This window comes from Poromitra crassiceps, assembly GCF_964638095.1.
Source record: "Poromitra crassiceps genome assembly, chromosome: 4".
In the NCBI taxonomy this organism is placed as follows: domain Eukaryota; kingdom Metazoa; phylum Chordata; class Actinopteri; order Beryciformes; family Melamphaidae; genus Poromitra; species Poromitra crassiceps.
The window spans coordinates 35520088-35625269 of NC_139626.1; the positions used below are offsets into that span (position 1 = coordinate 35520088).

At 43.3% G+C, this 105182-nt stretch overlaps 7 protein-coding genes across 12 annotated transcripts in view; 4 read left to right on the forward strand and 3 right to left on the reverse strand.

Moving 5' to 3' along the window:
- The window catches only part of coro2aa (coronin 2Aa), a 50033-nt gene extending 34684 nt beyond the window's left edge, over positions 1 to 15349 (forward strand). For both annotated transcript variants that reach the window (XM_083634812.1, XM_083634813.1), the window contains exons 3-12: positions 3755 to 3871; positions 4259 to 4408; positions 5140 to 5319; positions 7158 to 7274; positions 9581 to 9685; positions 9799 to 9901; positions 11945 to 12057; positions 12183 to 12273; positions 12991 to 13265; positions 13399 to 15349. In XM_083634812.1, coding sequence (XP_083490938.1) covers positions 3755 to 3871; positions 4259 to 4408; positions 5140 to 5319; positions 7158 to 7274; positions 9581 to 9685; positions 9799 to 9901; positions 11945 to 12057; positions 12183 to 12273; positions 12991 to 13265; positions 13399 to 13536 — 1389 coding nt within the window. In that variant the 3' untranslated portion in view covers positions 13537 to 15349. The remainder of the gene's footprint in view (positions 1 to 3754; positions 3872 to 4258; positions 4409 to 5139; positions 5320 to 7157; positions 7275 to 9580; positions 9686 to 9798; positions 9902 to 11944; positions 12058 to 12182; positions 12274 to 12990; positions 13266 to 13398) is intronic.
- Positions 15350 to 18273: 2924 nt separating this feature from the next.
- Positions 18274 to 29206, reverse strand: anp32b (acidic (leucine-rich) nuclear phosphoprotein 32 family, member B). 2 transcript variants are annotated; one of them, XM_083634820.1, is made up of 7 exons: positions 28489 to 29206; positions 25961 to 26110; positions 25744 to 25866; positions 23930 to 24122; positions 23519 to 23643; positions 23335 to 23413; positions 18274 to 18578 (listed from the first exon to the last, which is right to left on the reverse strand). In XM_083634820.1, exons 1-7 carry the CDS (start codon positions 28540 to 28542, stop codon positions 18490 to 18492), a joined length of 813 nt encoding a protein of 270 aa, XP_083490946.1. In that variant the 5' UTR covers positions 28543 to 29206; the 3' UTR covers positions 18274 to 18489. The 2 variants fall into 2 exon arrangements, with proteins under 2 accessions (XP_083490946.1, XP_083490945.1); XM_083634819.1 differs by having other exon boundaries at positions 18274 to 18581; positions 23344 to 23413; positions 28489 to 28710.
- An 850-nt stretch (positions 29207 to 30056) lies between these two features.
- hemgn (hemogen) lies at positions 30057 to 34622 on the forward strand. Of its 2 annotated transcripts, none has more exons than XM_083634552.1 (5): positions 30057 to 30194; positions 31660 to 31731; positions 32537 to 32627; positions 33333 to 34000; positions 34144 to 34622. In XM_083634552.1, exons 2-5 carry the CDS (start codon positions 31668 to 31670, stop codon positions 34254 to 34256), a joined length of 936 nt encoding a protein of 311 aa, XP_083490678.1. In that variant the 5' UTR covers positions 30057 to 30194; positions 31660 to 31667; the 3' UTR covers positions 34257 to 34622. The 2 variants fall into 2 exon arrangements, with proteins under 2 accessions (XP_083490678.1, XP_083490679.1); XM_083634553.1 differs by having other exon boundaries at positions 32537 to 32615.
- A 383-nt stretch (positions 34623 to 35005) lies between these two features.
- On the forward strand, positions 35006 to 39451 carry trmo (tRNA methyltransferase O). 3 transcript variants are annotated; one of them, XM_083634967.1, is made up of 6 exons: positions 35006 to 35128; positions 35215 to 35357; positions 36284 to 36458; positions 37056 to 37213; positions 37571 to 38197; positions 39032 to 39451. In XM_083634967.1, exons 1-6 carry the CDS (start codon positions 35040 to 35042, stop codon positions 39265 to 39267), a joined length of 1428 nt encoding a protein of 475 aa, XP_083491093.1. In that variant the 5' UTR covers positions 35006 to 35039; the 3' UTR covers positions 39268 to 39451. The 3 variants fall into 3 exon arrangements, with proteins under 3 accessions (XP_083491093.1, XP_083491095.1, XP_083491094.1); XM_083634969.1 differs by lacking the exon at positions 35215 to 35357 and adding an exon at positions 36569 to 36677 and having other exon boundaries at positions 35065 to 35128; XM_083634968.1 differs by lacking the exon at positions 35006 to 35128 and adding an exon at positions 36569 to 36677 and having other exon boundaries at positions 35234 to 35357.
- A 5716-nt stretch (positions 39452 to 45167) lies between these two features.
- Positions 45168 to 57938, forward strand: spag5 (sperm associated antigen 5; the record flags this gene model as incomplete). Its single annotated transcript, XM_083635895.1, has 22 exons — positions 45168 to 46177; positions 46824 to 47016; positions 47214 to 47330; positions 47633 to 47725; positions 48166 to 48300; positions 48649 to 48768; positions 49296 to 49388; positions 49705 to 49839; positions 50067 to 50160; positions 50905 to 51052; positions 51225 to 51275; positions 52044 to 52125; positions 53031 to 53164; positions 53465 to 53633; positions 53803 to 53932; positions 55551 to 55791; positions 56129 to 56261; positions 56399 to 56479; positions 56600 to 56755; positions 57248 to 57322; positions 57576 to 57656; positions 57811 to 57938. The coding sequence occupies 22 exons, from the start codon at positions 45168 to 45170 to the stop codon at positions 57880 to 57882; spliced, it is 3543 nt and encodes a 1180-aa protein (XP_083492021.1). The 3' UTR covers positions 57883 to 57938.
- Positions 57939 to 64082: 6144 nt separating this feature from the next.
- Positions 64083 to 66206, reverse strand: foxe1 (forkhead box E1). The gene is made up of 2 exons (XM_083634923.1): positions 66038 to 66206; positions 64083 to 65855 (listed from the first exon to the last, which is right to left on the reverse strand). Coding segments are annotated over exons 1-2 (1110 nt in total). The 5' UTR covers positions 66039 to 66206; the 3' UTR covers positions 64083 to 64746.
- A 26640-nt stretch (positions 66207 to 92846) lies between these two features.
- Positions 92847 to 103390, reverse strand: sh3gl2a (SH3 domain containing GRB2 like 2a, endophilin A1). The gene is made up of 7 exons (XM_083634950.1): positions 103322 to 103390; positions 102893 to 103036; positions 101792 to 101925; positions 101044 to 101205; positions 100240 to 100346; positions 99055 to 99182; positions 92847 to 95103 (listed from the first exon to the last, which is right to left on the reverse strand). Exons 1-7 carry the CDS (start codon positions 103365 to 103367, stop codon positions 94907 to 94909), a joined length of 918 nt encoding a protein of 305 aa, XP_083491076.1. The 5' UTR covers positions 103368 to 103390; the 3' UTR covers positions 92847 to 94906.
- Between the last annotated feature and the right edge of the window lie 1792 nt (positions 103391 to 105182).

Below are 105182 nucleotides of genomic sequence, written 5' to 3' on the forward strand. Positions count from 1 at the left end.
AATAAATCCACTGAGGTCAAAGTATAATTTAAAACGTAGACTAGCACATGCTTCTGATACATGTGTGCAGTCACCAGCCGCATCTTTTCGCCTCACAGCGAGGAGTTCCACCGGCAGGACGTAGCGTGTGGGAGAGGATCACGCTATTCCCCCCAGTTCCCCTCCCCTTCCGAACAGGTGCCCCAACCGACCAGAGAAGGCACAAGTACAGCGACCGGGACACATACCCTTAATCCGGCTTCCCACTCGTAGACACGGCCAATTGTGCCTGTATGGACGCCCGACCAAGCCAGAGGTAACACAGGGGCTCGAACCTGCGACCCTCATGTTGGTAGTCAGGGTACCTACCGCTGCAATTGATTAAGGGTTGATGGGTTTTTACATCCTTCTGTTAATCTGGCTATCTCTGGCTACGAGGGGAGAGAAGCACTGCTAATTGTTCATCTGTCAAACGCTGCACAAATAAGCTCATCTCACATCTCTTCTATCATACTGAACAATACCTCGGTCTGACAAGAAAACAGAAGTCTCTGGTCCATCATGGTGTCAGTTCAGATCTGCAAAGTGTTCCTCTTTTATGAAACTGTGTTGTGTTTTGCTTCCTGTTTTTGGTCTACACTGCATTTTTCCCCTTTCCCTGTTGGCAGTTTTTTTTACGCTCCTGCACAAACACAAACAGCACACCTGGAAATGACAGGTCTGCTCTCGGAGTATAAATAGCACAGGAGGTGGCGAGAGCCAAGAGAGACTCTCTAAAATGCCAGGAAACGCCTGGCAGCTAACGCCGTACTACTCACATGTGCTCTTTTTTCCCCGCTTCCATTATTCTGTCTTATCTCCCTAACCTGCTCGGGTTTAAGTGTGATAAATCAAACATTATTCCAAACATTATTCACGCTTACTATCACATTGGCTGGTGTTATCAATAGCTACAGTAATCTCTCAAATAAACTCCGCCGGGCCCTCCTCACCTGAATCTACAGTGTTGTTGTATATCTCCAGGCCACGGGCCATTCATCTAACGGAACACCTCTCTCCCTCGGTCTCCCTTTTTAAAAGGAGCCGGAGAATTTATCACCCGCCTCCTGGCATGGGCAGCAGTTACACATGAGCTTAGGAATGACATAACTCATTTTGGTACCCTCCCCTCCTCCCCTTTTCCCTGTCTCAGGGAGGTGAAACTCAAACCCCCCCCCCGCACCCCCGCCCCCCTTCATATCCCACCTATGTGCATGTGTGCGCTGACACACTCACAGATAAGCTATTGTTCTGCCGAGCAAGTGCGTTGAACACACACAGACGTTTTGTGTTCTGCTTGTGTGTATTTGGGAGGCGCTTTGGCAGCACAACAGCACTTGGATAATGGTTACATCATTCCTTTATGCCAAACACACCTTTCCGACGACGCACTAATCAGGCCGCAGGTGTGTTTCTGTGTGTGCGTGCGCGTGTTACACACACACACAGAGAGAGAGAGAGATGTTTCTGTATAAACACCTGAAAGAAGCTTCTGTTCATACAGTAGCATAATTAGCAATATACCTGGGGCAGAAAAGCTCCATTGAGACTGTTCACTTGTAAGTTAGTTGTAACAGGATCATCAGATACCATGATGTCCCCTTGGGCCCCCGGTTGTTGCTCCACCCCCTCTGCCGATCTGGGGAGAGTTGTAGACTAGCACATGCTTCCTCCGACACATGTGCAGTCGCCAGCCTGCTTCTTTTCACCTGACAGTGAGGAGTTTCACTTGCGGGACGTAGCGCGTGGGAGGACACGCCATTCGGCCCAGTTCCCCCCTCCCCAAACAGGTGCCCCCGACCGGCCAGAAGAGGCACTAGTGCGGCGACCAGAACACATACCCAACCGTCTTCCGACCCGCAGACACGGCCAATTGTGTCTGTAATTGAACCCGGTAGCAGGCGCGTGCTGTTACCTCTACACTAGGGCATTCACGACTACTGAATTTTAGTAGTCATCGACTAGTCAATTAATCGCAGGAGATATATCTTCACCCTATAAAAATGATAAATTCTCGTCAAAAAGGTCATCAAAAAGACGCCCAGTAAAGGGTTAACTAATGTAGGCGGGACCAACCTGGGGGTATGTGAAATAGCAGAGACCTGATTGGCTCTGAGAGGCTCTTCACAAATGAGTCGCTAAACCCCAGCAGGAGTCTTTCGGTCTCTAAATACCTTCAATTCCGTTTACTTAATGTGGCATAATGTAGAAAATGATTGTTCAAACAAATCTATGTTCAAATTATTTATTTTTTCCATAAATGAACGACTAGTTGGCTCTGATGCTCAGTGTCGACTAATAGTTTTGATAGTCGACTAATTGACTAGTGGACTAGTCTGTAGCCGCTTTCACAAAGCCGGCAGCCTCGCCACAGAAATTGCTTTCACACACAGCCAAGCAGCATCGCCACATTCCTGTCTTGGGGTGTGCTTTCAAGTGACATCCACCCCTCCCGGATTGAAAGGCGAGCGGAGGCATTTCCACCCAGCTCCTCTTAGCCCAAATTAATATTTTCATAGGTTAGTGTAGCCTAGGCTACTGTATGATGAACAAATTCATTCAACAACCAAACATCGCCGATGTACACCAGCCAACGTGCTGCGGTCGTTAAGAATCAAAGTGATAAAACACGAAAGTGTTGTCCACATGCAGCATGGTAACAAGGCTTTCAATATTCATCTGATCGACTTTATGGATCACAGAGGCACCATCATGTAGCCTAGGTACAAGGCTAATTCTTATCTTTTGGTTCCAGTTTTTGTAAAGCAAATTATTCCCATGAAGTAGCCTAATTAGCATCCGTTCTGAAAGACGACGCCCACATATCAAATAGCTGCAGTCTGCATAACGTTCATCGGGGGAATAGGCTATAAATGCACATGACTACTATAACGTTAGTCGTTTTTGTAAGGGAACGCACAACTGGCTAGCTAGACAGATTGCAGTTCTGGAGCTGGTTTCCAGAGGGAATATCCTCAGACCAACTCGCCACAGACAGCTATACGTCCTCTGAAGCTTATTATTATATCTGTTAATTTTACCTACTAATGTCAACATCGTTTGAGCATAAAGCCTAACCTACTTACTAGGCACGGAGCATTCCTCCTGGCGCCCCTGCAGTCATGATTGTATAGGGTACTTTTTTTTACTTTCACTTATTTTTCTTGCTGCATGAGGTGGTTTCCCCTGTATTTTTTGTTATGAATGAGCTGACCATTCGCACCGTTCCGTGTTGCCGCTCCTACGCTTTCAGGTGGAGGCGGGTTGGAAGGTAATCCGGCGCTGTGACTAGGTCCACTGGCGGAACGAAAGGCGTAACACAATTACCCACCAACCCGCTTTCACAACTTTCACATCGGAGGCACGGATCCCATTTTCCATGCATTTTCCGGCTTTCAAGGCCGGTGTGAAAGCGGCTAGAGATACCCCTACTCCGCACTACCCTAGATGCCCCATGGACGTTCTGCTCCTGTGTTACATGTAGCTGGAAAGCGTTGGGTTACCTGTCCTAACCTGCACAGGTGAGGCTCTCCCATTCAGATTCTTGAGAGCTAGGGTCACACTTGCTCTCTGCGTCACATCACATCAGGAGCTGTGCACCTGTGTTTCAATCTGTCGGTAGGGAATGAAACCCTCGCAGCAAATCGCCGTCTGGGCAGAAACACCTGCACGTAGATTTGTACCGGAACATCTCATCTAGCGTGTGCTGTGCTTTCATTACATTTTTGTCTGTCAGACAGGGAAAGTGGACCCTCACCACCCCAGAATATCAGGCCACAGAGGCAACGTGTTGGACATCAAGTGGAACCCCTTTAACGACTATTGCATAGCCTCCTGCTCAGAGGACAGCACGGTAAGTACACGCGCGCACGCACACACACACACACACACACACACACACACACACATATTTTCAAAGTGGTTCACTAAGGTGTTCTGATTCCCCTGGAATATGAGCATGTAGGAGCAAGGTGATCGTTTTATTGCTTCTCCAAGTCATTCCACACATTCCACAGCTCTGACTGAGCTCAATACTCAAATCCCTTTGAGACAGAAAGAGAAAGGAAGAGTCAACAGCTTTTGTCTGCTCCTAATATTATTACTTTTACAAAGTGTGATATCATGGGACTGACATTTATTTTCCGCGCTCAGTAGACCGCGCATGCTACGTTGTGTTCTGTATAGTACATTTTGCATAGATGTCGAAGCGTTAAGTGTAGCTGGTTGATTTGTGTAACAGGTGAAGGTGTGGGAGATCCCTCCTCATGGCGTGTTGAAGAACCTTACAGTCCCATGGAAGGAGCTGCAGGGTCACAGCCGCAGAGTGGGCCTCATCGAGTGGCACCCCACTGCTAACAACGTGCTCTTCAGCACCGCCTATGACTACCAGGTAATGCACACGCGCGCACACACGCGCGCGCGCGCGCACACACACACACACACGCATACATGCACACGCATACACGCACACACACGCTCACACACACACACACACACATGCACGCACGCGCGCGCAAGGATGAAAGCTAACAAGAAATGAACTTACATAGTAACATATCAGCAATTAAAGGGCCAGCAGCTTTGTGTCATTACAAAATCAGTAGTATATGCAAATGAAGAATGTTTAACTTCTCAACATCTTTGCTGGACCAAGTTCTGGACCAGGTTCAGTCACAGAACTTCCTGGTCCAAATGATGTCATAATGATGTCATTTGGTCCAAGAAGTTCTGCGAATAAAGGTAGAGAGAGTAATAATGATAATGATAGTGACAGTATATATGTGACACCATGGCAAAACTGCTCCAAATGCAATGACAGATAACAATAAGGATCATGGTGCCTGCTGCTACACTGCAATACACTGAACCTGGCTGCATTGGTCTGGCAAAGTGTGTGTGAAAAGATGTCCAGATTGACCTTTTTTCTGTACAATAGCTACGAAGGCAACTGGGCTTTGATTTGGAAGCACAGCATCACAAGCACTTAATAAATTACCTCATGGTTTCAGATCATTTTCACTCTTAAAATGCAAATTGCCACTTGTGCTGTCAGTAGCTGAATTTCTGTGTGTGTGTGTGTGTGCGTGTGCGTGTGCGTGTGCGTGCCCGTGTCCCCCTCAGATAATGATCTGGAATCTAGATTGTCCAGAGCAGGTGATAAAGAACCCTGTGCGGACCATCAGCCACCACACAGACGTGGTCCTGTCCATGTCCTTCAACACAGACGGCAGCCTGCTGGCCACCACCTGCAAGGACAGGAAGATCCGACTCATCGAGCCGCGCACAGGAAACCTACTGCGGGTACTGCTGTGTGTGTGCGTGCGTGCTTGCATACTGCGGGTACTGCTGTGTGTGTGCATGCGTGCGTGCGTACTGCTGTGTGTGTGCATGCGTGCGTACGTACTGCGGGTACTGCTGTGTGTGTGCATGTGTGCATGCGTACTGCTGTGTGTGTGCATGCGTGCGTACGTACTGTGGGTACTGCTGTGTGTGTGCATGTGTGCGTGCGTACTGCTGTGTGTGTGCATGCGTGCGTACGTACTGTGGGTACTGCTGTGTGTGTGCATGCGTGCGTGTGTACTGCTGTGTGTGTGCATGTGTGCGTGCGTACTGCTGTGTGTGTGCGTGCGTACTGCTGTGTGTGTGTGCATGTGTGCGTGCGTACTGCTGTGTGTGTGCATGCGTGCGTGCGTACTGCTGTGTGTGTGCATGCGTGCGTGCATACTGCTGTGTGTGTGTGTGCGTGCGTACTGCTGTGTGTGTGCATGTGTGCGTGCGTACTGCTGTGTGTGTGTGTGCGTGCGTACTGCTGTGTGTGTGCATGTGTGCGTGCATACTGCTGTGTGTGTGCATGCGTGCGTGCGTACCAGGGCTGCAACTAACAATCATTTTCATTATCGATTCATCTGTTGACTATTTTCTCGACTAATCGATTAGTCGTTTGGTCTATAAAATGTCACAAAATGGTGAAAAATGTCGATCGCTATTTCCCCAAAGCCCAAGATGACCTCCTCAAATGTCTTCTTCTGTCCTGACCCACAACCCAAAGAGAATCAGTTTACTGTCGTCGAAGACTAAAGAAACCAGAGAATATTCACATTTAAGAAGCTGGAACAAGAGGATTTTTGCATTTCTTTCATAAAAATGTGTCTAAACGATGAATCGATTCATTGCAGCTCTGATTCTTACAGCAACAATTCCGCTGTTAGTTTTGGGCTCCGATTTTGAGGAGGGAAAGTGCAACTGCTTAGGAGTAGCAGCCAGTGTAATGAAGGACATGTGACGTAGAGGAGCCAGTGTAATGAAGGACATGTGACATAGAGGAGCCAGTGTAATGAAGGACATGTGACATAGAGGAGCCAGTGTAATGAAGGACATGTGACATAGAGGAGCCAGTGTAATGAAGGACATGTGACATAGAGGAGCCAGTGTAATGAAGGACATGTGACATAGAGGAGCCAGTGTAATGAAGGACATGTGACATAGAGGAGCCAGTGTAATGAAGGACATGTGACGTAGAGGAGCCAGTGTAATGAAGGACATGTGACGTAGAGGGCGCCATAGCGTGACATCCCACATTGCGTGGATGGGAGTTCCCTGCTCCTTTTCCCCTGCACTCCTCCAGCACCACACAGCCAAAACTGACACCTCTGGCCCACAGCATAGCTGCCCAGACCCCGGGTCAGCGGCCCATGACTCACATCATTTACGTCGGCCGCTTTGGCCGCCAAACCAGCTGGTGTGGCCATACAGGGCCTCATGAGCTGGCCCTACACAACACACTGCTGTAGTGTTCATTGTGTGTTGGAAGCATGTTATTGTCAGCTTTTTTCGGTTTGATTATAACAACATGATTATAAATGTGATCATATAATCATAATCACATAATCATACTGTTATATAAATGCTTGGGATGCTTTTTTCCTGCCTTTCTTTTGCATCAAACTGTTTTTTGTTAATGCATTAACAAAAACGGTTTGTAATCAATTTGTATTCTGAAAATTTATCAATTCACAGATTAGTCAATACCTTTTATGTTACATAATACATACCAAATCTTACATACAGTATTTTACTGTACATAGTAAATGTTGAGTATGCCTGATGTTGACTTTGACGTGTTTTGCTGTTCGTTGCAGGACGCCAACTGCAAGACGCACAAAGCCAGCAAGGTGCTAATCCTTGGTAACTTGAAGATGCTCCTCACAACGGGCAACTCACGCTGGAACGTTCGACAGATGGCTCTGTGGGATCAGGTGAGAACCACGGCACAACAACAGACAACACTACAATATACTGTAATAATAACTTTATACAGCAGAACAACAGAAAACACTACAATATAATAATAACTTTATACGGCACAACAACAGAAATATATATATATAATAATAACTTAATTTTTATAGTGCTTTTCTTTCTTCTTTTTTTATTTTTATTATTATTGTTATTTTTTTTGACCCCCTTCCCCCCCCCAGTTTCTCCCCAATTGTACTTGGCCAATTTCCCCCTGCTGCCCCAGTCGCTGTAGACTGGTAAACCAGACGGGCACATGCACTCACATTTCATTTGGTTCTGCGGGACCATCTGGCCTCAACAGGGCTTTCTGCAGAAACTGCAAAGCGGACGAGCCAGTCAGCGACGCGCCTCATAGTTGACACATCGTAGCCGACCAATCAGGAACGTCACTAGCAAAACAGTGATGGCCGCCTCCTTGCCTGTCCGCCACGAGGAGTAATGTCAGCGTTTGTCTAGTTTAAACAGCCATAAAGTGCAATTATTGCAGAAATAGACTCAATAACAACAATTTCACAAGTACAGGTGTATGCAACAGCTGAGTTTCTTGGCGGAAAATATGTTTTTGCCGTTCTCCCAAGTGGATTTGGGTTTGACTGTATCCATCGCTGATTGGCTGAAGGAGTTGTCTGTCAAGGCAAGTACACCCACCCAACTTCCGCCCACTGCAAAGACTGAGTGAAGGCTTCAGGCCAAATGGGAATAAAGAACGAAATGAAATGTGAGTTCACGTGACCGGCTGGTTTACCAGGCTACGGTCACCTCCACCCTCTGGCGATCTGGGGAGAGCCGTAGACTAGCACCATGCTACCTCTGACACATGCGCATTTGCCAGCTGCTTCTTTTCACCTGACGGCGGGGAGCTTCACCGGCAGGACGTAGCACGTGGGAGGATCACGCTATTCCCACCAGTTCCCTTCCGCCCCGAACAGGCGCCCCGACCGACCATAGGAGGCGCAAATAACAGGACACATACCCGTAATCCGGCTTCCCACCCGCAGACACAGCCAATCGTGCCTGTATGGACGCCCGACCAAGCCGGAGGTAACAAGGGGGTGCGAACCTGCGACCCTCATGTTGTTAGGCAGGGAATCTACCGCTACGCTGCCCAGATGCCCTATAGTGCTTTTCTAAATATAAGCCTACACATTGCCCCATAATAAAGACAAAAAGACACAAATGCAAGTTTACACGAATGGTTAAGGAAAGAAAGGGGCAGTGGCAAAGACAAAGAAATGATTGTGGAAAGAAAAAATCATTACAATAAGCACACAAATATTAAGATTGTTTGAGAGAGAGAAAAATAGTAGACACAAGCTCTTCCCATCCAGATGCATCCAGAGATGCTGTAAAACAACTCAGTCTCTCATAATATGCAGCGGTGCCTCTCTCATGCAACTCCGCCATCTAGTGGACACATTGGTGGACTAGCTAAATCACCTAGTCTAAATCATCTAGTGGACACATTGGTGGACTAGCTAAATCACCTAGTCTAAATCATCTAGTGGACACATTGGTGGACTAGCTAAATCACCTAGTCTAAATCATCTAGTGGACACATTGGTGGACTAGCTAAATCACCTAGTCTAAATCATCTAGTGGACACATTGGTGGACTAGCTAAATCACCTAGTCTAAATCATCTAGTGGACACATTGGTGGACTAGCTAAATCACCTAGTCTAAATCATCTAGTGGACACATTGGTGGACTAGCTAAATCACCTAGTCTAAATCATCTAGTGGACACATTGGTGGACTAGCTAAATCACCTAGTCTAAATCATCTAGTGGACACATTGGTGGACTAGCTAAATCACCTAGCAGTACACCAGAAGAATCAGCCAACTGGAGCCAATGGTATTCTCTACTTGATTATGTAATATTCAAGTGTTCTGATCACACCGGGTTGCCTGTAATTTGTACCACCCTAAAGACTTTGCTAATAGCTAGCAGTGTGTTGATGTGTGGCTGGTGTGTTTTGATGTGTGACAATGTATCGTGTGAGTGGAGGATTATGGCATGAAGCACGGATTAAGGATTGAGCACTCAATGTTTTTAATTCTCCACTGGAGAATTGGAATCGGAATGGAAAACAGACTTTTACGATCAGGAATTCTGATACCAGGACAGGAGACATTATCTGTGCCCTACATGCAATTGGTGTTTGGGTGTTGCCTTTCGTTTGATGATCAAACATTTGCGTGTGTGTGTGTGTGTGTGTGTGTGTGTGTGTGTGTGTGTGTGTGTGTGTGCGTGCGTGTTTGTAGGAGGACTTGTCTGTGCCTTTGTTACAAGAGGACCTGGATGGTTCATCGGGGGTCCTCTTCCCTTTCTATGACCCTGACACACACATGCTCTACATAGCCGGGAAGGTGGGTCTCTCACTTGTTCATCAAATAAAACACAGCCCTATTACGACACTTCCTTCATATAGAAAATGCGTCCAAGGTTATTCTGGGTTCATAGGTGTCTTTGTCTCCTTCAGGGCGAGGGGACTATCAGGTACTATGAGATCGGTAAAGAGGGGTCTAAGCCCTACATGCACTTCCTTACAGAGTACCGCTCACTCCTACCACAAAAAGGAATGGGTAAGGAGCACACACACACACACACACACACACACACACACACACACACACACACACACACACACACACACACACACACACCTATGCAATCATGACAATGACATGCAAGGAAATAAAGTACTTTGCCCATTTTTTTCCACTGATGATTTGATGACGGAGATATTTACCGACAGTGTTGTAAAATATATGCTCAGGCCAATATGTTGCTTTGCAAGTTTAGTATGTGTTCTGTCAATGTGTTCATTATTCAGCGCTTTCTGCACCCCTCTGTATACAGCTGATCTTTGGTGTTGGAAAAGTAGTATGCGGAGGATCATAGTGGCTTAGAATGATGCTATGAGGTTGCTGCTTCAGGTCCACAGATGGCAATTGTTTGTGTTCTTCATGTGAGGCACGTTCAAGACATCTGATGTACAATTTTATACATCACTTGGATGAGTCAGAGAACAGCATCATAGAGGCTTTAACCAGCCCTAGGAAGAGCTGCTCTTGGTACACATCCAGGCTCAGAAAACACTGGCAAGATAGCCTATGAAGTTCATAGTATGAACTGATTAGCCAGGGAGGAATTATGGATTCGGGTTGTCCGTCCATCCGTCTGTCCGATGTTCGTTAACGCGATATCTGAGGAATGCATTGACGGAATTTCATCAATTTGCTTCAAACGTCGACTTGGACTCAAGGATGAACTAATTAGATTTTGGTGCTCAAAGGTCAAGGTCACTGTGACCTTTCGAACGCCATTTTCAAGCTCATTAACGCAATATCTCAGGAATGCCTTGATGAAATTTCTTCGAATTTGCCTCAAACGTCCACTTGGACTCAAGGATGAACTGATTACATTTTGGTGGTCAAAGGTCAAGGTCACTGTGACCTCACGAACACCATTTTCAAGCTCTGTAACACCATATCTCAGTAACATCTTGATGACATTTCTTCACATTTGGCTCAAACGTCAAAGTCTGGACAGACATGCATGTCGACTGCTCACTTGTTGGTGGAGGCATATATCCGCCGTGCGGTCATTCTAGTTTTTATGTTGAATTGTGGTTTTATGTTGTATGTCTTGTTCTGTCTTTATATGCTATGGACCCTCGTGTGAGTCTGAAATTAAGTTTGAATTTAATGACAGCCACTGTATGCTATTGATCTGAAAGATCCAAGATACTCTTTTGCCCTCATTGTGTACATTTAATTAAAGGAACACTCCGCCGATTTTCAAGCTGCTTTGTATCATTACAAAATCAGTAGTATATCAGAAAACTGTAAACAGTTCATTTAGTTTGACAGTTATTGAGAGTTGATTTGAGTTGTGGACCAGTGATGTCATTTGTGAATGAATGATATCACTGGTCCACAACTTCACTCAAATCAACTCTCAATAACTGTCAAACTAAATGAATGCATGCAAAACGGTTTACAGTTTTCAGATATGTGTGAGATTATGTGCAAAATAAATCAGGATTTAAAATCGGCGGAGTGTCCCTTTTTAAATATCATTCAATTAGTTTAATTTGTTGGATGTTGCACAGCAGCTGTTGCTGGCTGTGCTAACTCTTTAGCAGCTGTTGCTGGCTGTTTGGACCTGTCTACTGGCTGTGCTAACTCTTTTGCACGTGTAAGCAAACCTGCTGTGCAAATAGGCCTGCAATATTTGAATAGTCAAACCAGTTGATCATGTGATGTGACACCAACCAAGTAGACATATGTTTCAGACTTTAAACTCACAGATTGGCTAGTAGCTATAGTGAAAGAGGGAGTAATATAGAAATGGGGCATTACAGGCAGGGAAAATTTTTAATAAATATCACTACTGGGGAAACGGTTTTGGCACAAGATCGTTGTCCTTTGGTTTTCCATTGCAATTTTGAATATATGGGGGGACATTTTAAACTTTTCAATGCACTTTTTTCCTTTGCATATTGTTAAAGTAACATCCTTGTTCACTTTCTCATCAGCCAGTAATGTGATTAACAGTGTTTGCAGTATTGCTTGCCATTGTTTGTTTATGTTTCGGTCTCTTTCTACTTTGTCGCCCTCTAGCTGTGATGCCAAAGAGAGGCCTGGACGTGAGCTCCTGCGAGGTGTTCAGGTTCTACAAGCTGGTGACAATCAAGAGTCTCATCGAGCCTCTGTCCATGATCGTACCCCGCAGGGTGAGAGTGGCAGTGCACCCACTCACACAAACCAAGCAGCCCCTCAGCATAACACATGTTAATATGTCTGTCTGTCTGTCTGTCTGTCTGTCTGTCTGTCTGTCTGAACATGTGTGTGTTTCCAGTCGGAGTCATACCAAGAAGACATTTATCCAATGACAGCTGGGAACAAGCCTGCCATGACTGCAGAGGAGTGGCTCAGTGGCATCAACAAAGGTCAAGAGTGCTGTGTGTGTGTGTGTGTGTGTGTGTGTGTGTGTGTGTGTGTGTGTGTGTGTGTGTGTGTGTGTGTGTGTGTGTGTGTGTGTGTGTGTGTGCGCGCGCGCGCCCGTGCATGTGTGCGCGCGCATGTGTGTGTATTGGGGCAGAAGCTGCTGTACATGGGTCTTCTCCTGCTGCTCAGTATGGGAGGTTCACATGCAGGTTTCAAATGAACCTGCAAAAAAAGATTCCAAGTGTAATCATCTTCTATTTATGATTCTGATTTGCATGGCATTCTCTATTCTGATCCTTTAACATTCATTTTATTGGTAATTGAAGTCCTAGTATGAGAAGTATGAAGTCCTAGTACACATGTCAAATACACTATCATTCTTGAGCGCAGTTTATAGTACAGCGATTTATGATGGTCGCCACCAACCATGATCATACATTATTCTATCATCAATGTCCATTGGTCCATTGGACATCGATGATAGAATACGATGATGGTCGGTGGCGACCGTCATATATCGCTGTACTAAAAACTGCTCTTTACTCCTTTTTCTTTGTCCAGTGTCGAAACTGATTGTTTTGAGTGTCACTTTTGCAAGCAGTCTGTCCCTCTATCAGTCTGTCCCTCTATCTGAATAAAGTCAACAGAATTCTGCATTAGAATGTTGTAACTCATGTTGTAACTCATCTGGCTCCTGTTGGCTCTCTTGTGACTTGCAGACCCGGTGCTGATGTCCCTGAAGCCTGGAAGTCGGGTGGCGGAGTCGTTTGGCGAGCTGAGCATGAGCAAGGGGCTGGGCAGCTCGCTGGACACCCGCAGGTCCCAGAGCAGACCGGGCCTGCTGCAGCTGGCCTACATTCAGGAGCAGCTCGGCACCAAAGACAGCAAGGAGGACGGCAGTCATATTATAGAGGGCAACGACGAGACGAGCTGGATGTCTGTCAGCAATGGACAAGACCTCACTCTTTGCTCTCCACCTCGCACAGAGAATGAGGTACTGCATGGGTTTGGGATCATCAGCCTACACATTCATTCATTCGTTCATTCATTTTGTTTGTTTGTTTTTCGTTATTCTTCCCACACCTCACCATATGGATTCTGTGTGTGTGTTTGTGTCTACTCTACAGTTGCGCCTTAAGTTCCACAAGCAGCAGGAGGAAATTCGGCGGCTCAGGGAGCTTCTCAACCAGAGGGACGTGCATATCACACAGCTGGAGCTGGAGATTAAGAACATCAGAAACTCCCAGTCTGCCAGCACGCTTTGAGACCACCACCATGCCCAGCCCCCTCACGCCCCCCGCCTGCCCAGCGTACGGAGTCACCTTCACCTGCCCCCTCGGGACCCATTACTACATAAACTTACGACACAAAATTTTTTTCTACCCACCACCGCACTACCGTCCTGACTCACCACGCTCCTCCTCCCCCCGTCAACAGGAGTTCCTTCCTGTTGATAGCCCTCTCCCCCAGCCCCGTAATACTCAACAGCACATAAGGGTGTTTCAAAGCCAATATCACCTCAACTTTGCATTTGTGTTTCCAAACGTCTGTTATGTCAGTTGCACACAGGTTGCACATATTCCTTGTTCATGTACATACACTCAAACACTGATGTAACATATTTTAAATCTTAGCGCACCTGTTTACCTACCCCCTCCTTTCTTTTGTATGCTTCACTGCTATGCAAGTTTGTTGTCATTTTTATTATCGTTTTTTTTATTATGCTCTTTGTACTTGTAGTTGAGGAGGGGGAAAAAAGGATGTTTGTGCCTGTCTTAAATGAATGATGTGGTCGTCTGAACGTTATATGAAAGTTGTGTCAGCGTGGGAGCAGACATCCTGCATGATTGTAAGATAACACTGAATTTGTTTTCTACGCTTTGTGATTTTTTTGGTTTTTGTTTTGCATATTTAAACTACTGTATGTGGAGATGGCTGTGGTGTAAAGTCTTAGAGGGACAGATGAGCGTGTGCTTGAGTGAGAGTGAGCCGGCGTAAAGGAATGACAAACCCATATTCCCAAGCTTTCTTAGCGTTGCATTAAACTGCATTTGTATTTGGACGAGTGTAAAAACTGGGGAAAGATGTTTCGCAGCAGCTGTCTTGTAAGCCATCAGTGTACCTGATGCCATGCAGGCAGTTTGGATCTTTTTAATTGTTTTATATTTATTGTTTTAAAAGAAAAAACAGGCAGCCACTCAAATGAACAATTTGAAATCCAAATCTGAGGCTAAAAGGGATTATATATACATATATAAACAGCATGTAACCTGTAAGAAACCAGTATGTTTGTTTTTTCCTGATGCTGTAAGCCACTGTGAAGAAACAAGTTAAAGCCATTGTGTGTATGACTTACAGGGAACTCAATAAATGTTTGTCGGTTTGTAAATGCGTACCTTAAAGCAAACGAAAAGATTTAAACGGCTGCAAAATGTATAACTCTTAGCACGTTAGGGCATCATTTTAGACTGTATAAAAAAGGTGTTTTCCCTCAGGAAAATTCTGGGTGCTCTTCATATTTTCTGCCTTGGTCTAATTTGATCAGTTTCTTGCATTTGTTGCTTTGAAAATTGAGGTACCGGTAATTGATTTTTGACCTGTGTGTGTGTGTGTGTGTGTGTGTGTGTGTGTGTGTGTGTGTGTGTGTGTGTGTGTGTGTGTGTGTGTTTTTACAACAAAAATAACAAGAACAATTGAAAGCATCCCTGTCTCTCAGTGCTCAGAAACACAGGAGCACTGGCAAATATCAAGCAATAGCATACATTACATTATCGCTGCCATGCTATTTAGACTTAAGCAGTGAAACGCTGTATGAATGACCATGTATGCCTGCATTTATGTAGCCATAGACACAAGCATAATGATATTTTAGATTTGGCACATATTACCACACTACCTTGTCAAAAAGGTGTCAAGTGGATACTGCCACACAAACACAGAGGGGCCTCAGTAGGACTGCGGTCTCTGACCCCCGTGACCTCGGATGGCAGCAGCATCGTTGACTTTGATCCGAGAGCAGCGATGCCAGAGTAAACGATTGCCATTGGTTGACAAGTCTCAACACATTCCCTTCATGTACTGCTGTTGTTACTGAGCCAGCCAGTGGACTCTGTTAACGGCTGTTTATTCATGTTATAAATGTAAATATATAAATGTTATATGGGTTTTATTTACATGTTGCTTCTTTCCCATCACAGAACCAAACCAACCAGTTTAGACATATTAGCTAAATAACAATACCAGACATTTTCCAGCCATATTTAATAGCCAATGGCCTGTCCACGCCAGACTGACCTCATGCAATTACAGGCCGCTCCACTGGTAGCCCTTAGGTCCTAAGGCTTAGGAGTTGGTACATTGTGGAATATTCAGTGAGAAATTGATGGAGCAAAAATGATTGTATCTGTAGGCTGTGGGAATTTACATCAGTGGTGTTTTTGGGTAACAAGGGGTCATTATTTTTATTTTTTTGTACAGATTATGAAAGTGCTGATTGTAAGCTTGCAAGCGGTGTGTCACATTGAAATCTGAAAATAGTTGAAGATGTGCTTATTTGGATGTTTGCACTCCTAAAAGCGACAGAAAATTGCCCAGAAAGTTGGTGAGCAAGCTTGGTTTGCCCTGAGCAAGCTTAGTTTGCAAACAAATTATAAGTATATTTAGTGATGCTGAAACTGTTGTTTGTTATATCGAGTGCATTATTCAACATCTAAACTTGCACAATATGGGGGGCGTGGATTTTTTTCTTTCTTTCCAAAAACAAACGTTTATCTTGATTTGTGCGATTTCACGGTTGCCTGTCCTTGTTACCACATGCACCAGACTGTGTAACTTATGTTCTACCTGTAACACAGTTGCTTTGAATATGTGACAGTCAAACCCCAGTCTAAAATGTAAGGTGTTTTTGTTCCTTTCTTTTTTAATCTTCTGAGACTAACTGCTATTCCTGCTAAATGAGTATGTACCATTCATTCATACTGTAGAAGAACACAAGCCATTCAATCTTGTTCAAACGATTGTTGAAATTGATCTCACATTTGCAGCTATTTTTGCATTTACAGCTGATGTATGACACTGGTACAACAAAAATAATGAACTCACTGCCAACCAGATCAACAATTGCACACTTGTATCCTTTGACTTTGTGGTGCACAACTCCGTATGCATAATAGACTTATATTACTTGTGCATCTATGATGGTGTAATTATGCCTACAATCATGTCATTCATTCATCTTTCTCTTAATGCAGCAACCAAATTATCACCATGCTACAACAGTGATTACTGCATTACTGTACAGGAAATTGCTTATTTAATGTGTAGTACCACTCTGCATATGATTATATTTCTTTATGTAGCGCTCTATTACGACTAATGTGGCCAATGCCAACCCCTTAGAAAACATCAACAAGCCATATGTATATGGGGGAAAACAATACCCAATCCATTCCAGAAACCTGTTGGTATTAAATGGCAGTCTGACAGTCTCTTGACGTTATACTGGAGCAATAATGTAGCTGCAGTCAACCATAGCTCTCACAGCGGCAAACATGTCTGAATAAATAAACCATTTTTCATTTAAGGATTGCTGCTGTCTGAGTAATATCATGAGCCTCACTGTGCCTGACTTAGCTGCAATTTTTTTTATGCAATTGTGATGACGTTAAAATATATCAATGTATACAGTACAGTTAAAATTGAACGAGATGTTATCCTGTTCCTTTTAATATTGTTTCTAAAACATGTAAGAAAAGAAAAAAGTAATATTAAACACATTAAAAAAAACACAAATTAAAAGTTTTGTGGAAAACTCATTCGTCTCAGTTTGTAGAACTTCTCCTCTGGGAAACATGATTGTCCACGCCAGCCAAATAAGCAGAGATAGAAAAACATAATACCACTCAATTGCACAAAATCACACATTACTGATATTAAAACTAACCATTTTTCTATGTCCTCAGTTGTTCCCAAAACGGCAGTGTTCTGACTTCTAGCCCTGTAGCTTGCACATGCTCAGTTTCAACTGTTGACTGACTAGTCAAGCTCCCCCTCCCCCCACCAACCACTCAGGCTGCAACATGTGGAAGGCCAACCTTTTCCATTTGTGTTCAAGGTAAGCTGCCTGGCCTGTTTTCTTCACAATTCAAAAATGCATCCGAAAAGATGTAGCAGCCTGGAGAACATCAGCAGCCGTTATTCCTTATTGCTCCTCCAAAACACACCAATGCAATTATGTGTCACTGCTGGGCTTGTTCACTGCAAAATAGGCATTTCAGAGCAGCACTTTCCAGCTTGGGGTTACATCACTCTATTGTACAGTAAAATGAAGGATTACTGCACTTACATTCACTTAAAAAAAAATTATAAGGATGTTAACTAGACTCAATCTACAGCCTACACACCACTACCATATTAATCTTAAACTGGGGAACTAAATGAAATCCCTTGTGAACTGTTGTCTAGTCACCATTCATGGCGAGAGCATTTTGTGGGCGAGTAATTTGGCCAATATGGCCACCACTTCAATCCTTTCTATTGATACTACTGGGACACCAGAAAAGCACAGCAGGAAGAGAGAAAAGCACAAAATGTTAACATTTTATTTACAAAGTTTTTTTTTTGTCATACAGAAAGTAAAAATGTAGCTACAACCTTGATTTGTGCAACAGGCGGCCACACTAAAAATCATGGCTCACTGGTTGCACAGTTGCTATAGCAATAATTTTATTGGGGGGGGGGGGGGGGATAAGGAACAGAAAAAAATAATAAACAAAGACAAAAAAATAAGAGAAATAATAAACCCAACAACAACAAAATAAATTCATCCAACAAAATATTAAAAGCACAGACCCAAAACTAGATACCAGTCCCAAAGTCCTCACGCGGGGAATACATAAAGAGGGATCGACAGTGAAATTGTGGAATGCTGAGTGGTGGGCTGCCTGAGAACCTTGGGGCGCTGGGCTGGGTGAGGTTCGGGAGGTGTGTGTGTGGGGGGGGCTCTCGGTTCCATGGGAGAAGGGGGGCAGCTCCACTCGGCCCACCCGTCCGGTACAGTCTTGCCCATAAAAGAGCTCAGAGTGGGGGGGAAGGGGGGAGACATGGAGTAGAAAGGGCGGTGTGAGTTGAAGGAGGGTGGATGTTCAGGTTTTTGTGGGGTTGGTAGGAGGGAGGGAAGGGGTTGGTAACTCGGTAGGCTCTCATTTTCCGTTTTGCGCTTAATCGTCATCTTCGTCGTCCTCGTCGTCCTCGTCTTCATCCTCTGGATCTCGCTTTCTCTTCTCGCCTTTGCCGGCAGCTTCTGCTGCTCCTGGAGGGGGGGGGGGGGGGGGGGAGGAGAGGCATGTCATGTCTGTGTGAGGGGGAGGAGCTTGGAAAAGACCTCAAGACTTCTGACTTTTAACTCATCCAAACATAAGAGTGAAAATCTAAGGAAATTAAAAGGGGTCATTTCACACTTTTCAAAATGTCTTGTGGCACTGATTGGTACATTCACCAAGGACCCCTAAAAAAGAAGGATAAGACATCACTCGTTCAAATGTTGCATTGGGGCCAGTTCTATTGAAGTGAATGGGGCAGGCATGGTACGTCCCACTATAAATGTGTCGTTTAATCTTGGATTGAAAAATGCTTCCACCAGATTAATGAAAAGACATTATGTTATGTTGACTGATGTTTTTTTTATGTAAATGTGCATGTTTGTTTTCCTTATTATTGGTCTGCAAAAGGATCATGGCTCTGTCCAGCAGCTACATACAGCTCAACTCAAGCCCCTGTTTGGTCCAAAATAGAGCTGGATTAGCTAACAATTTTTCATCATGATACATGACCGAACGGGGGATCGCATCAGTCAACCTCACGTAATGTGTTTTCTTTAATCTGGTTGAAGGATTTTTCAAATCCAAGATGAAACGACACAGATATGACGCTTTATAGTCGGACTTACCCTACCCACCCCATTCACATCAATATAACTGGGCCCAATGCAAAATTTGAACGAGTGATGTCTTATCCTTCTTTTTTAGGATCCTTGACATTCACTAGGCCAGTGGTTTTCAAACTTTTTCTCTCAAGTACACTCTAGTACCTCCACCGACCCATAGATAGTGGTACGCATAACCCCGTTTGGGAACACTGCACTAGGACATGAAGCAGTATGGGGGATTACACACTAAACCAGTAGGTCACAATTAGGTTCCAGGGACACCCGGAGGTCATGTAGTGGGGTCTCAGGGTGGGATGTGGGGATGCTTAAAAATGCCTACTTATTCATTTCAGATCCCTATTAATCACTGCCTCAGCAGCAACTATTCTCCCTGGGGTCTAACAGCAATTACAATATAAAAGTCAACAAGCAAAGCAAAGCAAAAAAAAAACATATAATATGTGACCACTAAGGGGAGCCACTAACTTGACATGAGCCCTGTTGGACTTTTTGGGCTTTCCTGCATACAGTACACTCCAAATTATGTAGTGTGATTTATTTTAATTATATGTTATGTGCAAATAAATTACAATAAAAAAAGACTACTCTCTCTACTAAGCCATCCTGCCACCCCATTACTACCAACACAACCTTTCATAACATGTATTGTTTGTAATTATATACTGTATGGATCTCCATGTATATAAATCTACAGAGATAAAAACACAATGGCTGTTGGAGATAATATGAATGCCACAGTATTGTGTGTTATTCATGGAATTGCCATACATGGTTTCTTTGAGTCTCAGGCCAAGGTAATAGAGTACCGCAGGATTATGAGTCGGGAAGACCCGGAAGCTAGCACCTCTGGTTCCCTCGTCCAAAAGTCAATGGGATTTTTGTATAGGGATTTTGCTTAAACTACGGTAGGCATCTCGCGCGCGTCGATTCCTAGGCTCGCCCACTGTATGGGTTCGCTATCACCCACCCCGCAGCTCGCTGAGCTGGCCCTGCAGCTCGCATACATACGCTCGCCCGCCCTGCACCTCGCCTGCTGTGCGGACTCACTTGCTCTTATGACATCACTGATGATGTCACAATGCCTATGACATCATCACTTCCGTGACAAAAATGAAACAGAGACCGTTGCCCACTTGCTCCCTTTTATAACATAGAAAATAATGTCTGTGTGTATCTAATGCTCTCTCTCGTCCCCAGTGTCTCTGCCCTCCGCGCTACGTTCTACAGCCTTTGTGAGGTGGTTTAGGTGTGTGTGCGCCGAGCCTAGGAATCAAGCGCGTGTGTGAGAAAGATCAAGTGGTGTGTGAGCCCTTAAGTTTACATCGTGCCTATGACATCATCAGTGATGTCATATGATTTGCTCTTATGACATCACTGATGTCAAGCCTGGCTCCAGACCTTCGAAGCCACGCCCACTTCACAGTTGTGGATTTGTCTGTTCTTGGCCTGGCATCGCCATGTGCAAAAGCTTTTTCTCCAGTTGAAAATCCAATCACGGTCGCTGATTGGCTAATGCTGTTGTCAGTGAGTCAGTCTTGCCTGCGAGAGATCGCTGCCTGCTGGAGCTTTATCGGTCTGGGTGGGGAGTAACGTTACGGCGGCCGCGGTAAGTGAAGCCCTGTTCGGCCAGCCGCCCAAGGAAATGTCCCAGCGCAGCCTGGCCTAGCGGAGCTGTCGATAGCTAGAGGGATGTTAATAGATCGATTCATAGCTTGCTTGTTATGTCCAAGTCACGTTTTTCATCAATGGTAAAATTTGTTTTGACAATATGTGGCTTGTTGATATAATTGTTTTACAACTGCCAAATTTACTAGCCAAAGAAGAGATAGCCTGCTGTGTCTGTTTCTGTTATCCATGACTACTTCTAGTGCAGTGCCATCGCCGGTTGCTGTGGACACCTTGGTCTCTAGTGATTGGTTAGGGAAGACCGAAGACCGCCCCTCATAGAAATGCTCTGAAGTGACTTCAGACTAGAAGAGGAAATGAGTTTACGATTTGACGATGCAGTCTGAATATCAGGCTAGCGGTACTCTATACTAGATCCAGGGTTCCTACACATTTTGACCAATGGATTTTCATGACTTCAAAACAAATTTCCATGACCAAACATTTTGTGAAGTCTCGGTGCATACATGAAAACGTGAGTGAGTTATGACATTCTACTTTAAAATGTCACTAGCCTACACTTCACTTACTGTAATGCAGCCTTTAAAACCAGGAAAATACAACATTTATGCCATATCACCATATCCAACATCTAAGACAATATCTAGTCTCATAGCAAAATATTGATATAAAATCGATATATTGCCCACCTCTAATATTGAGTGCCAGAATCAACCTCCGAATGATGCAATTTGAAGAAAAACTACATTATTACGGTAGATTTAATCGATTATCAATCACTGCTTTTAGTTTCAACTTATTTCTGATGTAAATGTGTCTTGTCAAGTTAAATGACCCTGAGGTCAGTTGTTTATTAATTTTAATCACTCACTTTCACTCTTTTGCAGGAATTCAGGTCGCTTAAAATGCTTTGTGGTTGACTAAATCCAGGGATCCACTTTCACTTGACTAACCTGTTCCTGCCTGCTTTTGAGCACTGACCAACTGTAGCCTATTATAACAATGAATACTTGCTATGCTAATATCGCTCATTGATGATGCACAGCCATCGTGTCATTTTACTACAATAATCAGTTTTATCAAAGCTTATATACCATGATCTGATGTCCCCTATACTTAAGTTTATGTGATTTCTTTGATATTTTTGCAACCAGATCACTTATTAAACGCCGTCATGAATAACGTTACTCGGCAGAGGGTCTGCGCTTGTACTGAGCGCATTTCCTTGTCAAACGGGTGAAAAACGTTTGCTTGGCACAAAATAACACTCGTTTGACGACTTATTTGAGGGAATGTAATTATGTCAGTGACGTAACGTAAGCAAAATTAATTCCACATTTCGATCTCTGTGCATGTACAGTCCAAGACAAGACCACGTGTGGTCAGCCTCAGAGCAGCCATGTTTGTTGTGCTGAGCTAGCTACAGCACTGAGTGAGAGAGGAGGGGGGATCGCCCACGGCTGGGAGTCAGAGCACTCGGCACTGCCAGCCAATATCATCGCCAGCCGCCAACTGTCACATACATGTAATGTTACTTTTTTTTAAAGCACGCAAATTATTTTAAACTCAGCGTAAATGAACGTCATGAAAATATTGATTAAACAAATGTCCATGACTTTTCCAAAACCTTGTCGGATTTTATTTTTTTCCAAAACTTTTCCATGACCTGGAAATGGTATTTTAAATTCCATGATTTTCCAGGTTTTTCCATGACCGTACGAACCCTGTATGCAATATATCTATTCTGTTTGTTTTTAATGATTGTTTGTACTTTTAACCGTGTCCTTTAAAACTGCCCCATGTGAGATAAATAAGGTAGAATTGAAGGTGTTGCTTCCTATCTGACTATTTTACATTATGGGAGGCAGCCCATCCAGATGTGTCAAGACTTATGCCATTAAACACACACACCAACACCACAAACAACAACGTAACAACACAATGCAATTGATAGGGCCAAACTGGACCAGCACTTTGTTCATCCTGGCTAAATTCACACAATTGTTTTTGTAATTCTTTAAGGCCTACACATACTCTAAACTCTAAACATACTGTACTTCTGGGTCAAAGCCCTCGCCGAACGCACCGAGGGGTGCGCCGCAGTTGGCGCGAGTATAAAATAATGTAGATGGGGAGCGAGTGAAAGCTATTACCAAGTCTATGCACTACATTCTCTCCTTGGGCTAACTTCTAGTCATTGAAATCCTAGTGAAATCACACAATTTACTAATTTTGCTGGGGATTCCCCTGCGACCCCTCGTCAAGCTGACGTTCGAGTATATAGGACCAGCTGCCGCCGGCAAGGCTCCAAGTTGAGGCTATCGCACAAGTATGTTTTCCTCTTCAGGAGAGACAAACAATGAGTCCTCAGCAGTAAAAGATCGAGCATGGGTCGAACACAGGACATTGCGGGTGCATGGTGTGCACCTAAACCATCATCCACCAGGACACCTCAGCAAGAAAAGATGTTTGAATGAAATCGGAAAGAGACGGTACTCACCATCTTCCTCTTCATCCTCATCGTCATCGTCATCATCATCAACTCCACCATCCTCACCAACGTCTTCCTCCTTGGTGAACAAAATGAGACCAGTTAAAATCACCGGAAACTATCCTTCTGAACTCCGAACCTGGTAGAAACCATTTTGAACTAAACAATCCAAACAAGCTTTTACCTCATCTTCTCCGCTGACCTCCTCGTCATCCTCTTCTCCTTCTACCCCCTCTTCATCTTCATCCTCGTCCTCTTCCTCGTCAAAGTCCTCCTCCTCTCCGTCCTCATCCTCCTCCTCCTCACCTTCTGCAATACAAAGTCAAAACCAGGCTGTCAGCAATAATGTGGCTCAAGTTCCACGGGTGTCCCTTTTTCAAATAGAGCGATGGAATAAATGAAGCCATTTTCACAAGGAAATTAAGTCCAAGTACCGTAAATGTAAAGCCTGTGGCCATGCTGAGGTCAAACTGTAGTCCCATGTTGTTTAAGCAGCCTAGTATTCTCACACTCTACAGGACCAATTGGCTCACTGCATCCACAAGTAAAGAATTCCAGATATCTTGAACCCAAAGAAAAAAGAAGGGTGTCTTACCTTCATCGTCTTCGTCATCGACACCATCTCCGTCCACCTCTCCATCAGAGTCGGAGGCTTCTCTGTCCTCCATGTCATAACCGTCCAGGTAGGTGAGTTGGGGCAGCAGCTTGAAGACGCTCTCCCTGTAGTCATTCAGGTTTGTCACTTCACAGTTGAACAGGTCCAAACTCTTCAAGTTGTCCAGCTTTTTCTGTTGAGCAGAATGCAGAGGTGCACTGTGATGAGAAACTTGAGCAGAATGCAGAGGTGCACTGTGATGACAAACGGGCCTCTGCATCTTGCAGCCATCTCAGAAGCTCTTCCTGTAGATTTTTTCTTTCTTTCTTTCTTTTTTCTAGCTGTATGGGCTTTTGATTCAGTGGGACTCCCCTGGGCTCTTTACAGCAGTGGATCTCAAAGTGGGTTCCTTGAGGTGGTTCCCAGCAAAAAAGGGGATCATTTATTTTCACTATAATTCCATCCGTAAGTAACACAATAACAGAATGTGACTACAGTGGAATCCGCTTATAGTGATCACGGTTATAGTGATCAACCGCTAATATTGATCAAAAAGCTTGGTCCTGAATCATTCCTATACACATGCCGTTTAAATAATTTGCTTATAGTGATCAACACTGCGCTTACAGTGATCATTTTTTGATTTTGAGCCTTGTCCCACCTGAGAACAATGGGATTTTTATTTTTAACTACAGCAATTTTATTATTTTTTACTTACAACCTGCCAAAAATGAGCCAACTACATACAGCAGCGATACTATGTGCATGTCTGTCTGTATATGGAGAGATCGTGGCATGTCTGTCTGTGGAGAGATGGCGGCGTCTCTGTCTACGCGAGGCTGCTGTGTTTGAAACAGCTGGAGGCCTACTGTAACACTGTATGGATTTTTAAATTCAATAACATTCCTTTACATGTACAATGCAATCTTATCAGATGGGGGGGACCCTGGGACAAAGACTTATCAAATGGGGGTCTGTGGTCAAATTTGTGTCAGTTTAGGGGTGCTTGAAAGGAAAAGGTTTGAGAACCATTGCTTATGAGATTGGTTCCAGTGTGTGTTGTTGCAGTTTTATATCGAAACAAGCTCTTCTTAAACTGTTTAAGAATAGCTTGTTACGATATTTAAAACACAACACATGAACAACTGCGCTGCAATTGCAAATAGTTGTTAGTTTTTTGGGGTGGGATGAGCAAAGTGCATTTACACTACTAGGTTGATTCCTAGGCTCGCCTGACCTGCAGCTCGCCGAGCTGGCCCTGCAGCTCACATACGCAGCTCAGCCGCTGTGCGGCCTCGCTCGCAGCTTGGCTGCTGCATGGCCTCGCCTGCTCTATTGGCATGCGCAGCGCACAATTGCACAACTTTGCTTCACTGATGACATCACTCACTGACATCACAATGTCACAATATCTATGACAATCAGTGATGTCACAATTGCTCGAGTGACATCACTGATGATGTCACAATGCTTATGACATCATCAGTGCCTATGACATCATCAGTGATGTCACAAATGCCTATGACATAGTCAGTGCAACAAAAATTGAAACAGAACACAGAACAGACAGAGATTGCCCACTTGCCCCTTTTATAGATCTAATAATAATAGATTCTAGCTGTGGGTGGATTTTCCAGCTGTGTGGGCCACAAAGCTTTAGCCAAGTATTCTAAACTGTTATGATTGTAATAATACCCATTGGGTTGAAAGAGACAGGTTCTGCACCAAGTAAGAGTCAGTGTGAACATTGTGTAGACATGCAGTGTGGCAAGTGTTGATTTCAAATGGCTTGTGACAAATTTGGGAACACATACCAATGGTTCCAACGTACTGATGTCTTTCAATTTGTTGCCACTCAGGTTTAGATGTGTGAGGTTGGGTAGTTTCTCTGCTAAAACATCAAGGCCGCCACTGATTCTGTTGTCGCTCAGCTCCAGCTGAAACCAAGTAGGAGGAAATATTACACTTCCAGTTGGCATTGATCGCAATTCAACCAGCCCACGGAGGCATGACAGTGAAAAGGCATTTTACCTTTTTAAGTTTTCCTAATTTAGGCAGGTTGGAGACTGAGATTAAGCCGACATTGATCAAACTGAGGAACTCCAGGTTGACAAACTCAGCTGTGAGGCCTTCGATTTTTCCTTCATTTGACCGGCAATTGTCAAGGACAAGTTCTCGTACCTGAAGAAAAGAAAAGCAACATCAGAGATTAATTTCACCACTGTTTTATGCTTTCTTTGAGATTATGCTTCAACTCAAAATGTAACGCTACTCTAAAATAAACCAACCCCTTCGTTTTACTATTAACATTTTGCAAACTTCCTTCTTTAAGCCATCACACACTTATCTATTAACATAAACTGCAAGCTTAATGTGACAAGCTGGCTAACAACACAGGGCATTTGATGGGGGTGGTTACTCTCAACAGAATGATCCCTTGACTGTCTGTAAAATCACTAAAGCCACTTTTCAGATGCTACAAAAACATTAGAACAACACGTTTGAAGGCGGAGTTACATTCAGTCAAACAACCCGTCATTTAACACTGGTTGCGCAATTCAGTGTTCGACAAAACGTTGCAAAAAGTTACTGTCAAGCGTAAAAGATCACTATTTCTCCAGTAAAACCTCGAAAAGGCTATAGTGTTTCCATCTGAGTTCGTGTCGTAGTGTGTGTCATTTGTCCGGACACGACATTATTATGCTTATTTGAAACGATCAGAACACGCTGTAGCTTCCTATGGCCTGCTGATGCAGTCACTAATGACAAATGCAATGATTTTTGTTAGCTAGCTCGCTACAAGCTAGCCATTGCCCCTTTTAAACGCTGCCGTGCAGTAGAGGAGCAGCAAGAGAGCTCTGTCTGCCCGCCATTAGCCAACCCAACAGCAACGGAAAGGATTGCGAATATAGCCTTAGTAAAGATTTTTTTCATGTTTTGGTAAAATCAACTTTCATGGGGGAAGTGGAATATACCTTGTCGTCGAGCGAACGACCGATATTGACAGTTTGTTACATGGTACAACATCGTTTTGAGGTCGAAGTGGCGAAGGAAATATTGAGAAGGGAAATTGAGTAAAAACAAAGATGGAGACAGTTCCTTCCTCCCAGAGCTTCAAAGACGACAGAATGACAACATGGCGATTCCTCAGATACAGTATGCAGCTCTCTGAACACTTCGATTGGAAAATGCTATTTGCAGATAGTAATGTCGTAATATAGACATCACTTTAAAATGATCTTCAAATATAACATTTTGTATTATTCCCTGCATGAGTGAAGAAACGCCGACCGTCGAGTTTTTTTGGGCTGCCCACGCATGGAGCGCTGCTGGCTCTGCGTGTCATTCAAGCAGGCTGGCTTATTATTCCTTCCTATATCCAAGCCTTTGGCCTACAAGTTGATACGTCTTAAATGACAAACAATGTTAAGTTTAGCTTTTGACGACGTGTAGCGAGAGGGGAAATGTGATATTTGTATTTTAAGTTTACTACGCGATGTATTTTGATTTCGTTGACCATTGTAGCGAAGGGGGTAATATGGCGGGAACAAAAACACTGGCAGACTGCTGTCTGAATGATTTGTACTCAAAACAATCACTTGGTTATTAGACTCGGAAAATAAGTGTGCTATATTGTACACGATTATAGATGCCAGAATATGAAAGGCTAACGTTACTGTGCAGTGGTGTAGGCTAACGTTATATTTCACGGAATCAGTCTACTGCACACTCCCTCTTTATAACTTGTGTTGATTGAAGCAGGCTAAACATATAAACAATCGCCACATTGCTGGATGATGAAGCATTGCCTTTTGTATGCGTGGAAATACCACCCTGCCAAGAGTTAACAGTGTAACGTTACTAATCGGCGAAGATGTGGATGGCTTGAACCAAGTGACTATTTTTTGTTGGCGTAGCTGAATCAAGGTAACGCTATAGGGTTATTTGAAATGACTAAAGACATTTCGACCGATCACTTATGACTGAGAATGAGCAGTTTAACGTTACATGTCATCAAATCGTAATTTTAGCGTGACCGCTGAAGAGTTTTTTAAAGTGCATTTGTAATAAAGGCGCCCCATTTTAGCAGTTATGCTAGCCCCAAACATGGCTTCCAAGGTCTATATAAAATAAAGCACTCGGCGAATGCCAACCGCGCCGTGGAAAGCAATCATCAATGTAAAGAGAAGTTTACAAATTGTGCCCACAACGTTGGAGTCGAGCTGGATCGTGTGTGCACAATCGACCAAGGAGGCTGCGAAACGGTTAAAACACTGCAATAATGCCAGCAAGCTGAAGAAGAATCGCCTTTTCAAAGTAGCGATTATGTTCGCTTTTCTCGGCTTGTTGCCCCTTCACGCCCAACCCAGAACAGTATAAAGGAATACGCTTGTTATGCTAGTATTTTCCGCCCTAATAATAAATGAGAAACATAACCTAAAGCCCATGTGGTCACCATTGCGTTAGCCACACAGGTCACTCAGAAAGCAAAAAAGTAGCAAGCTAGCTAGCAAGGCTAGCCAGAAAACTAAGGGTTGGTTTTAAAAAGCACGACTCACATCAGACGGTGTCCTGTTTCTTAGCTCCAAGTGGATCCTCTTCTTCATGTCCATCTCGCCCTGTGAAAGTTTAACTTTTCTCTCTTGGGTTTTGGTGGAATATTCAGTCCAAAGGCAGAGAGATGCCCTAATGGAGGGAGAATATGGGACTGTATAATGAACTGAGCCAAACGCTAAGTTAGTCGGGGAGAGGAGAAACCATGGAGGGAAACGGGACTGAAACAAAATATATACTCAATAGCGCCATCTCTGTTCAGAAACGCCCATCGCCTAAAAAAAGGCAATGCAGTCACAAAACATGACGCTGCCCCGAAACAGTGCTATGGTGCAATTTATTTCTGCAAGGAAAGTGATACATTATGTTGAATGGAAATGTTAGACTTATGTCCGTCTAGTCAGGTTGATTATATTGACGAGTGCAATTTATGCATTTTTACACCATATTCAAATTGTACAAAATAGCATTATGCCAATTATAATTTGATAAAGTAGGTCATTATAGTTAAGTTTTGACATGTGTCTAAATAAAGTTCAGGATGGCTCCATAGAAGCATGGCCATATCTGATATATTTAATTTTTTATTTATTCATAGTCTAGGCATAATTAACAGACATCAAACATCACCAAACCCTATTTTGAATATGACTAACACTACCTGTTGCCTTTGAAGGCAAGATAATCTTATCCCATCTTATTTTTCTAATGCACAATTTTTATTGTACTGTAACCCATTGAACAGTGAATTTATAATCCTTGTGTGTGAAATGTGATCAATAAACCCTCCATAATAGATCATTTGTTTTGTATTCTCTTTATTAGTTCATAAACATCAGTCTTGCCCCCTCCCCCTTAGACAGATCGTTAGAGCAGGGGGGTGTATTTGGTTTGCCGTGAAGAGAGCATTGTATATGCACATGGTGGGTACCCCCCTCCCGCCCCTCCATTACTTCCTGCTTAGACCCAAGCTCCCTCAAGCAGAAGTCGCCCTCTGTGCCTCCCTCCTGCACTACCATATACCCTACCACAGAAATATGTATGAATTTATAAAAGAATTGCAACCATGAATCGGCAATATATCAAAGTAATAATGAAATGCTGGTCTAATTTGTGATAGGTGTTACCTTAATGATGCCTAGAGATACCTTGCACTGATATTTGATTCAGTGTTAAATGTACTGAGCACGGGGTCCTGTGCTGTGCAAGGCAAAACAAATGAGGAAATGTGGATCCAATATATGCTTAGATATCTTCTTACTATTCAACACAGACTATTTCAAACAGTCTGTCTTACACATACTATTTCAAACGGTCTGTATTTGACCTTGTATGTGTTAATAAATGTGTAGCCTATTGTACATTAAACTGTTTTGAGATCAGTCTTTGGTAGTTGAGAGAATGTACCAGAAGAGGGCACTGTAAATCTACGTTGACATCCTTCAAACTCTGGGGGTTTTACTGTGCAACAGCAGGGGTGTGTTTTTGGGTGACACTTGACAACTTATTCACATTTGGCTGTAACCGTTCATGCTGATTCTGATCATTGCCTTAGATTAGAAAGATGAGCCTAATTTGGAGGGGGCACATTCTTGTGTTCGTTAGTATTATCAGCTGAGGAGGTCACTGTGTTCAGTCTGTTCAGCCCTTTGACCAGTCGGATCTCAACACTGATACTGCACATACTGGTGATCATCTTAACTTTTTCAAGGTAAGTTGAGTTTGTGTCTGTGTGTATGTCTGAGTTTCCTCTCTTTAAATGCTACAAGTATTTTTTTTATATATAAATGGAATTCATGTAGCATGGTACTGCAAGTTCGACACAAGTGTCTCTCCCTTCTGCAATAGAGTTCATCCCAGTGAGTCCCTCACAGGGAGGATGATATACTGTACTTGCCCTTGCAAGATCGGGTGGAAGTGATATTTTGCCCAGAACGAAATTTGAGATCCTCCTAGGGTTAGGTTTGTGGACTTCAGAATGTGCTTGATAAAATGCATACTACAGCTGACACATAATGAAATAGTTTAGAATAAGCTCGTTATATTCATATCATTTAGAATGTGTGTGTGTGTGTGTGTTCAATATGAGTATAGAAAACTGAACTGCAAGAAGCTCCAACAATACAGAAGTGAATGAATTTAGCCACAGGCCGTCCACATTTCCCCAGCAGTATGGGAGGCAGTCGGCGGTTGAGTGTTATTTACTGTTAGGCAGCTGCTCTGTGAGTGGCTACAACAGACATCAGGCCTCAATGTGCTGTGGGAAGATAGATTGAGAACACGCCCCAAATTGAGCAGCTCCACATCTACAAGATAAGATGTGTATGCCCCTACTCTGCTACTGAAGACACCATTTCATGCTTATTTTCATGGCATCTAATAATGGTTTTGCTGCGTAGTCATCTTCCTGGCCCGCCATACAAAGAGAAAAAGAACACATTTTACAGGATAAATCAAAGCACTTGAGATTTAGTTTGTTTACTGTATGCAGATGTGATTATTATCATCATCATTATTATTGTGTGGAGGAAGGAACAGTTACATATTCAAAATGTCGCTGTTTCTATTCACTTATACCATATAATATGAACCCTCCCACAATAGACAATGTGGACACTAAATAATTGCCCAAAATGAAGTCAAAGCCAATCATTCCCATTGGTAAGCACCAGCTGCAGCACACACACATTTTATTTTTTACTATCAGCTGCTTGCTTTTCTGCGGCTCACATGAGTACAGCAAACTCAGATTGACCCTGCACACACACACAACACAAAAAAAGTTATTTCTCAGTTTGTTAGGTAAATTAGGACAGCAGTTCATATACATGACTTCTGCTTTACTTCCTGGTGATAATCTAGAAAGCAAGTCTATATAGATAGGCTATGTATCCACCCCCCCTCCATTACCACAAACATGCACATTTTATGGCCTAACACACAACACACACAAGTCAATGCACCCTAATGCAGGAAAATGTCAGTCTGTCAGTACTGTGCCAACTGCTCCGCCTTGACAAATATGATAAGAGCAAAGCTGAAAGAACTCTCCCAGTACTATGGTAATGGTTAACCAGATCATTCTTTTAGGGGTGGGAATTGAAATCAGTCAGAACTTATTCCATCTGCATTTCTCCTCTTTCCCGCTCACAATGACTTGAATTCATTCATACCAGGACTCAGAATGGAGGAGACGTTGCAAACAGAGAAACCAGAGTTGGAATACAAAAACCAAGATGACAACCAAGGTAACGTTGGACTTTTCTTTGCTCTATTTTAAAATCGGTTTAATATATGCCAATAAAAAGTACATTAAGAGTCTATAGTTGTGCATTTGCAGGCTGTTTGCTATCTATTGTAAGCTAAGATCTATACAGATATTTTATGCTTACTCTTCTATCTTTTAACTAAGCTGATACATGGGAATCCTTTAATCCAGTGGTTCTCAAAAAAAGTGGGGTCCAGGGACCCCCAGGGGTCCCCAGCAAAAAGGGGAATCATTTCTGTGTACTATAATTCCATCTATAAGTAACAGAATGACAATGTATGGCAGCTTTTGTCATGGTTTCATGTACTTTTCTGTAATAAAACATCTAAAAGCAAAAATCTGATCAGATGGGGACCCTGGGACAAAATCTTATGAATGGGGGGTCCATGGTCTAATTTGTGTCAATTTAGGGGTCCTTGATGTGAAAAAGTTTGAGAACAAGTGCCTTAATCAACTTCTAAACTGAATTTCTAATGAGAAAGAAGTGAAGCATTTAGCCTGTCTACAGTAATGTATTGTAAATCCTAGTGTGAGCTACACATCTAATCGATCATCCTACTCCAGTGTTTTGTTGGCAGACACTGCTTCTATAAAACCAGTCTATATGCCATCAATCACTCACAGTATCCAGGCGTGTGTAAATGCAAAGCTTGTGAAATCATCATGCCATGACATTAAATGCTTTCCTGAACCAGTGGTTGTTAATGATGACACATTTCACAGAATGATACGTGTCTTTGCCTCTGTGGTTATTGGTCTGGTTTCTCTGGATTGCTGTTTTATAGGTGGGATCCGTCGCCGGCTACGGGACAGGGATCTCCTCAGGAAGAGAAAGGCCGAAGCAGAGGAGAAGGAAACTGACCAGTGGGTTTATGGGTAAATTTATAGAAGAGTACAAAAGAGAGTAGAGCGCGCACATCCAGTCAAAATTGCAGGTGCAGGACAAGGGGTCAGTCTGCACACTGCTGAACAAGATGTCTCCCAGACGGATAGATTTCTCTCTTTCTGAAGAAGGTCGTGTGAGACCGAAACGTCAAGAAATAAATCTATCCGTCTGGGAGACATCTTGTTCAGCAGTGTGCGGACTCCACTCTTTTTCTAAATGTATAGAAGAGGCCAGCAAATGTTAGGACGGTGAACTGCACTTCGTTTGGGATAACCGTTGTTGGTTCAAGATTCAAGATTCAATATTTTTATTGTCACTCCGTAGTACAAGTATCACGTGTGAAATTCTTGTGCTGTGTACACTATATAACAGTGTAAATGTAATGATAAATTATGGTTCTGATGCAATAGAGTAAAACATTTGTCATTTTAGTGACACAGTTTGCATTATGGCACACTCCTACTTTACAGTGAGTGGTGAAAACGTTCATTATCAGCAGTCTGGCTCCTTATCACTCGCCTGGTTTATGTTGAATATGGAGCAAGAGGAAACCAAAGGTCTAACTATTGACTCCCTGATTCAGGTCAAGGACTTTGCACTATTAGCTTTGGGAAAAAAAGAACAAAATACATAACACAAAGAGCACTATCGGTGTCCACTGTTGAGGTTGATTACATTTCATTGTACTCTGTTAGGGAGGAGAGCAGGAGGAAAAGGCCGAGAGGCGAGGAGAAGAGCAGCACGGGGAAGAGAGGCAGACCAAGGAAGGCTGATCCCAGGCCCGAGGTTCCTGTTGCTCAAGAGGAGCCGGCGCTGCTTCTGGAAGCTCCAGCGGTAGCGGTGGTGCCCGAACCTGCGGACGTCATCCCGGCTCAAACGATATCCACTCTGATCCCCTTACTCGCTGAGGGCCGCGACCCTTTGGAAGCACAGCCGGCATATATCCCCTCTGGCCCTGCTCCTCTGCCTGTCCTCACCCCGACTATAACACCTTCCCCCGGTCCTGCTCCCGCTCCAGCTACCCTGGACCCTGCCCTTGTTTCAGTCTCAGTTCCTGTTCAAACTCCTGACCAGGCTGCAGCCCCCACCCCATGTGCTGATCCATCCCCAGGCCTAGATGTTGCTCCAGCGCTGGTCCCAGATGTTGCTCCAGCCCCGGTCCCAGATGTTGCTCCAGCCCCGGCCCTGTCTCAAGCCCCTGTTCCAGCACTGGCTCCTGCCCTTTCTTCAGCTACTTTGCAGGTAGAGAGCCTATACACAGAGCCACAGGGAAGGGAGGCCTTTGACCAGGTCCTGATTGAAGACTTGGGCCCTGATGAGGAGGAAGACATCTCTGCATCTCAAGACAAAAGAGCTGATCAAGGTATTAGGGGATAGACTGCCATTGTGTGGAAATAGAAAAGAAAGATCTGAGACATTGCTTGGTTGAAGAGTTCATTTATGAGGTGTTTTACATGGATGTGCATTTGTCTGACTTCTTAACTGTGTCTTATCTGTCTTTTGTAGATTTGACTGAGGAGCCAGCTCTCAACATGCCTCAACAAAATAAAGTATTCTCAATTCCAACCTTTGACCGTCCGCCTCCTCCACAAGAATATCTCCCAGGAAATAGATTCTAACATACACTTTTCAGATGCTGTTCAGAAAGTGATGCAAGCCAAACTTCATCCCCATTGGTTAGATTTTTAGTTATTTTGGTGAGCAGTAAGTTTAGTATGCAGCCTGTTAGTTGATGAGAGCAAACATGTGGAGCATGCATTGCTTCTTTGGTAAATGTGTGAATTCAAACCAAAGCTGTATACTTATTTATTAGAAGTTGTTGCTTTATTAAAGCACATGAATTCTATTTTGTTCCATGTATTTTTGCATTAAGTATACAGCAGTTTGTTGTGCCTGCTTCTATTTAAAAGTAAATTGTAAAACAATCACTGGTAACTATGTATTTGTAATTGAGGATTTATTTTGTCGATTTTTATAAATTTATTTTCCATCTAATAAAAAGCTGCTTTTTGCATCTTTAATTGCATGTCGTCGGTATTCTTACCACCACCACCATCATCAGCAACACATCTAAGCTCATGGCTACCCTCTGCTGTCTGCACGGTGCAACTTCATCGGTGACATACAACATGCATGCGCATAATAGCTGATATTAGTGCTTTTCCAAATACATTTACATTCCAATATACAATAAAATAAAACATATGATATGACAAATGTGATAAATAGCTGCATTGCTCAGCTGAGCATTCGGTAGTCACGTGCAACATCGCTGGTTGGCCAACAAGAAATGACGTGTGCTTCCGCATTGAGATAACCGAGATAACCACACGTGTTGTTTCTGTTTTAGCAGCTAAACGCAGATTGCCGTTAGGTTTTTGGAGCTATTTACCTGTAGTAAGATGTGTCCCCTGTGTGGCAGCTGTAGTGAGCACGTCAGTAAACTAAACCAGCAAGTTTCTGTGATGCGGAAAGAAATCAAGAACCTCAGGTATGTTTGCAACATGTCATGTAGCATAATAGTCATCTGACCGAGAGAATGACACAACTTCATAGCGGTGCTTTTCTATGCTGCAGGCAGATGTTGGACAGTGCAGTTAGATCTCATCGCAAGCACATGACATCGCTCCAGTCCGCTGTGACACATATCGGACACTGTGGACCTGATAAAGGACGAGAGCCACTGCCACCTCTATCGGCACAGGATGCATTAGAACAAGGTGAGAGTCTGAGACCTATTATTTATGCCTATGGGCGAGACCAAGACATTAGTAGCAGTGTGGAGCAAGCCATAACAACAGCAACAATAACAACAAAAGTAAAAAGACATGCGTTTATTCCCGTCAAAACCCTAAGGATTTTAAGGAAAACCCTTAAGGATGATGAACATACTCTGATTGTAGTCTGGGCACCTTCCACCCCGCTTTTTGTCATGGGGGCGTAAACCCCGGACCCAGAATTGACACCGGATGGCAATGCGCCTAACAACGTCTTTGTTGCCGTTAGCTTGACGCGGTGATGTTACCTAAACTAGAGTCTGATCAAAACAAAGCTAGCGTTACATAAAACAAAACGTTCATGCAATATGGCATCTCCGCCACCACCGCCTGACACACCGGTCAAAACGGTGAAAGAGGATTCTGATACTTGGGTCAAATTGTCAAGTTAACGTGAAAGTTGACGAGCTAGAAACGCTGCCATCCGGTCTAGGGCGGGCTCTAGGCCGGACCCAGTAGGGTGACAAAATCAATTGTGGGCGGGAGCCAGGCTCTTTCTCGCCGAGAAGAGCCTGGTGACGCGAGGTTACTCTGATTGCATACGCACACATTACACACACACCTACTTCTAGTGCAGTGGTTCTCAAAGTAGAGTCCGGGGTCCTTGAGTCCTCTTGTTAGGGGCCCCACCCCAGCAAAAAGGGGAATCATTTATTTTCACTATAATTCCATCCATAATGTGTATGTGATGCTGATGACCCTCCCACTCTGTAGTTTCTATTTTCTTTGTTATGGAAATTCGACTTTTATTATATTTAAAACATGCTAAATTTGTAAAATACTGGGTGTTAGATTATTCCCTCTTTGATCAACACGTATCACTTACCAATTCCTCTTCAAATAATCTTGATAATTGTGTGACATTACAGGAAACATCCAGACAGTCCCGATTGGCTACATTAGTTCCTGTTTCTCGGTGAAGAATGGGACGCCCAGACAGCCCACCATTTGTGGCCCCTCCAGGGCAACACTGCGCATCCAACAGAGTGTCTTCAACAACCCGGAGCACGCTCTGGTGGGCCTTGAACACTACTCCCACGTCTGGTAGGTCACGCGCATTGACTGTCACGGGTCACCAAAAAATGGTTCCTTGTGGCAATTTTACTGAAAGGTTGGCAGGCATTCTTCTTAAGTTTGCCATCTTTATTTTAAAGGACTCACAAAGGACAATATTGGGATGATCAGCCTATTGAAGTGCTGCGATCAGATTCTGGGTTTTGGGAGGTTTCGTGTTAAATTTCAGACAGTCGTCAAAATTGCCAGGTAATACAACATTTGAAGTGAAATGTCATTTCAACTTTAAGGAGCAAAAAAATACAGTACAGTGGTTATGTAAAGTGCACACAATATCCTTTATAATGTTCTAGTTTATTGGCTATGGGCCTAAAATGAAACATGTTATATCAGACTTTCACTAATCACTAAAAATGGCAAACTTAAGACCATAGTTGATAAGTCCCTACCAATTTAGCACATCTCTGGATTGAAGACTTTTCTCCACTTCTCCTTTGCAGAAGTGTTCAAGCTCATTCAAATTTCAAGGGACTTGTATATGCATGCAGTATGCACAGTCCCATTGTTTGGACATCCACGATATATTGTATGTCATCAATGTTTCTTTTCTCCATTTTCTACCTACAGGATCGTCTTCCTCTTTCACAAAAACGGGCACCTGAGTTACAAAGCCAAAGTGAAGCCTCCTAGACTGAATGGTCAGAGGGTTGGAGTGTACTCCACACGCAGTCCGCACCGACCCAATGCCTTGGGCCTTACTCTGGCCAAGCTGGATAGAATTTTAGGTAAGAATCATCTGCAGAACATGGCTTTAGCGTGAAATGAAAACGAATGCTAACTGTGTGTGCATGCGTGTGAGTGTGTGGGTTCATGGCATGCTTGTAACAGCTTTGACAGAATGTAGAAATCACATCTTTCCACTAAAATCTCAATGCTACACTAAATGGATGTTCAGACGAAACACACTGGTCTTTCTGCTTGCAATTACATTTGATATAGTGCCCCTCTAATTGGTTCTGTTGTCACATTTAACCTAAAAAATGGCAACAGAACAATTGACTCTGCTGGAAAGTGCCTTGTGAGTCGTGGGACTGGATGCTAATCTACATTGAACCTACAACATCACATTCTTAACTTTCCAGGTGATACAGTCCATCTGTCAGACATTGACATGATCACTGGCACCCCAGTCCTGGACATCAAGCCCTACATCCCTGAGTACGACTCCCCCCACACTAGGGTGGACATGGACCTAGAGCCTCATGAATCGGACGCAGACCCACCCAATGTAGCCGCAGTGTCATTGAACCAGGTGACAAATACCTTAAACCTTGATAAAGACTCCGGACCAGATGCTCAGTTGAACTTAAAGCATGGAAGCAATGACAGCTATTTCAACAATGACCTTCTCTCCAGAGACAAATCCCAAGCTGATATTCCAGACACAGACGATGCCTTATGCCCCAGTTCTCCCAATGTCAATACTCATCCTTCCCTGCCCAAAGATGTCCGTGCTGTGCTGGAGGAGGTCGAGGCTTTCGTGACACAAGGGGAACGTTCCCAGCTGAGCTCTGAGGGAGAGTGCCACGTTTCTGACTCGCCTAGAACCAAGCTACCAGAGTCGGCGGTGGACCACCCTTGTTATGGGGAGGAGGCCTACAGTACCATTGCTGGCTGGATCAGGGAACCCCCTGTTGGCAGTCTGGAGGTTCGCTTCACCCCCCATGCTGAGAGGGAATTGGCGGCGTTCCTGCCCCCACACGTTCCAGGTAAGCAGCGTTCCTGCCCCCACACGTTCCAGGTAAGCCAGTTCAGTGGCTCTTCAAAAGTATTAGGAGGAGAGCCCTACTGTCCATTACAGCAGTGATTCTCAACTGTTTTCACATCTACTCCCATTTGATAACATTTTGTCTTTCGGACCCAAATAATATTTTTATTGTTTGATATGATTTTGTGCAGAATTCTTTGACTAGGTAGAGAGATGACAGTGGAACTCTGATCAAAACAGTCATTCTACATTATCTAATTGTGTTAACTACTTGTAAACACATTAGTGATGAAGTTTAACAATTCATTAAATTGCTGTGGGCCCTGGCAGTCCATTGAGAACCACTGACCTAGACTAGAGGAAAGGGAGATGTGTTTTTCTGCACAAGAGGGCGCTATATGAGGGATCAGCCGAGCAGTATTTTGGTAAACAAACCACGTCACTGGGTGGCAACGGCAATGGAATCCTATGGAGCCTGAGTGGCGCGAGGCTTGAGTGTCTGACGCTAGCCGGATAACTCTATTTACATTTTAAAAACTGCGACAGTTCACACAACTTTAACACGACATGTATATATTATGCATCAAACTCTTGAGCTACTTCTGCTCTCACTCAGAATGTCAAAATATAAGCGATGTGATGTGTAGTTTTTGAGATATTAACGTTTGTTTGGCACAACTCATACTATTAACTGCCGCGGGGTTCCGCATTTCTGGGTGGCAAGTGACGTCACGTTGATTCGTCCTATATTGTGACAGAGATGCTAACCTAAAACAAATCATTCATAGCAGAGCAGAGTGCTGCCACTGTCTGAACATACTCTGCTGCCACACAGGACCTGCTGGAAGTGAGAGACCCAGGTTCAGGTTTCTGCGCGGTGCAGAGGAGGCTGCGGCCGCCGTCAGAGGGGTGCTGTCAGCTGACCCGCGCTCAGTGTACAGGAGGACGCGCTGTGCAGACAAACTCTTCTTCTTCACCCTGGACACGGCTGACATCACCTGCTGGTTCGGACAGGGCTTTGCTGAGGTGCTGCGGGTACGTCCTGTGATGCACCGCTCGGCCTCGCTTTGAGAAACCCCTGGCCTCCACTAAAAGCTCTGGAGCTGAAGAGTCTCACTTTCAGAGAAACAAAACGGAGCCCATCACATGCTCCTGACCTGGATTATATTTCCCTATAATTTCTCTACTTATACATGTGTATTAGACTGATGATTGATCATTTTAACTCCCTAAAAATCAGACAGCTGCTACGCAATAGATAAATTAAACTGTATGACAAGCAGGCAAATAAAATATATTTTGGGGAAATTAGTTGGTTTTCTGTTTGCCTTCATTTTATGTACATTTTTCCTGAGATAATGCTTTAATAGTACAGAAATCTAGATTATGATAGTTTTGTTTGCGTCTATCTTTTGATCCAGTGCACACAAATCTGTGAATATAACTACTTTTTAGAGTGACCTGTCATGTCATGGGCTATCGGAGTATGAGTAAAGTTTCATCTTACTTCAAATACTGTAACTTTCCTAGTTACCCCAGGCATCTGTATGATGGTGGAAATTATGTTTGCACACTTTACTGTATGTGAGATGTATTAGTTAAATGAAGAGTTCTGCTTGGTAAAGGCATGTTGTCTACCATTTGTATCCAGGGAGCTGGCTGGGTGTCTACAACATTTTCTCACAAATTATGTTTTAAAAGTTGTTTTTAATCCATCACAATTCTCTGTGCTTTGTCTTAATTTGCAGTGAGTGAAGTTCCCTCTATCCAGAGTGAAAATAAGCTGAATGATCAACTTCTATCTATGATATGGTCCTCCAAATTGTGAAGAAATACCATTTGAAAATGCCTTTATTTCAAGCCACAGCTGTTAACTGTTTTTGTAGTCATGATGAACAAGGTCATGATTGACATCAAGGGCAGTCAAGAAAAACATCAGATTGTTTCTGTAACAAGAAGGTCAAAGAGCATCCTTGTGCACAGCCAAAGAACAGTTTATCTCCATTGTTTAGGAGGAATTTGCCTACCAGCCTCTGCCTACAAATTGATGGGCAAAGAGGAGGAACTTGTACAACAGACTCAGGCCACTTGAATAGAGATCTAAGAAGGGCAATTTGGGAGAAGAGCCAATGAGGTGCTGGTGCAATTCCTTCCCTTCCAGAAGACTGGAAACGACATGAGCCAGATGGAGGCCTTGCAGGGGAATTCAAGTCAATAATAGACAGGGTACAGGCAAAGGCCATGAGGAGCTGCATGTGCTTCTTTGATCCCAGCTTTGCCTATGAAAATGATGGAAATCCCTTTGAGAATGAGGGGAGCATGGGCTTGAAGGTTATTGGTTCAAAATACGTAATTTTTTGTTTATGAGCATTCTGCAAAGAGTTTGACGATTGATTGGAATACATTGTGTGTGTGTGTGTGTGTGTGTGTAAGAAATGGGAAGAGTGCTTTTATAAGTTGAATTGAAGGAAAAGTAGAATTTGTTGTAGCTAATGTGAATGTGGGAAGAGAAGAGTAGTGGCGTTAGCTTCCTGTGGAGGGCAGCAACATGCTCAAGTGTCTAGTCTGCTGCAAAGTAGAAGAAAATCTGCATGGATAAGAAGCGATTCCTGGCCTTTATTGCTATGGTTTTGAACTGTGCTGCTAGTATAACTGGGAAGACTGAGAGGACTGAAAGGTGGTGGATGTGGTGGACGTATCGATAAAATACTGAGGGACGCATTTGCGCAAACTCAGACAACTGCGTCTGAGTGTTAGTATGGACTAATAGGTCCATGGTATGGACAATATTTATGAATGGGAGCATTTCGGGGTGAAACTGTTATTTTTTGTTCACTGTAAATAAATGAATAAATAAATAATAATAAAAATAAACTACTAGAATTCTAGATATAGCTCAATGTGCAGTGACGTAGTTTAATAGTGTGAGGCAGCAATGCACCAACCCGTGCCTAGTCTGCCGGAAATGTAAAGAAGAAGAAGAAGAAGAAGAAGAAAAAGAGGAGGAAGAAGAACGGACCAATAGCAGAGCTGACATTTGTGTTTGAATGAATCGCGGCTAAAGCTAGCTAACAGAGCTTAGCACCAGCTTTATTTACTTCATTCTTGTCGCTTACAATATCGGCAAACGTTGGTTAACGACTTTATGGTAAGTGTCAGTCTGATATTATTTTACATGTTCTCCAGTGTGATTTATTGTTAGGTTAGTGGGATAACGTAAAGTACCCTCGAGGCGTGTGTTTGTACCATGGATGTATTAAAAGAAACCAAGTTTGGTATGCTAGGTAGCTAACTAGCTAATGCTAGCTAGTAACGTTAACGTTACGCTAATGTTACTTAACCCGCTGCCTTCTTAGCTTAACGTCATTTTGTTTACAAATACGGCGTAACGTTAGTTTCAGTCACCACCAATCCAGTTATAAGGCAACCAAGGTTTTTTGACCGAATTGTGTTTGGACCACGCAAAGCAACTGTTTTGTTTTCTTTGCAGTTGTACAGCTAACGTGTCGTTAGTCTGCCTAGCAGCCAAGAGTGATGTCTTCCATGAAGTCGAGTTCAAATGGGGAAGGCTTGGTAAGAATATTACTGTACTTGCTGCCTTGTACATGATACACAGCGTTAAATTACAACGGAGAAAACAACTACCGATAATAATACGTGTTGTTCTTATTAGCCTTCCACCAGAAGTGGAGAGCGCACACCTTTGAGAAATCTGCAGAATGACATCCTGCATCTCTCATCTCCATCCTCCACGCTCAAATCAAAATCGCTGCGCAATGCTGATGGTGTGAAACTGACAAAGGTAAGTTTAGCAAGGTTCAGAAGACTCGCGACACTGTTGGTAGCTCCCAGTATTTTTGGTTTTGTTTTACATTAAAATGTTGGTTTCGAGCAGTCAGGAGCTCTTCGTCAGGTTTGCAATGATCAAACGGGTTCAGCTGTTACTCAAATGAATCTAGGTCCCATCCGTGGGTGTCATACATAGTAGACATTGTAGGCAATGTCATATCTAAAACACCAAGTATCAAAAAACAATGACAAGAAGCAGGAAATAACTCAGAAATTACATTCTGACATTGCTAAATATAGGCTAGTTGTTAATAGCATGAGAGGTAGCATTACAGTAAGCATACATCCAAAAATACACAGTAAAATGCCAATTTAATTGTATATTAATGTGGCCTGTTTATACATTCTGAAATTATTAGGGGTAGGCTACTACAATCTCATGGTGTGATAGTCAAAGTCTATGTATTTACCCCCCCCCCCCCCCCCCCCCCCCATAAGAAAGGGAAGCAACACAACAAGAACAACAAACACAATCATATTGGAAAAGATATGATCTCATAGATTTATCAAAAATATTAACAAAAGGGAAGAGAAGTGTAAAAAAACCATAACTTTCTCAGTTGCAAAAATATAGTTTTCTAAACCCATGCTTAATCCACCTGTAATTTATAGAAAGGGTTTGATGGAGAAATCTTCATTAAGACCACGGGGTAGATAGTATATCCAGTAGGGCTGCAGCTAACGATTATTTTAGTAATAGAGTATTCTACCGATTATTCCAACGATGAATCGAGTAATCGGATAAGATACAGTTCAGGCTGAAAACACAGCATAAGGTAAAGAGTAAAACATTGAATAAAACTGAACAACAAATAACGACATAGCAGCCAGAGTCACTGTGCTGGGATCTGGTAGCTACCCCAAAGCCCAATATGACATAATCAAATGTCTTCTTTAGTCCTGACTAACAGTCCACAACCCAAAGATAATCACTTTACTGTCATAGAAGACTAAAGAAGCCAGGAAATATTCACATTTACATTTGTATTTTCCTGTTTTTTCTTAAGAATTAGTCTTAAACTATTATCAATTATAAAAAATAGTTGGCGATTAATTTTCTGTCGATCGAATAATCAATTAATTGATTAATCGTTGCAGCTCTAATACCCAGTAAAGTTCTCATTGGAGAAGACATAGTTCTGTGTCTCCTTTTCTTCTTTGTGGGAGAGTTTGTTCAATACCTATGTGGTGGAGAGAAGCCACAGGATGGTTTAGTTCATTGAAGTGTCTCGCAACAGTTCTCTTTATATCACTTGTGTGTATGGCACTATGGTGGTCTGCTATGCGGGTCTTCAATACTCTTGTTAGTCTTACCCACATAACCTAGTACACAGGAGCATGTAGCTCACATTGGTGCTAGAACATGTGATTTTGCCTTTGATTTAAATTTTTAATGGCTTTGCCGTTCTGTGGATGCTTGAGACCCGACGAAGAGCACCGTGAGGGCATGTCATTTTAATGTAAAATAAAACAAAAAAATATTGGGAGCTACCACCAGAGTTTTCCTGAATCTCATAAAGTAGCTATTTTGACTCACCACCTGGAAAAGAGATGTGCATGTGTGTATACTTTGATTAAGTTTAGCAGGGTTCTCATGGTCAAGGAAAACTCATGGAATTTAAAAACCTCATTTTCCAGGCCTGGAAAAGTCATGGAATTTATCAAATCCTTGAAAGTCATTTGAAAAAGTTGTGGAATTTAGTGCTTTTTCTATTTTTTCAAAACATTTTTATGGGATTTTTTCTTCAATAGCTTCCATGTAATGTGACGCAGTGACTCCAAATCCATACTATAAATTATTACTACACTGGACAAATAGGACACACCTCTTCATATTGGACGTGCTTCTTGTATTTTATATTAATATTTTTATGAAAAAGTTTTATTTCAATAATTCTAAAGCGCTAAAATTCAAGTTTTGAAATTTTATCCATGAAAAAGTGTGGCAACCCTGGTTTAGATTTGCGGCTCGGAAAGCTATGTCTCTCAGCTGTTTTCTATGTCTCTTTGAATGCACTTTCTAACCCTCCACTCATTCTAATCAACAGAGAGATGTTCCTCTGTTGGAGCCAAACCAAAACTCTCACTCTACTCCATCAGCCAAAGTGATGGATGCCAATTCTGCAAACTTTACTGGGAAAGTTCCCACCATTGATATGACTACTACTGAGCCAGCTTGTGGACTTGGAGATGTAACAATTAAATCCTTCATCTGCGCTGGTGGTGAGATTGAGATTTCAGGCCCTTCGATGTTGTCAGAAGGTAGTATTGTTTTGCCAAAGGATCAGGCTACGAAGACCACCGGTGAAACGGATGAGACAATCATCTCAGAGAGCATGATAGTCCAGTCATGCAGTGACCACAGAGAGCATCCCTACTATAATCCTGAAGGAGATGCTTCTTCAGTTAACATCGATACAGCTTGTCTCAGTGAAAGTTCAAACATGAGACCAGCCTCTTGGAACCTAGATGATTCACATGCCATGCAAAGGTCCTTGATCTGTGATGGAGGTGAGGTGGAAGTTTCAGATATCCACAGACTACTCACTTTCTCCGAGACCCCAAATGGTGTCAAAAAACCTGCTGATGGACTGAGTGACATAACATTCAAATCATTTACCTGTAATGGGGGAGAGATTGAAGTTTCAGATGGCACTAAACCTGCAGATGAGTCTATTCCTCTAGCGACCGGCCAACTTGCGAGCAGCAGTGTGTCATACAATGACAGCATACAGCCAAGCATTTCAGCTGCCGATGATAACCTGCAATGCAGTAATGACCATTTAGATCACCCATACTGTGATATTGAAAACAATTTATCATCTCCAAGTGGCAAACTCCCCATTGTCCACGAATCATTACCTTGCAGCCTTGATGCTCTAAGTGAGGTAGAACAAACTAGTCTGGTGGTTGCTGGTGGCCAGAGTGGCAGAAATAGATCGTTCTCACCTTTCACCACCTGTGCAGGAAGTGAGGTTGAGCATTCAGATGGCACCAAACTGTCAGAGGAGCCTTTGCCTAAGGACCATGCTGCACGCCAAATCCTGTGCAACCACAGTGTACCCACTAACGTCATACAGAGCCACATCCAAGAAGATCATTGTGTACAGCCTACCTGCCACATGGAAAGTGAAGAAGCTGTGTTGGACATGGACCCAACCGGCACCGGTGCACCTACACTCCCCAATACAGCTATAAAGGCAGCCAATGATGTAGATGTGAACTGTTGTGCTGGAGATAGGCCATCACCTTCCATGCTTCAGGGAATTGAGTCTTCTGACTGCAGCCAGCTCCAAGCTCTAGCAAAGACTGCCACACCTGTAGAAGTGCAAGAAGATCCCAAATGTGACGCTAATGTGCCCTCCAGAAGTGGAGCCATGGAGTCCAGTGGGGCAAAAGACAGTGCCCTAGGGTCATCAGGAAATGTTGTTTCAGACTCTGAAGAAAAGCTGCATGCAGAGAACTTCTCAGATGTTCTGACAGAGCTGCCAGAATTTCCCTCGGTAGCAATGGCTTTGCGGTTTGAAATGCTCAGCCCAGTTGTTAGGAGAGCCTCTCTAGCCAGAGTACATGCTATCATGGATTCTGCTTTGGACCACATTTTTGCTGAAGATTTTGCTCTGGACGGTGAAAAGAGCTTTGTGGCCCACAGTCTCCCAGTCTCTCCTGGGATGTCGACAGGGCCCTTCAAGAGCCCCATGCCTCGTCCACTGTTGAACTCTACAGCACTAGGGGCTAGATACAGTCATAAACCCCAGCCAGTCCCAGTCACAGAGAAGGTTGAGGATATGGGTGTGAAGCCCTGTGCGGTGCCTGAAGCGGAGAAGGCCGTTTTGGATTTCCCCTTGATTGCTGATGGTCCCCTGCAGCACCAGCTCCGGCAGATGGCAGAGTTCCTCATGTTGGCGTCAGGGAGGATGGGCACTGCTGCTGGTGTCTCTGCTCCTGTCCCACTTCCTGCTGCCTGCCCGGTCAGATCAGAGGGGACTACTGCAAAATCCCACAGTGTTTGTGTGGGCACCTCTCCTGTGAAGCTGGCAGACCACAGCTTAAATACATCTGGACAGTTTGAGAGGAAGAGGGAGTTCTCTGTCATTGACACCTGCACTATTACCGACCCTCTCCTATGGAAGTGAGTGTTAGCCCTGAATTTGCTATTTAATCAAATGTGTAATTGTGTATATATTGTAGGGATGGGCATTTCTAGCAAAAACACTATTCGAAATTCGCTGGCCAAATTCGAATTTAATTCGAATTTCGAAAATAAATAAATAAATGTAAAAAAAAAAAAAAAAAATTACATTTTTAATTTTTTTTACATTGACATTTTCGAAAATAAAAAACAGTTTTGACAATCATGAGTGGTTGTGGTTCATTAAATATTTAGTAGGCTCAGGTCTGAGTGCCAAAGGGGTGCCAAAGTCACCCCCTCTCCCTCTTCATGGGATTTCATCCGCCATTCATTTTTCCATAAACCTTGCTTAAAATGCTTATAGCGATTTGACTATACCGGTACTTAGAATCAGGGGAGACAATGCAACATTTCACTCAAAAAAAAAAAAAAAAATTTTTTTTTTTTTTTTTTTTTTTTTCGAATTTCGAATTTCAATAATAAAAGTCGACCTTGATAATAACAACGATTATTCGAAAATTCGAAATTCGATGCCCATCCCTAATATATTGCCAGTGATAATTTGTGATTGAATACATGTGTGAGACTGCTTTCCCTGATTTTTTTTTTGCCCTGCCTCTCTTGCCTTCTGTTGATGTGGTCTCAGCATACCCCCAGGTAGCCTGGAGAGTCTCCCCAGACAGGAGCTGGAGCAGAGGCTGATGTCCAGCATGATCACGGTGGAGGCCCTGGTGCAGCAGCTGACTACAGCCAGGGTGCTTGGATGTCTTGCTGTGGGTCCTGCACCCTCAGACCTCAGGAACAAGCTAGTGCAAACAGACCACACCGAACTTCATCAGGTGAGGGGACATTTTGACATCGGTGGTTTATCAATGTTGAGACCCAAGTTTGAGTATTACTTTTTTCTAAATGGAATTCTTTCACTCTCATCCCCCAGTTTCACAGTTGAGTGTTGTCTTTGTATTGATTCCTCACAGAAGTCGTAATATTTGTTTTAAGGGACTACACCTTGTTTTTTCTCTCTCTCTCTCAATAGACCACAACATACAGAGACCTGTATATGACAGCTTTGGGCAGGATTCGTGAGTTGGAGATAGATGAATGTTCTCTGCAGAACCTCATCCAATGTATGCAAGACACGAGAAACACCATGGTGAGACACAATGAACGATAATGTAATCCATGTGACGGTTTCAACTTCATAAGTAGAATCCTCTGGTGTGTCATTTTCTTAAAGGACCAGAAATGTATGTAGTTGGAAATTGTTCAATCATCTCACTGCTATAAGGCTCCGCGTGGTCCGGGGCCACTAGAAATCAGCACACTGTATTTCTAGTTGTAATTCAAAAATCACACCCAGGTGTTGAAGTAAGTTTATTAAGTAAGTTCATTTAAGGATTATTGTAAAAATGGTATTGAGGCAGTTGTGGCTTTGTGTGTGTTTTGTCCCAATAGACGTCTTTGAGTGGTGACACAGATGCAGCTTTGTCTAACATGAAGCAGATAGGAGACATTGTCAAAGAGGACCACCAGAGCCTTGTTAAACAGGTAAACCCATTTGATTTCTTGAAAAGTGCTATATAAGTTCAATTCATTATTATGATTGCCCATGTGTAAGTATAATAAATATATATATATATATATATATATATATATATATATATATATATATATATATATATATATATATATATATATATATATATAAATAAAATTCATTATTATGACATCTACTGCATGCTTCTCCTATTTGTGTGTAAGTATAATAAAAATATATATATATATATATATATATATATATATATATATATAAAAATAAAATTCATTATTATGACATCTACTGCATGCTTCTCCTATTTGTCTAATTGGCCATTAGGCAGCTGTATAATGTGTATGTGTTACTTGTATGTTGCAGCCATCGTGCATGTTCACGTGCTGAACGTAAGTATAAATGACTTGACCGTGTGTTTTCCGCCTTTGCTGTTTAGTATGGTCACATGAAGTCCCTGTATGAGAGGTCAAAGGAAATGCAAAGTAGGATGATGCAAAAGGTCAAAGACACTCTTCAGCACAGAGAGGACATGAGGCAACAAATGCAAGAGGCCTTCACAGCCAAGGAGGCAGTAAGCACAGTGTTTCATCTCTAATTGTCTGTGGTCTTGGAGCTGGCGGCTGTTTTTGGTTATTCCCATCGTTGTCCCGATTGTTCTGCTGCAGGTTGCAATGCTAAAACGATTCTTTGTTGGCTTTTTTTTTTTTGTTATGAGAAACTATTTCTAAATACCGCGCCTATACCTCTTTGTGCTTTCTGCGGGAATGATAACGTAAAATGAAACTTTATGATCACCATGGGGAAAACATAATCAAAGCAGTTACATTACATTGTTCCACACTGAGTTATTGACGAGAAAACCTACTACACTTGAGGAACATTAGTCTGTGTCTAAAGTACTGTACGTGTCTGTTTCCAGGCCTTCAGTGTGCTTGAGCAGCTGAGGACACATTGTGCCGTGCAAATCTCAGGGCTGGAGGAGAGTGTGGGGTCTCACCAAGAACTCCTGGCTGCCCTAACCAAGACCTACCCAGAACAGGTGCAGTGAACACACACACACACACTAGAGCTGCCGAAAATAATCGATTCAGAGATGCATCGCGATGCTTAATAGGACGATTCTGAATCGATTAACAAATATCAAAAATCGATTATTTAAAAAAAAAAAAAAAAAAATTCATAATCAAATAAAATAGAATGTAAGTACATGCAGTTGTTTATTTTAATTATGGATCATAATACAATGCAATTCCAAATGCACTTTTATTTTAAAAGTAGCCACACAGTGAGGAAAAAAAAGTGAGAAAAAATAAATCATGTATTGCGGAAAAAGTGATGCATCGATTTAAGATGCATCGTGATGCATCGAGATGCATCGTATAATCGAATCGAATCGAAACGTAGACTTGTATAATCGAATCGTATCGAATCGTGAGATCAGTGAAGATGCACAGCTCTAACACACACACACACACACACACACACACACACACACAAACAGCATTGTAGTTCTTGTCAGCATAACCTCCATTTAGTCAGTCGATTTCATATTTGTTTCTGTTGCAGGTTGCATTAAACGAGGCCTACGTGGAAACGCTCAACTCGGCTTCTGATGTTTTGAGCAAAACCACAAGTGATCAAGCCAGTTTGGCAGAAGAGGTACAGTCAATTTGCTATTTTTCCTTTTTATAAAAAGAGATTCAAGTGCGTGCTGGAGACATGTAACCGTGTATGAAATATAATACGAAAAAAAATCCACAATCTGCAGTATGGAGTTGAAAGATATCAGTAATGGCCAACAAAATTAACAAAATGTTTTGTCATAGAACATTTAGTTTAAATTGTGTCTTCATCTGTCATATGACAATTGCTCAACATTGAATCGTATCATATGACATAGTAGTGACAGCAATTACAACTTTGTTTTAAATGAAGTGAGTGATGCTCAGCCTGTCACATGGTAATTTGTTCACAGCTCCACACAGTCTGGCGTCTTCTCGAGAAGACTTCTCCCATGCTTTTCAAGCTGAATGAGAAGGCAGCTGCTGCTCTGAGAGAGAGGGACCACCATCTCTCTGCAAGGCACCAAGCTGTAGAGGAGAGAGAGCAGGTCAGGCCTCTGTCATTTTGGATACATATTGCCGTGTGCATGTCTTGTAAGAATAAAAAGCCTTGGGTTGGCATGGCATGTTGAAGATGATTATTTAATCAGGGATGTAAACTACGGTAGTCACATTTAGGTGACAGTCACCTTTCTGATCTTTGTCCTGGTATCTGTCACCTTTTTCACTCTCCATAAGTTTGCATCCCTGAATATAATAAACTTGTACACAACAGATCCAAGACGAGTTGAACCGAGCTATTTTGAATCTTCAAGATGGCAGAAAACAGATTGGTGACTTGAATCTCCAGGTGACCATCATGACCTCAGGTAAAACTGAAATAATCTCCAGGTGTGACCATCAAACTGAAATAATCATGCTCAGCTCTACTTGCTTTAGCTATTTATTTCACCCTGTTGTGTACACTATCAAATTGCTTTCTTGTATTTTATTTATTTATTTATTTAATCTTTTTATTGGTTTTGCATATTAGGAACACATACAAAACAACAACAACAAAAGCATTTGAGGTCCATAGATCCAGTATTGCTAGTCAGTTCTGTAAACATACAAGCATACCGAGGAAACAAATTAAATATTAGATAAGATACATGACAAGTATTGGAGACACCCACCCACTCACACACACACACTCATACATCCACATGCAGGGGGTGCAGTAAGACAGTACATGACTAGCCAGATTACAGATTAATAAAACAATACGTTAAGAATAGTGACATTTCTCAACATGGCAACAGTCGATGGAGAGGAAGGAGAGAAAGAAGAGAAGAAGAAAAGGGAGGGGGCGGCTTTATTTAGAAATCAATCGTTGCTAAATAAGCTTTGTAGGGGTCCCAAATCTCAGAAAAGGTGTTGGCTTTGCCCTTAAGTGAGTATCTGATCTTTTCCAAACCCAGAGACATCAGCAGGTCTCTAACCCAGTGTCTGAACGGTGGAGTGTCAGATGATTTCCAATGTAAAATTATTACCCTTCTTATTACTTTCTTGTATTAACCTAAATTAGATGTACGGTAATACCTTTTCTGACTTTTCATTATGCTCTACTTCAGAGATGGGTGTGCTGCGTCAGAAGCTCAGTGAGGGAGAGGAGGAGCGGGCTCAGCTGGAGAGGAAGGTGACCGAGCTGTCTGCCACAATTTCTTCCACTCTGGCCTCCTACACCTACCTGGAGCAGGCCCTCGGTGCCGAGACGACCAAGTATGATCACCACAACAGCCCTGGCTGCTGATGGCAAAAATCAATTAAAAATACTCATAGTGAAAGATTTGTACCAAGAGGAAGCTTGAAGAAAAAACTAAAAAAACACTCATTCTCATATACTGAAACAGAGCATTGTAAAAATGTAAATTATAATGTGTTATTGTTTTAGATTGCAGCAGTCATGGAAAGATATCCAGCAAACCAGTGACAGGGCAAACGAGTAAGTGATGATGGTGATTTATTCTAATTAATAGGGACATAAAGGTACATTCAGAAAACGTTCAGTTCGATACACAATACTGAGTTCACAGATTGATATTGTCACACTATTTTGAGCAAAACCTAGATTAGATGAAGACATGACTGAAAAAAAAGGAAACTAAATAAAGGAGCAAAGCGTAAACAGGGTGACTACATACAGGTTTCTGTAAGTTAAATTGAAAACTTTTTAAGACACTTTTAGTTCCAGTTCAAATATTTCAGACCACAAATTGACAATTCTTTTGTGGTGGGAAATGTCATCATTACCTTTGACAAACTTTACACATCCCTTATCCCTACAACTTACTCTACACTATTCTTCTAAATATGTTACTAGCCAGAACAGTAACAAAATGATCTATTTGTGTGGCCACAGTATCCATGGTTATATACACCGTATTTGTTTGATTAGTACTTGTGGAGTTTAATTTAACCTCGATTCCACAGCTGTGCAGGGGTGCCGCAGTTAAGTACATGTAAAGGAAACTCTGTAATGATGAAAAATGCCAAAACAAATAAGATGTCTAACAAAGCTGAGCTTGCTTATAAGAAAAGCTACAATATTAAATGCAGCACAATTGACCATTATGAGCAACTAAGCATCCAAATGAGAGCAATTCTTAAAATACAGCGCATACAATGGGCCAAGGAATGAACACTCTGCCACCCCCCATATCTACAAAAAAAGTTTTTAACCTAACCGCTATCTGTTGTTGTCCATGTCCAGGCTGGAGGTGTCACTGGGCCGGTCGCAGCAGCGCGTGCGTGAGTTGAACACACAGCTCAGCACTGTGACGGAAATGAACGAGGTTAGCTTGTGTTGTGGGTTTGGTTTTGCATGTTGCGGGCAGGGCTGTACTCGAATATTCGGGCATTCGAATATTCGTTCATAATGCTGACATGCTGAGATTAATATTCAAAAGATATAGATATATATATATATATTTTTTTATGCTAGAATGACCCTAACTCCAACCAATCATCACTCCTCATGTCCCTGAATCCATTATGACTATGTAGCTTTAACAATCCAGTAGGTGGCAGTAATGCAACACTTAAATCAGTGCAATTACACAATTAGTGCAAGGTTTGTACTGTACTGTACTGTATTGTCTGCCATTTAAGAAAGTTGATTTAACAAAGGCTGAATCACAGGTTTTTTTTAAGTCATGATGTCATGGCAGACATTCAAATATTCGTGGAAAACCTCATTAGAATATTTAAATTTGAAAAAAAGATATTAGGTACACCCCTTGTTGCAGGATGCTCCTTAGTTGCTCCATGTGTGCATCTCTTTTTTGACTTGGGATATTTCTGGGCCCAATTTGCAACTGTTTCACTAAGTGGTAAAAACGAGATAAGCATTGGCTGAGGAGATGCATCCAGCCATTGCCTATAGCCTGAGAAGATTGATTGAACTGATGGGCTTGGGTCTCACTACATTCATTACAGACCTAGCTTCTTTTTTCAGAATGTAATTGTAACAATTGTATTTCCCCAACCTGTCTTTATACGTGGAGCAGCAGAGCTCGACAACATGTTACCTCTTAACAGGATGTTAGTCTTTGTCTGTGTTTGGGAGAGACTTGGTGTCATGCACGCAGCATGCTCAGTTAATGCACTTCATACTGTCATGTGTCGTCATAGGAATAGCATGTGAATTTTCTTTTAGGGTGGAATGATTTCTGGTTTAATTTCCTGGTGTCGGTGGCAGTTCTTGCAGATGGAGAATGATTTTGCGAGGGAGCAGATTGCTGAAAGTGAGTGTACACTCAGTGCCAACCTGCAAGTGCTGAGGGAGAGGAACATCCAGTTTGAGGACCTAAAAGGAGCCCTCAGTCAACTTCAGTAAGCCTCAATGCACAACACCCATTTTATTTTATTTATTAAGTACCAATAATTGAATGTGGAATATGACCTTAGCTTTGCTTTTAGCTTTTCAAAAAAAGCAAACATACAGAGAGATTAGCACCATTAAGGGTCACATTCAATTTCATGCCATTGCATTACATTTTCAATTGTGCCTACAAATTCAATGTTTTAATGTTTGTATTCAACAAATTCATTAAAAAAAAAAAAAAATCCTAACAATCCGTGTGTAATGGTGTGCGCTCAGTGAGAAATGCTTCTGTGTATGTGTGTGCGCAGGCTTGAGAACATGGCACTGCAGGAGGAGCTGGAAACCACACGGTCCACAGCCAGTGCCACCCAGCTGGAGCTTGGAGAGAAGCTGGCTCAGGCGGTCACTGATGTTGCCTTGTTGCACCACACACTGCGAGGACTAACCGATGAGCTGCATGCAACTCTCAATGACACGGTAACATACAGAAACTGCTCAACACAACCCTGGCCTGTATGGAACTGACCCAGCTTTGACCACAATTTCATGCACACCCGGGGAGAGACACTTCAATCATCTACCTATGTGGACTGTGGAGAATATATATTTCAATTCCATGCAGGCTTATGTATTACTTACTTTTCAGAAACCAGAAACACCTAAGCATCAAGAGTTGCAGCCAATCCCCAACTTCGAGCGTCGTTACACTTCCAGCTCCTTTGTAGACAGCATTATGGTTGCCTTAACTTCTGAGAATGGGGAAGACATGAAAACAGGTACTGTACTACACCCCAAACATCTCTGAGGTTCACAAAAAGCATTGATGGCTTGCTCTGTGGATGTGACACACTCGCTCCTCGACAAATGAATGTGCGCACATTTTATAATAGTAATAATAACCATTATTTATGGATAACTTTTCAGATCAGTATAACGAAGTGCATTAATCAAAGCAACAACAAAAAAAACAAATTAGAAAAATAACGTAGTGAATGAGGTAGGGATATTTGGATGTAGATTAGGGTACAGGGAGGGTTACGACGGTTTGGAACGACAGGGCAGAGGGCTCAAATTTGAAATAGAGGTCAAGTGTGTGTTGTGTTCATGTCAATTGGCTAAAAGGGGGCGGGGGATTTAGAAATGGAGGGTGAAATTATGTGAAATTCACATATTACCTGAAGCCCTCTTCAAGTGCCTTAGACCTGTGCTAAGGCAGTGGTTCTCAAATGGGGGTCCGGGATCCATGGCACTTTGCGAAAAGTTTTCAGGAAAATAAAAATAAAAACTTTTCTTTTTTGCAAAAGCTTCATAGTTCAATGAAAATATTGTATGCTTTAAATCTGAAATTGTTCAGGGATTACATTCTAATCTAACAAACCTATCAATTTAAAAGTCAAGCACGTTACCGTGGAAACAATTAAGCTTAGCCCAAAATTACAAATCAGAATGAGGGGGTCCCCGGTAGGTATATTTTCTATCTTGTAAGGGGGTCCTTGGCTGAAAAACATTTGAGAACCTCTGTGCTATCTAATGGCCAGCAGGGGGCCACTCCACTGGCTGCAAAAAGAAGTCTGATTGTATGAAAGTGACCCTATATCTCACTCGGTTTATGACCTCAATAAACACTTTTCTAATGAGTTTATGGTCTCAATAGCTAGTAAATTAAAGTTTTCTTCATATTAGCATGATGTTCAAATTTGTAAATTACCATCCCATTTAATAATTGATTGGATTTATATAGTGCCTTTCTAGATACTCACAGCGCTTCACATATTAACGGAGGGAGGGGAGGGAACTCAACTCATCCACCACCGATGTGTAGCACCCACCTGGGTGATGCACGGCAGCCAGTTTGCGCCAGAACGCTCACTACACATCAGCTATCACGGTGGAGATTTGAGGACTGAATGGGCCAATTTAGAGTAAAATAGACGATAAAGCGGACTTAAGCTTTGTCGGCATAATTGACATCCAGTGATCTCGCAGATTGCGGAACAATAGCAGGCAGCACTGCGGCTCTTCTCATCCAAATTGACGTCACTTCTGGCTCCAGATAAGATAACCAAGACAGCGACGGTGAAAATGCAGAGGATTCAAAACAGGAGTCCACAAACACCTGGGGTCCTCTATGCTCAGGAGGACCCCAGGTACATGAACATGTCAGTGATTTTCTCCGACTGCCTCTGTAAAAGTGTGTCTCTGGATTACCACATTCTCCCATTCAATTATTTTAACATCCAGACAGATGACATTATCTGTGTGCATGAGAAAAATCTAAATGCAAACCTCCTCCCCCCTGGTAATACAGTTGCCGTCCGGTGAGGGCTTAAGTTTAATCCAATCTAATCACCTTGGGCAATTAAAAAGCTAAGTTGTAGCTCTGTGTCTCTTCAGTCTCCTCAGACGTGCCTGAGCCCCAGGGTGAGGCTCTGTTCGGCGGGACGAGTGCCTTCACCCGCATCACAGCCACCCCTAAGAAGAATCTGAGTGAGGCAGAGTTTGAGCCAAAGGAGGAGCAAAACAATGTGGCGGAGCTGCTGGCCGACCTGGGCAACACCGTCTCAGAGCTCGTCTCCACCATCAAGTTGGTGAAACAGCACAAGGATGCCCAGCTGGAACAGCTGCACACCACCATGTATGTCCTGAGATATGTGTGTTTGCGACGTGTGTGTGTCTGTGTCAGCCATTACTTCCGTTTCATGTGGATTTTGTTTCACTATCGAGAAGAAAATATACCTGACAAATGAGATCTGTGTTCCAACAGGTCCTTGAAATGTTTGAAAGTTTGTGATTGGGGGGGGGGGGGGTCAAACCCTTGGAGGTTTTGGAAAATAGACGTAAATGGACATGGGTCATTGAAGGAAGTGATGGAAAGTGGGAACCCATGTGGGAGGAGAGCATGTACCGGTAATTCTTTAGGCAGCCTGGCCCTAGGCGTTTTCTTTATTTCATAGTCCAATGTATTGTTCCAGCACGGGTCTGCAGGGGGAGCTGCAGGCCACAGCCAGCAGACACAAAGCCGAGGTGTGGGAGCTTCAGGATCAGGTTACCTCTCTGAACAGCCAGGTAGAGAAGGGCAACCTGGCACTGCAACAGAAAGCTCAGGTAAGAAACACAGTGCAATGGTGCCTTCAGATATGATGCCTGGCAAAGTGTGACTGCAAAAGAGCCTTTGACAGAAATGGTCAATGTCAGGAAGAGGCAGAAATATTTAATTAAAAAAACATTTTCTCTTCATACAGAATGAGAAAACAATTACAAAGTTGTTTACAGAAATAAATGAGGCCCAGGAACTTCTGAATAAACACAAGACCAACAGTGATGTAAGGACCAAAATCTTTCAAAAACACTAACACAATACTTTATTTTTCACAAATTGTGTGCTGCTTGCCTTATGTAACAATATTTATTTTTTGTTCGTTTTTTGTTTTGTTTTTACGTAGGACTTGCGCAAGGATGTGGCTGAGCTTCGTCGCGCTCTCCAACAGTCAAAGGTGGAGTCTCAGGTCCTCAGAGAAGAGCTGAATAAAGCTGGCAGCCTTTCAGCTTCAGCTAACCCAGCACATTTTGTGGATGAGAAGATCATCTTACTGAAAGAGGTATGATTCAATCACTTATTGGTGCAGGGTTCTGCCAAGGTGCTTGAAGTGCTTGGATTTTGAGAAAAAAATTAAAGTCCTGGAATACCTTGAAAATAGCCCCTTTCTTGAATTTCACATGAACCACATAACGCAGTCTTGTCAGTGACTGTCACGTCTTATATTTTGACCAAAGTTGGTATTAAAAAGACAAAAGGCGCTTACTGAGGTCTGAGCATCTGTTCAAAGTCAAAGCAATCTTTAGACAAATATTTTCCCGTCCCATTCACAAGATTGATAGTAGAATTAACTTGTTAAAGACAAAATGTAATATAATGCAAATTTGATGCCCCTTTTGTGCCAAATTTATATTTGAAAATCAATTATTTGATTTGCGTGAAGTCCTTGAAAATGGGAAGAAAAAAAAGTGTCCTCTCACTCTCTATAGCTGATCTTTGGGCTTCATTAATTTTTTTAAATCCTATTCCTGCATCGGTTTAATTCCTTTCCTAGGTGCAGAGACTTAAGGAGAGGCTTCAGGAGATGTGCCAGGCCAGGGACAAGCTCCTGGACAGAGCAAAGAGACATGTAAGTCTTTAAACTCACAATGAAACAGCATTTTGACAGCATCTTGCGTCTTTAATGTGACTAGAAATATCACACGCTCATTTCTAGCGTGCTCGCTCGCCAATTGCGAGTTGTGAGACACGCGCGGAACCCCTCGCCATATTATAGTAGTGAGATGTATTCCTATAGTATTATAGTTTGAATGAGCTAATTTCAGTGTGTTTAAAGTGAGTATGTGAGCCAATGTGTTCATGATGTTCTAATGTATCTACAGCAAATGGTCCACCAGGCCAACCAGGAGAAAACGGACAATGAACTCCGTGTGTTGGACAACATGATTGACAGGGTCAGAAAGGTGAGATGTGGATCTGGTTTCTGCTTTGATGCTTCTTCTTTTTTAACATCACTGCTTCTTATTTTTAATGCTGCCTTGTGTATTTGGTTGTTGTCAAGATGATTTGGTATGGTTATTGAAGTAATGGCTGTTCTCTTCTGTTTTCCCCACACAGACCCTGCTGTCAGTGCCAGAGGTGGTGAAGAATTGTGAACAGCTCAAACAGCTTGTCGAATACATCGGTTGATTTCCCTGTTTTTCTATGTACTTTTTTTTGCTTTCTGTATTCACTAGAGATGCTGCGATCCGATCATGTGATCGGATATCGGCGCGATATCAGCCAAAAAACATGGATCGGATCGGATCGGATTCCAGCGAAAATGACCGATCCAAGGCTCCGATATAAGCACTCCATTCCATGACTCCGCTCCAGGATTTCTATCCAGCATGCAGCAGCAGCAGCAGCAGCACACAGAGGCCGCGTGGAGCCTAGGATGGCCAGGGCCAAAACGTCAGACACACCCGTCCTTAACCTATGTGCGATTCGAAATCACGCGTCCGCACCTATGGTCCGCACCAACCCAAGGAGGCGCAGCTAGCGAAACATGGCCGCCTCCACTGTGGCTGTTGACAGTTTCAAATTATAATAAAACAACCACTATTGCGATTTGCAATACATGTCCCGCAAGGTTTCTGAGATTAGGGGAAAGTCTGAGCTGGCGTTACGCTAAACCGACGTGGGGAGGAGGCAGCGGATTTGTTTGGCGTTAACGTTAGCTGTTGTGATGGGGGCTAATGTTAGCTAGCTGGTTGTGGCTACCTATAGCAAGCAGCGCTCCACAAGCTTATTGTGACCAAAATCCCCGCATTTAAAGCACTTCATACTCCCAGAGCTGGCGTAAACCATAGAGAACCTCATGCATTACTCAAAATGAAACGTCCAGGGTTTGTGTCTCCGGTCTCCAAAAGCAACTAACGTTAACGTTACATGCAAGCTAACGTAGCTAGCTGCAGGGCTGTCATGATCTATCAGGAAAACGAATGCGCACATACAGTATGTTGCCGTCATGCCAATAAGAGTCTAAATGTAATTTTTTATGTTTTATCTGCAGACTAAGCAGCTAGGCTTTCGGTTCTATAAAAGCCATTATTTTTTGTATTGACTATTGAGAATTATATCACAATAGTGATGTCAGATTTGCTTAGGTCAGAGCTATGGAATATTAAATCATCCATCTTTGCTCACAACATTTGCCATTTCTTTCTTCTTCTTTTTTACCCCAGGTGTGCATAAAATACAGGTTAAGAACTTATGGAAAAGTCATGGAAATCCATTGGTCAAAATGTGTATGAACCCTGAAGGGTTAAATTGAGCATTTATGAGAGATTTCAAAAATATCGAGATTGTTATGTTTTAGTTTTACATCAAATGAATTCGATGAACTAAATCGTTTACATACTATATTACCAAAGCACACACATACATACCTAACCCTAAAAATGTTTGTTGCCTGCTAGCTATCAGACAGAATAGAGAGACTTAAATATGTGCTGTATCGGTATCGGATCGAAATCGGTATCGAATCGGGTATCGAAATTTGATCGGAATCGGATCGGTTTTGAGCTAAAATATCGAAATCGGATCGGAATTGAAAAATCTCGATCGCAGCATCTCTAGTATTCACCTTATGTTCAGACCTTACAGTGGGCCAAATTCTTCCGGCTCCTGTTAACACTTCTGGCGGTCACGGCGCAAAATAAGAGTTGTTTTTGGAGCAGACAGTGCAGGGGATAAAATAAAGAAGGTAGCCTACTACTTTGAGCTGGTACACCGCAAGCAAGCGAGTATCCACTGTTAGCCAGGTCAGAGCACTTTCTTGTAAAACATACCTGGGCCCAGTTGCACAAAGCACCTTAGAGTCAGAGTTAAGGTGTCCATAAAATAGAATCGGCTGCACAAAATACCCTTAAATCTTGTGCTTATGTTTTCCTTCAAATGTTGTAACCTTGTGGAGAAGATTTAAGGGTGTTTTGTGCAGCCGATTCTATTTTATGGACACCTTAACTCGGACCCTAAGGGAAATCTTAACCTAAGGTGCTTTGTGCAACTGGGCCCTGGACTCCAACAAAGAAAGCTTCAGATGGTTTTCTCTCCTCCGAGCGCTCGAGCCACTTACGTCAATAAGACCCGCAGACGTTAACGTAATTCCCTGGAATGTGAGACTTAACGAGCCAGTTACATGGCGTTGCATTCTTAGACATTGCTGTTTGCTTTTATTTTGTATGTTACATACAAAATATTTTATTTTTTATTATATTATTATAAATAAATTACCAGTTAATTCAGAGTTAGATGATATTGGAGCAGCCAGCCATTTTATTTATTTTTATTTTTAGCCGGAAGTTTTGACACGACGACACAACCGGGTCAAATGTGCGTGGCTACATAAGGTGAATAGTAAAGAAAGAGAGTCGCACACTCACTCCTTCTGTGTTTAAAGCAGCTAGGAGCAAAATTTTCAATTGTTATTAAACAGTCTAAATTTAATATCGATGCCTCACATCTTGCCTCTAATATTAGACGAGACCAACGCAGAGTAGTCTCGCTTGAAAGCAGAGTGAATCGGCGAGTGTTGTCTTGATGATTTTTGATGATTAGTCTGTCTGCGGGCCGGTGTCATCAGGAGGTAGGAGGGGAAAGCCGTCCTTGTTTTGGGTCTGTTGCTATTCAGAGCGAAACGGTTTACGGCAGCTGTAAACAGTTACTAGACAGAGCTAAACGGTTTACGGCCGTAGCAACAGACCCAAAACAGCTGCCCTCGTTACTTTCTGCTCTAGCGAACATCTCTCGTTATATTCTAACAGTTTGTTTGAAAGTAATTTTGTGGTTATGGCCGAAGTGGCTGCCGCAAACCGTTTCATTTCACTTCCTGATGACACCGGCCCGCAGACAGACTAATCATCAAAAATCATCAAGACAACACTCGCCGATTCACTCTGCTTTCAAGCGAGACTACTCTTTGCGTTGGTCTCGTCTAATATTAGAGGCAAGATATGAGGCATCGATATTAAATTTAGACTGTTTAATAACAATCGAAAATCTTGCTCGTAGCTGCTTTAATGTTAATGCTAATGTTGTTAAAGCTTTCTGTATAATAAATTTAAATTCTGAAATAAATGTTTTTTTATTGATAGTAATGGTCTCGTCTCTTTTTCTTGTGCTGTTTGCTACAGTACAGAGCAGCAGCAATTGTTCACTTAAAATGGATGCTTCCTTATCAAAAGTTACTCTAGTTTGGGACAACATGAATTGTACTAATGTAAATGGAAACATATTCAAGTGTTTGCTGCACCAGATGGTAGTGAAAATGAGCTAATTGTTTCTGTAGTATTTTGAGATGGTTATTTCATTTCAAGTGTTGTGATTGTATTGTTAATAGCAAGCATACAATTTATGCCTTTTGATTTAATTTATCATACACACTATGGGTTGATGAATGTCAACTTGATTCACATAGTTTATGGTTGTATCAGCATTATTGAATGCAAGGCATTGGTTAATGGTGCTTTGATATTTTCCTTGATATATGACTGATATTTCACTGCATGTAGTTCTGAAGAGGAAAGAGTTGAGTTCAGTAAAACTAAACTGGTAGAAAGTGTCATAAGAATTTTGATACTAATTTATATCATGTTTTTTCTCTACCCAAAATAGTATGCAATCTTTTAGTTTAATAAGAAATAAAACGTATAGAATTTCAGAGTTGCCTTTCTACCTACTGTGTTTATATAATATTCCCCAGTGGAGGAGTTTCCCCCTCACTACACAGTTCCGAATAGTAAAAGTAGGATAGATCATATGATCATATTCATGTAGCCTACAATTTTCCAGAGTTAATGAATGTGGACTTGGATGTGATTGGATGAACTGTGCTAAAGTCCTATGATACTCTTTGTCAAGCTCCATTTTACTGCTAATCAATGCACACAATTTTTTCCTTTACATACACAGCAGGGGTGTCAAACTCATTTTATTTCCCAGGCCACATGCAACCCAATTTAGTCTCAAGTGGGCCAGACAAAGAAAATCAATGTATAATAACCTATAAATAACACCTCAAAAAATGTCTTTCTTTTAGTGCAAAGAATTAGGCCTATAGGGGTATCTCAGCTACCATAGGCCTACCAGTGTAGGCCTATCATATCAAATCTGTAACTGAATTACAATTTATGGCAACTGCAATTCTCTATATTCAAGGGTAATGAAAATAATTTAGTGATGCATACAGAAAACAAATAGGCTATGCTACTTAATATTGTAACTTGCTCATGAAACCTGATAAATTTCAATCAATCAAACCGATCAACTTTAGGTGTCAAATCCTGAGCTTGTAAAGTTCGATTGAAGAACTTCTCAGTGCAATTTTCACACTTTGCAAAGTCATCCTCTGGGCCGGATTGGACCCTTTGGTGGGCCGGTTCTGGCCCCCCGGCCGTATGTTTGACATCTTTGCACTATAGTGGTGGACTGACAGGCAGCTAGAGCAAATAGCTGAGCCATTTCTCTGTTTTCTCAGGGCAATTGTCCCACACTAAAGAATAAAGCGCACACCTCACTGGACCACGGTGCAGGAATCCAAAAACCTCAAATAGGGTTCCGCACACCTGTTCTCGTCAGAGGTGGAAAGTACTCAAGTACTGCTTGAGTACTTCTTTTTTAGGATTTGTACTTTTAGCCTAAAGTATTTTTATAATGCTATACTTTTACTCTTACTTGAGTAATCTAAATGATATTCTACTTGACTACTTTTTAATGTACTGAGTAAATGAGTAAGTTCTGATTTTTGTTTTGCACACCACACTATCAAAACGGAATCACCTGTGCATTTAGGGTGCCCCAAATAGTGGCTGGTTAGTGCAGTGGCCAATTAAATTAAATCATGCTGAAGACTGGCCAATTGAATTAGACGGGTAGACAATCAAATTGTAATGATCTTCATCATCACAGTAGTAGTAATCTCAGTTTTATTTGACACTGCTGATAGCCTATAGCTAAATGGATGTATCTGATTGTGATAATCGCCAAGATGAGCATTCCTGGCCGCATCTGAATGAGCTGTTCAGTGTGAAAGTCAAGACAGACAAAGACGGGGACAGCTTAGGTAACTGACTGGTAACATGCTGGATGTGTCAAATGTAATTATTAGGGTAAATAGTTAAATATACACAATTTTTAAAGTAACGCAAATGTACTTTTACTTGAGTACTTTTAAATCGGTAATTTTTTTTTACTGTTACTTGAGTAATTTCCTGGACTCCTAATTTTACTTGAACTTGAGTTAATTTTCACTAAAGTAGCAATACTTAAGTAGGATTTGTCAGTACTCTTTCCACCTCTGCTCTTTGCACATTAACATTTATTTTGTTGATGTTTCCATACAGAGAGCTTTCTCATGGCAGTGTGGTTGTCCCACAGTCAGAGCAGGCTATGCCTTTTCTTTTGCATCAATATTGCCTATCCTCTCATTTGACATCTTTAGATAATGCAGTGTATGAAAAGACAGGCCTGATTCTAACCTCTAAATTGTTATTCTTTGGTGTAAAGCGTATATCTATATTATTGACATGTTTATTACTTATGAGAAAGAAAATAACATTTTGGAAACATGCTCTCGAAAGCTACCTTGAAATACGCCAGCCAAGCTGAGGTTTGTCAGTCAAATCTCTACTGTATTTGGCCTTTTTTATTTAGTTTCGTGTAATTCAATGAGATTGTGCACATCCGTCATTTGCTGCTCACTGTCATCCTCATTTAATCCACATATACATTTAGAGATTAAACTGCACTCAATATTAACACGGGTCAACATGTCCACTGTCGTAACCTTAGTCTTGAAGAAGTCAAGTCACGGCTGTCAGCAAAGCCTCTTTTTGCTGGCATTCACTGCACTAAATCGTTTCCTCATGTGCCTCATCTTGTCTCTTGTAATCTTATCTCGGTATGGAAGTGGGACTTGTGTTTAGATAGAGGACTCTCACTACTTAGCTTTATAGGATAAAATATCAGGTTCCAAGTCAATTCATTTTCTTGATTAGTAGATGTGTGTGACAGATTAGCTGTGGCTCTCTGTCTAAGTGCTGTGTTGATGTCTGGACATGATAATTGAAGCCGGTCATGGTGAGTGATAACACCGTGGCTCCAGACAACACTTCAAACCCAGCTGAGCTGAAACAGTAATGCAAGCTCACACAAAGGAAGAAATGTTTGAAAGCTTCTCTCTACCCCCCCCCCCCTCTCTCGAAGAGGCAAAAATATCTTTGCTGATCTATTTGTATCCCTGTATTCGAAAATCATACAATTATTACAACTAAGGTTAACGAATTATGCAAATCTATCAATTCTGTTTTGCCTATTTTGGCATAACCTTAGATACAATATTTTAAACTTAAAGAAAAGATACACTTTATAATTCTGCATTTATTTCCAAAGAAGGCAACCTATTATATACATTTACAACTTGCCAACAAAATACATGCCAAAAAAAACATGTTCTTCAAACAAACCATTTATCACAAAGCCTATGAACATGAAGGACAATAATTTATACTAACATTTCATAAGTTTGAACTCACCAGTAATGTAGATTTAAACTCACACATTCCATTCATGAAAAACAAGCTTGTAACCATAGAAGAAATTAGGTGATTTCCACGCTTTGAGCCTCAACTTTGCAGCACCTCAAAGTCGCCCTGACCTTTAAATACAAATATTATTGTAAACGTAATGTTATTGTAAATTTAAAGGTAAATCACCATCGATATGGAAAATGTTTTGCTCAATGTACTTTTTTTTTAATCTTAAATCTAAGTGCATTGTAGTCCATATATTATTTATATATAGTACATTGCAATTAAGGCAGGAAAGGTCTTTTTACTCAGTCTATTCAGTTGAGTGTTTTTCATTCATCACATTAAAAAGAAAAGAATCACTGCAACAGTTGTGTCCAGTAATGTCTAGTTCATTCGCTGTCCTCAAGCCTCTGACACTTGGTAACACGGGACAAGTTGGCCAAACACAATTTCCTCTACATTCCCCTGTCCGCTCAGCAGCTCAGATGGCAGACACAAACCTGTCCATATTCCCTGGGTATGTGGGGTGTCTCAGGTAACCCCCAGTGTTGGCGATAGGACCAGCAGCACCATTATACTGGGAGAAAGAGCCTAACTGGACCGGAGAAGCCCTGCCGTAATGGTCCACTGTCTCCACAGACCCTGGGGGTGAGTTATGGAGGCGTCCTGTCACTCCGTACCCCTGCGGGTGGCCCTGTCCGTACGAGCCCTGGGTGGGGTGGTGGTGGTGGTGGTGGTGGTGGTGGTGCGGGTGCCCGTTCGGCCCCGAGTAGGTGAACCCAGTGGGTGCGGAGGAGCGGGGCGGCAGGGCCCCTCCGCACGGCTGGTTCTGGAAGCCTGGAGGTCCCAGGCTGCAGGGGCTGGAGCCATTCGGGGCCCCCTCAGGACTGAAGCTCCGGCTGGGCTGCTGCATCACCTCTGGCCCCTGAGCTCCCAGCACGCTGGCTGGAGCCGGGTGTCCTATGAGGTTGTTGATGCTGAACATGCGGGTCTGAGCTGGTCCGAACCCAGGAGGTGATGGGGAGGGATAGTAGGCGGAAGGCAGCTGCTGCCCGTAGGTCGGACTGACCGCCATGTTGGGGTAGACCGAGTTGGTGTACGCTGCTGATCGGGCAATCTGGACAGGAGAGAAGACGGGCGACTCATGGACGTATGCGGCGTAGGTGCTGAAGTCGCAGCGCTTGAACCTCTTCCTGCGCCTCAGGAAGCTGCCACTCTCAAACATGTCCTCAGCATTGGGGTCCAAGGCCCAGTAATTGCCCTTCCCCGGCCGCCCCGGTTCCCGAGGGATCTTGATGAAGCAATCATTGAGGGTCAAGTTATGGCGAATGGAGTTCTGCCACTTCTTAGAATTGTCCCTGTAGAAGGGGAAGCGCTCTGTGATGAACTTGTAGATGCCTCCCAAAGTCAGCTTGCGGTCAGGGGAGTTGGCTATGGCCATGGAGATGAGGGCGATGTAACTGTAGGGGGGCTTCCCTCGCTGCAGGGGCCTCTTCCTCCTGCGGCCTCGGGGCTGCTCCTCGGTCTGCGGCGGAGGGTTGGAGGCTGGCAAGGAGACCTCTGCTGGAGAATCTTTCTCCACTTTGACCACTGGCATTGTCATGGATGGTTCGAAGTGTCCCCAGAAAGATAGATGATAAGAGTGAACTCACTGTAAATGCTGGACAATACTAGAACTTCCACAGTATGTCTGAGTAAACAGATTCAACCAGAGGAAAGTGAAACAAGAGATCTACCCAACAGACAGTCATGCCAGAGAGATTACAACTCACTGTCTTTGAGTCCAGAAATCAGCAGTTCTTCGAAAGCAGTGAATTTAGTTGTCTTTCCAAGAGGCGCCGTGTTCTTAAATGCAATTCATATTCAGCGTATTCCCAGAGTGTGTCGTCAGGGTAGAGTTGCAGAGTGAAGGTGAGAGAGCACCATGCGTGTGGTTCAAGGTGTGTGTGTGAGAGTGAGTCACTGAGTTACCTGAAGGCTGTATTACCTCCACACTGCACCTGAGGGACCACACCTCCCCTAAACATATCACATGCTCTTGACATACCTAAGCTTTATAAGGGTCTATTGTTCATGTTCTACACATGCTTTGTGGTGGACCATTTCTATTTCAAGTGTTTTTGAATTTTTTTTCTTCTGCTTTTCTAATTGTGAATGCAATACATTTAAGACTTAAATGGTCGATTATCCGAGTCAGAGTATTATTATTTTCTGATTAGAAGAGCTAAAAAGGATTTATCAGTTGTGGATCAAATATCTGCACAGAATCTCTTTCTTCAGGGTTGCCACGTGTCTGTAAAGTGCTTGAAAGCGCTTGGATTTATAAAGAGGTCCTCAAAAGTGCTTGAATTTAGCCTACCGGAATCTCTGAGGTGGAGCCATGTGCGCTCTGTCATCTCAAAATTGCTGGGCCGTCTTGATACACTTTCTTCCCATCTAACAAATTTGCAGTAAAGGACTTATGAGGCTATGTGAACATCTCTGTGAATTATTGACCCATATATAATCTTGAAATAATTTGTCCTTGAAAAGTGTTTGAAATCTATTACAAAAGAGTGGTAACCCTGTTTTTCTATGTTAAAGAAGTTTTATTACCTTTTTCTTTTTATCTGCACCTATCAGATTTATTCTCTTCAGGAATCTTTGTTTTTCAGTGACCAGAACTGTAAAAACAAATATATTTTCCTCTTAATATTCAAATTCACTTCTAAAGTACAGTAGACCTCAGGTTATTTTAAAAAGTCCAAAATGGGCCATGTTGTTTTGACGTTTAACACTAAAAGAGCTCTTTAGTGGTAACTTAACCTACGTATTGTTTTTCTATCTTGCTTCCTTGTTTGTTTTGTGCCAGTGGTTGGACAAGCCAGCTGTGTTAAGAGATGTAAATGATGTCCAGGCAAAGGCTGCCCTGTGATTTCAGCATGCAAAGTAGAATCCATCATCATAATCCCTGGATACTACCGGAGAGATAGAAATAACCAACTCAGATGACATGGAAATTGCTCATTGATATTTATTTTGATTGCAAATTTTCCTCAGTGACAAAATCTGCAGTGCTTTATAGGTGTGTCACTCCTTTGTTGCATATAATATCACATTTTAACTGCACATTTGTCTATTTTTTTAATAAAAAAGCAACACCTTATAATACCCATCATTAATAAATGGTAAATTTATAGTTAATTAAACTTTAGTTAAGCTGTTTTTCTGTTAACAAACAATAAATTTTTATTTATTTATTAACCATTTACAAAGTATTATAAACATTAGTTGCAACTTTATAATAGCCATCCAAATAGTTTAGATCTGTTTGGATGGGTATTCTAAAGTTGCAACTGATCTTAGTTTGTAAATGGTTAATAAATACTGTGTAAACATAATTCATTCTCATTTCATTGTTTGTTATCAGTAAAATAACTATGAACTACAATTTACCATTTATTAATGATGGTTTAAAAACTTTAAAGTGTTACCACAAAAACACTACGCACTGAACTTTCAGTGACTGGGTCTGACGCCCTCTGAGCAGCTTCAGTGGTATGAGGTCCTGGGACTCCGGAGCACTGGGGGTTCACCATCATAAGCTCTTAAACAAACAGAGAGGGGGAAAACACGAGTACTCCCAGTGCTCAACACCAGGCAGCGGGCTCGTGTCAGAGCTGCAGCGCGGGGAGGGAGGGAGGGCTTTCTCAGACAACAGCCTGATGAAAGGTTGGCCCCTGTGGGTAGGGCCGGCCCGGGGATGGGCTCCCCTACCCTGTGCTCCCTGCCTGCACTGCGGGGTGTCAGCGCTGAGTTGGAGGCACTCTAGGTTCCCGTGTGACTCCACATACCTGTCAGCTGCTAGGTAAACCCCACCGCTCTCCAAAGCTATCCGGAGCATCTCAGGATCTCTCAAAGCCTACTTTGGCCTGTGTTAGCATTTAGGCAAAAGCTCAGGTGATGAGCGAGACATTCAGCAGAAAAGTTACGGGTTCAATATTGTGCAATGATTGATGCGATGGCTTTCATGGTAAAGGCTAAGCCGCTATTGTCAGCTGAGGGTGTGTAGCCAAGTTATAGAAATGTACACAAAGTTTAGTGTGTGATTGTTGCTGATTCGCCCCCCCCCCCCCCCAATATTTAATTTAGCAATTTTTCAATTTTTAGAACACCAACACATAAAATGAACTCAGATACAGGAAAAGAAAAGAAAAGTTGGTGTTTACTATTAACTGAGCAGAGTTACAGACTCCTATCCCATATAATGTCAGATAAGTCAATGCCAAGTTCCCCCTGCCATGCTTCTCTAATCCTCTCAGTAGAGGCCGTGGTGCAGTTGTCAAACAGACATACAACAATACATCGAAAAAAGCATGTTCATTTGGGAGCGCTTCAAAGGTGCAAATCTTGGATCTAACATAATTTCTGACTTGCAGGAATCTGAGCCAGTTCGTGCCGGGCAACTCAAACTTCGATTGTTGCTGAAAATTGATAGATTTATTTTTTTATACTATGGGTATATAGACATGCTTGTAATTACCAAACACGCTATATACTATGGGTATATAGACATTCTTGTAATTACCAAACACGCTATTCTCTTTAAGAGTATTTTGTCATTTTATTAAAAATAAAACAACACATTGCATAGTGGAACTTGAAATATTCAACAGGTGCTTTTTGTCTTAGCAATTGTTTAATCTATGGGTCAACTGTGACTTGCTCTGATGTGTGGTCTGTCTGTGTGTGTGTGTGTGTATGTGTGTGTGTGTGTGTGTGTGTGTGTGTGTGTGTGTGTGTGTGTGTGTGTGTGTGTGTGTGTGTGTGTGTGTGTGTGAGTGTGTGTGTGTGTGTGTGTGTGTGTGTGTGTGTGTGTGTGTGTGTGTGTGTGTGTGTGTGTGTGTGTGAGAGAGAGAGTGTGTGTGTGTGTGTGTGTGTGTGTGTGTGTGTGTGTGTGTGTGTGTGTGTGTGTGTGTGTGTGTGTGTGTGTGTGTGTGTGTGTGTGTGTGTGTGTGTGTGTGTGTGTGTGTGTTCATAGGGCATGCAAAGCTAGCTGACACCCCAGTCGGGGTGAGCAGATTCTCCAGTGAAAGGAGACTGAGAGATGCAAATCCACAAGCCACTCGATCACAAGATGTTTCCAGCCAAAGCTAATCTTTTTGTCACATTATGATTGTGCAGTAACGACTTGGGAGGTTGCTCATCTTCTCACTTTTAAAATGAGTTGATTTGTTGTTGGAGACGTGTCTTTTGGGAGCATCAAGAGTCGCTGGCATTTGTTGAAATACTGTTATACTGTATTAATAACTCTATTAATGTTGTAATGTGTTGATGTGTTGTAACTTAAGGTTACCTTTTTTACATTTGACAGATGTGATAGACATATATTGTGCAGGAGACCTCACCCTGTGCATGACATGACAGCTTCTTATGCTCTGTGACTATGAACAATCAGTGGTGACTAATTTCTCAGATATTCGTTGTTGCTAGAGCTCAAACTCATAGCTGCCATAGTTTGCTAATGCATCATCTTTTGGCTGGCACTCGTACAGCATTTACTTCTAATATTTGCCTATAATCCTTTTATCTTGCTGTTTGTGCTGCTGGATTAAATATGACTTGTGCTGCTGAAAGGCAACTCTATTATCAACACATTCTATGGTGCTATGAATACTAAAATCTATTTGGATCCAGGATCTGGTGAAGAACGTTTTTAAGAGTCGTTGTACTTCAATGACTTCAATGATTCTCAGCTCATGCCAAAAGGCATCAACTGTTCTGTAAAATGAATGATGCTGGGTGTCCGGGTAGTGCAGCTGTAGATTCCCTGCCTACCAACACGAGGGCTCACAGGTTTGAGCCCCCATGTTACTTTCAGCTTGTTTGGGCGTCCATACAGGCACAATTGGCTGCGTCTGCGGGTGGGAAGCCGGATTAAGGATATGTGCCCTGGTCGCTGGCTGCACTAGTGCCTCCTCTGGTTGGTCGGGGCGCCTGTTCGGGGGGAGGGGAACTGGGAGGAATAGTGTGATCCTCCCACACGCTACGTCCTGCTGGTGAAACTCCTGGCTGTTAGGTGAACAGAAGCGGCTGGCGACTGCACATATGTCGGAGGAAGCATGGGCTAGTCTACAACTCTCCCCAGATCAGAGGGGGTAGAGCAGACCTGGGCACTATGCAGATCAGAGGGGGTAGAGCAGACCTGGGCACTATGTGGCCCGGGGGCCAGAAGCAACCCTCATGATGGTTCTGCCTGGCTCGGGAGGTCTAAGACAAACCACACCCTTTTACTTATGAAGTAAAAAAAAATCAGATGAAATGACTTAAATTGGCTGTTTGGAGTGATTTTCAATATAATAAATGCTGAAGAATAAGTGCACACTATGTTTTCTATAATTTAATCTAGTGATACATTTAGAGGTTATGTCATGACAATACATTTAGAGGTTATGTCATGACAATACATTTAGAGGTTATGTCATGACAATACATTTAGAGGTTATGTCATGACAATACATTTAGAGGTTATGTCATGACATGATTTTTTTGGCCCCCGGCAGCAATCTGGGTTTCTCATGTGGCCCCCCAGGAAAAATAATATACTCTTTTCACGGGCGCCAGTTTGTGCCGAAAAGGCAGAATAAACACAGGTGCAAGCAAAACACTAACGAGGGTTTCCAAATTCCGATCATGGAAGTTTGAAAACCTCATTAGTGTTTTGCTTGCACATGTGTTTACCCTGCCTTTTCGACACAAAATGGCCCCTGTGAGAAAGGTCTATTGTCCACCCCTGGGGTAGAGCAACGACCTGGACAGCAGGGGGAATTGGCAAAGTACGATGTGGGAGAAAATGGGAGAAACAATTCTGGAAAAAAAGAAAATTAATGATTCCGGTTTAACACTTGCATAATAAATGAGATAAAACATACTTTTGCTTTTTTTAAAGCTATATTTCAAGGTATGGTGAAATGATTATTTTGAGCCATTTTTTCTCTAGGCCTACTCTCATGCAGTCACACTGTGTTCACTTTCGATTCTTGAATTCTTAAATGTGGGAATCCAGTGTTAGCTGAAGCTACAGGTGAAGGCCTAAGTCCTCCCTCTGAAGTGTACTTGGGTTTGGCATCACTGAATATACATGAGTGCTTCCACAGCTAAGGGCCCTGGAGCCTGGAGCCATGCACTGATGCCAGTGTGAGAGGCCTCCGGCTGTCCATCACAGTGCAGCCTGGGGACGCAAATGACTGCTGGAGCCTGGGACAGCTGCACACGAGAGGCGCGCTGCAGCCAAGGCAAATGAAGGGCGCTTCAGTTTGTGTGTCCCACATATACTTCTGCCTGTGCCCGAGAGAAACGGCTCTCTCCAAACAAAGACAAACAAATCAGCCATTTGAATTTGAACACTTGACTTTAACCATTTGGTGGCTGCACATAGACAGGTGCGGTAGGAGTTTGCAACAGATGCTGAAGACGAAAAGGATGCAGACGTCACACATACAGAAATGTTGTGTTCAGGTGCGGTATGAGTTTACAACCGATGCTGACGTTGAAAATGATGCAGACGTCACGCATACAGAAATGTTGTGTTCAGGTGCGGTATGAGTTTACAACCGATGCTGACGTTGAAAACGATGCAGACGTCACGCATACAGAAATGTTGTGTTCAGGTGCGGTATGAGTTTACAACCGATGCTGACGTTGAAAACGATGCAGACGTCACGCATACAGAAATGTTCTGTTCAGGGTCAGTGGAACAAATAGAGATAATGGAAGACCCTCTGCAGAGGGAGAGGTTCAGTAATAACTGAGGTGGGCTGAGAAGGGTGAAGATTTGATTCCATACAGTACGTTATGTGTGTGTGCTAAGTTTTATTTATTTATTTATTTATTTATTTATTTATTTATTTATTTATTTATTCATTAGCTGATGCCTGTGGCACCAGCTAGTCTTCCTGGGGTCCAAAAATACAGTACATCATAAGCATTATCCAGACATCCACGACCAATATCTCCAGCAATTGTGCAATAATGAAGCAGTATTTAAAAAAATATGAATACATTAATTATTATAATAGAATGCTGTGAATTTAACTTAATGGACAGGTAATAATTAAGTAATGAGTAACTAACAATTAACTACTGACCACAAACTGACCATTGACTAACCATTAACTAATGAGTAATTACTCTACTAAGGAATTAACAACTAATCATGAACTAATGATACTAATGATTAACTAATGATTAACTAATATATTCACAAACTGACATTTATTAATCATTAACGAACGATTAACTACTCTACTCATGGAACTGACCGACTATTCAGTAACTAATGATTAACTACTATATTCAGGAGCTGACATTTAGTAATCATTAAGTAATGATTAACTACTCTACTCAGGAACTTAGATACTAATCATTAACTAATGACTACCTACTCATTAACTATGATTAACTAGTGACTAATGAAGATTTATTCATTAACTACTCATTAATTAACTATTAGTTAATGATTAGTTTACTAGTAACTACTACATTATTTGTGTACGTTATTGTAAAGTGTTACCACTGAGTATCATGGGCTGAAGTCCTATCTGTCAGAGCTATTCAATCTTCACTTGGGAAGATCTTCAAAATCCAAGCTTTCACTGACGTTCCAACCCAAAAGCTCAAAAGTGTGGTGTGGTGTCATTTACAACAGGGACATGTCCCCACCACCTTTCAACACAAAGTGACGCCCTTGTGTACTCAGAAGTCAAATATGGTCTGAAAAATCTGGAAGGTCTGGAAACTTGAGTCCGGAAAAGTATGGCATGTGAAAAGTATGGTATGGTATATAAATATATATATATATATATAGGCTATATATATATATAGGCTATATATATATATAGGTTATATATATATACATGTATATATATATATATATATATATATATATATATATATATATATATATATATATATATATATATATATATATATATATATATATATTTACCCACTATTCTGTAACAGGCACCATCATTTCATCAGTAGGTGTCACTTTTTTCAAGCAGTTTTAGAATTAAACATTTCTACTTGTTTATTTATTTATTCCAGTGTGTGTGTGTGTGCGTGCGTGCGTGCGTGCGTGTGTGTGTGTGTGTGTGTGTGTGTTTGTTACACTGACCCAGCCAGGCCACTCTAAAGTGAGTGAGGGCTTGTTGTTTGCATTAGCAGCTGCAGGGGCTTGGTGAGGATGCAAAGTCCTGACGGTTGACTGGCTCCCAACCTGGGCCAGTTTACATAACTGAAGCATTGCGCTGCAGGGAGCCTGCCGTTAAATCACTGCGTGTGTGTGTGTGTGTGTGTGTGTGTGTGTGTGTGTGTGTGTGTATGTGTGTGTGTGTGTGTGTGTGTGTGTGTGTGTGTGTGTGTGTGTGTGTGTGCGTGCGCGTGCGTGCGCGTGCGTGCGTGCGTGTGTGTGTGCGAGCGTGTGTGGCTGTGTGCTTCTCTGAACTCCCCCAGACACTAACCAAACTGTATTGTAACAACAAACGTTCAAATGAAGCCCACATCATGTTCAAGATACATTATTAAGAGAGATTTTTAAAACATTTTGCAAGACTTGGAAGACTTGGAGCTCTACACAGAAAATAAACATATAAAAACATTTTCTAGGCCATCATACGCCAAAATACAGGTCTGTTATACTTTAATATTTAAAACACAAAACAACTTTTCAGCCTCAACTCATGTTTAACTATCGCATAATGTCAGCCTTTGCACAGCCAACACTGCCAACATAACTATCAACACTGTGCCAGTGTTGATATAACTCCACATCCATTAGTGTTAATTACATGTAGGGCCCCAGAGCCATATCTTCTGTATGAGTCAACAAACAACGCTCCAATCAACACTTGTCAACTCCAAATAACTGTCAATCAACTCTTAGTAACACTGGAGTATATATCCAAATCTGAGGAAACTCTCAGAGGGCAAAAAAAAAGTATCTTCAGCTCAATTAATCACTGTGAAGAGAAACACTAGAGTGACAACAGTGTTTTAACAAGAAGTGTCACCGTGCAATTACAGAGCAGGCCCTTAATGCATCAATGTTGATCGTTTTTCTCTCTCTCTCTCTCTCTCTCTCTCTCTCTCTCTCTCTCTCTCTCTCTCTCTCTCTCTCTCTCTCTCTCTCACACTCACACACACACACACACACACGGACACGCACACGCATTCTCAATTCAACCCTTACCCGATAGAGACGGGTATCTCTTTACCACACTGTAACAGAGCCCACAATTATAGCTATGCCTGAGTGCAAATGTCAGTGCATCTATGTCAGTTGGGCTGTTAGGATCTGTGTGTCAACACCTCCCAGATGTCTGAGCCTGCCACAGCCCACAGCAGCCTCTTCACCCGTACCTGCACCTGAATGGAGTTCAGTTGCACAACAGGATCGCACGTTAACATGGCTACAGTCCCGAAGCGCTCTACTCCTTATTATGTTCTACTTCATTAACAAAGATTCACGTCTCTCTCTCTCTCTCTGTCTGTCTGTGCTGTGTCTCTCTCTCTCTCTCTCTCCGTCTGTCTGTGCTGTGTCTCTCTCTCTCTCTCCGTCTGTCTGTGCTGTCTGACAGGGACGTCTGGGGGGATGTGTTGTTACCACACAGAGTTTTTGTGGCTTTGGCAACGTGTTTCCCATGAAGTTTGCAGTCTTTTCCATTGAGCTGTGCAGTACATTGTGTGTGTGGGCGCATGATGACATGGAATTCAGTCTACGTATAGGGAGCAGAACCAATGTCAACGGTGTGGGAAAAAAGCCAGCTACTTGAAGGTTTTGATTTTGAAAATGTTACATTTTAATTTGATTGTAATTGCCGCTTTGCTCAAAGGTTTTGTTCGTCGGTGCACAACAAGGCTTTTGTGTGTCATTTGTGACAAGCTTTCACCGCTACCTAAATCCTCTTGATTCCTGAGCAGGAAGATACAAGTATTCATGGAGCTTCACTGATATCCTTGAGCGTAGAGTTGTGTTTTCTCAGCTGTCAAATGCCTGACATGTCTTCTCAGGCTCAGATGAAGGGCCTGTGGAAAGGACCTTGGCTCCATACGTGCATGTCTGTCATGATATCAAGTTGAACCTGTTCAATTATTTGATATGAAAACATGATTGTCTTTGGGAAAATGTCACATAAACAACAAATACTATCTGTAAAGGACTTGGGAGTGGGCCTACTTGACTCCCCTGTTCAGAATATAGTGTAATATACATTGTAACATTGTTGTAACATTGTAACATTGTACTATACATATAACACACTCTGTTGGTCCGTTCCAGAGTCTGCTTTACATTTCAGTGTGTGTGAACCCCCTGGCCTCTAAAATGGGGCGGGGCAGTTGAGTAAGATTCTTCAGTTACTGAAAGGTTCAAATAAAGATATTTAGATGAGTTACTTTTAGTCGTGCTTACTGTACGGTGTTGGTGTCGTGCTTACTGTACAGTGCTGGTGTCGTGCTTACTGTACACGGTGCTGGTGTTGTGCTTATTGTATGGTGCTGGTGTCGTGCTTACTGTACACGGTGCTGGTGTTGTGCTTATTGTATGGTGCTGGTGTCATGCTTACTGTACAGTGCTGGTGTTGTGCTTACTGTACGGTGCTGGTGTTGTGCTTATTGTATGGTGCTGGTGTCATGCTTACTGTACAGTGCTGGTGTTGTGCTTACTGTACGGTGCTGGTGTCGTGCTTACTGTACAGTGCTGGTGTTGTGCTTACTGTACGGTGCTGGTGTCGTGCTTACTGTACAGTGCTGGTGTTGTGCTTATTGTATGGTGCTGGTGTCATGCTTACTGTACACGGTGCTGGTGTTGTGCTTATTGTATGGTGCTGGTGTCGTGCTTACTGTACACGGTGCTGGTGTTGTGCTTATTGTATGGTGCTGGTGTCATGCTTACTGTACACGGTGCTGGTGTTGTGCTTATTGTATGGTGCTGGTGTCATGCTTACTGTACACGGTGCTGGTGTTGTGCTTATTGTATGGTGCTGGTGTCGTGCTTACTGTACACGGTGCTGGTGTTGTGCTTATTGTATGGTGCTGGTGTCATGCTTACTGTACACGGTGCTGGTGTCGTGCTTACTCTACGGTGCTGGTGTCGTGCTTACTGTACAGTGCTGGTGTCATGCTTACTGTACACGGTGCTGGTGTCATGCTTACTGTACACGGTGCTGGTGTCATGCTTACTGTACACGGTGCTGGTGTCGTGCTTACTGTACGGTGCTGGTGTCATGCTTACTGTACACGGTGCTGGTGTCGTGCTTACTGTACGGTGCTGGTGTCGTGCTTACTGTATGGTGCTGGTGTCGTGCTTACTGTATGGTGCTGGTGTGGTGCTTACTGTACACGGTGCTGGTGTCGTGCTTACTGTATGGTGCTGGTGTCGTGCTTACTGTACACGGTGCTGGTGTCGTGCTTACTGTACGGTGCTGGTGTCATGCTTACTGTACACGGTGCTGGTGTCGTGCTTACTGTACGGTGCTGGTGTCGTGCTTACTGTACAGTGCTGGTGTCGTGCTTACTGTACAGTGCTGGTGTCATGCTTACTGTACAGTCCTGGTGTCGTGCTTACTGTACAGTGCTGGTGTCGTGCTTACTGTACAGTGCTGGTGTCATGCTTACTGTACGGTACTGGTGTCATGCTTACTGTACAGTCCTGGTGTCGTGCTTACTGTACGGTGCTGGTGTCATGCTTACTGTACAGTGCTGGTGTCGTGCTTACTGTACGGTGCTGGTGTCATGCTTACTGTATGGTGCTGGTGTCGTGCTTACTGTATGGTGCTGGTGTCGTGCTTACTGTACAGTGCTGGTGTCGTGCTTACTGTACAGTGCTGGTGTCGTGCTTACTGTACAGTGCTGGTGTCATGCTTACTGTACAGTGCTGGTGTCGTGCTTACTGTACAGTGCTGGTGTCATGCTTACTGTATGGTGCTGGTGTCATGCTTACTGTATGGTGCTGGTGTCGTGCTTACTGTATGGTGCTGGTGTCGTGCTTACTGTATGGTGCTGGTGTCGTGCTTACTGTACGGTGCTGGTGTCGTGCTTACTGTACAGTGCTGGTGTCATGCTTACTGTACAGTGCTGGTGTCGTGCTTACTGTACGGTGCTGGTGTCGTGCTTACTGTATGGTGCTGGTGTCGTGCTTACTGTACAGTGCTGGTGTCGTGCTTACTGTACACGGTGCTGGTGTCATGCTTACTGTACGGTGCTGGTGTCATGCTTACTGTACGGTGCTGGTGTCGTGCTTACTGTACAGTGCTGGTGTCATGCTTACTGTACGGTGCTGGTGTCGTGCTTATTGTATGGTGCTGGTGTCATGCTTACTGTACACGGTGCTGGTGTCGTGCTTACTGTACAGTGCTGGTGTCATGCTTACTGTACACAGTGCTGGTGTCATGCTTACTGTACGGTGCTGGTGTCATGCTTACTGTACACAGTGCTGGTGTCATGCTTACTGTACAGTGCTGGTGTCATGCTTACTGTATGGTGCTGGTGTCATGCTTACTGTACACAGTGCTGGTGTCATGCTTACTGTATGGTGCTGGTGTCATGCTTACTGTACACAGTGCTGGTGTCATGCTTACTGTACACAGTGCTGGTGTCATGCTTACTGTACGGTGCTGGTGTCATGCTTACTGTACACAGTGCTGGTGTCATGCTTACTGTACAGTGCTGGTGTCATGCTTACTGTACGGTGCTGGTGTCATGCTTACTGTACACAGTGCTGGTGTCATGCTTACTGTACAGTGCTGGTGTCATGCTTACTGTATGGTGCTGGTGTCATGCTTACTGTACACAGTGCTGGTGTCATGCTTACTGTACAGTGCTGGTGTCATGCTTACTGTATGGTGCTGGTGTCATGCTTACTGTACACGGTGCTGGTGTCGTGCTTACTGTACAGTGCTGGTGTCATGCTTACTGTACACAGTGCTGGTGTCATGCTTACTGTACGGTGCTGGTGTCATGCTTACTGTACACAGTGCTGGTGTCATGCTTACTGTACAGTGCTGGTGTCATGCTTACTGTATGGTGCTGGTGTCATGCTTACTGTACGGTGCTGGTGTCATGCTTACTGTACGGTGCTGGTGTCGTGCTTACTGTATGGTGCTGGTGTCATGCTTACTGTATGGTGCTGGTGTCATGCTTACTGTACGGTGCTGGTGTCATGCTTACTGTACGGTGCTGGTGTCATGCTTACTGTACGGTGCTGGTGTCATGCTTACTGTATGGTGCTGGTGTCATGCTTACTGTATGGTGCTGGTGTCATGCTTACTGTACGGTGCTGGTGTCATGCTTACTGTACGGTGCTGGTGTCATGCTTACTGTACGGTGCTGGTGTCATGCTTACTGTACGGTGCTGGTGTCATGCTTACTGTACGGTGCTGGTGTCGTGCTTACTGTACAGTGCTGGTGTCGTGCTTACTGTATGGTGCTGGTGTCGTGCTTACTGTACGGTGCTGGTGTCGTGCTTACTGTACGGTGCTGGTGTCGTGCTTACTGTATGGTGCTGGTGTCGTGCTTACTGTACAGTGCTGGTGTCATGCTTACTGTACACAGTGCTGGTGTCGTGCTTACTGTACGGTGCTGGTGTCGTGCTTACTGTACGGTGCTGGTGTCATGCTTACTGTACAGTGCTGGTGTCATGCTTACTGTACGGTGCTGGTGTCATGCTTACTGTACGGTGCTGGTGTCATGCTTACTGTACGGTGCTGGTGTCGTGCTTACTGTACGGTGCTGGTGTCGTGCTTACTGTACAGTGCTGGTGTCATGCTTACTGTACAGTGCTGGTGTCATGCTTACTGTACAGTGCTGGTGTCATGCTTACTGTACAGTGCTGGTGTCGTGCTTACTGTACAGTGCTGGTGTCGTGCTTACTGTACAGTGCTGGTGTCATGCTTACTGTACAGTGCTGGTGTCGTGCTTACTGTACAGTGCTGGTGTCATGCTTACTGTACGGTGCTGGTGTCATGCTTACTGTACGGTGCTGGTGTCGTGCTTACTGTACGGTGCTGGTGTCGTGCTTACTGTACGGTGCTGGTGTCATGCTTACTGTACGGTGCTGGTGTCGTGCTTACTGTACGGTGCTGGTGTCGTGCTTACTGTACGGTGCTGGTGTCATGCTTACTGTACGGTGCTGGTGTCGTGCTTACTGTACGGTGCTGGTGTCATGCTTACTGTACAGTGCTGGTGTCATGCTTACTGTACACGGTGCTGGTGTCATGCTTACTGTACGGTGCTGGTGTCGTGCTTACTGTACGGTGCTGGTGTCGTGCTTACTGTACAGTGCTGGTGTCGTGCTTACTGTACACGGTGCTGGTGTTGTGCTTACTGTACGGTGCTGGTGTCGTGCTTACTGTACAGTGCTGGTGTCATGCTTACTGTATGGTGCTGGTGTCATGCTTACTGTACGGTGCTGGTGTTGTGCTTACTGTACAGTGCTGGTGTCGTGCTTACTGTATGGTGCTGGTGTCATGCTTACTGTACAGTGCTGGTGTCGTGCTTACTGTATGGTGCTGGTGTCATGCTTACTGTACAGTGCTGGTGTCGGGCTTACTGTACAGTGCTGGTGTCATGCTTACTGTACGGTGCTGGTGTCATGCTTACTGTACGGTGCTGGTGTCGTGCTTACTGTACGGTGCTGGTGTCGTGCTTACTGTACAGTGCTGGTGTCATGCTTACTGTACGGTGCTGGTGTCATGCTTACTGTACGGTGCTGGTGTCGTGCTTACTGTATGGTGCTGGTGTCATGCTTACTGTACAGTGCTGGTGTCGTGCTTACTGTATGGTGCTGGTGTCATGCTTACTGTACAGTGCTGGTGTCGTGCTTACTGTATGGTGCTGGTGTCATGCTTACTGTACAGTGCTGGTGTCGGGCTTACTGTACAGTGCTGGTGTCATGCTTACTGTACGGTGCTGGTGTCATGCTTACTGTACGGTGCTGGTGTCGTGCTTACTGTACGGTGCTGGTGTCGTGCTTACTGTATGGTGCTGGTGTCGTGCTTACTGTACGGTGCTGGTGTCGTGCTTACTGTATGGTGCTGGTGTCATGCTTACTGTATGGTGCTGGTGTCGTGCTTACTGTACGGTGCTGGTGTCGTGCTTACTGTACACGGTGCTGGTGTCATGCTTACTGTACGGTGCTGGTGTCGTGCTTACTGTATGGTGCTGGTGTCGTGCTTACTGTACACGGTGCTGGTGTCGTGCTTACTGTATGGTGCTGGTGTCGTGCTTACTGTATGGTGCTGGTGTCGTGCTTACTGTATGGTGCTGGTGTCATGCTTACTGTACGGTGCTGGTGTCATGCTTACTGTATGGTGCTGGTGTCGTGCTTACTGTATGGTGCTGGTGTCGTGCTTACTGTACAGTGCTGGTGTCATGCTTACTGTACAGTGCTGGTGTCGTGCTTACTGTACGGTGCTGGTGGCCGACTTCATTCTGCGTGACTTGGCTGAGACTTCAGCATAACCACGCAAACAGGATGTGGTGCAGAACTGTCCACTTGCGTGTGTGCGTGCGCCTGTGTGTGTCTGTGTGTGTGTCTGTGTGTGTGCCTGTGTGTGTGGCAATATGACCGTGTGTCTTTATATGGATTGTCTAAATGCTATTTGGATTAAGTGAGTGATAATGCCTGGATGCACATGTATAGTGTGTGAGGGTGTGTGTGAAAGACAGAGAGAGAGAGAGAGAGAGAGAGAGAGAGAGAGAGAGAGAGAGAGAGAGAGAGAGAAAGAGGTTGTGCTGTTCACCTCACACATACCTGCAGCTGGGTTGTGCAGTGGGAGGTTGCTCTTGTGTCTCAGCCTTGCATGGCAAATAGTTAGGATTTGAAGGAGGGAGGGGGGAGAGAGAGGCAGGGAGGGAGAGAGAGAGAGAGAGAGAGAGAGAGAGAGAGAGAGAGAGAGAGGAGGCTGGTATGCCGTTTCTTTCCAGTGCCACCTGTGTGTCTGTTACTGTGGGATTTGTACCTCCTCAATCACTGACACATGTGGATTATCTGTACTTAAGGCAAAAAGGCAATACAAGCCACATCTTGTGAGCGAGCGATCAGGCACTCCAGTGCAACATGTCTTTCCCACTGTGGAGAGATTCTTCTGAAGATCGCTGCTACCACTATAATTGTGGTAATTAGACCTGTGAAATCATGTTTGTTTTAATGTAACCCTATTCCAACTGTACATTTAACACACACACACACACACACACACACCCTGAAGCAGTGCTGTTTTACACAAGTGTTTTAGATTGACGTTATATGTGACATAATGGTGTGATTCCCCTGGCACTTGATGAGGTGCTGAATTGGTCCTTGTTTGTCATGAAGTCCCCGAGGGTTGTTTTTGGCAAAGATATCCAAACTCAGGTGCATGCTCAGGTTAATGTCGGGTCAACAAAGAGTGTGTGTGTGTGTGTGTGTGTGTGTGTGTGTGTGTGTGTGTGTGTGTGTGTGTGTGAGTGAGGGAGGGGGTAGAGAGAGAGAGAGAAAGAGAGAGAGAGAGAGAGAAAGAGAGAGAGAGAGAGAGAGAGAGAAAGAGAGAGAGAGAGAGAGAGAGAGAGAAAGGATAGGAAATAATGTTGAACAATGTTGATAATCTCCCTCAACAGATACCCACTCACCTGGATTACTTTTTTTTGCAGGTGCAGCTGGAAGTCTGTCCCAAAGAAGACGCGCTTTGCTTTCCCTTTGCTTTGTTTGTTTGCAGCGATTGTCAGTAGCCTCTCTGTGGTCTCTGCTGTGAGCATGTTTACACTGCCTGGCACCGTGTACTTTCACTCTTATCTTACATACATTTGTACAACTGGGACCCCGGGGAGTTCAGTGAAAAAGAGCTTGTATAAACAGTGTGAACTGTGTTTCCATTGACAACTCTGTATTCAAAGAGATTAAAGGCCTGCTAATACAAACATAAACAAATCAAATGACATTTATTTAAAGCTCGTCCCACAATGACGTCTTACACAGACATCATGTATGGAGGCCTTTTTTTCATCGTGGTCACAGAGGGGAAGATGGGATGTTTGTTGGTGAACGCAGTGTTGCCAGATTGGGCGGTTTTCCGCCAATTGGGCCATTTTGGGTTCCATTATGTGGGGGGGAAAGTGGGCTTGGGTGGGGTTACAGAGTCACTTGTTTCCATAGACCTGCATTTGTTTGGGCGGTTTTGTGTGTGTTTTGGCTATTTCTGAACAGTCTTTGGGCTGGAAACCATCAGCTGTATCTGGCAACACTGGGTCTAGGCTAGTCTTATGATAATGACAGAATTGGGATAATAAACCATTGCATTATAACAGTATAGAGCTGAGGGGGGGGGGGGGGGGGGGGGTGGAGGAAGGGACTGCTGGCCAGAGAACAGGGAGAAAGCAGTGAAGTGCAGGGAAGTGAAGGTGGAACATATTTGCATGAGGGGTAAGCAATATTGAAAATGGAAAAGAAATGGAAAATTCAGACTCTGTGTGATTACTTCTATCCGGGTAGGTAGACTATTCCAATACAGTGCTGTAGCCCTGCTGCCAGACACGTTCTGCTGGATTCTTGGAGGGACTCATAGACTTATTTTATGTCTGGGTGTCTAATTCCCCCATGGAGTGGCCAAACCCAGCCCGGGTCACCCAGGTGGAGGGAGAGAGAGAGAGAGAGAGAGAGAGAGAGAGAGAGAGAGAGAGAGAGAGAGAGAGAGAGAGAGCGAGAGAGAGAGAGAGAGAGAGAGAGAGAGGCTACTGGGCTCATCCCTGAAGCTGTATGTGTAGCCTACTATATGGCCAAATTAATGATTGAAGAGCAAGACATGAATATGGGGAATGTGTGTGTTTGCGCGCGTGTGTGTGTGTGTGTGTGCGCGCGGCTGCGCGCATGTGTGTGTGTGTGTGTGCGCGCGGCTGCGCGCATGTGTGTGTTTGTGTGTGTGTGTGTGTGTTTGCTAGTGTGTGTGTGTGTTTGCGCGTGTGTGCGTGTGTGTTTGCGTGTGTGTGTGTGTGTGTGTGTGTGTGTGTGTGTGTATGTGTGTGTGTTTGTGTGTGCGTGTGTACATTTGTGTGGGATGTGTGGGATATGGGCTGTGCTTGCAGGCTAACAGACCGAGGCACCCGCTGGCTGTCATGCATAGAGAGGTTTGAGCAGCACAATGGTACTGTATGGGTGTGACCGTCTCCAGGATTACTGACAGAGAATAGACCCAGAAACGGACAGGTTCCACTGCCTGGCGCTGACAAACTCCTCCTCAAGCCCGGCTGGGAAAAACCTTCTTGACCTTTCACTGTGACTTCAACATTAGAAAGCAGGCCATCAAAGGCGTTTGAGACCAGCAGAAAATGTCTGGTTTATATTGAGGCTATCTTCTTTAGTTAAAATTGGCTAAGTGGGTGGTGTCTGTGGCGGTGTCAGGCACGATTGTCATCAGTCATCATCAGTGATGTCACTTGAGCCATTGTGAGGTCATCAGTGATGTCACTTGACCAATTGTGATGTCATCATTGATGTCACTCGAACAATTGTTGTGATGTCATCAGCGATGTCACTCGAGCAACTGTGATGTCATCAGTGTCTTTTTAGTTAAAATTGGCTAAGTGGGCTCTGTGGTGGTGGTGTCAGTCTCCAGAGTCTCCACCCTAGGAATCGAGCGGCATAGCTTTTGAGCAGGAATTTTGTTTAAAAAGGTAATTATGCTGATTGTACTGAGTAATGTTGTGTAAATTGCTAAATAAATAAATCAAATAATGTTGATGTTGAATAATACTTTAAAGGTGTTAGGTTTGAGCTAGTTCCCCCTGGTAAAATAAAAAATAAGAAGTTAAAAAGTGAGTTGAACACCTTATTAACACCTTGTTTTCTATTTATTCTTAAAGGAACACTCCACCCATTTTCAACCAGCTTTGTATCATTAGAACATCAGTAGTATATCAGAAAACTGTAAACGGTTTTGAAGTCTGTCATTTAATTTGACAGTTATTGAGTGTTAAAGTGTGGACCAGTGACATCACTGGTCCACACTAACTCAAATTAATAACTCATTAACTCAAATCAACTCTCAATAACTGTCAAACTAGATGAATGACTTCAAAACCGTTTACAGTTTGAGAGTTGATTTGAGTTAATGAGTTATTAATTTGAGTTAGTGTGGACCAGTGATGTCACTGGTCCACACTTTAACACTCAATAACTGTCAAATTAAATGACAGACTTCAAAACCGGTTACAGTTTTCTGATATACTACTGATGTTCTAATGATACAAAGCTGGTTGAAAATGGGCGGAGTGTTCCTTTCATTTACTTTGACACATCTCAAGTTAATTGAATTACGACCCTTGATACACACACACACACACAGTGACACCCACCTCCACCCCCCCCCCCCCCCCCCCCCCCCACACACCCCCACACACACATGTTTGTGTATCAACTTTTGTTTGGGACCCTATTTGAATGGACTGATGGATTTGCACACCAAATGTTGTCCCCATTGCTGTGTTTTGCATGCTGTGTGGCTGCTCTTTAACCCAGCACCATTTGTCATGAAAGGCCTTTCTCTGCTTCACTGTTGGCTCACACTTCCACAAGACAAACCACTGTGGAGAATGTATGACCAGGAGGAACAGGAAGTCAACACAGTGCCAACTAGTGATTATTCAGCTCATAAGCCCATGTTAGTCAATAATGTCCCTAATTATCTATTATGACTATCTATTATTAAGCCTAGCTTATCATCTCATCTATTTAACTACTGCCTATCAACCATTACCGCACCTGATGGCATAGGAGTCTGTTTCAAAGGTTGCATAGTCAGCAAAGACCTGGGAAACAACTTTAGAGTTTTTGCACCCGGTTTTGGAGGTCTTCCAGAAATGATTGGATTGATTAACCCTTTTCAAATCTGGTAATTTCAGTCTAAGATTGTATAAGTTTATTAGTGGAAATGCCCACTGAGAATAATATTAATTTAGGTATGAAAATTATCAAATTGACAGATATTGCATATCAGTGGCAGCTTTAGTCCAAAATATCTGTATTAACCTAGCCTGATAGTATTGACCCTCAACAAGGGCAACTCCGGCCCAGGACCACGTGCGTCGTGTAGCAACAAGCAGGCGACCTCATACAACTCAAGCCCATTCGAGGCATCTTTCAACAGCCCAAGTTTGGCACTGATGACATCACTGATGTTGTTAATTTGTACCACTTCAAGTCTTGCATTCACTGCATTCTTTATGATGCACTTCTAAGGTGAATTAATTGAATTGCTCAGGATATGATATGAAGATATGGCCTACAGTGAAAAGGATATTTCATGTCTTGTATTTTGTTGTTGTTGTTACTGATGTTACTCACAGTGCTACCGCAGCCCACACGCACGCCACGCACGTACGTACGCACACACACACACATACGCACACACACGTGTGCGCAGGCGCGCGCTGCGCGTGCAGGATCTCCCCCTCGGATTCCGATGTAAAGCCTGAATGACAGAGACCCTCGGTGCTGGTCGAGGGGCCGGAAACAATCTCAGACTGCGTTCACTCTCCTGCAGACCTGACAGACAAGCACGGCGTCAGACCACCGGAGAGAGACCCTCATGCCGTGATGAACAAATATGCAAGGACACACACACACACACACACACACACACACACACACACACACACACACACACACACCCACACACACACACACACACACACACAGCCTCTTCCCCACTGACAATTACAGGCTCTGTATAGTCCCCGCCTCCCTCTTTCCCTGCTATAGCTGCCTGACCTGTCTTTCTGCCTCGTTTGTCATCTCCAATCACTTGCTCTTTGAGCGCGCCTGACAGACAGGGGTATTAGCTGCCTCTGTCTGGTGTTGAGAGCCGCCTTCCTGCTGAATAGAGAAACTATGTAAGAACGCCACAGGGAAACATGTAATGACACACACTGGCACACTCCCACCTACAGCTGCTGCAGAGCGTGCTGTGTGTATGTGTGTGTGTGTGTGTGTGTGTGTGTGTGTGTGTGTGTGTGTGTGTTTGCGTGTGTGATGTCAAATCTTTTCTTGATTTATCCATTTTCTTTGTTTGGCTTTAATGTCTCTTTCCACTGCCCTTTATTTCTACTTTCATAAACTTTTTCTCTCTCTCCATCTGGAGAAATCCATCTACCTTTTTATCTGGCGTGAGAGAGACATGGAGAGAGACAGAGAGAGACATGGAGAGAGAGGGAGGGAGAGAGAGAGACATGGAGAGAGACAGAGAGAGAGAGAGACATGGAGAGAGAGAGAGACATGGAGAGAGAGGGAGAGAGAGAGAGAGACATGGAGAGAGACAGAGAGAGAGAGAGACATGGAGAGAGAGAGAGAGAGAGAGAGAGAGAGACATGGAGAGAGACAGAGAGAGAGAGAGACATGGAGAGAGACAGAGAGAGAGAGAGACATGGAGAGAGACAGAGAGAGAGAGAGACATGGAGAGAGACAGAGAGAGAGAGAGAGACATGGAGAGAGAGGGAGGGAGAGGAGAAAGAGTGTTTAGGTGGCGATGTGGGGGTATGTGGAAATATGCAAACCTTAAAAGTAACTAGACACTCTCAGTGGTTCTCAAAGTGGGGTCCAAGCACCCCCAGGGGTCGTTGAGGGGCATTTTGCGCGGTACGCACGCTCGATTCCTAGGCTCGCCTGCTGCGCGGGCTCGCTACCTCGGCAGCTGCACAGCCTCACCCGTCCTACAGCTTGACTAGCTGGCCCTGCAGCTCGCATTCGCAGCTCAGCCACTGCACGGCCTTGCCGGCAGCTCGGCTGCTGTGTGGCCTTGCCTGCCCTATTGGCGCGCGTCTCCCTCAGTCTCTCTCTCCTCTCTCCCTCAGTCTCTCTCTCTCTCTCCTCTCTCCCTCAGTCTCTCTCTCTCTCTCCTCTCTCCCTCAGTCTCTCTCTCCCTCTCCTCTCTCCCTCAGTCTCTCTCTCCCTCTCCTCTCTCCCTCAGTCTCTTCTGCTTCTTTTTGGTGTTTTATAGCAGTTGGCATCCTCAATGTCGCATTACTGCCCTTTTCTGGATCCATCCATCCACTGTTTCCCTGCCGAGAGCTTGCTCTCTTCTTCTTCATCTTTGGTGTTTTATGCCACCCGGCATCCCTCACCTCCTCCTTCTGGTCTCCCTCAGTCTCTCTCGTGAGCCTCCTCAGTCTCTCCCGTGAGCCTCAGACTGATGACATCATCAGTGATGTGAATTTATGACATCACTGATGATGTCACAGTGGTTTATGACATCACTGATGATGCCATCAGTGGGACAGACAGAAACACAGAGCCCCTATACTGATGATGATGATGAACAGTAAAAGTGTCCTGTAAGCCCATATGGGCTGGGCTTCATTGGAAGCATGACACTTAAATAAAGAAAAATCAATCAATCAATCACGATTTCAGACGGCAGCCCGTCTTTTATTGTCACACGAACACACTACAACACATGCATGCGGCCACTCACGCTGACGGTGGCCGGTGAAATATATCCTCTGCATTTGACCCATCCAGGCTTGTCCTTTCCTCCAGGGGGCAGGCCAGGAGCAGTGGTCGCTATTTCTTTCCAGCGCCCGGGGACCTTCATTGGACCAACTTCAGATGTTGTCGTCACTGGTCGGATGACGATCTTCTGCATGTTTTTAGTGGGGGGTTATGTACGGAGGAACCCCCTGGGGGGTACGGGGAGAACATGCAAACTCCACACAGAAAGGCCCTTTCGACGAGATAGCCCACCTGGGCAGTAGCCACTGAAGATATGGCGGGGTCACAACTCCAGCGCCCACAGCGTCCCAGGTGAGAATCGAACCCAGGACCTTTGAGCTGTGAGGCGACAGCGCTTACCACTGCACCACCGTACCCCAATCAATCATGTACAGAGTTGGGGTCCGTTACTCAAAAAAGTAATATATTACACATTACACATTACTTTCAAAAAAAGTAATGCCTTACTTTACTTGATTACTCCCTGGAGAAAGTAATTCGTTACACTACTCGTTACATTACTTTTGCGTTACTCCTGAGATGCATTGTCACGTAATTTGCCAGTTAACAATACAACATTAATCCTTACATATATGCCCATATATTAGCACAAATCTCTATCGTAATAAGGTAGGTTGCAAAACTTTTCCTGTCTGATGGTGGCTGTCCGTTCCCTGCCATCTGTATTTTGCTCAATATGTTTCTGAAAAATGGCGATTTCATTCTACTGTTGAAACTGGCAACATTTCCTCTACCATGTAGGAGGAGGCAACACGCCTGTCCATCTCTGATTTTGATGTTACCTGGTGAAAAGCAAGCTGTTGCTGCTTGCTTGGGGTCGAGGCAGGCGACTCAGCTTGGGTCTGCAAGACTGCAACCAGCTTTGTGTTAGCATGTTTCCACTGCAGATGCTTTGAGAGGTTTATGTCGTAGTAGGCTACCGTAGCTAGCTGCTTCTGTCCAGGGCGTTTGCAGTTTCACATTCTTGTCCTTCCGCGCAACAAAAACTTGTTGTCGAAGACGGCGCTTTTTGGCAGATTGCTGGCAGACTATTACGGAACATACGCACTGCGCCCACTTCACTAGAAGAAGTTGTATTTACAAGGGGTATTTACAGACCCCATCGCTGTATGTGGGTTTCTCTTATGGTTTACGTTTACATTTAATTTAATTTAATTTAGTCCAATATTCAGATATTCCAGAATTGCATGTTGTGTTAAAATACATATTATTTATATCTAACACTCTTTAGCCTGATTTAATTGTAAAACAGAGTGTAAAAAGTTATGCAAAGCCTTCTGGGAAATTTGACCCGTGGAAGAGGAAAGTGGGCGGAGTTCCCAGCATGCCCTGGGGGTACTGTGTTTTTGTGTCAATTGTTTGTTTGTCAATGTGTTTTGGAGGTTAAAATGATTTATTGTTCTATATGCATGATGTTAGTTATCTGATAACTGATGTGTCGACTAATAGTGCTGTTCTGCATGCTAATACAAAGTTGAAATGTTGGCACCATGGGTGATTCTGCTGTGCAGTTAAGTGACCCGTCTGATGGGACACAGGATCTGCTATTAAAACGGAGATCTTTTCTCTCTATACTTATCTTGCTAGTACGCATGTAACGAGGTAAGCGTTTGATTAGTAACTGTAATGTGATTACTGCACTTAGGTACAGTAGTGCTTTACACTACTCGTTACCAACAAAAGTAATGTGATTACAGTAACGCGTTACCCCCAACTCTGATCATGTATGACTATTTTGGTGATGGGTTTCATACACTTTCTGTAATAAAACGCCGAAAAGCAAAAGTCTTATCAGATGAGGGACCCTGGGACAAAATCTTATCAAATTGGGGGTCCGTGGTCTAATTTGTGTTAGTTTAGGGGTCCTTGGTGTGGAAAAAGTTTGAGAACCACTGCTCTATACATTTTGATCATCGCTACTTTTGGAGTACTTTTAAAACCCTATAATTAAGTAACTTATTTTGACATAATAGTAGTTCATTCATGGAGTTTCCATCAGTCACATACTTCTACTTGAGCATGATATTCCAGTGTTGGCTCTGCCTCTGTAAACATGTCTGTAACTGGTACGGCTGTGTTGCGGTGTGCTGCGGTCTGGGGCTGGCCAGGAACACATGCAGACTGCCATTCATGCATTCAGCTGATTCAAGTGTCAGATATGATGGAGTAGCCAGCTGCCGTGCCAGTTTAAGCTTGCCATGGCTGACTAGCCCACTGGCTGACTACGAATCATCTTCTTCTCTCCACACGCAAACCTCCATGAATCACTGTGTGGACAAGAGGTGATCCAGCTCCTGCAGCCAGGCCAGTTTGGCTAGATTTCACAATAGGGCACCGACATCAAAATGACGGTCCTGGTGGAAAACAACACAATCAGACATGACTAAGCATCAAGCATCATCGCTTGCCTCTTTCTCCTCGGAGGTGGATAATCATCAGTTCAACATACTATAAGCAGTTAGTACATATTTAATCAGCCCTTAGGCGGAAAATTGTTTCAAAAGACCTGATGAAATGTGTTCAATCATGGTCATGGGATGGGACCATCTGCCTTGCGAGCTTTGTCACAATTTCTCAGCAGCCTGTGTGTGTGTGTGTGTGTGTGTGTGTGTGTGTGTGTGTGTGTGTGTGTGTGTCCACATCCGTAACACACGGGCCGGCATGGGCAGACACACACGCTGGCTGTGGAGGAGTTGCTGGCGCGGCGTCCAAGCAGGCCACCCACCAGGAGACAGGGCCTGCTGTGGAATGCTTTTTACTGGATTGCTCGTCTTGTCTCCCCCTACCACCTCCACCCCCCTCCCCCCACAGCCTACTGTGTGTGTGTGTGTGCGTGTGTGTGTGTGTGTGGGCATGTGTCAGAAGTGCCATTACACTTGGAGAGAGATTGTATGTACGTGAAGACGGCTGTTGTGTTTTGTGCGTTAAGTGAATGTTTTTGGACTCTGTGCGGCAGGACTTTCCATGCAGACTGTGACCACCAAGGTTGGTCATTCTCTTTCATCCACCTGCTGACAGACTAGTCAAGGCAACAACTGTGAGAGAGTGCGTGTAGCCGTGTCAAAATACAGCAAGCCGACTACTACTGACTGAGATCCTCCATGTTCAGCACTATAACCTTTCTACCACTAGAGGATGCTTGATCTCTTTTCAGCATCGTGTGCAAGCCAAGATCACGGGCAAACAGCATTTGATGGGAAACGCCCTATATCCACAATATCCACCTGTACACATATCACAATGCCAACTTCTGTACCTTGTGGTTGGCATAGGTGTTTTTAGACTTGTCTTACCTGTACCATCTCAAACAATGTACAATGTGTCAATATTTGCTGTGATCGGTGGAGTGTCTGGCCACAGGGCGTGTGACTGTAAGGACGACACGCTTGCATGAGTTGTCAAATTGAGTACAGTAGCGCCCCCAATACTGGATCAATGTCAAGGGAGATGTGGGTGTATGTGTGCGTGTGTTGCCGGGTACAAGGTGGAGAGTGTGGGTTCAACTGTGTGCATGAAAAGAGGGTGTAGCCGGGTTGACTGGTGGTGACAGATAATGGGTGGGGACCGCAAGGTGCCAGCCCAGGTGTGATGTTAACTGTCATATAGCAGCGGCTTATCTGATCTGCTGACATGTCCTGCTACCCACTGCAGGAATGACAGTATACGCATCGACATCAACAAGACACAGCTCGTACCCAAGCAATGTAACAAGGTGTCATGTTCATTTCCCCAATGAAAAATTACTATAATAATACTCCTATACTGTGTCTGTATTGCTTAATAGTAACGGTTACCAGACTGCGTTTTATATTTATTTTTTAGCTCCAGTGATATTTCCTACCACAGAATGTTGTTGTTGTAAATTTGGACTTATAGCTGCATGATTCTAAAATGTGTCAGATGTTATGAAGGTCATGCAAAAATGTAAGCTCCGTTTATCCCAACTTTCATAACATATCCAGCCTTTAAAACGTTCCAGCATCTTGGAACATAATGCAAAATGCAAAACATTATTAATCTAATTTAAGGTACAAATGAGGTTTTCTTATCAGACCCATTTTTCCATGCAAGAGGACAATTAGGAAAATTAGTAATGCACCTATTTTTCACCATTTGCTAAATTAAGTCCTCCCTGTTGTGTGCTCTCCATATTTTGTAAACAAAACAGTTAGCTAACTAAATATAATAATGGCAAAATTACTGCTTATCAAGGCATCTAATAGCTTCACAAACCACTTGGTGTAAATGCATTATGCAAAGCTTCTCATAAGAGATCTCTTACTGCCATTATTTTCTTACTTTGTGCTCAAATCCACAGAGATGGATGGGGGGCTCACCAGGGCAATAACCATATTTTGCTATTTATTTCAATAAATTACATTTAATTTTATCATCACATTTTTTTTACATCAAGCATACTGTCTTGTAATCCAGTGCAGGAATGAAAGAAAACCAACCAAAAATAATCCAAAGACAATCATGTGCAGCACAGAGAATCCCTCCCTTCACATTGCTTCTGGATAATTATTGAATATATTGTATATATACATCTATATGTGTATACTTTATCACAGTTACAAAAATAAGATACATTACTGTAGATGCGCGACTATACACACACACACACAAGGTGAAAACAAAACACAGAAAAGCTGTACAGTCCTCATTGAGGGCAAAGACACACACAATTGTTTAAAAAAAAACGAGAGAGAAAAAGAAATAATTATACAGCCTTAAAAAAATAAATGCATGGCCACTTCAAGCTAAATCATTATTTTCCCCCAGCCAACAAATGTTACTTTCAGTTATAAGTTGTGCTTGCCTTTAGGGAATAACAACACTTAACATGGGCTTCTCAGTTGGTTTTGAATTGGCATCAATACTGTTATTCTATCTAATGAATTGGTCCATTTTTAGTGTTGAAATGAACACCGTCAGAAACGGTTTATTGCATTCCTCAGAACTGTAGGTCCCCTGTGCATACTGTGTATATTATGCAAAACTAAATACACAACCCCCCCCCCCCCCCCATGCACACACAACATCATCACATGATGGCTGAAACTAGAGTATTGCAGAGTAGAGTACTGCAGACATTATTGTCCCCATACTCACAGATTGCTTTGCAGAAGGGTAATACATTGCTGGGCAACCTGCTGGAGTTGACATCTGTGAAATTGCAGTGAATAAAAAAACACGGAGCTAATGTGCCTACAGCAGCAGCTAACTGCTCGGCTGCATTAATGTGCCTACAGCAGCAGCTAAATGCTCGGCTGCATTAATGTGCCTACAGCAGCAGCTAACTGCTCGGCTGCATTAATGTGCCTACAGCAGCAGCTAACTGCTCGGCTGCATTAATGTGCCTACAGCAGCAGCTAACTGCTCGGCTGCATTAATGTGCCTACAGCAGCAGCTAACTGCTCGGCTGCATTGATGTGCCTACAGCAGCAGCTAAATGCTTGGCTGCATTAATGTGCCTACAGCAGCAGCTAACTGCTCGGCTGCATTGATGTGCCTACAGCAGCAGCTAACTGCTCGGCTGCATTAATGTGCCTACAGCAGCAGCTAACTGCTCCGGCTGCATTAATGTGCCTACAGCAGCAGCTAACTGCTTGGCTGCATTGTATTGTATACTAATCAGAGTTGCTTTTTAATATTAATGCATCGGTTGCAGGAGAGTCTGGATCCTTTGGAACCACACAATACTGCATACTAGCATGCAGCTGGTTAGGGGAGATAAAGCAGTGTATGTATCCAATAACTTCTCTTCCCATTGAGCCATTTTGCGAACTCCTTATAGTCCTTTAGAAAGCATCTCACCCAAAAGATTGTTGGCTAGGTGTAGTTTTATCTTATTCCATAGCTAAACTACCAAACACTATCTAACAGGGATTCTGATGCAGCAAAAAAAACAAAAAAACAAACTGTGCCTTAGCAGTAAATTCCTATAAGTTATTATATCACAATACATCAACCATTTTCACAAATATTTCCAAGTCGCTGATAAAATACACATCGGAGGATTGAAACCTATTTGATATTGAGCAAACGCACCAAGTTTTTCTTACGTCACTTCAAACATCTTAAACTTCACAATTTGTTTTTTTTTTGCGATTCATGTTTACCACTTCACTGATCACTGGCTCAAAAATGTAATGTAACATACTTAAGAATACAATTTTACCCCTTTGATTAAAAATACCAAAGAACTATAGATTGCAAGCTTCACCCTCTGGATAGTATTGAGGAGATCTGCCACCTCGCTGTGTTGAAATCTTGAAGCAAAATGCAGAGTTGATTCAGGGAACTTTGGTATCTAAATCACATAATTATGACCAATCACACGCACATGTAGATCTGTTCAGAAAATACTTACTGTGTTACTAATGTTGGTTGTTAGTTTATAATCTAGATGGATTTGTCTACAACCATTGTCAAACTCTGAATAATTAAAGAACAGATGTGAGGACATCCTTCGGACAGTCTTTAGAGCATGAAATGCACATGGTCTCTCCAAGAGACTCTCCGAGCATGCCAACAGAGGATTACCATTAAAAAGAGGAATAATTAAACATAACAAGTCAGCTCAAACATATCTTGATAGGATAAAACATTAACATTTGAAAACATGCTTGACCTACGGGTACAGTCTCTAACAAACATGAAACACGTGGACCACATTTTTCCAGTATGTGACAATGAGAAAAGGCGCCATCTAGAGGTTTCCACAAAGTACAGTGAATATGAGAAACTGTGATTTTTGAAAAAAGCGTTTTGGAAAAACTCACGACAGACTAACAGCCAAGGTAAACCTAGACAAAGCCAGGGCAGAAATGGATCAAATGACTATGGAAGCCTGAAGATAACTCCTGGGCGGGTACTTTGAAAGTTTTTTTTGCACACTCAACTGGTGCATACACCATGCTTTTTGTTCAGCTTCGTCAATCTCATTCATACCTTCGTCATCGTCGTTGCGGTTTTTTCCTCCATTCAGCGGAGTAAGGGTGGTTGGTAGGAATGTTTAGGAGGAGGAGATTGGGAATGCAGGGAAACTGGAAGCTGGGAATTGCTTTGCTGCCATCGTAAACGCGGCTGGTTGTCATGCCGGGGCGGTCCCTCTGTCCTAATGGGGCAGGGGCACCAGGATATCCACGTAGTTGACAGGGAAGAAGCCTGAGTTGCCGTGCAACATGCCCTCGTACCAGTTGTCGTCGATCTTGTTGGTCAGGGTGATGATGTCACCCTCCTTGAAGCCTAGCTCGCCCTCGTTCTCGGGGTCGAAGTCATAGAGAGAGCGACAGCACGGCTGGTCCATGGGGGCTGGAGAACGGGAGAGCGAGTCGGAGAGATAAGAGGAGAACAGGAGAGTTAGAGGAGCAGCGAGGTACACAGTGGGATACAGTACATACAGTAGATAAGAGGCATAATGATATAGAGATAAAATCGTATCTCTTGTGAAAGGCTCACCTGGAGACCTGGCTGAAAGAGAGAGAGAGAGTGAGTGTAAGAAGCAGAGAATGGGTTGAGGAGAGAAGAGGAGACAAGGCAAAGGAGAGAGGCATAAAACAGGTGGTAAATGATCATCATATTATGCATACAAACTAAAAAAATAAAAAATAAGAAATTAAAACACACATTGGGCAACCGATGACAAAAAGAGGGACAGAAGAGAAAGCAGACCAGGGGTGGACTGCAGACAAGCTGCACTGCAACCAACAATGAAAAATACAGAAAATTACCAATTTTTGAGAATTGGGACAAATCATGTCTTACCAAAAAAACTTAAAATCTTACAATTATTACGTATCAACACACCATTTCCATATTTTTTGGGGTGAAAACTGATTTTTAAAATATTTATACGGTATATGGTAGGATTTTTTTTGGTCTGCTCTCTTTCTTTCTTTTACTTCTAAACTTTCCATGTGCAAGAAAACACCTTTGTCCCAGACAAGATTTCACAACATCAAACAATTAAAATGTGTTAAAAAAATACCTACTGATAATATACTGTAGGGGTAAACATGTACTATTATAATCATCAAAATGTTGGCCCTTTAAAGTTGTGTCCCAGATTTCTGTCAACTCTCGTAATTTAATCAGGCATAAAAAGGGTTCGCTATATCTTAAGGACCCCTGTCTCACATGCTGGTTTCAAAAAGGCGGCACACGAGATCTCCCCCCCTCCCCCCAGGATGGGCACGGGATGACTTCAACTCAGAACTAACAAAATTAATTAATAAATATACAAACAAATATATAAATAAATCATTTTATAAATAGTTTTAAATTGTGTGTGGTGTTAATCACCCCCTCCCCCCCCAAACAAAAGTTTTGTCCCAATTCTCAAGAATGAGTGAAATACATATCAAAGTCAACATTCAATATGCAGCAGTAGATACTGACTGAAAAAATGTGAATAAAAGGATAAGAGTGATGATGAGATATTGCATCTCTTCCCAATTCACTCTTGGCTCACCTGGGGATCTTGCTGCGAAGGAGGAAGAAAGCAAAGGGGAAGAAGAGCAGACGTGTTTGTGTTTCATAGAAGAAGAGCAGACGTGTTTATGTTTCATAGAAGAAGAGCAGACGTGTTTATGTTTCATAGCATTTGCCAGATGATAAATTGGGAGACGGATAAATGATAGATGGATGGATGCAGCAACGAAGAGGGCACTCATCACAGAAAAGAAAAGAAAAGGCACGCGTTAGAAAACAGATTGAAAGACAGAGGCAGCAAACACAGGAAGACACTGATGGATCAGGAGATTGAAAAAAGAAAAAAACAGAAAAAGCAAATGCTTTCCCCACTGGATAAAAAAAAAATATATTGTTGGTTCGCCCGCTCTTTGTTCAGCATGCGGACAGCACTTGTGTTTTTCTGCTATTTTGTTTACGTCCGGCATATCTGGAGCAATACATGAACAGTATCATCGCAGTGCAACAATTTGGTTGGTTGGTTAGTTATGATTATGGTTATATTAGACAGAATAGAAAAAGAGAACAAGAGCGTCTGAGTGATGGAAGAGATATTGTTCTATCTCTCCCGGGATTCACTATTGGCTCACCTGGGGACCTTGCTGCAAAGAAAGGAAGGGTGAGGGGAAAGCGGTAGAAGTGATGTGAGTTTTTGCTATAGACTGCAAAATACTCTGTGATGAGCACACAGAGAAACACAGAGAGGAAAAGGGTACTTTGACTGAGGCTCACCTGGAGACCTTGCCTGGCCTAGAAGAATAAACCAAAATCATACGGGGAAAGAGAAGAGTGTCTGTTTGTATTTGCTTGTTCTTGATTGATGGATATACTGAGCAGTTAGCCTGGTAAAAACCATCCGGATCACATGATCACACATTCTGTTTCGCTCTACCTATCAGTCTGGACTCCCAGTCGTCCACAGTGATTTCAGTGGGCGGGAGTACGTGCCTTGACAGACAACTCCTTCAGCCAATCAGCGTCACCAAATCCAATCCAATTCCACTCAGAAGAACGGCGGCAACGTCTTTTCTGCTGAGAAACTCCACTGCTGTATACTCTAGTTCTTGTTTAATTGTTGTTACTGAGTCTATTTCTGTAATAAATGCACTTATGGCTGTATTTAATCTACCTATGTTAATTGATTGGCCTGTCAACTACGACGCAGGTCCCTGATTGGCCCGTGACAGACGGGCCAGAACCAAACAGAAGTGACGTTCAGAGTTCATGTGATCAGGCTGGTTTACCAGACTACTGAACAGTATGGACAACTTGAAATCATGGTGAAGAGAGCTGTCAAAACCAAAAGATACAGCTAGCAAATATAAAACATAAAAATGCATACTGACATAGTGAAGATGAAAGGAAAGAGAATCAATGGATTGATAGATAGAAATCAGTTTTAAGATGGGATGTCCAGTCCAGAAACTATCATTTACAGGTAATACTAATACAAATTTGACTTTTGTAACTCAAGATCAGATCATCTTTTTAAAATTTAAGGTCCACTTATGAATTTTACACAAGTTCAAAGGTCCAGAACAATGCCAGTATGGTGGTTTGAATCAGTGGAGAAATGTTTGCCTATAACCAAATTGTTCGCTGGTCAAACTGCTGCTACAGTATAAGAGATTTTAACAATGTTCAACGTGGAAAATCTAGATCCACCTCGATGTGTGGGACCAAACATCGTGGGGAACCTTTGCTGCAGTAGCTTTGAAAAAGGTTGCAGAAATTATGTGCAATTCCAAAACCCCCATTTTGTGCCAAGTCTCGCCGTTACGTTTAGGCATGGGGAGTGATGATTGGTTAGGTTTAGGCATGAGGAGTGATGATTGGTTTGGTTTAGGCATGAGGGTTAGGGCGATTGTTTAGGGTTAGGGTAAAATATCAGGGTAAGCCAATCAGAGGCAGGGCGGGACTTTGGGGAAAAATAACACAAACAAAGCAGAGCAGTGTTTGTTGCCAGGTAACAAAAGTAGCGTTGAGTTGTTCTCTTGAGAAGTGACCCATGATGCTCAGATTTTTTCCACTCAAGTTGATCTACTTTCAAGTCTTTGCACGACCAAACCACTGCAGAAAAATCTGTCATGAACTGCGCGTATGAAATAGTGGCATTTTGACACACACACACATGCACGCAGATCCGTGAAACAAAAAATCAAGCTCTGCAGTATCACACATGCGGTCACGGCCTCGCGCACACAACTAAATGCACGTTCAATCACACAAAGTGTTGGACACTAATGTGACACAAGGTCCGGTCCGGATTAATTCGTAGTTCGGTCCGGAGTTTGAGAAGCCCTGCTCTAGATCAACTAAAATGTCTCCCAGCACATCTCCTATGCCAGGCATGTCCAAAATCCGGCCCTGGGGCCAATTTGCGGCCCGCGGACAGATTTTAAGTGGCCCTCGGCTTGTCTCTCAAAATATACTATATGTGGGCCTCCACACATTATTGGTTAATCAAGCAAGTTCAATTTGGATTTTTTCCCTTCACCTAACGATGACAACACTATCATACAGTTTGTACAAGCACCAGGTAGGAACAGCACATGCAGAAGTACAATTGTACAAAGTACAATTGTATGTGATTTTTTATTTTATTTTTTTATAACCCATATGATGCGAGAAGCACCAAGCATTTTCAGATGATCTAATCTGGCCCCCATTCAAAAAGGTTTGGACACCCCTGTCCTATGTGATGCCCTAATGAGATACAAGAGCCTGCCATGTAGGTACCAGGGCTAGTTTGTGGACAGGACCAGTGATGTTGGTGCGTATCTTGGGGCTCACCTGGCGAGCGAGCCGCGCTGCTGCCGTGGATGCCTCCATTGTGGTTCTCACTGATGGAGGACAAGTCCAGGGACGTACGTGGTTTAGGAATGAACTCTTTCCTGGGTTTGTCAGAGGCGTCCCTTACCCTGCAATGTGAGATACACAGACACCCTCAAAGCACGTGTGATAAGAGACAAACCTTCATGACGACAGATTCCTTTGGCTTAAGAAGGTCAGCAATTTGGATGAATTGGGGAATGACCGGGTCAAATGTGTGTCCCATCTGTTTGAAATTCTACATACTGTATCATTAAAAGTATAGTGAAGAACTCGTTACACTGCTCTTTAACTCATTGAGTGCCAATGACGTCTAAAGACGTCAATTCAAATAGTAACGTACAGTGCCAATGACGTCTAAAGACGTCAATTGCGTTTTTTGACGGTGGGACGTGGATCAAAGCGTGATGCATCTCCTGTAAAAATATGGGGGATGTTGAAAGTGTATAAGCTATTTTACGGACCCATTAGGTGGCGACAGTGCTCTCTGCAGTGGAAAATTCAGAGCAGAGAGCCACCAGAGACACTCCCACGGAGGAGGAGTTTGCAGTTGAGGGGGGTGGGGCACGCAGGGCACCATTCAACACCGACCCAGACAGCAGGCTCGATGGACAGATTGGCAAACACAAGCTAGAATATCTGATGCCCACCAGCAGTAAATCAAGACCAGCAAGAAGGCCAGCGCTGCTGGTTGCAGCTAAAAAAATATATTTTGCCATCAAAATTCCTTTGTTTTCGCTCTTTTATTGAAGGAAATTATTTTTGAGGTGTCACTGCATCAGAAAATATTAGCTTCAGAGTCAGTGATGTGCTTGAAATGCTTCATTTCACAAAAGGCTCATTATCTCAGCTTCTAGTTTGAAACGTCTGTTTTTGGTGAAATCAACCTATCTTCTCCGGCTGATAACTAAAGAACGGAAAATGATATCAATAAACTTTTTTTTTTGCTGATGATACAAGAGAGTCTCATCGTTCTTTGGGCGTGTTCGGTGTTTACATAGTAATATCACACAATATTCTGTGGGTCTTGAGCTATCACTGAAAACGCTCTGAAAGGGCTGGCACTGGGAGCATCCGTTTTCCAAAAGTGGCTGGCACTCAATGAGTTAAAAAACGTAGTTGGGATTGCCAAGTGTGGGCACTCACCGTTCCTCGATCTTACTCTGCAGCTGTGTGAGGATCTCGGCAGACCGGCTGTGGTACTCCACCTGAGCTTGGACCAATGCGGCCAGCTGGCTCACCTGTTCAATTTGCTTTATAAAGAAGAGACACGGGGGCCAGTGTTACGTATGACCGTCACGGCTGCTGGCACACACCACACAAGTGCTGATGACTACAACGTGATAATGTTACAATGCTACTACAGCCCCAGGTGGGTGAGGTTAGCAACAATGTGTTCGACTTGCCTGGTTAAATACGGATTCAAAAAACCTAACAGATGGCTGGTGGGACCATTACAGATATAGGATCGATTGACTGATATTCTTGATTGTAGCATTTTATAACCTTTGTGCTGAAGTCCTTTTTCTTTTCTTTTTACACCACAAAACAATATGGGTTGATGTGGAGTAGTGGAGGGGATTTGGCCTGCCGGCGATTTAGACCGGCAGTATGGAAGAAACATGAGGCATTGGTGAATGTTTGAGACTGGATGTCTACATGACTGTGAATCAATTGCCTTCACTAAGTGTTGTGTTTGTATTGTAATACCTATTGCGAACTTCTTAAATCTTACACCTGACAAATACCCCCAATATTATATATATATATTATAAGTAATATAATAGTGAAACTAATAAAAACGAAACTAAAACTAAACATTTTTAAACAATAAAAACTAAACTGAAACTAGCAAACCGTGAGAGAACTGTGGTAGATTATAATTACAAATGGTACAAATGGTAAAAAGAGTGTAGAGAAGAGAGAGGAGTGACGGGCTGAGGCACATACATCACTCTCCAACAGGTTGAACATGCTGTGCTCGGCAATCTCCTTGGAGTCGTCAAATTTCTCTAGAGCTTGCTTGATCTCGTCCTCTGTCTGTCCCTTGCCCTGACGTTTCTTCTTATAGTCGAAATCCAGACGGCGGCCCTGCATTTTCTTCAGGTGATGCTGCAAAAGAGGCGGAAACAGGTCGGGTTACATGCAATAGGATCGGACAGAAAATCTGAATCAGTAGCAATATAATAGTGAAACTATCATGATCTATCAAGATCATTTTAGATCACTACTCAGTCGCTTCATTAGACCATCAAAGTAAATGGCCATTTGCCATCAAAGTTCTTTGGCCTGCATTTATATAAATGGCCTGCATTTATATAGCGCTTTTATCCAAAGCGCTTTACAATCAGTAGATAGTCTACATTCACCCATTCATACACCGATGGCAGCAGGCTGCCACGCAGGGTGCCTACGGGAGCAAGGAGTGTTAAGTGTCTTGCCCAAGGACACAGCGACAGCAGCTGGGAGGGAGCGGGGATCGAGCCGCCAACCCTTGCGTCATTGGCCGACCCGCTCTACCTCCTGAGCTAAAGCTGCCCCCTTTCTTTCTACTGACAAGTGAGTGATGGCTCAGTGATTCAGTGGTCTGGTAGGAAGACTGATGTCACCGATGCATTTTGCAAGGCAAGAGGAGCGGCTCCGAGTTTTGTCCACAAAGAGTGAGCTGATGCCACATGTACACCGTGTGCGCTCTTACCTGGATCTCCTTGAGATCTTTGTCATGGAGGTTCTGCAGTGGATCAAGGAAGTTCTGCTTGACCTCCATGTCCAGAGCATCCTTAACCTCCCCCAGCTCGCGCATGGCTTCCCCAGCATCGAGCAGAGCAAGGCCTGGAAAACACCCATTTAGACACAAAACGCACATCATTAACACACAGCTCAATGTCAGTGTACACAGCACCAGTAGCTCCATCACTGGCTCTCCTGGGGAATCTAAGCATGTCTGCCTGTGGATACTCCTTGGATGGGAGACCATGCGTCTGGTGCTGGAAGTGGTATTGGAGGACCAGTAGGAGGTGCTCTTCCCTCTGGTCTCATGAATAATCTCCCCAATGTCCCAGAGCAGAGACAGGGACTCTGTCCTGTGAGTGAGCACCGGATTTCAGATGAGACGTTAAACAGAGGTCCTGACTCTCTGTGGTCAACAAAGATCCAATCAGCACTCTTTGCAAGAGTAGGGGTGTAACCCCAGTGCCCTGGGGGGTGTAACCCCGGTGCCCTGGGGGGTGTAACCCCGGTGCCCTGGTTAAATTCCCACACAGGCCTTCCTTCGATCATGGCCACCTAATCATCTCTGGTTATTTAATGTGAATATGTGTGGTGTGTGGTGAATATGTGTGGTGTGTGTATGTGTGGTGTGTGTATGTGTGGTGTGTGGTGAATGTGTGTGGCGTGTGGTGAGCGATCTGGCGCAAACCGTGCATCACATCGGTGGTGGTTAAGTTCCCTCCGATATGTGATGTGCTTTGAGTATCTAGAAAGGCACGATATAAATGCAATCTATTATTTTTATTCGAAAGACACGTTTCAATGTTTGGCCACAGACATTTCTCTCTAAACTGCATTACAATGGCATCAATTGTGCGCTAAATAATGTAAACTGCAGACATCTTGTCCTGAAAACAAGCTCATACATTATTCATGACATTGTTGCTGTCTGTGTCCTTGAGGGAATAAAAGTTAGGCCACAATGTTCCTGTGCAGCCTATAAAAAAAAGTGTCGGCGACTTCGCTCACACTTCCTGAGGCGATACTTTTTTTGTGAGAAGCCTTAATGAGCGCTCCGCCAGAGCCTCACCGAAGTTAGATTCCTCTCCGAGCTCCCTGCCGAACTTCTGCATGGAATCTCCCAGGACGGTCTCGGCCTGCACGTAGCCCGGCCCCTTCTCCTGGCCGCGCATCCTGGACATGGAGTTGATCATGCTCATCCTGGCTCTGGTGGCTGCGGAGGAAAAACTTCAGTCAGCCGCTCATCAAGCCTAAATGTCCTGTTTTCCAGTCAGCCGCTCATCAAGCCTAAATGTCCTGTAGCCATGTTTGACTTTGTAATCAGAAGACACAACGCCCCGAGGCCGCGGTGACAAATCTGACTCGAAAGACCTGATTGTAATAGGTTGTGTGCAGTCAGTCAGTGTGTTGCATTTTAATGCAAGTTTGTTTTGTATGAGTTTCATTTTTAAGAAGAAGAAGAAAGACCTAGCCATCATGGATAATCGGTCTATCTCACCTGGGTTGGGCTGCAGATACTCAGTAGTCTTGGTCATGATGTCCATCACTGCCCTAGTGGTGGTGTCCACCTTCTGTAAGCCAGAATATACAGTAAAACAACAGGTAAGGAGGAGACCGAGAGAAATAGGATTTGAGATAAAAATGTGGATACTAGTAATAAATAAATAAAACACAATGGATGAAAGATAGTGGGAGAGTACAAAATCCAACAGCAGCAAAACACTTTGTTGGTTTATAAACCTGTCGTCTTGCAGAAAATACCTTTATATGTTATTTCCCCAGTATGGTGGAGAGAGGTCAGATGTGCAAAGCTCATAGCTGGGCAGGATTGCTATTGTGCTGCCATTGGAGTGTGATGAGACCTGCCAGGTTCCTACAGCTCTGCACTACTCTCCCTCTGTCTACACAGCACTGGAGCCACTAACATGAACCGCACATGAAACATTTACATTTCAGAATCAATATTCTGTGCTGTGCAGAAGCACTGTAGAGCCCCCTGGCGGCCATGTTGGGAGACAACCATGCAATTCCAGTCTGATTTTCTGCTCGTCTCCACAGCACCTTGGTTAACCTTTGTTATGTGGTTGTTGGCTCCTCCAATAAGGCAGGGAAAATCAGGTCAGTTTAGTTCATTGACTTCCAAAAATCAAGGTAGAAAAACCCAATGAAGATGACCATTGGCATGGATAGATCTCAATCAATCACAAAGACATCAAGTCAGAGACACAGATCCTTTCATATATCTGGTGGTGAGTAACTTCAAATTTAGTCTAGAGTTGCAATGATTAATCAATTAATCAATCAAGTATTAATCTCACCACATGGCCATCTTTGTAGGAAAATAACAGGTTGTAATAAATTAAGAGCTGATTATAGTCAAATGACAACCACAGCCAATGATATGTGTTGAAGGTAAAGCACCTTACAGGGCTTACAGGTACATTTTTGCACATAGCACTGGTGCTACAGAAGTTGATAGTTTTGTAACACAGGCCATACAATTGTAACGCGTATAAAATGTATGTTACATGTCTAAAAACAACTAGTAAAAGTAAATAAGAGTCCGCACACTGAGGTTTCTCGCTTACAGTCAGTTTATTAACGTGGGGCAAAAAGAGAAAATAAATGGGGCAAAAAGAGAAAATATAACACATGGTTTATTTTTTACTTTACCCACTATTAGTATCTTTGACTTTTGTGCTGGTTTTCACACTGGGCTCTCCTTTTTGCAGGCCTATTGGTGTTGCCCAGCAGGTCCCTGATGACTTACTCCCTCATGTGGTGAATGAGCTACCTTTTGGAGATACACCATGTCCAGTCACCAGCTTTTAATTTGTACTTTTTCTATGGGCCTACCTTGTCATCTTTTGTAGGTCTGGGGTTTTGAGTAACCTGTTTTTAATCCTTAATATACATATTTTCTAAATAAACCACATGTTATATTCTCTCTTTTTGCCCCATTTATTTATTCCTGCTACACTGATCTATTCTAGTATTTTCGAATGATCTATTGTTCTTGGGAATGCATTCGTTTAATTTTGTCTGTGGCCAGCTTTCTGCAGTGAAGCCTTTAGCACTTTGTACTTATATATAGACTCATGTATGTTTGTAATATTGGTCTGTAAGATCCTTGATTAGCATCAGTGTTTTCACCTGCCCCTTTCTTTCTCTCCGCCAATTGGATTGAGTTTTGTGATGTATACGAGTGCTCCTCCTACTTCCTGCTTCATTCTGATGAAGATCTTTTGATCAAAACGTTAATAAACTGACCGGGAGCCAGAAGCTTCAGTGTGCGGCCTATTTCTTTTGACTAGTTGTTTATTAATTTGTCCGGCACCTGCCTTTGTAGCAGTAGATGT

What these genes read in the sequence shown, in the direction of transcription:
- anp32b (XM_083634820.1), bottom strand. Translation starts at nt 28,542, where the DNA reads ATGGACATGAAGAAGAGGATCCACTTGGAGCTAAGAAACAGGACACCG. An exon ending in TCAGTACGTTGGAACCATTG is followed by an intron (nt 24,123 to 25,743) that starts GTATGTGTTCCC and finishes TCTGCTCAACAG; the next exon opens with AAAAAGCTGGACAACTTGAA. An exon ending in CGATGACGAAGACGATGAAG is followed by an intron (nt 23,644 to 23,929) that starts GTAAGACACCCT and finishes TTTGTATTGCAG; the next exon opens with AAGGTGAGGAGGAGGAGGAT.
- trmo (XM_083634967.1), top strand. Translation starts at nt 35,040, where the DNA reads ATGTGTCCCCTGTGTGGCAGCTGTAGTGAGCACGTCAGTAAACTAAAC. An exon ending in AAAGAAATCAAGAACCTCAG is followed by an intron (nt 35,129 to 35,214) that starts GTATGTTTGCAA and finishes TCTATGCTGCAG; the next exon opens with GCAGATGTTGGACAGTGCAG. An exon ending in ACAGGATGCATTAGAACAAG is followed by an intron (nt 35,358 to 36,283) that starts GTGAGAGTCTGA and finishes GTGACATTACAG; the next exon opens with GAAACATCCAGACAGTCCCG.
- sh3gl2a (XM_083634950.1), bottom strand. Translation starts at nt 103,367, where the DNA reads ATGGACATCATGACCAAGACTACTGAGTATCTGCAGCCCAACCCAG. An exon ending in CAGAGTAAGATCGAGGAACG is followed by an intron (nt 99,183 to 100,239) that starts GTGAGTGCCCAC and finishes CTCACATTGCAG; the next exon opens with GGTAAGGGACGCCTCTGACA. An exon ending in CAGCGCGGCTCGCTCGCCAG is followed by an intron (nt 95,104 to 99,054) that starts GTGAGCCCCAAG and finishes CCCGTTCTCCAG; the next exon opens with CCCCCATGGACCAGCCGTGC.
- hemgn (XM_083634552.1), top strand. Translation starts at nt 31,668, where the DNA reads ATGGAGGAGACGTTGCAAACAGAGAAACCAGAGTTGGAATACAAAAAC. An exon ending in ACTGACCAGTGGGTTTATGG is followed by an intron (nt 32,628 to 33,332) that starts GTAAATTTATAG and finishes GTACTCTGTTAG; the next exon opens with GGAGGAGAGCAGGAGGAAAA. An exon ending in AGACAAAAGAGCTGATCAAG is followed by an intron (nt 34,001 to 34,143) that starts GTATTAGGGGAT and finishes TGTCTTTTGTAG; the next exon opens with ATTTGACTGAGGAGCCAGCT.